Source organism: Prionailurus viverrinus, chromosome A1 (assembly GCF_022837055.1).
Source record: "Prionailurus viverrinus isolate Anna chromosome A1, UM_Priviv_1.0, whole genome shotgun sequence".
Classification (NCBI taxonomy): domain Eukaryota; kingdom Metazoa; phylum Chordata; class Mammalia; order Carnivora; family Felidae; genus Prionailurus; species Prionailurus viverrinus.
Window position 1 is genome coordinate 19,272,350 of NC_062561.1, and position 117,349 is coordinate 19,389,698.

At 39.9% G+C, this 117,349-nt stretch overlaps 3 protein-coding genes and 1 non-coding gene across 7 annotated transcripts; 1 reads left to right on the plus strand and 3 right to left on the minus strand.

Moving 5' to 3' along the window:
- Window positions 1-20,645: 20,645 nt before the first annotated feature.
- On the minus strand, window positions 20,646-49,030 carry THSD1 (thrombospondin type 1 domain containing 1). 3 transcript variants are annotated; one of them, XM_047876930.1, is made up of 5 exons: window positions 48,889-49,030; window positions 45,879-46,034; window positions 40,595-41,560; window positions 29,289-29,447; window positions 20,647-22,304 (listed from the first exon to the last, which is right to left on the minus strand). In XM_047876930.1, exons 2-5 carry the CDS (start codon window positions 45,934-45,936, stop codon window positions 20,935-20,937), a joined length of 2,553 nt encoding a protein of 850 aa, XP_047732886.1. In that variant the 5' UTR covers window positions 45,937-46,034; window positions 48,889-49,030; the 3' UTR covers window positions 20,647-20,934. The 3 variants fall into 3 exon arrangements, with proteins under 3 accessions (XP_047732905.1, XP_047732886.1, XP_047732894.1); XM_047876938.1 differs by having other exon boundaries at window positions 45,879-48,089; XM_047876949.1 differs by lacking the exon at window positions 29,289-29,447 and having other exon boundaries at window positions 20,646-22,304; window positions 45,879-49,030.
- On the minus strand, window positions 22,825-22,926 carry LOC125147136 (U6 spliceosomal RNA). Its single transcript, XR_007145025.1, has one exon. It is a non-coding gene; the product is annotated as a U6 spliceosomal RNA (small nuclear RNA).
- Window positions 49,031-52,223: 3,193 nt separating the features above from the next.
- On the minus strand, window positions 52,224-82,856 carry VPS36 (vacuolar protein sorting 36 homolog). Its single transcript, XM_047854902.1, has 14 exons — window positions 82,702-82,856; window positions 76,501-76,569; window positions 74,558-74,628; window positions 71,681-71,795; window positions 70,525-70,614; window positions 69,721-69,807; window positions 61,382-61,414; window positions 61,180-61,257; window positions 60,413-60,547; window positions 58,738-58,803; window positions 57,285-57,349; window positions 56,584-56,668; window positions 55,601-55,677; window positions 52,224-55,517 (listed from the first exon to the last, which is right to left on the minus strand). Exons 1-14 carry the CDS (start codon window positions 82,795-82,797, stop codon window positions 55,424-55,426), a joined length of 1,161 nt encoding a protein of 386 aa, XP_047710858.1. The 5' UTR covers window positions 82,798-82,856; the 3' UTR covers window positions 52,224-55,423.
- A 17,596-nt stretch (window positions 82,857-100,452) lies between these two features.
- Window positions 100,453-117,135, plus strand: CKAP2 (cytoskeleton associated protein 2). 2 transcript variants are annotated; one of them, XM_047854882.1, is made up of 9 exons: window positions 100,453-100,636; window positions 101,580-101,661; window positions 107,967-108,045; window positions 108,157-109,019; window positions 109,470-109,674; window positions 110,911-111,081; window positions 113,282-113,351; window positions 114,856-115,108; window positions 115,601-117,135. In XM_047854882.1, the coding sequence occupies exons 1-9, from the start codon at window positions 100,567-100,569 to the stop codon at window positions 115,854-115,856; spliced, it is 2,049 nt and encodes a 682-aa protein (XP_047710838.1). In that variant the 5' UTR covers window positions 100,453-100,566; the 3' UTR covers window positions 115,857-117,135. The 2 variants fall into 2 exon arrangements, with proteins under 2 accessions (XP_047710838.1, XP_047710848.1); XM_047854892.1 differs by having other exon boundaries at window positions 107,970-108,045.
- Window positions 117,136-117,349: the final 214 nt, after the last annotated feature.

The following is a 117,349-nucleotide window of genomic DNA, read 5'->3' on the forward strand; positions in this document are numbered from 1 at the left end:
CTCCCAACCCCCCACCTCCATCAACCCTCAGTTTGTTTTCTGTATTTAAGAGTCTCTTATGGTTTGCCTCCCTCTCTGTTTGTATCTTATTTTATTTTTCCTTCCCTTCCCCTATGTTCATTTGTTTTGTTTCTTAAATTCCACATATGAGTGAAATCACATGGTATTTTTCTTTCTCTAAATGACTTATGGCTTCCCAGGGGAATTCTACAAATGTTTAAAGAAGAATTAATACCTATTCTGAAACTGTTCCAAAAAAATAGAAATGGAAGGAAAACTTCCAAATTCATTCTATGAGGCCAGCATTACCTTGATTCCAAAACCAGACAAAGACCCCACTAAAAAGAAGAATTACTGACCAATACCCCTGATGAACATTGATGCAAAAATTCTCAACAAGATACTAGCAAATTGAATCCAACAGTACATTAAAAGAAGTATTCGCCATGATCAAGTGAGATTCATTCCTGCGATATACAGGTGGCTCAATATCCACAAATCAATCAATGTGATATACCACATTAATAAAAGAAAGGATAAGAACCATATGCTTCTCTCAATAGATGCAGAAAAGGCATTTAACAAAATACGGCATCCTTTCTTGATAAAAACCCTTAAGAAAGTAGAGATGGAAGGAACATATCTCAATATCATAAAGGCCATGTATGAAAGACCCACAGCTAATATCATCCTCAATGGGGAAAAACTGAGAGCTTTTCCCCAAAGGTTAGGAACAACAGAGATGTCCACTGTCATCACTGTTGTTCAACATAGTACTGGAAGTCCTGACCTTGGAAATCAGACAAAAATAAAAAACAAAAGACATCCAAATCGGCAAGGAAGAAGTCAAACTTTCATTCTTCATGGATGATACTCTACATGGAAAACCTTGAAGTCTCCACCAAAAATGTGCTAGAACTGATACATGAATTCAGCGAAGTTGCAAGATGTAAAATCAACATACAGACATCTGTTGCATTTCTATATGCCAATAATAAAGCAGCAGAAAGAGAATCAAGGAATCAATCCTATTTACAATTGCACCAAAAACATATCTAGGAATAAACCTAACCAAAGAGGTAAAAGATCTGTACTCCAAAAACTATAAATACTTATGAAAGAAATTGAAGAAGACACAAAGAAATGGTAAAACATTCCATGCTCATGGATTGGAAGAACAAACATTGTTAAATTGTCTATACTACCCAAAGCAATCTACACATTCAATGCAATCCCTATTAAAATACTACCAGAATTTTTTCACAGAGATAGAACAAATACTCCCAAAATGTGTATGGAACCAGAAAAGACCCCGAATAGCCAAAGTAATGTTGAAAACGAAAAACAAAGTGGAAGGCATCACAACTGCACACTTTGAGCTGTATTAGGAAGCTATAATAATCAAGACAAGATGGTACTACCACAGAAACAGACACAGAGATCAATAGAACAGAATAGAGAACCCAGAAATGGACCCACAACTGTATGGTGAACTCAATTTTGACAAAGCATGAAAGAATATCCAATGGAAAAAAAGACAGTTTCTTCAACAAATGGTGTTGGGAAAACTGGACAGCGACATGCAGAAGAATGAAACCAGACCCCTTTCGTACACCATACACAAAAATAAATTCAAAATGGATGAAAGACCTAAATGTGAGACAGGAAAGCTTCAAAGTCCTAGAGAACAACACAGGCAGCAACCTCTTTGAGTGTAGCCACACTAACCTCTTACTAGACACATCTCCAGATGCAAGGGAAATAAAAGCAAAAATGAACTATTGGGACCTCATCAAGATAAAAAGCTTCTCCACAGCAAAGGAAACAATCAACAAAACTAAAAGGTAGCCTACAGAATGATAGAAGATATTTACAAATGGCATATCTGATAAAAGGCTAGTATCCAAAAACTATAAAACACTCATGAAACTCAACACCCAAAAAATAAACAATCCAGTTAAGAAATGGGCAGAAGACATGAATAGATACTTTTCCAAAGAAGACATCCAGATGGCAAACAGATTCATGAAAAGATGCTCAACATCACTCATCATCAGAGAAATACAAATCAGAACCGCAATGAGATGCCACCTCACACCTGTCAGAATGGATACAATTAACAACTCAGGAAACAATAGATATTCGCAAGGATGTGGAGAAAGGGGAACCCTCTTACACAGTTGGCGGGAATGCAAACTGGTGCAGTCACTCTGGAAAATAGTGTGGAGGTTCCTCAAAAACTTAAAGATGGAGGGGCTCCTGGGTGGCTCAGTCGGTTAAATGTAGGATTCTTGGTTTCAGCCCAGGTGATGATCTCACAGTTTCTGAGTTTGAGCCCCCACTCAGGCTCTATGCTGACAGTGCAGCACCTGCTTGGGATTCTCTTTCTCTCCCTCTCTCTGCCCTTCTCCTGCTCATGCCATCTCTGTCTCTCTCAAAATAAATAATTGAACTTAAAAAAAAAAGTTAAAGATAGAAATACCTACGATCCATTATTTGTACCACTACGTATTTATCCAAAGGATAAAAAATACTGATTCGAACAGGGCACATGCACCCCAGTGTTTATAGCAGCACTATCAACAATAGTCAAATTATGGGAAGAGCCCAAGTGTCTATTGACTGATGAATGGATAAAAAGGATGTGGTATATATCTACATATAGATATATACACACACATATCCATACAATGGGATATTACTCAAGCCACCAAAAAGAATGAAATCTTTTCACATTCTGGAAACTCTACATTTCTTCCTATTTTATGTTTTGATGTCACATTTTACATCTTTTTATTTTGTGTATCCCTTAAGTAATTATTGTAGTTGTAGGTAGTTTTACTGCTCTTGTCTTTTAATTTTTACACTAGCTTTATAAGTGGTTAATTCACTAACCTTGCTATATTTTTGCGTTTACCAGTGAGATTTCTACTTTCATATGTTTTCTTGTTACTTAGTGCACTTTGTTTTCTGCTAAAGAAGACACTTTAACATTTTTTGTAAGACCAGTTTAGTGGTGATGACTTTTTGCTTTCACTTGTCTGCAAAACTCTTTATCTCATATTCAATTCTGAACAATAACCTTGCCAGGTAAAGTATTCTTGGTTGTAATTTTTTTTTTGCTTTTAGCACTTTGAATGTATTGTGCCACTCTATTCTGGCCTGAGAAACTTCTGATGAAATATCAGCTGGTTATCTTATACATAATAAGTTGTTATTCTCTTGCCATTTAAAAAATTATTTCTTTGGGGCGCCTGGGTGGCGCAGTCGGTTAAGCGTCCGACTTCAGCCAGGTCACGATCTCGCGGTCCGGGAGTTCGAGCCCCGCGTCAGGCTCTGGGCTGATGGCTCAGAGCCTGGAGCCTGCTTCCGATTCTGTGTCTCCCTCTCTCTCTGCCCCTCCCCCGTTCATGCTCTGTCTCTCTCTGTCCCAAAAATAAATAAACGTTGAAAAAAAAATTTTTTTAATTATTTCTTTAAATTTAATATTTTAATTATAATGCGCCTGGTGTGGATCTCTTTGCGTTCGTCTTATTTGGAATTTTGTACATCTTGCACATGAATATCTGTTTCCTTCCACAAGTTAGGGAACATTTCAACCACTATTTCTTCAAGTAAATTTTCTGCTCCTTTCTTCCTCCCTTCTCCCTCTAAGATCCTATATTGCAAATGCTATTCTGCTTGATGTTGTCTCACATTTTCCTTAAGTTATATTCACATTTTAAATTTCCTTTTTCTTTTTGTTGCTCTTTTTTGGATGTTCCACTGACCTATCTTCCAGTCACTGATTTGTTCTACTTCATTAGTCTGCTGTTAAACCCCTCTAGTGCATTTTTCAGTTCAGTTATTGTACTTTTTAGCTCTATGAATTGTCTAGTATCTTCACTTAAAAAAATCAAGTATAATTAACTTACAGTGTTATAGTACTTTCAGGTGTACTGAAATTCATTCAATTTGATGATTCAACAATTCTGTACATTGCTCAATGCTCATCAGGATAAGTGTACTTTAATGCCCTTTATTATTTCACCAGTTTCCCCACCCACCTCTCTCTGGCAACCACCAGTTTGCTCTCTGTATTTAATAATATGCTTTTCTGTTTGTCTCTTTTTCTCTTTGCTCATTTATTTTTTCTTAAATTCCACATATGAGTGAAATCATATGGTTATTTGTTTTTCTCTGACTGACTCAATTCACTTAGCATTATAATCTCCAGGTCCATCCATATAGCTGCAAATGACAAGATTTCATTTTTTAAATAGCTGAATAATATTCCATTGTATATATATGCCACCTATTCTTTAGCCATTCATCTTTAATGGATACGTGGGTTGTTCCCATATTTCGGTATTGTAAATAATGCTACAATAAACATAGGGGTGCAGATATCTTTTAAAATTAGTGTTTGTGTTTTCTTTGGGTAAGTACCCAGTTGTGGAATTACTGGATCATATGGTAAAACTATTTTTAATTTTTTGAGAGACCTCCAGACTGTTTTCCACAGTGGCTTTACCAATTTGCATTATGACTAGCAGTGCATGAAGATTTTTTTTCCCTCCTCATCCTCACCAACACTTGTTATTTCTTGTCTTCTTGATTTTAGACATTCTGACAAGTGTAAAGGAATATCTCATTGCTTTCATTACATTTCCCTCACGATTAGTGATGAAGAGTATCTTTTTGTGTGTCTGTTGGCCATCTGTATGTATTCTTTGGGAAAATGTCTATTCAGGTCCTCTTCCCATTTTTCATTGGATTATTATGGGTGGAGAAGGGTTAGTGTTGATTTGTAGAAGTTCTTTATATATTTGGAATATTAACCCCCTATCAGATATGTCTTTGCAGATATCTTCTCTAATTTAGTAGGTTGCCTTTTTGTTTTGTTGATGGTTTCCTTCACTGTGCAAAATGTTTCGGTGTACTCCCAAGAGTTTAATTTTGCTTTTGTTTCCCTTGCCAGAGATGTATCTAGTAAAATGTTTCTCCAACCAATGTCAAAGAAATTACTGCCTGTGTTTTCTTCTAGGAATTTTAAGGTTTCAGGTCTCACATTAGGTCTTCAGTCCATTGTGATTTTATTTGTGTGTAAGGTAAGAAAGTGGTCTAGTGCCATTCTTTTGCATGTAACTGTCCATTTTTCCCAGCATTTGTTGAAAAGACTATCTTTTTCCCATTGGATATTCATGCCTCCTTTATTGTAGACTAATTGACCATACAAGTATAGGTTTATTCCTGAACTCTTTATTTTGTTCCATTGAGCTATGTGTTCATTACCATACAATTTTGATTAGTGCGACTTTGAGGTATGTCTCAAATTCTGGGATAGTGATAACTCCAGCTTTATTCTTCTTTCTCCAGATTGCTTTGGCTATTTGAAGTCTTTTGTGGTTCCATACAAATTTTAGGAATATCTGTTCTAGTTCTGTGAAAACTGCTGTTGGGTATTGCATTTAATCTGTTGATTGTTTGGGATACTATGGACTTTTTCACAAGATTAGTTCTTCCAATTCGTGAGCATGTTATATCTTCCCATCTGTGTGATCTTCAATTTCTCTGATCAGTGTTTTATAGTTTTTGAGTAGAAGTCTTTCACCTCTTTGGATAAGTTTAGTCTTTTGTAGTTTTTATTTTTGGTACAATTGTAAATGGGACTATTTTCTTAATTTCTCTGATACTTCATCATTTTTATGTATTTTTATTAAACAAAATAAATATTTTTATTAAAATAAATATTAAAATATTTAATTATTAAAAATTATTTATTATTAAAAATAAATGTTTTTCTTAAAATGTTTTTATTTATTAGTTTTTATTATTGTGCAGAAGTAAGACAGATTTCTGTATATTAATTTTGTAGCCTGCAACATTGCTGAATTTATTTATCAGTTCTAGTAATTTTTTTAAGTAGGCTTCATTCCCAGCATGGGATTTGAACTCACAACCCTGAGATTACGAGTTTGCATGCTCTATCAAATGAGCCAGCCAGGCCTCCCCAGTTCTAGTAATTTTTTGGAGGGGTCCTAAGGGATTTATATATATAATAATATGGCCTCTGCAAATAGTGAAAGTTTCACTTCTGCCTTGAAAATTTGGATGCCAAGAGTGAGTCAAGGTGGCAGAGAAGTAGGGGGATCAGAATTTCCCTCCTCCCTCAAATGCAGCAGTATTGAGGTCAGAACACTTGGAATACCAGGAATCCCAGATACAGGGTGACAGAAAAATATCCATAGATGGAAAAAATTTGGCGGGACAGAGGTGTGTGTGTTTGCAAATTGGGAGAGATAAAACGGGTGGCATAGGCACTGAAGGGGGATCTTTTTTGGTGGAGAAGCAAAGGAAAAAGAGAGGCTGTGGAAGTGTGGGATTGTAGTTGGACGAGAGAAAAACCTCTCTAGACTATGGATTGGGGGAAAAAATATGGACAGAGCCAGTTCCTACTTTGCAAATAGCCTTAGGAGTGAAGATCGGAGTTTTCAGGGTTGCACAACTTTCTCCCACCAGAGCAGCTGGCCGTGTGCATGCCCCTGGGGGAAGGGGAGCCAGCCCAGGGCTCAGTATCAATTTCCTGCGGTGCACTGGGTAACAGCAGTCCCCTCCCTTGAATACTGTGGGAAGAGGATATATTGCCCCTCCAAGGACAAAAGACTTGCAGGCGCCAGCCAGAGGCCCTTTGTCACCTGGGCAGAGTGGCACTATTCCAGAATCGGGTCCATAGGGAACAGGATTCTTTAAGACATCGGGTTTTAAATCCCAGCTGAGCACCTAGGAGGTGTGGGAGACTGGAACAGGACAAGTCAGCCGGTCAGTGTTACTCAGTGAGGGCTGCCTGGACTGCATGATTTGAGACACCAGGTGGGGAGAGGAGAGATTGGGGTGTCACCATTGTTCTCCCCACCACCAGCACGGTGGGACTTCAGGGAACAGGACAGAGGCCCCCAGTGGAGGCAGGACTGCTTACACCAAACCCAGCCCCTCCGGTGCCTTGTAAATGCTTATGTACGAGAGTGAGATTGACACTGACTGAACCAGATGGCCTCTCCTCCAGAACAGCACAGCCACCGGTCCCAAGCACCAAGAGACAACTGTCCTGCAGTTTTGCATGTTAGTCTGGGGTTTTTTGTTTGTTTGTTTCCTCTTGTCTTTCTTTCCTGTTCTGGATGTTTCTTTGTTTAATCAAGCATTTTTACTCTATTCTTTTTATACCTTTCCTGTATCTCCTTTATTTTCCTTTCTCTCCCTCTCTCTCGATTAAGCCTTATAGTTTCTTTGATTCTCTGCCTGGTCTCATTTTTTTCTGCCCTTGTCATTTCTGTCTTTGTATAGGATAAGGCTTCTTCCCTCCCCTTACCCCTGTTTTTTTCCAGGGTTACTTCAATGAACAAATCAAAACACACCTGGTCCAACCCAACACTACAACCAGTGAGATAAAGCAACCAAAGACACAACAGAGTGTACCAACACACTCCAAAAACACTTCTTGAATTGCCAGGTCCTGGACAGTGTATGATCCCCTTTTAATATAGTAGTACTCTCAGGTTCAGGACACATAACAAGCTATTAAAATACATAAAAGACAGAAAACTAGCCAAAGTGTTCAAAAGGAAGAATTCTGCTCAAAAGAAATTCTAGGAAGAAATAATAGCCAGAAAATTGCTCAAAACAGATATAAACAATATATCTGATCATGAATTCAGAATAATAGTCATAAGACTAATAGCTGGGCTTGAAAAAAGCATAGAATATGGCAGAGAATCTATTGCTGCATAGATCAAGGACCTAGGAAATAGTCATGACAAATTAAGAAATGCTGTAATTGAGATGCAAATGCACAATAAGCTAGATGCAGTGACAGCAAGGATGGAAGAAGCAGAGGTGAGAATAGGTGAAATAGAAGATAAAATTATGGAAAATGATGAAGCTGAGAAAAAGAGGGATAGGAAATTACTAGACCACAAGGGGAGAATTAGAGACCTATGTGATTCAACAAAATGAAGTAATGTCCATATCATAGGAGTTCCAGAAGAAGAAGAGAGAGAGAAAGGAGCAGAAGGCTTATTTGAACAATTTACAGCTGAGAACTTCCCTGATCTGGGGAAGGAAGCAGACACCCAAGTCCAGGATGCACAGAGAACTCCCTTCAAAATCAACAAAAACAGGTAACACCAAGACATATCATAGTGAAACTGGCAAAATACAAAGATAAAGAGAGAATTCTGAAAGCAGCTCGGGACAAATGGGCTTTAACCTACAAGGGTAAATACAGAAGGGTTGTAGCAGACCTGTCCACTGAAACTTGACAGGCCAGAAGGAAATATTCAATGTGCTGAATAGGAAAAATACACAGCCAAGAATCTATCCAGCAAGACTGTCATTCAGAATAAAGTCTTTCTCAGACAAACAAAAAACTAAAGGAGTTCATGACTACTAAACCAACCCTGCAAGAGATCCTAAAGGGGACCCTGTGAGTGGAAAGCAGCAAAGACTAAAAAGTACCAGAGACATCACCACAACCATGAAACCTACAGATAACACAGTGACACTAAATTCATATCTTTCAATAATAACTCTGAATGTAAATGGACTAAATGCCCTAATCAAAAGACACAGGATATCAGGTTGGATAAAAAAAAAAAACAAAAAACAAAAACAAGATCCATATATATACTGCCTACAAGAGACTCATTTTAGACCTAAAAACATCTGCAGATTGAAAGTGAGGAGATAGAAAACCATCTATCATGCTACTAGATGTCAAAAGAAAGCTGGAGTAGCCATACTTATATCAGACAGACTAGATTTTAAACCAAAACTGTAACAAGAGATGAAGAAGGGCATTATATCAAAATTAAGGGGTCAATCCATCAAGAAGAGGTAATAATTGTAAATATTTATGCCCCAAATGTGAGAAACCCAACTATATTAATCAATTAATCACAAACATAAGCAAACTTATTGATAATTATGCTGTATAATTCTACTGTAATTGTAAGTGACTTTAATACTCCACTTAAAGCAATGGAAAGATCATCTACACAGAAAATCAATAAGGAAACAATGGCCTTGAATGATACACTGAACCAGATGGACTTGACAGGTATATTCAGAACTTTTCATCCCAGAGCAGCAGAATACACATTCTTCTCGAGTGCACATGGAACTTTCTCCAAAATAGATCATATATGGGGTCACATAGCAGCCCTCAACAAATATAAAAGAACTGAGTTCATACCATGCATATTTTCGATCACAATGTTATAAAACTTGAAATCAACCAAAAGAAAAAATTTAGAAAGCCTCCAAATACATGGACGTTAAAGAACATTCTACTAGGGGCGCCTGCGTGGCGCAGTTGGTTAAGCGTCCGACTTCAGCCAGGCCACGATCTCGCAGTCCGTGAGTTCGAGCCCCGCGTCAGGCTCTGGGCTGATGGCTCAGAGCCTGGAGCCTGCTTCCGATTCTGTGTCTCCATCTCTCTCTGCCCCTCCCCCGTTCATGCTCTGTCTCTCTCTGTCCCAAAAATAAATAAACGTTGAAAACAAAAAAAAAATTAAAAAAAAAATAAAGAAAGAACATTCTAATAAATGGGTCAACCAGGAAATTAAAGAAATAAAAAAAATATATGGAAGCAAATGAAAATGAAAACATGGCAGTCCAAACCCTTTGGGATGCAGCAAAGGCAGTCCTAAGAGGAAAATATATTGCAATCCCAGCCTATCTCATGAAACAAGAAAGATCCCAACAACAGAACCTAATCTCACACCTAAAGGAACTAGAAACAGAGCAGCAAAGAAAGCCCAAAGCCAGCAGAAGATGAGAAATAATAAAAATTAGAACAGAAATAAACAATATAGAATGACCAAAAAACGGTGGAACAGATCAATGAATCTAAGAGCTGGTTTCTTGAAAGAATAAACAAAATTGATAACCCCCTAGCCAGACTTCTTAAAAATAAAAGAGAGAGGACCCAAATAGATAAAATCATGAATGAAAGAGGAGAGATCACAACCAATACCACAGAAATACAAGCAATTATCAGAGAATACAATGAAAAATTATACTCCAAAAAACTGGACAATCTAGAAGAAATGGACAAATTCTTATATACCCACACACTACCAACCCAAATGGGAAGAAGTAGAAAATTTGAACAGACCAATAACCAGCAAAGAAATGGAATCAGTAATCAAAAATCTCCCAACAAATAAGAGTCCTGGGTCAGATAGCTTCCCAGGAGGATTCTATCAGATATTTAAAGCAGAGTTAATACCTATCCTTCTCAAGCTGTTCAAAATAGAAATGGAAGGAAAGCTTCCAGACTCATTCTATGAAGCCAGCATTAACTTGATTCCCAAACCAGAGACCCCACTAAAAAGCAGGCCAATATCCCTGATGAATATAGATGCAAAATTCTCAACAAGATACTAGCAAATCAAATTCAACAGTATATTAAAAGAATTATTCACCATGATCAAGTGAGATTCATTCCTGCAGGGCTGGTTCAATATTTCTTCAAATCAATCAATGTGATCATCACATTAATAGAAGAAAAGAACCATATGATCCTGTCAATAGATGCAGAGAAAGCATTTGACAAAATACAACATTGTTTCATAATAAAAACCCTCAAGAAAGTTGGGATGGAAGGAACATACTTTAATATCATAAAAGCCATATATGAAAGGCCCACAGCTAATATCATCCTCAATGGGAAAAAACTGAGAGTTTCCCTCTGAGATCAGGAACATGACAGGGATGTCTACTTTCACCACTGTTGTTTAATATAGCATTGGAAGTCCTAGCCTCAGCAATCAGACAATAAAACAAAAGGCATCCAAATTGGCAAAGAAGTAGTCAAACTTTCACTTTTCATGGATGACATTATACTGTAGATGGAAAACCCAAAAGATTCCACCAAAAGACTGCTAGAACTGATACATGAATTCAGCAAAGTTGCAGGATATAAAATCAATGTACAGAAATCGGTTGCATTTCTATACACCAATAATGAAACAACAGAAAAAGAAATAAAGGAATAGATCCCATTTACAGTTCCACCAAGAACCATAAAATACCTAGGAATAAACCTAACCAAAGAGGTAAAAGATCTGTACACTGAAAACTATAGAAAGCTTATGAAAGAAATTGAAGAAGACACAAAGAAATGGAAAAACATTCCACGCTCATGGATTGGAAGAACAAATATTGTTAAAATGTCAATTATTACCCAAAGCAATCTACACATTCAATGCAGTCCCAATCAAAATAGCACCGATACTCTTCACAGAGCTAGAACAAACAATCCTAAAATTTGTATTGAACCACAAAAAAACCCACATAGCCAAAGTAATGTTGAAAAAGAAACCCACAGCTGGAGGCATCATAATCCCAGACTTCAAGCTGTATTACAAAACTGTAATCATCAAGACAGTATGGTATTGGCACAAAAACAGACACATAGACCAATGGAATAGAATAGAGAACCCAGAAATGGACCCACAAATACATGTCCAACTGATATTTGACAAAGCAGGAAACAGTATCCAATGGGGAAAAAAAGTCTTTTTAGCAAATTGTTCTTGGAGAACTGAACAGCAACATGCAGAAGAATCAAACTGGACCACTTTCTTACACCATACACAAAAATAAATTCAAAATGGATAAAAGACCTGAATGTGAGACAGGAAACCATCAAAATCCTAGAGGAGAAAACCTCTTTGACCTCAGCCTCAGAAACTTATTTTTTTTTAATTTTTTTAAATGTTTATTTATTTTTGAGAGAAAGACAGAGCGCAACCTGGGAAGGGGCAAAGAGAGAGAGACAGAGACAGAGGGAGACACGGAATCTGAAACAAGCTCCAGGCTCTGAGCTGTCAGCACAGAGCCCAACGTGGGGCTAGAACTCATGAACCATGAGACTGTGAGCTGAGCTGAAGTTGGACACTTAACCAACTGAGCCACCCAGGCACCCCTACTGCAGCAACTTCTTACTTGACATGTCTCTGAAAGGAAGGGAAATAAAGGTAAAAGTGAATTATTGGGACCTCATCAAGATAAAAAGATTCTGCACAGCAAAGGGAATAATCAACAAAACTAAAAGGCAACCAACAGAATGGGAAAAGATATTTGTAAATAACATATTGGATAAAGTGTTAGTATCCAAAATATAAAGAATTTACCAAACTGAACACCTGAAAAACAAATAATCCAGTGAAGAAATAGGCAGAAGGCATGATTAGACACTTTTCCAAAGAAGACATCTAGATGGCCAACAGACACCTGAAAAGATGCTCAACATCATTCATCATCAGGGAAATACAAATTGAAACCACATTGAGATATCACCTGACACCAGTCAGAATGGCTAAAATGAACAACTCAGGAAACAACAGATGTTGGCAAGGATGTGGAAAAGGGGAACCCTCTTGCACTGTTGGTGGGAATGCAAACAAGTGCAGCCACTCTGGAAAACAGTACGGAGGTTCCTCAAAAAATTAGGGGCGCCTGGGTGGCGCAGTCGGTTAAGCGTCCGACTTCAGCCAGGTCACGATCTCGCGGTCCGGGAGTTCGAGCCCCGCGTCGGGCTCTGGGCTGATGGCTCGGAGCCTGGAGCCTGTTTCCGATTCTGTGTCTCCCTCTCTCTCTGCCCCTCCCCCGTTCATGCTCTGTCTCTCTCTGTCCCAAAAATAAATAAAAAAAATGTTGAAAAAAAAATTTAAAAAAAAAAAAAAAAAAATTAAAAATTGAACTACCTTATGACCCAGCAATTGCACTACTAGGAATTTATCTAAAGGATATAGGAGTACTGAATCGTAGGGGCACATGTATCACAATGTTTATAGCAGTGTTATCGACAATATCCAGATTATGGAAAAAGCCCAAATGCCCATCAACTGATGAATGGATAAAGAAGATATAGTGTGTGTGTGTGTGTGTGTGTGTGTGTGCCTTGTATACACACACACACACACACACACACACACACACACACACATACAATAGCTCAGTGATGAAAAAGAATGAAATCTTACCATTTGCAACAACGTGGATGGAACTGGAGGGTATTATACTAAGTGAAATAAATCAGTCAGAAAAAAAGACAGATACCATATGCTTTCATTCATATGCAGAATTTGAAAAACTTAACAGAATACCATAGGGAAAGGGAAGGAAAAATGTTATAAACAGAGAGGGAGGCAAACCATAAGAGACTCTTAAATACAGAGAACAAACTGAGGGTTGATGGAGGTGGGGGGATGGGAGGGCGGAGAAAATGGGTGATGGACATTGAGGAGGGTACTTGTTGGGATGAGCACTGGGTGTTGTATGTAAGTGATGAATCACGGGAATCCACTCCCAAACCAAGACTACGCTGTATACACTGTATGTTAGCTAAACTGACAATCAATTATTTAAAAAAAAGAAGAAAAGAAATACAAGAGGTCTTGTATTTCTTTTTCTTGCCTGAGTGCTGTGGCTAGGACTTTCAATATTATTTTGTATAAATGTAGTCAGAGTAGACATCTTTGTTTTGTTCCTGATCTTAGAGGAAAACCTCTCATTTTTTCACTAGTAAGAAGTTAGTTGTGGATTTATCCACAAATGGATCATATATGGCCATTATTATGTTGAGGTATGTTCTCTCTAAACCTACTTTGTTGAGAGTTTTTATCATGAATGAATGTTTTACTTTGTCTAATGTTTTTTCTGCATCTATTGAGATGGTCATATAGTTTTTATCCTTTCTCTTATTAAGGTGATATACAATATTGATGGATTTATGAATATTGAACTATCCTTGCATCCGTGGAATAAATCCCACTTGATCATCGTTAGTGAATTTTTTAATGTATTATTGGATTTGATTTACAAATATTTTATTGAGGCTTTTTGCATCTGAGTTTATCAGAGTTATTGGCTATAGTTCTCTTTTCTGCAGTGTCTTTATCTAGTTTTTGTATCAGGGTAATGGTGGTCTTGTAGAATGAATTTGGATGCTTCCTTTTTTCTATTTTTTTTCTTTTTTTTGGAATAGATTGATAAGAATAGGGATTAAGTCTTCTTTAAATGTTTGGGAGAATTCACCTGTGAATACTTCGGGTCCTAGACTTCTGTATTTTTGGAATTTTTTTTATTACTGATTGAATTTTGCTGCTAGTAATCAATCTGTTCAAATTTCCTATTTTTTCCTAATTCGGTTTTAGGAGGTTGTTTCCAGGTGTTTATCCATTTTTCTAGGTTGTCCAACTTGTTGGCATATAATTTTTCATAATATTCTTTAAAAACCTTTGTATTTCTGTGGTATCTGTTATTTCTCCTCCTTCATTTCTAATTTTATTTATTTCTCACTCTTCTTTTTTTGATGTGTTTGCCTAAAGGTTTATGAATTCTGTTGATCTTTTCCAAGAAGCAGCTGCTGGTCTCATTGATCTGTTCTATTGTTTTTGTTTGTTCATTTTTGTTTTATTTTGTTTTGGTTGTTAGTCTCTATTTCATTTATTTTTGCTCTTTGTTATTTCCTTCCTTCTTCTGGCTTTGGCCTTTGTTTTTCTTTTCTAGCGCCTTTAGATATGAAGTTAGGTTGTTTATTTGCAATTTTTCTTGCATCTTGAAGTAGGCCCTTGTTGGTATAATCTTTCCTCTTACGACAGTTTTGCTGCATCCCAAAGATGTTGGACCCTTGTGTTCACATTTTCATTTGTCTCTATTTTTTAAAATTTCCTCTTTGATTTCTTGGCTGATCCATTCATTTTCTAGTAGCATGTTATTTAACCTCCATGTATTTGTGTGTTTCCAGATCTTTTCTTGTGATTGATAACTAGTTTCAAACCATTGTGGTCAGAAAAGACACATGATATGATTCAAATTTTTTAAATTTATTGAGTCTTGTTTTGTGGCCTAACATATGAACTATTCTGGAGAATTTTTCATGTGCCCTTGAGAAGATTATGTATTCTGCTGTTTTTTGATGGAATGTTCTGAAGATATCTCTTAGGTCCATCTGGTCTAATGTGTTATTCAAAGCCACTATTTTGTTGTTGATTCTCTATCCAGATGATCTATCTATTGATGTAAGTGGGTGCTAAAGTCCCCTACTATTATTGTATTGGTGTCAATTTCTTCCCTTATATCTGTTAATAGCTGCTTTATGTATTTAGGTTGTTTCCAGGTTGGGTTCATAAATATTTACAATTGTTATATCTTCTTGTTGGATTGTTCTCTTTATCACTATGTAGCGTCCATTGTCTTATTATAGTCTTTTTAAAAAAAGTCTATTTTCTCCAATATGAGTATTGCTACCCCTGTTACCTTTTCACTTCCATTTGCATGGTAAATGTTTTTTTCTCTCTTCACTTTTGGTGTGTATTTAGGCCTGGCAGTAGTCTCTTGTAGGCAGCATAGAGATTGGTCTTGCTTTTTTTCCATTCCATCATTCTATATATTTTGAATCAAGTGTTTAATTCATTTACATCCAAAGTAATTAATGATAGGGATGTACTTACTGCCATTTTGTTATTGGATTCATGGTTGTTTTTATAGTTTTTCTCTGTTCATTTCTTCTCTTTCTCTTTTCCCCTGTGGTTTGGTGGCTTATTTAATGGTATGCTTAGATTCTTTTTTCCTTATTTTTTGCATATCTATTACAGGTTTTTGATTTGTGGTTACCAGTATGCTCATGTATAACATTTTACGTATACAGCAGTCTATATATTAAGTTGATGGTCACTTAAATTTGAACGCTTTCTAGAAACACTACTCTTTTTTCAACTCCCACCATTTTATGTATATGATGCCATACTTTATATCCTTTTATTTTGTGAAATCCTTGACTAATTTTTATAGATTTAATTGACTTTACTGCTTTTGTGCTTTAACTTCTGTACTGGCTTTATAAGTGTCAATCTACTACTTTTATTATGTTTGTATTTGCCTGTGGAATTGTTTTCCTTTCATAATTCTCTTATTCTTGATAATGGCCTTTTATTTTCGCTTAAAGAACTCTCTTAATGTTTCTTGTAAGTCTGGTTCACTTTTGTTTGTCTGGGAGACTCTTGATGTCTCCTTTTCTGAATGACAGCCTTGGTGGGTAGAATATTCTCGACTGCAGGCTTAGTAATTTCAGCACTTAGAATATATCATTCTACTCCCTTCTGCCTGAAGAGTTTCTTCTGAAAAATCAGCTGATAGCCTTATGGGGTTTCCCTTGTACATAACTGTTTTCTTTTGCTGCTTTTAAATTTTTGTCTTTATGACTACATTTTGTAATTTTAGTTACTATGTGTCTTGGTATGGACCTTCTTGGGTTGATTTTGTTGGGGCCTTTTGTGCTTTCTGGATCTGGATGTCTGTTTCCATCTCCAGTTTCAGGAAGTTTTCAGCTATTATTTTTTTCAAGTAAGTTTTCTGCCCCCTTTTCTCTCTCTTGTCCTTCTGGGATTCCTGTAATGCAAATGTTATTTTGCATGATGATGTCACAGAATTCCCATAACCTATTCTTTTTTTATTCTTCTTTTTACCTCTTGCTGTTCAGTTTGGTTGTTTTCTATTACTCTTTCAGCTCACTGATCCATTCTTCTGCCTTCTCTAATCTGCTATTGATTCCCTTTAGTGTATTTTTCATGTCAGTTATTCATTTCTTCATCTCTGGTTGGTTCTTTTTAATATTTTATATCTCTTTCTTGAAGGTCCCCCTGAGGTCCTCCACTCTTTTCTCAAGTCCAGTAAGTATATTTATGACCATTATTTTGAATTCTGTATCAGGAATATTGCTTGTCTTTCATTTAGCTCTTTTGTTGTGGTTTTGTCCTATTCTTTCATTTGCGACACAGTTCAGTCTCATTTTGTCTAACTCATTGTGTCTATGTATTAGAAAAGTCAGCTATGTCTCTTTATCTTCAAAGTAGTAACCTTATGAAAGAGAAGTCCTGTGGTGCCCTGTAGTGCAATGTCCCGTTTATCAGAACCAGGCACTTCTGGTTTCCTGTATGGGTTGTGTGCACCTTATTGTCGTGGCTGAGCCTAGGTTGCCCTCAGTCTAGTCATCTGCAATGGCCCATTTTGTTGTAGGCAGGGTTTGGACCCTGTACTGTTAAGGAGCCAGTTTGGAGTTGCTATGGGCTTCTAGTTAGGCGGTGTCAGTAGCCAGACCAGATGCCTGCCCTCAGCCCATTTGCTGTCACTGCTGTCACTCCAAACTGCAGGGCATTCTCCCCACCTTGTCCCCTGTGAAGCTTTCATTGGTGATGGGGCCTGCAGTCAAACCGGATGCCTGTCCGCCGTCTGTCTTTTGGGGTTATGGTAGCACCAACCTGTGGGGTGTTCTGTCTCTTCCCCAAAAGGATTTTGTTGGTAGATGGGGCCAGCAGTTAGACCAGATGCCTGTCCCCAATCTACTAGGGCTGCAGCCTCCCAAACTGCAGGGCTTTCCCTGTGTACTGCACCTTGAGAGGTTTTTGCTGGTGGGTGGGGCCAGCAGTCAGATCAGACGCCTGTCCCCAGTCCACCTGCTGGGGCTACAGACACACTGATTGGCAGGGCACTCTCTCTGCACTGCCAGTTATAGGGTTTGGCTGCTGGCACTGCAAGTGTACTGGTGTGTGTGTTTATCTTTCCCTCTCCCCAAGGCAGGAGCCACTTTAGAGTGGCACCAATTCCTGCCAGAGCTGCTTGCAGGATGAGAGGAGGCAGGAGGAACTTTGGAGGAACTTCTGCTGAGTGGGGCAGGTTAGAGAGATCCTCAGGAGAAGGTGGGGATGGGGCACGTGGTGTTAGCAAGGTAGGTGGAGTGTCCATGCTGAAATCCGCAGGTGTCCAGGTGTCTACGCTGGGAGGGCAGGGGAGAGAAATGGTTCTCTACTAGATATTTGTTCTTGGAGAAGTTGCCTAAAGATCCCTGCTCTCCAGCACACACTCTGAGATTAGTAAATAAATCTCCTTCAGAAAAATCCCAGACACTTTTGAACTGCTGCTTCTATGCTTATCTTGGTGGGATTGTCATTCTGTTTCTTCAAGGGTAGGGACTCAGCTTCTGATTGTCCTCTTGCTCTCAAAGAGCTAAGCCTGCTGGTTTTTGAAGAACTTGGAATTAAGCTCCACAGTTTAAAAGGTCAGTAAGTTAAGCCCAGCTGGTTTTCAAAGCCAAATGTTATGGGGATTCATCTTCCCAGTGCAGGTCTGCTGTGCCTGTGGTGCCTGTTGTGGGGTCTGCTCCTTTCTCTTCTTCCTCCCATTTGTGGTAAGTCTCACTGGGAGTGTGGTTCTTGACCACATCTCCACCTCTCCCACTCTTTTCAGTGTGGTCTCCTCCCTATGATTAACTGTGGAAAGTCTGTTCTGCCAGACTTTGGGTTGTTTTCTGGGTTAGTTGCACTGATGGGACTGTTACCTAGGTGTGCCTGTGGGATGAGGTAAACTCAGAATCATCATACTCCTTCTTCTACACCATCTGCCCAGAAGTCTGGTTGGTATTTTCTTATGTTTTCTATCTACTTAAGTTCTCACTGCACTCATCCATTTTTGTTCCATTTTCAGTTAGCACCTTTACGACTATTACTTTGAACTCTTTATCACATAACTACTTGTACCCATTTCATTAAGGTCTTTTTCTGAGGTTTTATCTTATTCTTTCATTTGGAACATATTCTCCTATAGGAGATTATTTCTGATGAAGTTTATCACTTACCCGCCAAAGACAAATATCTACTTTTCTCTTTCTCTGAGACAAGGGCCAAATTAGCTTAACTTTGAATGGTAAAGTTGGCTTTTGATTAGAGCCACAGAAAACTGTGCTAGGTAGATGGTGAACAGGTTACACACTGATATTATTTCACTGTTACATTAATTTAGATGCATGATATATTGGGAAAGAACATCACTGGAACACAAATCTTTCTGTTCATAGTGTTTTTCTCTAATTTTCACCTTCTTTTTGTCTGTTTTGGTTTTAGTCTGACACTGTAGGGAAATTCACTGTGAAGTAAGGAACAAGTGAGCATGTGCCCTCTGTCCTCAAAAGTTGGCATGCAAGCCTGTGAACCTGGAAAGAGAACAAAGCTTTCTAATATGGTAAACCAAGAAAATGTAGATTAAGAAGCCTGGTTTCCTCTTCTTTGCATCAGCACATAACAGCTGTCAGATACCACTAAATAATCTACTCCTCCTGTTCCTGAAAGGTAGATGTCATTATGAAAGCATTTCCAAAAGGAAGTATGTTTTAATTTGGGACAATGGCACAAATGAAGTGGTAATGCAACAACAAAAGAGAAAATTTAAAAAGTACAGTATTTGCATTTGTGATTTTTTTTTTTTTTTGTCCCACCTCATTCCATTCTCTCCGGTGGTCCTTGAACCTTCACCAGCAGGCTGATATCCTGATAAATTCTACAAGGAAGAAGTAAAACAATGTAAAAGGCAAGGTGGGTGTGGCCGAGAAAGAGGTCATGGTGAACCAGAAGTGCAGCTACTCAAATGTATGCAGATAAGGCATTAGGTTCTAGGGCTGAAAGGAAGTACAACAGATTGAAGACTGCCCACATGATACCTGATGACAGACTTCCAGGGAAAGAGCCCAACCTTTAGGTTTTTCTGCTTAGCCCTCGCTTCCAAACAAAGCAAGCTGCAAGACCAGTCGTAACATCAAGCAGTAGAAAGTTTTCCTTCCTTTGGGAAAAGCTAGTAAAAGCATCTCTCTATGCCCTCTTTTTGCCGAAAGGGCCAGCTTTCTCCTGAGGTCCCTGCTGTCAGAGAAGAGTTGCAAAGGCTGTGATGGCATCGTGCATAATGGCCATTAGAATAAAAATAGGAGTCTCTGTCCATCTAATCCTGCAAGAGTTAATTCCCTTCCCTGAGCCTCCCATTCTTCACCTGAAAAGGGTGGTAGGCAGATTGAACCAGAAAACAAAAGATTTATTTCTAAAAGACTTATTTTTTCTACTTCCTTTACTTCGTTCTTCCAATTAAAAAACTTAAGCACTAAAAACAGTCTAGTCTACCTGCTTTCCATATACCTGAGATTAATTCACATACTTTCTGAGTAACATGATAAAGTCATCTTTAGAAACATACACACTGGTTTCAGAAGGACACCCTCTGGGGTCTTGGCTGCCAGTCTGGTCCAGGCACACACGGTCAGAACCTTAATGCCAGTCGGCGTCCTTATCAGCATTCACTACCCATGTTCTAGATGATACTCTCTCAGGAGACAATACTTTCTAAAATGTATACTCTTTGCTCCGAACAATGAGTATATGAATAGGTCTTCATTTGACTACCTGAACAATCAGCTTCTTATATTATTTATCCAAAGCAGAATCAACTCACCTAATTTGTGTCAAGTCACCAGGACTCTTTGTTGCATAAAAAACATTAAGATATCACTCAAGTCTAGCATGAAAGGTTCTTCTGAAATCTCTTGTGGCATCAGCATTTTCTAGGTAGTCTAGTACATACCAGTCAAAATTGACTTGATCTGCCAAACATGAAACTCATTCAGTACTGCCCCTGTAGGAGTCAAATTCTTATTTACAACTTAATAAACAAAGTTAGCTTTGTTCTAGCCCTTATTATAGTTGAGACTTCCAAATTTACTTCATGTCCGACACTGCCAACCAAGTGTTCAAAGCACTTAATACTTACAAGTCACATCTTGTCCTTTCACATCCACATGACAGACCAAGCCCTATTTCACTCTTGTTTAAATTTTATTATTGTGGTTATTAGTAATAAACCAATAGAACTAGGATAACAAAGGGAAACGTTCAAGATAAGTAACTTCTTCCTTATGAATTAAAACACATGCACACACTTGAGTTACTCCCTCCCCACCCAATCCTGATGTACAGACAGCTATACAAAACAGTCCGTAGAGCTCTGTGAGCAGCTGATACCAGGAGCTGGGCAAAGGACCCCAGCTGTATGAAGTCTCAGGCTGATGTGGGTCTAGATGACTAACTTCTCCACACTGAGAGTACTTGTGGTTTCATCCTCTTCATTTGACCCAAAATAGCCCGGGAGGTCCAGCATCCTCTGCTCAGCCTCAGTGAGGCCAAATGACGTATTGTCATAGAAGGCAAACTCAGGGTGGGCTGGGAAACTCTGACACTTGTCTTTTCTACCCTGAGAAGGGCTCAGGGGGCTGACCCTCTGGTAGCTGTCTTTGGGGGCAGTGGGGGAAGGCTGCTTCCTTGAGACACTCCTGTGACTGGGGGACGGTCCCCTCCGAGATCTGTGAGGCTCTGTTCTCTCACCTCCTACCACGAAGCTTGCCTGGCTGTCCCCCAGGTCTGGTTTCCTCACCGGCTGCCCCAGGGTGTAGGACTTAGGGGCAGGGCTCAAGGGACCTCTGGTTGCACCCGCCCCTTCCGGTTTCTCGGGAAACGGGGCGGCGCCTCGACTGTGAGGCCGAAATCTGTCTTCCGCCTGGTCCCAGGTCCGCGTCCTAGAACTGTAGGCCGGGGCCTGGCGTGGAGTCAGGGTGGACATGCTCCTCTCCCGGAACGGCCGGGCCTGCTTGGCTTCGTGAAAACTAGCGGTCCTCCTGAAGTGGGAGCCCCTGGGGTGGCTCCTCTCCGGCAGCGCCCCTCTGCCGCCCACGTGCCTCGTGGCTGACTTGCGGATCACCGTCTGGCTGGGGCTGACGGCGCAACTGGCCTGACACGCCGGGTGGTCGGGCCTGGAGGGGGGCCTGGCCGCGGCCCCGCCCGCCGGCTGCTCCAGAAACGGGGATTTGATCCGGAACTTGTTTGCCGCGGCTTCGTCTGGGCTTTCCACGTCTAAGGTGGGCACGGCGGCGGCGTCGATGGCCGTGTCTGTCAGGGGACTCTGAGACACGTGGTACACCTTGGTGGTTTCCGTCAGGCCCTTCTTCTTCATCTCCTTCAGCTGCTGCTGGGCCAGGCGGTAGCTGAACAGCGGGGGGATGATCTTCTGGGCGTTGGACTGCACGCTCTCGCTGCCAGAGGCGTCGTCCTCGGGAGCCGCGGGCACACTGCGCCTGTAGGTCAGGGGGATGCCCGCGTCCCCCGGGCCCCCCGCGGGCCCGTCGCCCCCGTCCGAGAAGCTGCCGCGCTGCTCGCTCAGCTCGCAGATGTTCTCCTCGTCCGAGTTCTTCCGGAAGCTGGGGGAGTGGATGGAGTTGTGTCGAGCCGGCGTGCGGCACTTCGGGGTGCGGCCGAACTTCCGCCACAGCGTGATGAGGACGGTGGCGAGGATGATGAACAAGCACAGGGAAATCCCAGTGATGGTCACGATGTTGTTGGACTTCACCGGACCCTGGGGCTGAAGAGGGGATGCACTGGATGGCTGGAAAGCTACAAGACAAGGGAGAGCAAATGTATTCTCTGGTATTGATTCTCTGCGTGGTTTTAAGGTTCTGATTATCTAGCAGTTCTAGAAAAAAACGTAAAATAAACAAGGGCTGGGATTTCGGGTCTTAACACACGTGTCTCTGCTGGCAGCTTAAACAAAACCAAACAAAAAAAAAAAACCAAACAAAAAACAACAACGACGACAACAACAAAACAAACAAAAAACACCAAGGCACACGGAAATGAGGTGAGCAGATAAACCACAATCAGGGGTGACTTCGGGGCTCACTGGCTCCTGCTAACACGTGTCTCAAATGTTCCACATAGAAAGCAGCAGCATAAGGAAAGTGTCAGGGTAAGATCAAGATACGGTGAACACGGGATATCTATAGTTAAATGTACCTTTGAGATGCACATCAGAAAATTCCTATCAAGTATTAAAACCTGACATGCAAAATGACTCAGGTAGGTTGTATCTCAGTTCGCATATCTGAAGAAATTAATAGGTGAAAATAAGTCTTTAGGCAATAGCGAACGCTCCACGAATGTGTGTCATCCTTGCACAGGGGCCATGCTAATCTCTGTATGGTTCCAATTTTAGTCCATGTGCTGCGGAGACAAGCACAAGTCTTTAGGTAATGTAATGCAACTCCAGTTTCCCTTCTAATGTCAAAGAACTTGCTTTCCTGGTTGAAGCCTCTTCTGCTCACTCTTCTCTTTCCAGCTGTCCTCTCCTCTTGCCTCCTTCCGTGGGGTGTTGATTTGTCTTTTTCTTCCCTGCTGTCTCCAACTGCTTTGTCCCATGATCATCAAAATGTTTCACCAAGCTTCAGACACCAGCTGGGGCCTCAGCCTGTACTGCCACTGAAATACCCAGGAAACTGAGACCACCTAATGCCACCAGGCCTCCCCTCTCTTACCTCTTTGTCACTAACCACCCTTCAGGGGCTTCCAGTCACCTGTCCTGTCCCATTGCTCCCCCTAAGTCTTACCGCTACCAGCTCTGTGTGTCATGTCCACAACCCACTTTCCCACTGCTTCCCTGTCTTTTCTGCTCCCCCCCACCAATGGGATAACCAAACTCCTCGGCATCCAGAACCTTTCCCTTTGCCTCCTTCCTTGCCTTACCTGAGGGGACTGGATCTCCTGAGGGGCACGGCTTCCCCTGCCCACGCTTTTGTGTGGAAGCTGTGGTGCACACTTGTTTATAAGCAAACAAGACCAGCAGCACGGAGTGTTCCTCACTCTTCTCATTCCTGATTGCCATTTTCAACTGTTTCACCTCCGGATCAAAATTCTACTTAAAAAAAAAAAAAATTCTCTATGCTGTACTTTTCACTTCCATGACTTATTTATTTTATAACTGTAAAGTCTGTACCTCTTAATCTTCTTTATTTTGCCCATCTGCCCCACTCACCTCCTTTAGGCAACAAGCAGTCTGTTCTCTGTTTAAGAATTAATTTTTTTGTTTTGTTTTTTAGATTCTACAAATCAATGATAGCAGGTGGTATTTGTCTCACTTATCTTAATACCTCTCCTTTATCCATTCCATCTACTGATGAGCACTTGGGTTGCTTCCATATTTTGGCTATTGTAAATGCTGCTGCAATAAACATAGGGTGCATGTATCTTTTAGAATTAGTGCTCATTTTCTTTGGGTAAATACTCAGTAGTGGAACTACTAGATCATATCATATTTCTATTTTTTTAATTTTTGAAGATCCTTCCTAGTATTTCTACAGTAGCTGCATAAATTTACATTCCTACCAACAGTGCACAAGATGCTGTCTTTTCTCCATATCCTCACCAACACTTACTATTTCTTGTCTTTTTCGTACTAGCCATTCTGTCTGCTGTGAGGTGATATCTCATTGTGGTTCTTATTTGTATTTCCCTGATGATGAGTGATCTTGACCATCTCCTCATGGGTCTGTTGGCCATCTGTACGTCTTCTTTGTAAAACTGTCTATTCATGTCCTCTGCCCGTTTTGAATTGGATTCTTTGTTGTTGTTTTTTGTTTTTGTCTTTTCTTTTTTTTTGGTGTTGAGTTTTGTCAGTTCTTTATATTTTTTGGATATTCACCCCTTATCAGATATATGCAAATATCTTCTATTCAGTAGGTTGCCCTTTTGTGTTGTTGATGGTTTCCTCTGTTGTGCAGCAAAAGCTTTTTATTTGTAGTCCCAATTGTTTATTTTTGCTTTTGTTTCCCTTGTCTGAGGATAAATATCCATAAATATGTTACTAAGGGTGATATCCAAGGTGTCTTCTACTCTTCTGATGCCCATGCCATCTACCCAGACCATCCGCCTAATGCCCCCTCAACATTGCCATCCTCCAACCTTGTGGCAGCCATCAGTCACTAGCACCTGGGTCTCAGTCTTCCTTACCATCCTACAGGTAGGCCCAACTGGGCAATGTCAGTGCCCATCCAACATATAAAGCCTTACCATTGTTTGCAGCTGCTCCTCTTCTGAAATACTCAATTCATAGCCTATTTTCAAGCTATTTTATGAATATTCAATTTCATAGCCTATTTTCTTCTCCTCTCACTCGGCCAATATTATTACACTGGTTTCTCAACCTCACTGCAATTTCTGATTCCCCAACTCATCCATTTATTTTCTCCCCATATGCCAGCCAACTCCTGGCCTCACTTCTCTCCCTACACTTATGATCCATTACATAAACCATTCTCTTACCAATAACCTCTCTCTGACCTTCAGTACTGAGCCATACTCCTTTCCCCGATCTACAGCAACAGTCCATCCCTAGGTAAACCAAAACGTGAATTACCAGCTGCTGCACCAAGGTGCGGAGCACTGGTGGAGAAAATAATGCACCTGTGTGGGTCAGTGTCTCTGCATACCGACAGCCCCCAACCTCAGCTGCCCACAGCATGGGCAGCATGGGCTCCTAAGCAACTCAATTCTTTCATTCCCTACAAGTTTCACCACTTTTCTCAAGTCCCCTACCAACCCTCCTCCTCAGAATGCCACTGAGTCACACAAAACTAGAAGCTATCTGGAAAGTACACCCCGAGCTTCTTTTGCCATTTTCTTCTCCCACGCAGACTTGGGAGCAGCCACACTTCTATTTACTTCTTTCTCTATGGAGTGGAAGAAGTATCTTCCTAGAAAGGTGGGTCCACCAAGTGCGCTCGGTCACCCTTCTCCAGGGGGGATCAACCCTCTGTACCAGTTCTCTCCAGCTTCTCCCCTATGCAGCTCCGTGCAAACATGCTTAAGCTCTCACTTTAACAAGACCCTTCTAGAACCCTCTCACTACTGCCACAACCATCTTATTCCTTGTCCTCCCAGCAAAGCTTAAATAAAGAAGACTCTATATTTGCTGACTTACTCCTTCCACATCATCCCCTGTGAGTCCTGCAACCTGCCTCCAGAATTAGTTTCAGTGAAATAGTTTCTGCTGAGGTCATTTATGATCTAGTAGCTAAATTCAAAAAAATTTAGTCCTGATATTCCTTGACTGCAGTATTGGCTACTTCCCAACACTTCCTGAAACTTTTTCTCTTCTTGGCTTCAACGATAGTACTCACTTAATTTGGAGCAAAGAACATCGACTTTGGAGCAAGGAGATCTAGATCCTATCCTGGCTCCATTAGCTCTACTCTCTCCACCAATGTCCCGTCAACACCTTCACTTTCACATGCCCAAGACTCATCCTCTTTCCCCCAGAACCTGGGTCTCATCCAATCTCAAGGAAACAGCACCACTGTCCATGAAGCTGCCAGTACTAGAATCCTGGTTTTAATCCTTGATACTTCCCTCTCCATCACTCTCCACATCCGGAGTCTTTGACCCCTTCCCTCCTCTGCCTCTCCACTGTCATCATTTCATTTTTCACCTGAAAAACACTTAACAGGCCTTGCTGCTGCCATTCCTACCCCTTCCAATGTATTCTCCATACTATAGCTAAGAGATCCCTCTGAAATACAGGCCAAACCTTGAAAGTCCCTTAGAATCTGGCTCCTACCTACCTGTCTGGGTTCATTTTTACCACTCCGTCTGGTACACTATGCTCTAGATACATTAAACTATTTTCAGTTCTTTGGCTCTCTTAATGTGCCATCTTCTTTCATGTTTTCATCCATTGTTCCCCTTGCTAAATTCCCTTTCTCACTTGGTTCACCTCAGTGACACCTACTCAACTCTCAAACTTTAGCTCAGATATCACCACCTCCAACAAAGGAGTTATTCCCAGCATGGATTTTCACCCCGGAAAGCTTCCATAGTAAGCCGTGGATACTTTTTTCATTGTAGGCTCTACACTGTGCTGTATATTATTCCTGTGTGTCTGCTGAGCTACTATATCGTAAGTGCCTTCCAGATAGGAACAATGCCTTATCTTCATACAGTAAAACCTTCGTTTGCGAGTATAATTCATTCCAGAAACATGCTGGTAATCCAAGGCACTTGTATATCAAAGCAAATTTCAAGAGCCATTGGCTCAATTGTGATCATGTGGCATTTGGCATCATGTACTACTCGTACTGCAAGACATTGCTTGTTTATCAAGTTACAATTTATTAGAAATGTTTGCTCGTCTTGTGGAACACTCATAGACGAGTTACTCGCAATCTAAGATTTTACTATATTCCCAACCCCAGTCATAGTAACTTACACATAGCTGGTATCCAATAAATGTTAGATTAATTCATTATTAAAAAGGTAATAGCAAAATGATCAATATCCCACCTGACAGAATGTGGACATACGGCAGTGGATCCTCCCATTCTCAAGTTTGAACGAGATGGTCAAATTAACATAGAACTTGACAAAAAAACATCCTTCAAAGCCAAATAAAACTAAACTCTTAACCAAGTGGCCCTGGCTGAATGATGAAAGACTTGTTTCCTGACATCATTTCATTCAAGTACCGTGGCTGCTTACCTCCATGGGGAGCAGCAATTCAATTGCACATCATGGTCGCTTTATTTAGCTGTTATCTTTGACTGTGCTGGCTCCCTTCAAAACCATGGCTGGAGAAAAGCCCAAGAGCTGCTGACCTCACCCCTCTCTGCCTCATCTACTTCCCTCTTTCACTTGAAGTGAAGATTTCCAGATGCTAAGCAGCCTACGAACAGATCTTTACATTTCCAAGGAGTGTGAAATAGATTGAATACGAAGATGAACACTTGGAAGAAATTATCATCTTTATCCACATAAGCATGTATCTGAGGACCTTTTTGCTAATTTATAATTTCTAGTTCCCAAATTTTCCAAAAATCTAGTACAGATTTCTAGTTCCCACCCAATATTAAAGAGTTAAGACAAAAGAACATGAAATAATTCCATATATCCTCAAAATTAATTGCTAATTCCAGGTTGTTGATGCTTCCAGAAAGCTAGACTGGCCGGTGCAGAAAGGCAAGGTATTCAAGATAGGTAGCTTAGAAGGGTCAGATCTAATCCTCTGCTTTCTAGCTTTATGGTCTTGGGTAGGTCAGTTATCCTCTCTATGCTACAGAGTCCCAATTAAGTGTGATAATGTATTTAAAGTGCTGGCACATAGCAAATGGTCAACAAACCATTTATATCTTGTCACTTCTAAGGTACAGAAGCCAGTGACAATTGATTTGAAATTCAATTGAGTTCATCCATTCATTCACTCATTTATCCCTTCATTATGGAACTCTAGATAGAATATCTTAACACAACATGCCATCCCAGAATTGAGAGGAACAGATATATTTGAAGGTACTTATACCCAAGAAAGGAGCTGTGAAAGTGAAGGGGACTTATAAAGAAAGAGTAGACAGAGAATAGAGCCTAGAAAATAATACAAAATATAACTGGAGATAGAACAGATTCAGAGTGGGGTCAAGGGCTTATGAAAGAAGAGGGGCAGGCTAAGGGCTAGCAGAAGAGCTTAAGTCTGAGGAAAATCAGAAGAAAGAACATCCTCAGGATGCTGGAATAAAGGGAACAAGTCTGGCTGGAAAAATGAGACAGCAAAAATGAATTTGTAAGATCACATGTGGGGGACACTGGCCAAGGTGTTGCCACGTGCCTGTGGTTTTTGCTTAAAGATGCTCTGAGATCCAAACACAGAAAAAAATCTAACTCCCCCAGATCTTAAGGGACAAAGAACTAGGGATGTTTTCTAACCTGGAATTGGAGAGTGGAAGAAGTCAGGACTTGACAGAAGGACTTTATCTAAGGGTCAGGACCAAAGCAAAGGCTGTCAAATTAAATGGGGGGGCTGTTTGTAGATCAGTAGGTGAGATGGTGTGTGGAAAGAACAAGGATTAGTATTACTGTAACCTGTGGCAAATGAATGGAATTCAACTCCATAAGCTGAAGCACACCTAACCGAGCTTATGGAATTCAACTCCATAAGCTGAAGCACACCTAACCAGCATTACATCTATAAACCATTCATATCAAAACTCACTGAACACCCACGAGTGCCTTCAAGATGCTGAGAGGATGACAGAAAGGCCAGTCTCTAGATGATGACAAGAAGAAATCTCCCCACCTTCTCCTCCTGAATAGGGGTAATAAAGAGGAAATGTAAGGCCATTCAGGGATAAGACAGGGTGACTTGACCCATTTTGACAAATAGCCATCTATATGGTCCCCTCGAGCTTCTCTGAGATGATGAGAAAAAGCATTTTTCACATGTTCTTCCACAATTTTAGCAGGAAGAAGTAAAGGATAGATAAGAAAACAAAAGCACAACCAAAAATATCTCAGGAAGAAAAGATCATCCCTCCTATTTTTGTGTTTTTAAAAATGATTTCCTTGTCATTTCCCTGTCTTCCATAGTGTGAAATCCCCCGCCATCTCACTGGCCAGCTACTCCCAGTCATAGAAAAACTACTGAGTATAGCCTTAGTAAAGCCAGCAGCAATAACAGAGTGTCAATGAGTCCACCTCTGAACTCAGGTTGGTGATTTTCAGGCAGGTCTAGGTTCAACAGTCCCTCTGTGGAGAGATTCCCGAAGAAAGAAGAATACCTACCAGCACACTCCTCCAGGGAACACAGGGAGGTCTCCGAGGACATTCCAGGGCAGCCAGGTCTGGAGGGGAAGGAAGTCAGGCACACGCGGCGTCGCTCTCTGACACCATCCCCACACGTGGCACTACACTGGCTCCACGGCTGCCACAGTCCCCAAGTTTCTGCAAGGACATTAGCCATGCTTTTAATGCTAGTTCATTTGAGAATCAGAATTTAACTGTACCCAAATGAAGCAGCAAACTCAAATCTCAGGCCTTGAAAAGTCAGTAAATAAAAATATTCCCAAAGATGCGGAAAGCTGGAAAGAGTGTGTAACCACCCTTAAAACAAAGGAAAGCTGTATAATTTACAAAATATTAACCTTTTTGGAACTCATCAGAGAGCAAAGGTCACAGGACAACCAAATGGCCTGAAGGAGGCCTCTAAGGCCTCTAAGGCAAGACAGGATGCAAACCTTGCTTCCTGAGATAGATACCAGGCCTCATAAAAGCTAGTGGAAAGAAGTCATCTGAAAACATATGAACTGCTAGAAGCCTAGTGTGGGCTAGCATGAGAATATAGAATCCCTGGGAGCCATATCCTATACTCCCTGGGAGTACATATCCTATGGGAATTTGTACCCACTTGCAGGTTCTTCATGGATCTCATCAAATGCTCACAAGAAGGACTGAGGGTAAGTGCAAGGCCAGAGAGGGCCTTCCTTTTAGTTCAGGCCTGAGGATAGAAGGAGTGGCACTGTGGGAAAGACAAACCTCATGTGGATTCTCCTCCCCATCTGCTCTACCAACAAAAGCCTCAACCACTGGGGGGAAAGCAGCAGCCCTGTCACTTTAAGGGCACCAGTTGAGACACAATACTGCTAAGGAATTCAAAAAGAAGGAAATCCTTCACCCCTGAAGAGGAGCAGAAAATATACTGAGTCCAGACTATTAGAGAGCTTCCACCACCAAAGAGAGGCAAGATCAAGAAGGCCCCATCCCTGAGACTCAGGGGCACAGCATTTATCTAAGACTAAGGATGAAATGGAACGAGAAAAAGCTCTCAAGAAAAAGCTCTCCAGCTCCCATCACCCAAACCCTACCCTGCACCATGCTAGCAATTTCCAAGTATCACTAATAACAACACACTGCTAGGGCAGGGGCAAGAGTGACAGATGGCAACCTCTCTTGTGTGCAGGCTCAAGCCTAAAGCTGAGGGTGGAGAAACCTGGCAAGCCAACTCCTATCCTAACTGCAAAGTAACATTAGAAAATTCTGAACTCTATCATGTACTGAGGATGGCCATAGCAACAGCACAAACCCAAACACAGCTTAATTCCTTAGTGCACTGACCCAATCCCCACACTAATGGCCTAGCAAAAATAGGGTATGCCCATTTCCCCACATAAGTACTATTTATTGTTGTCTATACAGTTCTAAATAAGATGTGCAACTTTCAACCAAAAATTATGAGACACACAAGCAGCAAGAAAAAAACTACCAATAAATAAAGTAATCAAGAGACCCAGACCCAAATGTGATCCAGGTATTAGAACTATCAGAGAGAGAAGTTAAAATACTATGATTAACATGAAAGACTTTAGTGGAAAGGTAACCAAGATGAATAGATAAAAATTTTCATTAGAGAGTTATAAACTAAGAAGAGGTGAATGGAATGTAAGAAATGAAAAACACAGAACAAAGATGAAGAATGCCTTCTAGAATGCTCATAAGTAGACTTACTGAGGAAAGAAACAGTAAATTTAATATAGGTCAATAGAAATCACTGAAACTGAGACACAAAGATTAAAAAGAGAGAGTGGGGGTGCCCGGGTGGTCAGTTGCTCGAGTGTCTGACCTTGGCTCAGGTCATGATCTCATGGTTCCTGGGTTTGAGCCCCATGTCAGGCTGTGTGCAGACATGCTCAGCCTGCTTCAGATTCTGTGTCTCCCTCTGTCTCTGCCCTCCCCTGCTTGTGCTCTGTCTCTGTCTCTCTTGAAAATAAAACATTTTTTAAAAATAAAAAAATTAAATTAAAAAAATAAAAAATAAAAAGAGAGAGTGAATAAAGCAGAATGGAATATCCAAGATCTGGGGGACAATATCAAATAATCTCTTGCTCATGTTATTAGAATCCCAGAAGAGAAAAAGAGAATCAAAAAATGACCAAGAATTTTCCAAAATTAATGAAATATACTAAGCTCTATCCAAGATGCTCAGAAAACATCAGGCAGAATAAATACAAAAAAGCAAATAAACAAAAAGAAGTTAGACACACTATATTTAAACTGATAAAAACAAACAAAAACTTTTAAGGCTGTGGGAGGAGGAGGGAAGGTGCAAGGAGCAAACACATTGTATATGGAAGAATAAAGATGAGAAATTGAGCAGACTTCTTGTCGTGTAATCCAAGGATAGTGGAGTAGTATCTCTAAAGTAATGAAAGAAAAAAAAAAGACCAATCCAAAATTCTTCCAAAAATTAAGGAGAAATAAAGATTTAGACAAACAAAAATCAATAAAATTAATTACCAGCAGACCCTCACTACAAGAAATGTTAATAGAAAATCCTTCAGGCAGAAGGAATAGGATACCAGAAAAAAAATTGTGTCTGTACAAAGAACTGAAAAGTGCTGGAAATGGCATTTATAAAGGTAAAAAAAAACCTCATTTTTTTCTTATTTTTAAATGCTCTAAACTATAACTGCTAAAGAATAATAGTACTATGTATTCAGAGCATATATAAAGTAAAATGTATGACAATAATCACACAAAGAATGGGAGTAATGAATTGGGAGTGTACTATTAATAAGGTCCTTATGCTACATGTGAAGCAAAACATTATTACTCAAAGGTAGATCAAGAATAATTAAAGATATATATTGTAAACTCCAGGACAACCACAAAAAACATTTTAAGGTATAAACAATAAACCAATAGTGTGGTTAAACTAACTCATAAAAAATATTCAATTAACACAAAAGAAGGCAGAAATGAGGAAAAAGAAACAAAGAACAGAAGAAACAGAAAACTACCAAGATGACAGATCTTAATCTAACCAAATAATGGTTACACTAAATATAAATAATCTAAACACACCTCTTAAAAGATAGAGATTGTGAGGTTGGGTAAAAAAGCATGACCTAACTATATGTTACTTAAAAGAAACTCACTTAAAACACTAATTCAAAAAGATATAGGCATTCCAATGTTTACTGCAGCATTATTTACAATACCCAAGATATGGAAGTAGCCAAAGTGTCCATTGATAGATGAATGGATAAAAAAGATGTAAGGTAGGTACACACACACACACACACACATGCATGCACACACACACACACTGGAATAATACTCATCCACAAAAAAGGATGAGATCTATAGGGCAAAAAAGGATGGACCTATAGGGAATTATGCTAAGTGAAATAAGTCAGACTGGGAAAAATAAACACTATATGATTTCACTCATATGTGGAATCTAAAAAACAAATGAATAAACAAACAAAAAGCAGAACTAGATGTATAAATACAGAAACAACCTGATGGTTGCCAGAAGGAAGGGGGTGATGAGATGGGAAAAATGGATGAAGGGAAGAGAGCAATACAGGCTTCCAGTGAAAAAATGAGTAAGTCATAGGAATAAAAGGCACAACACAGAGAAAATAGTCAAAGACATTGTAATAGCATCATATGGTGACAAATGGTAGTCACACTTGTGTTGAGCTAAGCATAACATATAGAGAAGTTGAATCACTATGTTGTACACCTGAAACTAGGTAACATTGTGTGTCAACTATACTCAGTTAAAAATTTTTTCACTAAAAAACTTACTTTAAATATTAAATACATAAATAGGTTAAATATTAACAGTTGGGAGAAGTTAAACCCATGAACATTCATTAACAGAAAACTGGAGTAACGATATTAGCATCAGACAAGGGATATTAGGTGCACCTACCACCAGAGCTTCAAATTCATACCAAATATTCCCAGAACAGTTTAATGACTGACACATGCAAGCGTCTCTTCCAAGCATCTATGTAATCACTGCCAGATAGAATAATTAAGTAGTCTCCCACAAAAAATTGTTCTAAGACCCTTCTCTATCAGTACCCATCCAACCTCAAGACCCAGGTCATACCAACCCTGGGCACCAAAACACCCTCTGCATAAAAGTCTTTCTTCATCATTTATGGACAAAAGTTCAATACATTCACAGGTATATAAAGCACTAGGAAAACATAAGAACACATAGGGCAGATACATTCTCAGGTAATCCAAGTGGTGCAATCTTTGAAATGAGTCATGGAGTATGAGCTCTTTAAAGCAATTAAAAGTCTCTGGGATTTTCACAAGAGTGGGAGCATTACAAACCACAACCCTGGACCAACATCAACTGAGGTGTGGTAATTATGTTCCATCCAGAGGTCCAACTGAACACAATATTGGTTCTGTGTCTCCAGATTACACTGCAGCTCCTCAAATGGAAGAACAATAAGCCAGCTTTGTCCTTAAGCTACAGAGCTATTCAGACACTAAGCCCCTCGTGCCTGCAAAGCTTTGGGACTCTCATATTAAAATCTCTTTGAATTAAAGTATGGTGATTTATTTTTGAAAAATCAACTGGGAATTCCACTACTGAGAAATCTAAACTGAAAATTAAGTGAGTGCATAGTTTATCCTTCTCTTATGCTCATATTTAAGACCACAAAAGGTAGAATTACAAATGCTAATAATCTTTTTGTAAACTCTCATTTACTTTACACGAATATAATTCATTTAATATATAAAGTTATTTGTCAAACTAAAAACAAAAATTCCACTAGTAGTGGCCAGGAAAAAAAAATCAAAGTTTTAATAAAAGCATGAATATTATTGTCAAAAATTTCATGTTTATAGAAGCACTTTCAACAATAGCCAAATTATGGAAAGAGCCTAAATGTCTGTCCATCAATTGACAAATGGATAAAGAACATGTGGTTTATATATACAATGGAATACTACTTGGCAATGAGAAAGAATGAAATCTGGCCATTTGCAGCAACACGGATGGAACTGGAGGGTATTATGTTAAGTGAAATAAGCCAGACAGAGAAAGACAAATACCATATGTTTTCACTTCACTCATCTGTGGATCTTGAGAAACTTAACGGAAGACCATGGGGGAGGGGAAGAGGGAAAAAAAAAAAAGGCAAATCACAAGACAGGGAGGGAGGCAAACCACAAGAGACTCTTGGATATTGAGAACTGAGGGATGATGGGGGTGGGGGAGAGGGGAAAGTGGGTGATGGGCATTGAGGAAGGCACTTGTTGGGAGGAGCACTGGGTGTTGTATGGAAACCAATTTGACAATAAATTACACAAAAACAATTTTCATTTTGAAATGTTGTGTCTTTTTCCCTTGGAAGTAAAATCATGGTTTGTAGGACAATCAACAAAAAGTAAACATTTAGGCTACATCTTATGTCCTTTAATTTTAAGCCACATTAATCAAACAGGAACATAGGAAATCAATCAAAGCAATTAACAAATTTAGTCAGGCAAAAATTTTTAATGCTTTAAGTAATTCTGTGTGTTCCCTGAAGATTTCTACCAATAACTTTGAGGGAAATACTAGGCTAAATGAAAAGTCATTAGATAAATGTAGTTCGTGTTTTAGAAATAAAGAGAAAGATGATCAATATTTCAAATACTTTTCATGAATGAAAGCTGTTTTGTTTTGTCCTGGTTAGATGTCCATACATGCACTCACACTACATAACAAACCTGTTTGGCCAGCATAAATACCTTTCAGGCTACTATAGAGGATATTAATTCTGAATGAGCAAAATTTGTCTGGAATAGGAAAAGGGAAATTTGTTTCCACCCCTCAAGACTATCTGAAAGAATACAGCCCATGAAATATTCACAACTGGAAGACATTTTGCTCAAGAAACTAAAGCAACTAGACAAAACACGCTTATAAAAAAAGTTCTTTAGGGGCGCCTAGGTGGCTCAGTCAGTTGAGCATCTGACTCTTGGTTTCAGCTCAGGTCATGATCTCACAGTTTGTGGGCTCAAGCCCCACAATGGGCTCACATCAGGCTCTGCGATGACCGTGCAAAGCCTTCTTGGGATTTTCTTTCTCCCTCTTTCTCTGCCCCTCTCCCACTTGTGCTCTATCTCTCTCTTTAATAAATTTAAAAAATAAACATTAAAAAAAAAGACATTAGCTTAAAAAAAAAAGAAAGAAAGAAAAGAAAGTTCTCTAGACAAGAGTAACTAAAAGCAACAGATGGAGCAAAGGCACCTGGATAAGCAGTTCAGACTTTCTGTGCACAGAACAAGGCTCATTTATATTGGCCAAATCATGCTTGTGGGTTCCAATGTGGGTTATGTGTGTTTCAAGAGGGGTGGACAGCACAAGACAAACCAGTGAGATGAGAAAATAGTATAACTTTTTTCAATTTAAACATTTTACATTATTTAATACATGAATTGACAGTTGATTATATGGGAGGCAGTGAAGAATAATGGTAAAAGCCAGTCAACCATCAGTAGTGGTTAAGACACTTAACCACCAATTGAGCTCAGGCAAGTTACTTATTTTGTGCTTCTATTTCTTCACCTATAAAATTGACAAAATTATAAGCCTAACTAATAGGGTTGTTATGAAGATTAAACAGGTTAATATTTATAAATCACTCAGAACAGTGCCTGGTTACAAAGTAATCACTATATAAACATTAGCTTTATTATGTCAGATGATCGCACACAGGATGTCAGATATCCTATAGGATATTCCTAAGGAATCCCAAAAGAAGAGTTTATTCTTGGAAGGATTTACATATTCATTCACTTTCAAAGAATATGGAGTAGTGCAGCATCTAGGGGTCTACTTACATGAATTTTTAAAACTGTATTTTCTAGCTTTAGGTAAACTAACTCCCAAAGTGGACAAGTAGCTTAAAAAAGATTCTGGCGAAGAATTAAAGATAATGCACAACGTGCAAACAGGAAGGAACTGACAGGGTTGATAGTTCTGTCCTTGGTAAAAAGCTCTTGTTCAGTCATTATGAAAGAAAACCCATATCATTTAATCACAGAAACAAGAAGATGGCCTAAAAATTAAATTATCAAGGAAACTATAAATATATACACTTTTTATTTACCAAAAAAAAAAAAAACTAAGTTAAAAAAAGTTATGTGACTATGACTTCATATCCTCTATCATTCATTATCAACTTTTACCCTAAATTTATATACTCCCGTCTGAAACGGGATGTTGGGCAGATGTGCTCAGCATTTAGGATTTCTCAACTTATTTTTGTAAGTTATTACAGTGCTATGCCAAGATTACTAACACTCCCCTACCAGGATCTCAGGCAGCATCCCATAGCCAAACACATTAACATTTCTGCAGAGAAAAATATGAACATTCACACCAAGTAGGATTAATGAAGACCATGAATAATTTTTGGTTAAATGCAGCACATCTATTTTGCATTTCCTGTAAACTGTTATTTACTTACTATCTTCAGGTCTGAAGATATATTTGGAAAAAGAGACAGACATGTCAAACACATTACTCCATTGTCCAAAGGAACTAGTAAGAAATTCAGTGGAGGCAGCAGCTCACACAAGTCATGGTGGGTTCAATGGGGTCCCTAAATGATACCATTTACCAAAAAAAAAAAAAAAAAAAAAAGTCAGCTGCCAATTTAAGTGGAAAATGAAAAGAAGAGAACTTGATTCGGTCATACATTTTTTATACTAAAACCAGGGAAGGCACTGAGGTCCCCATTACTAGCATAAATGTCAGTGATTAGCCGGAGTCTCCTTCCTTCTGCCCCTCTCCAGTGTCTTCTCCCTGCTGCTGTGGGGAAAACTCAGTCTTTAAACGAGCAGAAGAATCAGCGGGAACCCCAAAAGCTGGGAGAACCACAAGGTAGACCTCCTGCTCCCAGTGTTTTTAATCAAATGGCTCAAATGTCTTTATATCCCTTGGTTTGTTTCCACTAAATTCAATTAGACTTTTTTTTCTCTTAACTTGTTTTGAAAAGGCAAGTGTAGCTTGAATGATTAAATTAGCTTAATATAATTTTTCTTTGCTAATATCTGGACCGGCCACATTTGCATTCAATTTTCACTTGAATAAAACATGTATTGAACAGCTATTAAAGTGCCAGGCCTACTAAGTGGGCCAAATAAATATCATAAATAGCTTCATGGCAGCACAAGTTGGCTTTTCCCACCAAATGAGCTTCCCCCATGAGAGTGAGGGTGGGCATAAGGCTGAGGGCGGGGGGGAGAAAGACATTGAACAAACCACGACAGAAATGATCAATGCCATGAAAGAGGAATGAAGGATGCCATGCCAGCTTACGGCAAGGGAATTTAGCGAGTCTGGGGTCAAGAAGAGTGACCCAAGTGAGGACTTGGGAGACAGGTTAACGTCAACCAGGTGAAGGCGGGAGGAGGCTCCCGCCCAGGGATGGTGACTGTGGGTTGGGCAGCCCGGCCACAGAGGGCCCTGCGGATTCTCATCCTCATATCCAGTGAGGTGACTGACAGTTTGATTTTAAGCGGGGGAACAACCTCAGCAGACCTGAGTTTTACATAATCTCTCTGGCTGCAGTGAGAGAACGAAGTGGGCAGTGGAGGGAGCTGGAATAGATTAGGAATCTGTTGCAATAGGTTAGCTAAGGGATGACAGAGGTTTAAACCAAGTAGTATCCGCAGAATTGGGGAGACGTGGAGAGATTCAGACACTGAGGAGACAAAACTCATAGGACTTAGTGATTTATTACTTATAGGAGGTGAAGGAGAAGCGGAAGCCTCCTGGGCTTCCGGTCTGAACAACGAAAGGGGTGGCGGAGGCCTTACCGAGGAGCAGGTTTAGGGGGTAAGATGATGAGTCGAATTCTAGGTATGTGGCTTTTGAGAGAGATGGGAGACCCGTGAGGGGTGACAGCTGTGCAGCAGCACTTAGATGCAGGGCAGGGATGCCAGTCTGGAGTCACTGGCATCAGGATGGTAATCACCTAGTGGGTGTGTAAATAGTATAAGGCGCAGAAGCCCAGGGGCGCCTGGGTGGCTCAGTCGGTTAAGTGTCCGACTTTGGCTCGGGTCATGATCTCACGGTTTGTGAGTTCGAGCCCCCCATCGGATTCTCTCCTGACAGCTCAGAGTGGAGCCTCCTTCGGATTCTGTGTGTCTCTCTCTCTGCCCCTCCCCCACTCACGCTCTGTCTCTCAAAAATAAACATTAAAAAAAAAAAAAAAGGCGAGGAAGTCCAACAGTTAATGGATGAGACCAGGTGGCAGAACTGGCAGGTGAAGGAGACCATGAAGGAACAGCCAGGCAGGTGGGAGGTAAGCGAGGCGAGTGTGAGGTCACGGAATCAAGGTCAATGAAGACACAGGCTGCAAAGCACCCCTGGGTTTTGGGACCTTGGAAGTCATCCACTGGCTGCTTTAGTGAGAGCATTTTCAGGGGAGGAGTGTGGCTTAGACGTGGGCTGAAAAGTGCACGTGAGGTGAGGAAATACACCGCAGTGTATAGGTGACTTTTTCAAGAACCTGGGCTATAAAACGAAGGAGAGAGAAAGACGGTATTATGTGGGGGAGAACCAGGGGATGAGGGGTGGTGTTGGCTGTATTTTTAGATAAGAGAATTAAGCATATTTCAAAGCTGTTGGGGAGAACCCCATCAAGGGACAGTTAGAGACAGAAGAGGGAGAGGGGATCAGGATTAACAGAGGATTCCTGATATGAGCAAAGACACTGGGGTCCACAGCAGAGGGCAAGGTTGACCTCGCACTGGAGGAGTGACACTTCTTCCATGGTGGTGACAAAGGAGGACCGATGGCTGCAGGCACACAGATATTTTAGTGGGAGGGTGAGGTGGCTCGTGCCAGATGGCTGCCAGCTGCCCTGTGTGGCAGGAGACAAACTCAGCTCTGAGAGTCAGCCATGGGGCAGGGGTTGAGGTCTGAGGGGGCGGTGTTCTAGAGAACGGGAGCAGCGCTGGCCAGGGTAGCATGGTGGGCCCGGCTGAGGTGGGAGGTGCAACCCACTCACAGTGCCCCTGTCTCCCGGGTGTGACCTTCTCGTCCAGCCTCCATGCAGTGGGCAGGCAGCTGGATTCGTGCATCAGAAGGATAACAGGGCACAGGAGTTTAGGGTATTGGTAGGAGAGAGATGAAACGGGCCATAGAATCTAGGCTGGACAGAGAGGTAAGTGCAAGCAGAGAAGTGACACAGGGTGCAGAGAAACTCAAAGGAAATGAGCTTCCAAGGAGAGAAAGTGGGTGAATTTGGAGCAAGAAACACTTGGGGTTCCAAAGACAGACGCTTGGGCCCTCAGGGTGCATGGAGCTTAGCGGGGATGAAGATGTAAGCAAACGGGACAATCCCTGCCGCATGATTCTCTCGCCAAGACCAGGCCTGCACCCAGGAAAAGGAAAAGAAATGCAAAGAGGAGCATGGGGCATGGATGGAATGGTAATAACCCCACTTCTTTGTGATTAGGTAGGGCATTATGCAAAGAATTGAGGATCTGAACTTTTGGGAAATCTTGCTTTGAAATCTCACTTCTAAAGAAACTCATTCCTGTAAATGAAAGATGTAACAGGAAAGAGACATGATCCGCTAGAGGAAGCCAGAAGTTAACTACATACAATTTGAGATTTAGCTTTGAATTCTGCTCTTACCTGCCACGGATTTGCCATTTGATGTAATAATAGAACTTTTTTAACTATAATGCACAGCAGCTAAGGTTTATTGGAAGCACCTGGTCCCTATATGCCAGGCACAATGCGGAGAACTGTGCACATGTGTTTCACTGAATTCTCACAACTCTGAGGCAGAAACCCTTATTATCCCTGTTTTACTAATGGGGAAACTGAGACCTAGAGAGGTAAGCAGGGAGCTGGGTCTGCTTATCATTACTCCTAGTTTTTCAGATAAGGATGGACAATGCCATTTGCGACATTATGAGAAGGGAACCATAACAACGATGGTACAGCTCACCTAAATTCAAAATAATAATTTTCACTGCACGAATGCACCAGTTTGGTTAAAAATTTTTTGAAATCTCAATACCAACCCGGGGGCCTAGGCGGCCCTTTCGGTTAAGCAACGGACTTCAGCTCAGGTCATGATCTTGTGGTTTGTGAGTTCAAGCCCCACATCAGGCTCCATGCTGACAGTGCAGAGCCTGCTTGGAACTCTCTCTCTCTCTCTCTCTCTCTCTCTCTCTCTCTGTCCCCCTGCCCCTCCGCACCTTGCGCGCACATGCTCTCTCTCAAAATAAATAAAGAAACTTAAAAACAAAATCTCAATACGAACCTATGTTTCTCTGGATTAGCATGCACTCCCTCTCCTTTGTGGAAAAATGGCTTCTGCTTGAAACGCCAAAGTCAAAGCAGTATTTATTCCTCCCCATGTCAAACAAAGTGCAGTTGAATACTGTTCTCCTCTCTCCCAAGGTCAGGCTGTTTTCAGCCAGCCGAATGGTCCCTTCCCCAGGGCGTCTGGGGGCCTCCTTGAAGACCCCGATCACTCCCTGGACGAAGACGCACGGGGGAGGCAGCACCATCACCTCCACTGCCGACTCACACGTGAGTTCCGGCACCGTCACCAGTTTGTATCCAAATTTCTGGGCCAGGTCAATGGGTCCCGTGGAGGTAATGACCGAGTCTTGGCCGAGCAGCTTCAGCACCACAGTGACGTAGGCTTCCGGCCCCACGGGTGCACAGCCAAACTCAACCCACTGACCTTGAGAGAGTTGTGTCCTCTTGCTGGTTCTTATCTCCAGCGGCTGTCCTGGACTCGTTCTTGCCTCGGGAAGACTGTTGGTAAAGATGACATCCACCAAGATGTCAGGTTGGTCCGCAGGGAATGAGCACAGTGGTTGACTGGTAAAAAGGCCCACCTGGAAGGTGCCTTCTGTTGCCCTGGATGTCCTATTCAGGTCAACATGAAAGACAGGCCATTCCACCTTGAGAAAGGCACTTTGCTCCCACAGGTGGACTGGAGTGCTGTTGTCTGCCGCTTCTGGAGTCATGGTGAACCAGTAGTCCCCCGCCTCCTTGAAGTAGAAGCATTCGAACTCCAGTGTTCCCCGGGACTGGTTGGTCAGGAGGTATTTGGTGGTAACAGTCTGATTGGTGTTGGCCTCCAACAACAGGATAGATACATTCCTCAGCGTCCCATTAGCCCCACTGACATACTGGAAACCCACCGATACTGTATTGTTGCTTAGTGCTACATGGCCAGGCTTTCCCAAGAGGAGGTATTCAGCTTCTGCAAGAACTGAAATGAAATGGTGAGAATTGGTTTTACAAAGGGATCTTTGAGCAGCACTGTTGGAGACATCAAAGAAAGCAGCACTTTAAACATAAGAGAAGTGTGAAACTCAGCCAAAGGGTGCGTGAGTGATGCTGAGTGCGGATTCTGTTAGTTGGGCACCTGAACTGTTTTCATTCTAAAGTGGCTCTGCACGTTCATCCTCTTTCATGGTTATGCTTAAAACAAGGAATTAGAGATAAATACCCTGAATTCACCGCATTCAGCAAAGCAACACATCTGCAATGAAAATCTATAAAGCGAGAGTAACAATTGATCATTCTCAAGATGTCAATCCAATACCTTACTTTTCTCATTTTTAATCTGTTAAAAAGAAAAGGGGGGGAAAAAGTCCTACATGGAGACATTTGCCCCCCAGGATGGCAAACCCAGACTTCATAGTTTCAACCTACCTGGGAATAAGATCTTTTCACAGTCAATCTGAAATTTCTTGCACTAGAGAGGTTATCTCCATGATAAAAAATACCTGCTAAAGACACCCAACTCCACCCCCCCCACCCCCCCTCCCCCCTCCACCCCCCCCCTCCCGGCAAAAAAGATATCTTGGCCTGAAAATAATCCCTTCTGTTCTTTTGCTAATAACTTCTTGCCCCACCCTCCTTCCCATAAAAACCTTCCATTTTGTGCAACTTTTAGGACCATCGCTACTTGCTAGATGGGATGCTGCCTGATTCAGGAATTGCTTCATAAAGCCAATTAGATCTTCAAATTCACTCAGTTGAGTTTTGTTGTGTTTTGTTTTGATAAATCATAGTCTGGTGTCTAGGTATTTGGGGGAAATGGATAAACAGTAAAGTGAGAAAACTTGATTTACATGATGCAATACAGACGGCTGTAGATGACTTAAAATGGAAGACATAAATATGCTTCCAAGTTATTTTCTGATATTCAAGCCAAGTACTTAAGCATTTCTACCAGTAAAGGAACCAGTGCCCTTGGTTCGTATGAAGCAGAAATTTTTAGATGAATAAGAATTGCTGACACTTTCTTCTGCACAGGTCATCCAAGGGATAGAGTGAATGTTTATAAAATAGCCAGGCTTCTCGGCAATTTTAGTGACATCACAGTAACCATTGCTAGCCTCGATGTGATAGATGACTGCTAGCCCACAACTATCACTCAATTAAGATCAATCATATCTTTTTAAAAAAGAAACCCATCAGAGCAGCTCAAGTAAAGAGTGGAAAAAACACAGACACACAGGAATCCTTGTTTCTAGTTTGAATCCTATCCAAATACATATCAAAGGAGACAGCATTTGGCAGGGCAACAATCAGCGGGCCCATGGCTAGGGTAAGAAACAATTCTAGATTTAAGGCACTCCAGGGTTCTTTTGGCTTGAAAAATAACATGTGTGAGCATGAATTTATTATTCTTATTGTGATTATCTTATACATACATAATATACACATATCATGGCATACATATCATATATGTCCAAAGGCCATCAAAGTGTTATCTGGGCTGGTGGTCTTTAAATATACCTTTACGTGTATTCGGTTAATGATCATTAGAATCAGTACGTGAATATATTGGCACATAGAGGTTTTTTTGTTTTTTGTGTTTTTTTGAACGTTTATTTATTTATTTTTGTGAAAGAGAGAGACAGAGACAGAGCATGAGCAGGGTACTGGCAGAGAGAGGGAGACACAGAATCTAAGCAGGCTCCAGGCTCTGAGCTGTCAGCACAGAAACTGGATGCGAGTCTCAAACTGCATCTCACGAACATGAGCCGTGAGATCGGGACCTGAATCAATGTCGGACGCTTAACGACTGAGCCCCCCACATGCCCCTGTTTTTCCTTTTTAAACAGCTCAGTGCTTTACACATTTCTTATTCGAGATGAGATGAAATCAAATATATAAAACTTGGATAGACTGGAATGCTTGATCAACACTTGCTTGAAAACCATAATAGAATGAAGGTTTTTTTCTTTTTTTCTTTTTTTCTTTTTCCTTCAGTTAAAATGGAAGTTGAGAGATACTCTCTTTTGGAGGGAGAGAAGTCAAAGTTGAGGAAGGGTGCTGATTCTGACACAGCTGTGCCTGGTTCAGAGGCCACCCAGCACCTATTTGTAAACAGGTGCCTAAAGAGGAGTTAAGACGGAGGAAGGAGTTAAGACTGAGAACAAAGATCAGATTGACTTGAATCTCATGGGGCAGGACAGTTTTTAATGCATTTTAAGATTGAGACCACACACAACTTAGGATAACTAACAAACATGATAGAGATTGTCAACCAGGCAAATAAGACTCTGATTTGATGGGCATCCAATAAAGTGAAAAGACACACAGGCCCAGTCAGTAATGGAGAAAAAAGATACAGTTGATGGGTTCCAGCAGCCCAGAGAGCAGGTGTACTGAGGAGTACTGAGGAGAGAACTTGCTTTACTATAGAACTCTTATTTTCATACACAAGAATACATCCTCATTTAGAAAACTACAATTGAATTGTACCACATTCTGGCTACCACAGTGTAGCTTTCTCCATTCTTTTAGTTCGCCTCTCCCCATTCCTTTATTATATTTAAAGTAATTGGTGTCTCAATATAAGCATGTTGCATTAAAAACAACAACTGTTAATGGTATATTTTGATCAATATCAAATGGAGAGGGAAAAAACCCAGGTCTAGGAAAATACTTCCTTTTCCATTAGCAGCATGTGCACTCAACTTCTATGTTATTTTATGCTCATTGAACTTTTATTCTCATATTCCAGTAAGATATTTACTCTCAACGACAAACATCCTTGCACACTGTGTACAAATGGAAAATTCTGATGTCTTTATCATTACGAAACCAAGGACACTTTTGTAATTTTTTGTATGAGGCTGTTGTTACACATGGAGTGATAGGGATTTTAAGTAGGGATGAATAACATGAAGATAATTGAATCCCAGGCTCATTTTCAACAAATCAAGCATCTTCTTGTTTATTTTATTTTTAATTTTTTTTTAACGTTTATTTATTTTTGAGATAGAGAGAGACAGAGCATGAAAGGGGGAGGGTCAGAGAGAGGGAGACACAGAATCCGAAACAGGCTCCAGGCTCTGAGCTGTCAGCACAGAGCCCAACGGGGGGCTCGAACTCATGGACCGCGAGATCATGACCTGAGCCGAAGTTGGCTGCCCAACCGACTGAGCCACCCAGGCGCCCCAAGCATCTTCTTGTTTAAATAAAGTTCTTCAAACGAAAAGGCTGAGGAAGGCGATTCAATGGACAAAATAAACAGTCCACACTCTGGTCCAGTTATGTGGATGTGTCACTGATATCACACAAGCCATGATCCCTTGGATCATGTTTCTTCAATTTGAAAACAATTTCCACTCTTATACCATGAACTGCTTAGATGTCTACGAAATATTTGGAAATCATCAAAAGAAAAGTAGTATATTGTTGAATCTGTTAAGGTTCAGTAGTTGCATAAAACTCTCTGAGTAACGAACTCAATTTTCAGTTGAAACAAAGTGAATAAAGAAAAGTAACAGTAATCACCTACTCTAGGCTCAGACAAGGTGTTTTCCCTTTCCTATTTTATCATCACAACAGCGCTGTGATGTCAACAAGAAACTTGTCCAAGGCAAACAACTGGCAAGGACAGAAATTTGGACTGGTTCCAAAGATATTTTAACAGCAAAACTCTCCTGTAAAGTGAAATCAAATGGAGAATCCCAATTAAAAAAAAAAAAAAAAAAAAAAACAACCACACATTCATGTGTGTCTGAGAGTTTCAATGTATAATACTGAATTACTAGGACATCAGTCAAAGAAAATTCAACATAACATGCTTGTCTCCAGTTTGCTTAAATGAAAATGAGGGGCACTTGGGTGGCTCAGGTTATGATCTCATGGTTCATGGGTTCGAGCCCCACATCAGGCTCTGTGCTGACAGCTCAGAGCCTGGAGCCTGCTTCGGATTCTGTGTCTCCCTCTTTCTCTGCCTGTATCCCCATGCATGCTCTATCTGTCTGTCTCTCTCAAAAATAAATAAACATTAAAATTTTTCAAAAAATTAATAAATGAAATGCCTTTTTTTAAATTCTCTTTTTAAAGGCTTAAAAATATATTTAAAGGGAATTTTGCATCAATATATATAGAACCTTAAGAGAACCCAGGGTTGCAAGGATTCCAGTTTAAAAGGTACTGCACTATAGACGTGCCCTGCCTCCTTCATGCAGGGTCATCAACATCCATGCATTTATAAACCCCACATTTATGTTTCTTCATTGACACTGACAGCATGATGTATACTTAATAATACTCACCATAGTCACAAAGTACCACCAAGAGTAGATTTGAAAAGTCTTTCAACATTTGTTTCATTCTGATCAGCAAAATCCCAGGTCTTTGGTCTCCTCATGTCCTTTCTCACATCCAAACTGTGTTTTTTTGTGTGTTGTTTTTTTTTTTTTCAAAAACACCTGAAATTAGAATCTCAAAAAATGATGCCTCTGTTCAATGTGATTCACAAAATAGTCATCATGAAATGGCAAAAACATTCTGAGAAGTCAAACTTCATGGGTGCCACTGAAAATAGGGAGGACATTAACTTTCCCCGGGGAAATGATTTGTGCTCGTACGTCCCTTTGGTTCCATTACAGCTCACCTGTTAAGCACATTCAGGTGTGTGCAACACCAAGCTTATTTTTGCAAAACACCAAGTCTCTCATCTTTGTAACACGTGCTTAATTGGAGAGTTTATGTGCTGAATTTCATCAATGTTAAGAGCCAGTCTGGATAATACACTTTCACCTATTTATCTGTTTGGCATTTCACGCCAATCAATTTGCTAAAATTTTGCCAAATTTTCATTTTGCACTGTGCTGCATGGACCGGGCTCGCTTCTACAAATGGACTTACAACCACTGTCTTTCCTGCATGTTATCTGGATTGCTTCATTTCTTAATGCCTAGGAGCTATATCAAAACTATCAAGCCTTTTAAAAAGATACTCAGAGTGTTGCATTTAAATGTGAACTCCCTGTGACACTGACTTCCATTGTTTAGGGTACTCTCAAGAGAAAACAGATAAATAACAATTATCATCTTCTGTCAGTTTCCCAATACTTGTTGCTGTCAGTAATGCATCAGGAGGCAGATGATTTCATGCAGCAGTCTTGCCAGACCACCTAGGAGGGTAGGAAATACCTTGCTGGCCTGTGCTTCAGAACGATTTGTGGGAGGGGGCACTTTGTCTATAAATAGACTAGTCTATAAATAGACTAGACTGTAGATTAAGATTCAGGGCCCTTGTCAATTTTTTTCAATTGAAATCTACTAAACTATGGGCTAGTAAGCATAATCAACCAGGTCTTTTCTTAATGTTTACATTTCCCCATTATCCACAGTTAGTCTATTTTAATAATATACTATATTCCAAATATATATGTACATCTCTTCAGAAAAGACAGAAATTAATGGAATTAAAAGGCCTGTTGAAATAAAAAAAAAAAAATCAACGGGGGGGGGGGGGGACTGATTTGTCTCTATTAGCTTTCTTTCAGTAGGAGTTGGTTGAACAAAGGAAACACTGTACTTCCTCAAAGGGAAGCAGAGATTTGAAGTGTAATTAGGCAGATGATTAAGGGTCACTCCCCTCCCCAACATAAAAAGAAAATTCCACTTTGCTGGAATTAGGCATAGATTTGACCCAATCTTTTCCTTGAACCTGGACTGGGAAACATGGTCAAAGACAGCAGGTGAACATCTCCGTATCCCCCAGGCAAGTTTGGGCACTTACGGCAATAAAACGCTTCCTTTTGAATTACTGATACTCAAGTAACCAGAGTAAGGAGGGGCAAGGATCCCTGGCTCCCAAAAGTTGAATGGGCTCCTCCCAAATTGCTTGATTTTCCATGATAACCATTTTTTAAAGAAGCTCCTAATCGCAACTGATGTTGTGATTGTAACACATTTTCCTTCTTATAAAAATGATGAGGAAAACACAGAATAGTGTGATAATCTGTATTTAGAACTGAATGGAAATGGAAAAATAAGCATACCTAAAAATCATAAGGATTTTTTAAATGTTCTTAAGCTTTTGAAAATAAATGCTTAAGTTTTACTAGCCCATTCACTAATTTGAAGACCTTAAGAGAGCACCCCACAATGGAATGGAACCCTGGGTAAAAAGCACATTTTTTTTTAAATAAGATTCTTTCCTTCCTCTCTCTCTTTTTACTTTGTTTGCTTATTGTCTTCCAACATGTTGTTCCCAATACCAAGACTGTCTACTTTTACAATGTTTGGCTTGAGAATCATTTTGAGAAAATAAAAACTTACGTCTATTTTACACACATTTAAAAACACTTCTATATAGCATTCAGACATAAACATTTACAGAAAACTTCCAAATGCATCAGCTAGAGGGTAGGGAGAAGTGGTGAATATTTTCAGTGGCTAATGGCATCACGCCAAGCTCAGATCCCCTGTTTTTGCTGAAACCAGTTAAGATTGATTCCTACGGTGTCTTCATTGCTGCGGAAAAAGAAAGGGAATTAACCTAAACTCTACTAGGACCAATGATTTATCAAAGAATTAAAGGGAAAACAAAAAGAAGCAAAGTGACTCTATCCCTTCTGATAAACAGGCACACGCTCGTGTGCATCCATCTAATAATATTTATTAACCGGAAATCCCTAGTTCCAAAGCAGCCTGTGTAAACAGGCATTATTTATACACTCAGTGCAACGGGCTCTGCCCTGGTCCCACGGACTGGACGCAGCTTCCCTAGGAGGCTGTGCGCTCCCCACATCTACAGTTTCCCAAAGGCCCGCAAGTCAAGTTCATGCCTGGAAATCTAGCCCTGCCCAAGTTGTCAGCACAGAGCTCCATTAAAATGAGGACCGTTCTGAAATGCTGAAATCTCATACAGTGTGTACCCCAGAAAAGATTTCTTTCTGGAAATAGGCAAACTTGTTCAGAAACGCGGAGCACCCCCAAGACGCTATCTTTCAAGGGTCCCAACCCATCGGACTCAACACCAGTCTGCAGCCAGCCTGGGTCTCTCGCCAACACCTGTGCCAAGAGAGCCGGGACTCCGAGACGCGCAGACGGACACTTTCTACAGAGTATCCCCTGGGGCGGAGGCTGAGCACCCAGCCGCGGAGGGAGCTGCCAAGGCACCTCCACCTGCGCTCCGAGCGGGCGGGGAGGGCGGGGCGGGCAGGGTCCAAGGGGTATTGCCCGACCCCCCACCCCCACCCCCCGGAGCCGCCGGGGACTCCGGCAGCACAGCAGCGCCCACGGGGGCTGGGGGACAGCAGGGTCTTCCTACCTCTCGGGACCGGCGGGCGCAGCGGCCAGAGCTGGGGCGAGAGAGGCGGGCGGCGGGCTGGTGGCCTCAGGGGCCGCGAGGAAACGCGCAGAGCATCCCGCGTCCCGGGACTGCCCGCCTGAGCCCGCTGGCGCTCGGCTCCGCTGCCCCGCCCAGGCCCGCCCCCGACGGACGGCGCAGGGAGGGCGGCACCGGAGGGCGGGGGGCCGGGCAGCCGGCGAAATCAACCCCGCCCGCTCTGGGCTGCGCATCCTCCCAAGCGCGCGCGGCCGGCGGAGCCTCGGGGAGCCGGGCAGAGCCCCGACGCGCCCTCGCCCGCGGCCCACGGCCCGCGGCCCACGGCCGGGGCCAAGGGCGAGCCGCGGTCTCCCCTCGTTCCGATTCAGTCACTTCTCCCCCGGTGTCATTTTCTTCTGGGGGACCACAAAAGTAGGTCATCCAAGTGGCCTAACTGGTGGGCAGTAAACTTTGGCTTCCCAAATGTTCTTGGGGATTGTCAAAAGAGAATCAGGTCAAGTGCATCTCAGTTTCGATTTTTCTCTCTCAGGAGCCAGAGTTGGTTCAATTAAAAACATAAAAAGTGACATTTAATAAACTCTTAATTCTCAAGTGTTAAAGTTGTCTTTTGAAAAGAATGCTAGAGGATAGAGTTGCACCTTAACAGCTGTGCTTGGTTTTCAGTACACGGAAAAAAAATGTGAATAGTTTCCCATTTGCTTTTCTTTTACGCAAAAGATACCATTTTACAGACAAAAGTAGTGTGTAGTAATAGAAATCAGAACATAGTGGTGGCCTCTAGGGAGCAGGTGACTGGAAAGAGGCACCAGGGAACTTTGGGGATGTCAGATATGTTCTGTTGGCTGGGGTGTGAGTTACATGATCTATTACGCATTTGTTAAAATGCACCCATCTTAAGATCTGTGCATTTCACTGAAATTTTACCTCAATTTTTAAAACAAAAATACAGCATTTGCAGGTGCTTGAATCCGTCACTTCATCTTTGAAAAGATAGCACAATTCCTTGATTATCAGTTATCAGAGGTTGTCCGAGGTACCAAATTTGCTAAGTACTTATCTTGTCCAATAATTAATCCTATCAGTACCAGTTCAATCCATCCAAGCTTTCACTGACAGAATCATCTAGTCCAACATCCATTCATCAGCTCAAGTTGGGATTTCTTTTCAAATACATGCCACAGTCCTTGGCGTTTTTGAAAGTAAAAGCTCAACATAAAGAATGGGCTTTGGAGTTATAGAAAGCTTCGTTCCAGCCCTACCTCAGTAACCTTGGCAAACACTTAATCCCTCCTCTCCCCCAGCATAAAAGGCAGAGGTGTACTGATGTAGTGTGACGAAGAGGAATATATATATAGAAAGCAACTTGCTCTGCATTAATCTTGCAGACACACACTCTCCCTACAAATCCACCCTTGGAATTTAGGAGGACCTAAATCCAGGTACAAGTGACTGGATCAGTGCACTTGGACACTTTTTAAGTAACAGCTGTATTGAGATGCTTGGTCATTTTTGTCTTAATCAGAATTCTTGCCAGACTGTATTTCTGTCTTTGTTGCACATGTAAGGGTGTAATTTTTGGTAAAGGAATGCGGCAAAGGCATGTAGGGAAAAAAAGCTTCCAAAAGAACAGTGATATGGTCTTGCTGGGATTAATTAAAACAAGCTGCTGTCAAGGTACCTTTAATTCTCTTTCAGGGTCAGTGACTGGTCTAGTAATTTTGTGCAAATTGTGTAAAACGCATTCACAATCTCAACAGTGTCCTTTATACACATGGAGAGATCTTTTATTTCCTCAGATAATGCTCTGAGAGAAAAGCTTTAACTGACTCATGATTATCAGGACTCAAGGAAGAACACAAATGACCCAATTTTCACACTGTAATAACAAGATCTTACACGTGTGTTAACCTGATTTCTGGCGTGCTTCCCACATCATGGATATGCCCCATGTCATGTAAGACACAGTATCTCAGACGGGCTGAGTCCTGACAAGTCTGGTTGAGAAACCTCTTGGGCATATGGTAAAGGACACAGACTTAGGTTTGCGAGTAAATTCATGACACATCATAATCCAAAAATCATTCAAGTATTCAGCTAATACTTAACTGGGAACCTACCATGTACAATCACTGACCGAAACCAGAAAAGATTTAAAAGATTCAATTATATGAATCTTTGAGCTTTATTTATTTATTTTTTTTAAAGTTTATTTAGTCCTGCCCTGGGTGTTTCAGATGCAGATCTTCAACGTTTATTTATTTTTGGGACAGAGAGAGACAGAGCATGAACGGGGGAGGGGCAGAGAGAGAGGGAGACACAGAATCGGAAACAGGCTCCAGGCTCTGAGCCATCAGCCCAGAGCCTGATGCGGGGCTCGAACTCACGGACCGCGAGATCGTGACCTGGCTGAAGTCGGACGCTTAACCGACTGCGCCACCCAGGCGCCCCGAGCTTTATTTTTTTTTAATGTTCTTCTTTATTTTTGAAGGAGAGAGAGAGCATGAGCGGGGGAAGAGCAGAGAGAGAGGGAGACACAGAATCCAAAGCAGGCTCCAGGCTCTGAGCTGTCAGCACAAAGCCCGATGCGGGGCTCGAACTCATGAACTGTGAGATATGACCTGAGCTGAAGTCGGATGTTTAACCGACTGAGCCACCGAGGCGCCCCTTGAATCTTTGAACTTTAAAGAAACCCAATTCCTCTATTTTTTTATGGCTCCAAGACAAAATATAGTCATGTACACAGGACAGATAACTATTATGGAATTCAGAAACAGAGTCATATACTGAAAACAGATTTTTCTAAAGCAGGTAGGAATGAGCACAGTATGATAATTGGGGTGGAGATGGAGAAGTGAATGGGGAAACAGTTAAGAAAGGGAAGTCTGCAGAGTCAAAGGAAGTATGCCCCAGGAATGGGAAGGGGCACACCTCATGCTGTTCCTCTAACCCAACAGCCTCCACTTACTGACGATCTCTTGGTCCTTGTGAGCCTAGTTTATGAGGCTCTTCCTCTCCCACAAGAACTAAAGGATCCTCCTTCTGTCTTGCACAGCATGCACCTGTGCCCCTTCCATGACACGTGCTTCATTCCATCTTCAGGTAAGGTTGTTTACATGTCTATTTCCCTAACTGCGCCACCCTTTTAAAGGTGGGGACTGTATCTTATTCATTTTGTTTCCACCCCCCACCAGCCGCCCACGTAACTCCTCACACAGTCAATATGGATTTTTAACAAAAAATTTTTTTATTGAATTGAATGGGAGATAAAGTAGGATAAATGGAGCCAGGTTATAAATAGGTATATACATGAGAGTTCATTCATTCAGTTAATATTTATTGAATGCTTATTATGTGCCAGGTTCTGTTCTAGGCTCTGAGGATATATCCACAAACACACCAGACAAAAAGCTCTCCCCTTATGGAGCTCACACTCTAGATCTGTCTTAATAAGGGATGGGATTAGCAAATAAATTCACAGAAATTCAACCATAACTCTTGGCCAAAAAACAAAAACAAGACACACATTTAAATAGTTTAATTATTGGTGTTATAAATGTCTACTGTTGCTATGTAGTTTTTATTGTATATTGTACTTACTATATTCATAATATATTCATACCCATGTATCACTCTATAGGGATTCTACCTGTAAGACGATATAAAGAACTTCACCGGCAATTTAAGAGTTTCAGGGATCATTTTAAGCATGCTTGATTTCATTCCAAGGCACAGTCTTTAAAAATCTAACCAGCTTATAGGTGTGACTCTACTGTACCAAAATGAAAACGCTGATATTGTTGGGCAGAACATGAGAATGACCACCTGATGAATCCACGTCTGGTCAGGCGAGTTTGGTTATAGGGAACCAATACTTGGAGAGACAGTACATTCACTCGAATGCACAAGGTTAGTCAACCATGAAATTCACATCAAGAATTAAAAAAAAAATAGTTCATGAGCCATTTCCCATTCTTTTAGAACAACTAAAACAGTAAGATCTTGAGGTCAAAAATAAAGAAAAAATGTTTAACGTACTGGCTTATTCTGATTAAAAGTTTATCATTTTCGTATGTTTTTCAAAGAGTATTTTAAAAAGAACACCAAGGTAAGAAAAATCATTTACAAGTTTTCCAGTAATTTTACTCTATATACATTAATTCCAATCATTTAATCCTGAAAACAACCTTCACTTGTACAGTGTAAAAAAAATCTTTGATAGTGACTAGAAAAATTCCATTATCATAAAGCTACAAATTTATGCTCCTAAGAGCAAAGTTAGTAAAGCAAAAATAATAATTATACCAGTGATAAGCACCGAGATGAATTTTTTTGCATTTAGGGCCTGATTGGTTGTATTTAAACATAACTTCTACCAATAGAAGACCAAAATAACATCTTATTTGGCAAAAAAAAAAAAAAGGAGGGGGAGGGAATGGGTGGGTGGGTGGAATCAAAAATATACATATATAAGTCTAGAAACAGTGAAGAATGCCCACTTTAACAGTAAAATCAATCATACTTGTTTTCTAATTAAAGTGACATGTGCAAAATATAGTCATGTCACTTTTCTTCCTCCTAGTTCACTTTATACAATTTAGACTGCTCCATTTCTGTTAATGTGTTGTCACACTAATGTAAATAAATATGTTGAACTGTGGGAGTTTGCTGTAATGAATCCAAATCATAAGAGCTAGATCCAGTAGCTCAAACAATCTCAATTGCAATTCATTCCAACTGCTGAAACAGATTATTATTTACCTTTGTAATTTCTGAAAAGCCTTAGCCAGATGAGACATCATGTGTGTAAGCGTGTGTGCAAGTGCATATGAACATGCGTGTACAAGTCTGCCAGAGCAGTGTGAGTGTGACCCAGAAACAGGAGTGCCACACAAACAAGTCTACACGATGGCCTGAAAGACACGGGGCCATTGTTTGGCTAGACACTGAATTCCCCCAAAACAAACCTGAGGCTGAACAATGAGGACATTAGGGGCTATCTGTCATCACAATACAGAATGAGCGACAAGTTTGGAAAATGAAGACATTCCAGCAACGCTGGAGGATGTGAAGCAGCAACAGCCACTTTTGCAGGCGGGGATCAGAGACTGACTCTGGCTGCAGTGGGAGGGATTCCCTGGGTCTACAGCTGAGGATCCCTGCAACTCCCCAAAGGGCATCTGCAGGGGGCCCTCCACCTCACTCAGTGACATCTTAGGGATCCCAGAGCTTAAGCCTGGGTATCCCCACCTGCTGGTCACCATGGGTCTCTCAGTGCAGACACTATCCCTTCTGGAGGCTTGGCCGAAAACCATCCCTGCTTCCCACTTTCGACGCAGTCTTAGAAGGGGATCTCTTTGCGTCCCTGTGGGGGTCCCTGAGTTTGAGGTAATGCCAACACACCGACATATGAAGTCAGGCGGTCCATTTTAGAACTCACACAATCGAAATTCAGGAGTAGCCAGTTTTTGTTATCTTGGTAATACTTGTTAGTGACATAGTTTCTCAACACAGCTTCTAATATATGGGGTAAAGAAAAAAAATATTGCTGGGATATGAAATATCTTTTTAAAGTGCAGTGTTGAAACTCCTTAAGAGTAGGAAAAGGAGACCAATTACTTGTCCCCTTTCAATGTTCCTGTCCTTGGCTTTCCAGGTCAAAGAGCACCAAGGTTCCTGTTTAAGCGACCTAAAGGTTCTCCCGGCCCCTCCCCCACAGAACCCTAGGGAATTCCTGAACCCTCTAAGTTCCAAATTTGTAATCACATCTCTGGGCGTGTCTATACAGCTCATTAATTCAGTTTCAAAATCCACAGCATTTGTAAAACAAAATGACATAGTTGCATTCTTTAAATGCCAGCTATGAAATCATTACTTGGAAAAAAAAAACTAGTCAGACTATACATACGTAAGTCAAATACAACTCTCTCCTTTTTTAAGGTGTCTGTTGAAGACATGCTTATAACTGCTTCTAAAGAAAAGCCCTTACTTAGGAGAAGCCTCATGTGGCGTTCTGTGGTTTCACGTTCTGTTCAGTGTTGTCAGTTAAGCTACACTGTACGTATGACTTGCTTCATGAACCCTCTCCCATAATGGGCACATTAGATGCAGAGGAAGAACTTTGTTTATAATTCAGTGAATCTTAGTCACACCAGAAAAATGATCTAACCTGTCCAAACACTCAACTTCTTCCCCCATTAATAACTAAATTCCCTTCTTTAAAAAAACAGATTTGAGGATCAAGTTAAAATTCACCATATTTCAAGTTAAACCCTGAGGGCTCTATACAACTGTAGCATGATTTCCAACTCACTGTGGCATTCAGTTTTCTGTATTTTCCTATATTTATCCTAAGTAAACTTCCTGGACCGTAATATTTAGGGAGAAATTAAAAGGGTTTCATATTATAGTGTAAAGTTCCAGAAATTCTCAGTTCATCAAGGTTTACTCTGAGCTCAATGTCATACAACCTCTACATGATACAAGTGTATGGACAAGAAGTATTTTAAATCCAAAACCCTTAGCTCTGTGTCATAAATAAATTTGGGTAAAACCGCAAGCCTTCCACTGAATCATCTCGGCAAAGATGGCCCATCTTCTCTGCCAGAAGCAACCTAGGAGTCAAGGGGAAAACCACAATCATCTGTCCATTCAGAAACACAAACACAGTTGTAATGCAGACCAAGGACTCGCTTACCTTTCCTTAGCCAGGAGAACAGACATTCCCACCAGCTTAGCAAACTCTTCTGATGTCAGGGATCCCTTTTCTGAAACCTAACAGAAACACAGCAGGAAAAAAATATGATAATTTGGCCACCTAGGTACTAACCTTGGGAGAATGTCTACCATTATGCTCAGGAAATAATATATTGAATTTCCTAATAAAACTCAAGAATATTCAATATTGAACTAAATCTTCTTCACTAATGCTCAATTCTACAAATGCGGAAGGGCCCAGAATGAATATAGCAGAGCCTAAAACATCACGAAGCCCTCTACAAAGTTACAAAGGCACTGTACTCAACCCCCAAAATAACCCTTGATATTCTGAAAAGGAACATATAATAAATTCTAATGGAGTACATACTGCATGTCCCACATATAGGGTCCTTATATATAGGTTTAGCTTAAAATATACGGTAGAAATATCTATAGTCTTGAGGTTTTCCTCTAATTTAAAATAAATGTAATAAATATTTAAATTAGGCAGGCTCGCCACAGAGGCTATGAAGGCAGTAATGTTTCAAGTCTCCTAATGAGTAACAGCAGCAGTTTGGCTGGTAAAATCCATCTAAACTACAGTTCCTTTTCGTGTTTTTTTGAAGCAATTATTTCATAAAACAACTTGTGATGTTTTATAAGACTGTTTATGTAGGTGGTACTGAAAGAAAAAGTTCAGTCAAGGGTAACATTCTGATGAACAAAGTTAAAAACCTGTCCACAAGACTGAGTTTCAAACAAAAAGATAACACCTCAGGAATTCCAATTCTCCTTGGCAAGTCTCAAAGAGCTTTAAAAGTATCATTTTGATTAGTATTCACTCATGTTAATAGGTGTTTTTAATTGGGTCTACAAACATTACTTTTTAGAAAAATTAAATTCAAAAGGAAAGCCTGTTTCTCAAGTTGCTATGGAGTCACGTCTTGGTGGGCAGACTAATGAGGAAACTGGTTCACATACGGTCTCCAAGGCTGAGGCCACCATTTCCTCTTCCTTGTGGGACTGAAGCTCAATTACCATGACGCCACTGTCAAAAACTCGGAGCCTGAAAACCGCAGATGGGAAAACCAAGCTGTGAGTATCTAGGATCTTCAACCACTAAGGAGGTACAAATATCCTGTACTTTCTTTTATGCTGGGCATGAGGGCAATATTAACACAAAACAGCATCTAAAACATAACAACCACAGGCAATTACAGCATAACTAGGAACTCACGAATAAATACAGTTAATAACATTATGAACTATAATCCACAGGCTAAATAAAATATGTCTGGCACTTTTTTTTTTTTTTTTTTAATCTGAAGGGAGGAAAATACAATTCGCAGCTGAACATCTGTAGTTTTAAATCTCCAGAAACAAGCACGAAACATCTAGCAGAGGGGCTGGTTATTCTGACCTCATAGGAGAGCCCATATTCTTCTTTCATTGCCCCAAATCAACAAGAGTTGGCCCACTAGCCCCTCAGGCCATGTACAACCCCGATAAGGAGGAAAGCTAGGAGAACAAGTGATTTCTGCTCACACAGTATAATTCCCAGAGGGGCGATGTGTTGGTTCACCACGCACAGACCTGTGTGGGCAGACCTGGCCGGGTTTTCCTGTCTACTGTGTGAGGAACAGTGGCTCAAGCTGGCACGCTTCCTGCAGAGGTTCTTTTACCTGAGAGGTAACTGTAGTGCTTCCAGCATCTTGCATGCATTCACTAGGTCTTCTGGTGAGAGCAACTAATAGGAAAGAAAACCCAGTTTATACTACAAATTAATAGAGTGATGCTCGTGTGTTCAAGGCCCATGGTAGGTGTGGAGTCTATTTTTTTTTTAAATAAATAAATAAACAAATAAATAATCATTTAGCAAGGCTTTCATGTTGCCTTAATCACCACAAGGAAAAAAGGATTAACAAAGAAGTGAAGCAGTGCTATCCGACAGAAAGCAATGCAAGCCGTATATGTAACTCTAAGTTTTCTAGTAGTCATATTAATAAAATAAAAAGAAACAGGTGAAATTAATTTTAAAACATGTATTTTATTTAAGCCAATAAATCTAAAACATCAACATATAATCAATATAAAAATTATCAATGAGATATTTAACATTTCTTTCTTCTGTACCGAGTCTTCTAAATCTGGTGTGTAATTTACACTTACAGCATATCTCAGTTTGGATTAGGTGTATTTCAAGTTCACAGTTGTCACATGTAGCTAGCTAGTGGCCACCCTTCCAGACCCATGCAACCTTAAAGAATCAGCCCACTGTGGCGTTTGACAAATACAGCTTTGAGTCATAGGCCCAGCCTGGGTCCAAATGCCTGTCAAACCTCTATTTCCAGGTGCAGCTTTGGTCAAATAATTTAATCTCTGGAAGCCTCGAGTTCCTCATCCTCATATTGTCCCCAAGATGCGGACAGTAAAAGCAGCTGCCTCACTGAGGTACTGGGAGGCCTGGTCAGTAGGAGGTACTCACTGACAGCAGTCTTGAGGACTATTCAAATAAAAACAGAGCAGAGGCTTTGCTCGTGAACCTGGGGTGGGCGCTTGAAAGATGTAGGAGTTCTCTGCACAGAGGTGACTGCTGACACCGCAAAACTGTTTGACTGAAGGGCACAAAGAGTGCACGGACCATACACATGTGGGTGTGAAGGGGCAATGAGAGCTGAAGAGCAGCCACTGCTGATTCACGGCCAAAGGCAGAGGGCAGCTTTCCCTCTGTTTCTCTCCAGGCCATCTGTGTCCCCCCAGTTAGTCCAAACACTGAACTGTCACAGGGAAAAGGCCTCATACACAACCTTACTAATCACAATACAAACACAGAATATTAAAGCCAGAAGGTATCAATCAGTCCAAATCCTTGTTTTAGACGTAGGACAACCAAGTCTCAGGGAAGTTAAGTAAGCTACTCAAGGTCAATCAGCATGTCACTGGTAAAACCAGGAAGAGCGTCTACCTCCTAGATCCCCAGGGCAGGACAGCATTCTTGTCACTGCACCACACTGCTTCTCAGATGGTTTTGATATTCTCAACCCTTCCTCAAATTGTATTCACTGTAGGGGAACTTGTATTATGTTAAGAAAGTCTATATTTAGTTAAAAGAATATCTGAATGTTCTATTCTTACCTCCATTCCTCGAGCTCGGTTTACTAAACAGTATACCTCCGTAAGTGACATTATTCCCCCTCGTTCCTGTTAAAATACGAAATTTAAAAAGTATTATGTTATAGTTCACACAAGTTAGCATTCCTTAACAGAAATCATAAGCAGAGTGAAATCAGGATTCATAAAATTTCCTAAGAAGCCTTTTAAAAACTAAATTTGCACACAGGAAAACCTAGCCAGATATGTGAAGCATTTCAAATTCAATATTTGGACTTTAACATCATTATTACTGTTTCAACATTTCCATAAATGAAAAGAGGGCCTCTACACCAAGTTTCAAAAAGTGTATTTAAATGTTTTGAGTTATTACAACTAATAAATGAAAAAATTATAGAATTAAATGGCAATATCACCATTGTAATCTTTAATGAAGTAACAGATCTAGACATTGAGTGTTAGTAGCTGCTAACATCACACAAAAAAAAGACATTCTGTACCTGCTGACGGAAATGCACAGCACCCTCTATGAAATATCCAGCAGGAAAAAAAAAAAAAAAAAAGAACTTCTAGATATAACTACCAGTCTACAGGGAATACATAAGGCAGGGAAGTATGTTAACATACAAGTCAGCAAAATCCAGACTCTGAGACACTCTATAAGAAAAACCACTAGTTTCTTCAATAAATAAATTTTATAGGAGAGAAAAAAAGAGGAGAGGGAAACCCACGGAATTAAAAAACAAAAACAAAAACAAAAAACACCTGGGTGGCAAATCAACCAATTGCAAAGTATCCTGATTTGAACAAACTAACTATAAGAAAAAATGTGAACACTAAGTAGGTATTTGATTATATTGAAAATAATTTTTAATTTGTGAAATGGGATTATAATTACATTATAGGCATCTTTATCATTGTAATTACATACTGAAAAATTTACAGATAAAGTAATGTGATGTCTTAGATTTGCTTTAAAATATTTTTTAAATGTTTATTTATTCGCTTTGAGAGAGTGCGTGAGTGTGGGCCTGCGAGTCGGGGAGGGGCAGAGAAGAAGAGAGACAATCCAAGCAGGCTCTGCACTGTCAGTGTAGAGCCCTACACGGGGCTCAAACACACCAACTGTGAGATCATCACCTGAACTGAAATCAAGAGTCAGGACACTTACCAACTAAACCACCTAGGTGCCTCTGCTTTAAAATAATTTCGAGTGGACAATGTTTACAGATAAACCTGGATGATGGGCATGCAGGGATTCATTATATTTTCCTTATTTTGTCATGTTGGAAATACTTCTTAATATGAGTGCTTTAATAAGTCAAGTTTTGATTGCCTGAGTCATGTTAGAAGATATATCTGTGTTATCAAATTATAACAGTACACTATATATTCAGACTAGATATATAGAAATATATGTAAACATCTAGAGATCATATGTTTCCTTTTGAAAACAGGAGAGAAGAAAAACTTTATATCAAATAGATTTAGGAAGTTACAGATATCTGAAATGGGAATTGAAAACAACTTAGATTTTGACAAAAAAAAACCCCCACTAATTTAATATTCCTGAACAAAAAATAACGTGTTGGTTGAATAGTAACCATACTATGAAAGGAGTTAAACTCTTGTTAAGATTTCTGATGACACGGAGAAAATTTAACACAACCGAAAGAGACCACTCAGGTTTTGTTTTTACCTCCAGCGGCGCCTGCAGTATCCCAGCCAGCTGTTTGGCCAGCTGCATGTGGTACTGTGTGCCCGAGCCACAGGTCTCCCTGGTAACTGGGTTAGCTATTCCCATGCTCAGCAAATAGGATTTAAACCTGATGGTCTATAATAAGAGGAGAAAATGCACAAAAAGACTAAAAAGCAGAATTAGTCTTTCCACCCCAACATTGAAAATCTTTCATCATAAATTCAATTCTACTCAATTATATCTGTATCTACCCATTTCTTCTACTGTGTTTTGATAGTGTGAATTCTAAGAAAGTGGATTTCCAGTAGTTCCCTGTGTGAAGCGAATTCTTCTTCTTTTTTCTATCTTGATATCTCATACTCCACTGAACTCACGAGTTTGGTGTGAGAAGCGGCTAGGGAGCAACTATGCTGTATTTAATGCCAACCAAATGATAGAGCCAAAAACTTAGACAGGAAAATGGCTGTGACCAGATTGTACTGAAATTTACAGAAACAAGTATCAAATTTATGGATATGTATAAAACAACCACTCCTTCCACATTTCAGTATCTCTCTTTTCCACACTCTAAGAGAATGTACAGAAGTATCCTTTAATCCTACTAGAACCAGCAAAGTTTTTATGGTTGACTTTTTCGTTAGCACTTTCATATACTCGCAAGTCCTAAAAGAAAACACTCCATTAAGAAAGAAACTGCTAAACCACTGAAACATCACTGTTATTTGTGTAACCTGGTTTCTAATGCCTTAAAAAAGCAATCTATTTACCTCATCTTCTGTGATGTCACCTTGCTTGTCTTTAATCTTATTAGCAATTGATTTTGATAACTCCACCATTTCCTTAGCCTGTGAAGAGAACAGCAAAAGACTGAGAAAAAAAAAAAGTCCCCAAAGTGCCTTGCTAACAAAACACAAGTTCAAAACTTACATCATAATTGGTAAGAATTTAATAGGTATAAATTACATATACCTTGACCATTAGCTTGCTGAGGTCTTCAAAGGCCTGAAATGAGAAATGAGTTTTTGTTGGAATCTAAAGATCGAAGATGTTTTTAAGTAATGAAGCACTCTATTTTCTTCCCTTTGACAAAAATTTATGAAAACTTCTTACAAATATCTATTTATATAAATATTTACATAAGTAATAAGCCTATCTTATTCTAAGGATTCAGTTTAGCTAAGAAACCATAAATTTTCCAAAACAAACTGCAAAAAACAACTTTTCAAATTTTCAAAGAAAAAGGTTATGATTGATTAAACAAACAAAAGGTGACATAAGTAATAAATCGTTCAGAAAATATTGTTTACTGTTCTTTCACATAAGTAAGAGAATTTGTCACTGGTTCTTGCCAAAACCATTTCCTGATGGGAGGTCAAGAATCAAAGGCATTGTAAAGCTTTCCTGGTTGAAAATGGCAATGTGCAGCTGCCAGAATACTTCTTTGGGCACAACAATTTTGGCTTTAATAGCAGGTGTGACTTAACTGAAACTGTAAACCTCAGCCTCTAAATATTGAAGAGTTTATACTTGTAGCTTGGGATGTAGTGGATATCACAAAAGAAAAACATTCAAATACCACCAAAATATACCTAAATAAAACCCATTAATTGTTTGATTTACTACAATGAGTACCCACTTCAAAGGCCTCTTCAAACTTTAATCAGACATATTTATAGTAAATTTATTTCATATCGCCAAAAACATACTTCCAATGAAGAACATCTGCCAAATGATGTGCACAAATGTTATTTTTTAAGCCAATTAAGCAACTTCGCATTAACTGAAGAATCTTTTGGTCGATACAGAATAATGATCAGCAGATTCTGATAAGCCCATGCCCATCTTAATCACATACAGAAAAGTATCCCCCATCTGCAAAAGGATTTTGCTAAAAGAATAGAGTGTTGTGTAAGATTCTTATGGCCAGACTTACTAAGGCTAATACTGAGAACAAAGGGGAATGTGCACACACCTAACAGGAATTTCCTCAGATAAACAAAAGGCTTAAACACTGGATTCTTATCAGCAACAGCCAGCAGATGCAGGAAACCTTTTGTGGGAAACTCGGGGCACCAGCTCTGAAACTAAGTCAACTTTAACATTTAAATGGAGGGCAAATCACACACCAACCTGGTTTTCAAAAATAAAAGACACAAACACTTTACACACTTAGATTTTTACTTTGAATATACAAAATATTTACAGATTTCTTTTACCGGGGTAGGGAACACTAGTAAGACAACACTTTAAAAATTTTATATGGTAAATCACTTTATTTACTAGGTTACATTTCCATAGAAAAAAATATGCTAAAAGTAATAGTAAGTCCACACAGAATACATCAATTAGCCCTCTTGCTTACAGTCTGTAAAAGACAAATACAAATATTTTAGTGTCTTAGAAGAATTATCTATATTTTAAGTAATCATAAAACACAAATGAAAGCTTCCTCACATCTATCCATATTATTATTCTAAAATAAGGAATTAGCCAATTATCCAAAAAAAGAGGTAGAGAAACTACCTACAATAAAAGCAACACATGTGCAAATGCAAAACAGATGCATTTGCCCATTCTGCTATTTTATCTGCCAGTTTATAGAACTTTCTAACCCTCTACCAAGTCCACAGTCAAATTTCTACTCCAATTAAACAATGACATCTGCTTTAAAAGTACCCTCGTATGCTGATTTATAGCATTATTTCTGGTTTCCAGTCATTAATTTGGTTATCAGCTTTAGTAACTATTAATATATTCTTGAATATTCTGTTTTGGTTTTCTTGATTTTGTACCTTTACATATTCTGTTCCCTCTACCTGGATCCTCTTATCTCTACTAGTCTTCTGTTAGTGCCTGCTAAACTTTCAGGCCTTGACTTCCATTACTTTTGCTAACAAGACTTCCCTGAACCCCAAGGAAGTTAGAGGCCATATAATGTGTTCCTGCTGCAGCCGCCATTTTCTCTAACACAGCATTTCTCCTGCTGTAGAGAATGCCTGTTTGCTTGCCTGTCTGGTGCATCATCACAATATCTAAAACATCAACCTGATGCAGGGCTTGCACAAAGTGAAGAGCAAGGACCACCTGCTGAATAAATCACTGACCTGCATGAACGAGCACGATGACTGTACTGAATCCTTTGAGCTATGCAACTCCATGGAAATTAGATTGAAACACAGCAGCATTTCACAAATTAAGAAAAACATTATTTTGGGTTTTTTTAATTTAAAAAAAAATTTTAAGTTTATTTATTTAGAGAGAGACAGAATGAGTGGGGCAGGGACAGAGACAGAGAATCCCAAGCAGGCTCTGCACCATCCGCGCAGAGCCCGACATGGGGCTCGAACTCACAAAACCGTGAGATCATGACCTGAGCAGAAGTCCGATGCTTAGCTGACTAAGCCATCCAGGCACCCCAAGAAAAACATTATTTTGAACACCAAATTAGTATGGCACAATTCAGAAGAATACTAATTCAAAATTAGTTCACTGCTCCGTGCCATCTCCAAAAGTGTCACACAAAAGGATAACAGTAAATGTCACTGAAAGAGGGCAGTGATAGTACCTTCTGAACGATAAAGAGAGTAGCTATGATGCAGTCGACTACACTTGTCGGCAAATCAGAAGACTGAGTTCTCATAACCCTGGTTCTGAATCTAGTCACTAGCTCTGAGATGATTACTTCTCTGGATAGAAAAAACCCCTTTAATGCCAAAATGCTGGAATTTTATGAATTTAAAGATTCTGGAAAGATGGTGGCTATGGCAGCATAGTTTTTTAATCTCTCTAAATCTTAACATGAAACAAGACAGCGCAACTAGATCTCAAAACCAAAAACCCATAGGCAGCATATACTATAAAACTAAATGACAAAATAGCTATAATAACCTCAAGGTAGGGGTGCCTGGGTGGCTTAGTCGGTTAAGGGACTGACTCGATTTCAGCTCAGGTCATGGTCTCGCAGTGTGTGGGATGGAGCCCCAAGTGGGGCTCTGTGCTGTCGGCACAGAGCCTACTTAGGATTCTCTCTCTCCCTTTCTCTCTGCCCCACCCTTGCTCTTGCATGCTCTCTTTCTCAAAATATATAAATAAACTTAAAAAAAAAAAAAAGAGAGAGAGAGGAAGGGGGGAAAAAAGGTCCAGATAAAAAACAGAGGAAGGGAATAGGGCCAGGAAACCAGAAAGTAGGCCACCACCATTTTGTTTGTTTGTTTGTTTGTTTGTTTGTTTTTAGTTTTTTTTTTTTCAACGTTTATTTATTTTTGGGACAGAGAGAGACAGAGCATGAACGGGGGAGGGGCAGAGAGAGAGGGAGACACAGAATCGGAAACAGGCTCCAGGCTCTGAGCAGTCAGCACAGACCCCGACACGGGGCTCGAACTCACGGACCGCGAGATCGTGACCTGGCTGAAGTTGGACGCTTAACCGACTGCGCCACCCAGGCGCCCCAACCACCACCATTTTTAATAATGCATCAACACAGAAGAAAAGTGGGCTCTGTGGAATAAGACCAGCTACCCGACACTAGGCCTTCCTCTGAAAGGGCAGTAAAACTAATTTAACGTAAAAAATAGTACAGCAGGGGCGCCTGGATGGCTCAGTCAGTTAAGCATCTGACTTCGGCTCAGGTCGTGATCTCATGGTTTCTGAATCAAGCCCTGTATCAGGCTCTGCGCTGACAGTGCGGAGCCTGCTTGGGATTCTCTCTCCCTCTCTCTCTGCCCCTTCCCTGCTCACACTCTCTCTAAATGAGTAATAAGCTTTACAAATAAAAAGAGCTGTTTCAAAAAAAAAAGAAAAGAAAAATAGCAACAGCCAAGCATCAAGGTCAAATGCCACACAAAGTTATTATGAGAAAAAAGAAAATAAGGAGAGTAACATTACAGACAATAAAAGCAAGCCAGACTGACATGCTCATAGATCGGATCAAATAACGTTTTATTTCAACATGAGCTAAAAGACGTTAATAAAATGACACAAGCCATAGTAGACAAAATAAGTCAGAAATGAGGTGACAGGATTCATGAAAGAATTTTTAAAAAATCAATTCAGAAATAATGACTACATTTAGACAGAACGCAAAAGTGAATAAACACAACAGATAGTATATTAAGAGAAACAAAAGTTTAAAAAGAGGGAAATCTTCTAAATGAAACAGAAATGAAAGAGATAAAAAGGGTCTGAAAGAAAGTTGCAAGCAGTAAAGCTAGGCAGTAGAGCTCCAGCATACAGCTAACAGGAGTCACTGAAGAAAAATTAAAAGCAATAATTAAAAACTATAAAATTGAAAAAAACTCCCTGAAATTAAAAGAAACAGTTTCTGGAACCGAATTCTGAAAGCGTCCCGTGTACCTGAAAATAACAACCCAGAATGACTAACACATTGACACATTCTGCTAAAATTACTGGGCTTTCTAAAAAAAGGGGGGAAAAAGCCTTTGGGCATCTAGGAAAAATACTGACTTTTAAGGTGGTGAAGAATTAGATTAGCCTCCCTCTTCGACAGCAGCACTTCATGCCAGACACAAAACTGAAAGCAACCGATTAAAGGCACTCAAGGAAAGAACACGTGAGCCAAGGATTTTAAATCCACCAAATGACTTCATGTACAAGGGATACAAACATGCCAGAACTCAGGGAATACTGTTCCCGTGAGCACTTCGGAAAAATCTACTGGAGGGAGGTCCACATCAGGACTGGTGGTGTCACACATAGTTACCTGTACAACTAGGACTCACTGAGAGCCAGAGCAGAGAGAGTGCACCCAGTGGCTGAATCTTCAGATACTGCACATCTATGTTTAAAATTGGGAATAATGGGGAGTTCACATACACACACACACACAATCTTTTTAACTGTTTTAGTAATTATTTGGTAGTAGTATCCTGACTTTGAACAGGAAGTATCACTATGACCTTATGAGGCATTTGTACTCAAACAAATAAACAAACAAACACCTAGCTCTTTCCACTAAAAAGGACTAGAAATAAATAAAGATCAGCCAGCAGAGATAGAGTCCTAGCAGGCAGATTGTGTTTTAAAATATAATTTACCACTAAACAAAACAAAACAAACAGAGATTCTTAGGTAATGATTGATTCCAGATCTGGGGCAGGAAACATACAAGATGGTTCTGGAACTTTTGTCACATCAAATAGTAAGGAAGCTATCAAAGTCTACCAGGTCACATCAAAAATACTAAGGGGCCAACCTGAAGAGGCTCCCACTGGCCAAAGATGGGACAATGTGGGCTTTAAACAGGATAATAATTGTAATTGATTGAAACCCACCAAATATGTTACAATTTATGAGTTCACAATAATATGTAAAAAACTCCAATGAGTTGCCATTGGAGGATAAGGAACCAATTCATTATGCCGATGATAAAGAAAAAGTCATTTATCTTGCCCCGTATGAGTAGTCAAATAGATGAAGGGAAGCAGCTCTTCAAAAAGGATTTCAACTAATAAATAAAAAATAAATCCTCGGGGCGCCTGGGTGGCGCAGTCGGTTAAGCGTCCGACTTCAGCCAGGTCACGATCTCGCGGTCCGTGAGTTCGAGCCCCGCGTCGGGCTCTGGGCTGATGGCTCAGAGCCTTGAGCCTGCTTCCGATTCTGTGTCTCCCTCTCTCTCTGCCCCTCCCCTGTTCATGCTCTGTCTCTCTCTGTCCCAAAAATAAATAAACATTGAAAAAAAAATTTATAAAAAAAAAATAAAAAATAAATCCTAAAATATTGCCATTTGTAACCACCAAAGAACCAAAAGATCTATGCACCGAACATGAACAGCTGCTGACAACATCAACAAACACATGATGTGCCTCCTGAGGAAAGAATACAGTATCACCACTAATCTTATCAAAGGGATCAAGGAGAAGTCGGATGAAGCCTCTGGATCCAGCTGCCAATTTGCAGGAAATACATAGAGTCGAGGAACACGTACAACTTTACCATAAATGTGAGATCAGCAAAACCTAGACCACGGGCACTTACTAGGCCAAATGACCCTGGTTTTTCAATGATAATCTATATTTTCAATTTAGTGGGCCAAGAATTGGTACTATGATGGTTAATTTTACATGCCGACTTGATCAGATGATGAGGTTCCCAGGTTTTGACGTTATTGATGTGTCTGTGAGGATGTTTCTAGATGAGGTCGGCATTTGAAATGGTAGACTTAAGCACAACTGCCCTCCTCACTGTGGGCGGGCAGCACCCAATCCACGGAGAGTCTGAAGGAACAAAAGGTCGAAAGGAGAACTCACGTTTTCTTTCTCTGCCTGACTGCTTAAGCCAAGACAGCAGTCTTACCCTGCCCTTGGACTAGACCTAAACCGTCAGTGCTCCTGGTTCGCAGGCCTTTGGACTCAGATTAGAATTTATATCACCAACTTTCCTGGGTCACCAGCTTGCAGTTGGCAGATTGTGGGATTTCTCAATCCCCACAATCAAACAAGCCAATTTCTTATATTAAATGTCTTTGGGGGCACCTGGGTAGCTCAGTCAGTTAAATGACCAACTTCAGCTCAGGTCATGATCTCACAGTCCATGAGTTCCAGCTCTGTGCTAACAGCTCAGAGCCTGCAGCCTGCTTCCGATTCTATGTCACCTTCTCTCTCTGCCCCTACCCTCCCTCTCAAAAGTAAATAAACATTAAAAGAAAATTTAAACGTCTGTGTGTGTGTCTGTGTATGGAAAGATAGATGTATATAAAGGTATATACTGATATCTACATCTATATATCTCCTATTGTTTTTTTCCCTCTGGAGAATCTTTTCTTTATTTTTTTTATTTTTTTAATTTACATCCAAGTTAGTTAGCGAATAGTGCAACAATGATTTCAGTAGATTCCTTAATGTCCCTTACCCATTTAGCCCATCCCCCCTCCCACAACCCTTCCCGTAACCCTCTGTTTGTTCTCTGTATTTAAGAGTCTCTTATGTTTTGTCCCCCTCCCTGTTTTTATATTATTTTTGCTTCCCTTCCCTTGTGTTCATCTGTTCTGTGTCTTGAAGTCCTCATATGAGTGAAGTCATATGATTCTTGTCTTTCTCTAATTTCGCTTAGCATAATACCCTCTAGTTCCATCCATAGTTGCAAATGGCAAGATTTCATTCTTTTTGATTGCTGACTAATACTCCATTGTGTGTGTGTGTGTGTGTGTGTGTGTGTGTGTGTGTGTATACACACACACACACACACACACACACACACACATCTTCTTTATGCATTCATCCATCGATGGACATTTGGGCTCTTTCCATACTTTGGCTATTGTTGATAGTGCTGCTATAAACATGGGGGTGCATGTGCCCCTTCGAAACAGCACACCTGTATCCCTTGGATAAATACCTAGTAGTGCCATTGCTGGGTCACAGGGTAGTTCTATTTTTAATTTTTTGAGGAACCTCCATACTGTTTTCCAGAGTGGCTGCACCAGTTTGCATTCCCACCAGCAGTGCAAAAGAGATCCTCTTTCTCTGGAGAATCTTGATTAATACAGGTATTCAATAACTATTTGCAGTTTAGACTTTATGTGACTGATACACATCCTTGAAATTCTATGAACAGCACTAGTCAATGGGATTTAACTTATAAACTATTATTAAAAACTAAAGAATTACTTCATAGAGTAATTTCATAAAAATCCAAGACCATCTTTATATAAACACAGGAAAACAAATGGTATGTTCAGATGTATTAACTAACCACAGAGTCTAATATGCATAACTGGTTTCCTTAATTAGAATTCTTCCCCTTTCACTTGAACTTCCTCATATATGATGAAGGTTCAAAAACACTGTTATGCACATGCTCAGCGTTGTTCTCCTAGTGGAAATAATGGACTGGTTTGAGCCATTCTTACTATCTCTGTGTCTGGTCCCCGAGTGGTCATCAGCATAAAGCTGTGTGGTATCCAACCAGGTTAACAGCCACAGAACAGCATTTTTCCCTCGACTAAGTTAACCAAACAGCCAAAATAATTATACAGAGGACCCTGAATTCATTAGCAGTATTATCCAATCAATTCCATCTACACTTTAAAACTTACACAACAACACACCATGTTTTCTAACATCAGAGAAAACAAATTTGCACTGTTTTTATTTCTTTTTGGAAAAGGCTTTTTAAAACATGGTTTGGCTAAATTATGCCAACCAGAAGAAGACCTGGAATAAGAGACTGTGGCTTCAGGCAAACTAAATATATTCCAATATACAGAACGGAATTAGTCACCAGCTACATCCAAAAGAATAAACACAAATGGCTGAAAAAGACAGCTGACCGGAACTTATGTTAAGAGTTACCTCAGAAATGTTTTTGTCAGTTTCTTTCCTTTTTTCTTCCAACTTCCTTTCAATGCCTACAATTCCCACAGCCCTTATTCTTCCTGGCTGAGAAACAAAAGTAGAAAATAAAACATACAAAATAGGAAGGACACAATCTTTTGCAACCCACCACAATGTGTTTTCAATGGTGGCAAAGGACCCACAAAGAACCAAAGAAAAACAGCATACAATTACATCTAGTTTCCTTTCAAAATATTTGTCAGTTTCTTGTCATACATAGTGATCTTCAAATCAATATTAAAAAAAAACTGTATATACAATAACTGGCATATTTTACTCTGTATTTTAGATAGAAATTAAATTCATTTTTGTTCTTTGGTAAACTATTATATACGTATCATATTTAATAGGGTCTCAAACATGCAAGAAATTATGGTTGAAAATTCTGGTATTTGACAGTTATCACACAAAGTACTTTCACACATTTGAGTGTCTGTCCACAGTTGGTGGTTAATTTAGACTGGTCTGAAAAACATCACCTAGAGGCACTGTCTGTTCTCTGATGCCAGACTGATTACGAAGAACAGAATGTAGTGAATGGAATCTGTGACCACCCCAAGAGTTACTCTGGTAAGTAGTCATTTGTTTTTGCTAAGTATCTACCGTGTGCAGAGCACTAAACTAGGTTCTCTGAAAATAAAGGGTTTTATCAGAGTACCATTTTGTTTCTCACAAGTTCTATAATCATAGAAATCTTTTCCCTTAATGAAGATGCAAGTACAGAATTGAAAACATTGGGTTAAGAAATAGTTTCAACAATACCTGGGGTCCTCTATTTGTCGGTAAAGCTTGGGAAACTGGCATATTCTCCCATCTTCTCTGTGTCATTTCCTCAGACAAACGCCTATAAAACTGTTGCGCACATACATACACTTTAAATGAGTCAGTCAGGTTATAGTATCCTCATACAAATTATTACTTAACATTTCTTTAGTTGAAAGGTCTGTTCAGTCATTGCAAAAAGCCTAGAATTCTCAGAGACATCAAAAGAAACCAAAGGAAGTTCTCTTCTTGGATCAGCTTCAGAAAGCACAAAGGAAAAAAAAAAAAAGAAAGAAAGAAACTGACCTTCTATTTAAGTGAGCTATTCTCAACAAAGAGATGAGTGACAATGAATAAATAGACTTACTTTAAACAATCCTGCCTATGTGGATTGTTTTCAATCTATAGTGAAACAGACAGAGTGCCAAGAAAAATATACAACCATTATCCATGAAGGAAGCGGAGAATAATTTGTCTAGTTAAAATGTGAAGCCAGAAATGAGAGCCAAAACATCACTACACTCACAGAAAATCAACTATATTTTTTACCGACAGTGAGCATGACTGTAATTAGTCACTTATATTTGCTTAGTGCCTACTGTGTGAGGAGCACTCGGTGAGGGGTTATAGAAAAAAAAAAAACATAAATAATTTAGGATACCAATGGGGGAGATAAACATATCCTTGTAAATGTCTGAGGAATACTTATATAGTCACTTACTAACCAGAACCTGTAAATTATCATATCATGGAGTAAGTAGGTAAGTGATTAGATCTATATGGAGTCAGTAAAGAAAGACTGCCTGATTTAAGGCTGATGAGCTATCAGATACCAAGATAGTTTAACATTTCACTGCATTATACTCTGCCTCCTTAACCAAACCACTGAAAAGTTTACTAGTGGCCTAATAGCATGACTTAGCATATTGCCAGCTTCTGGGTTTTCCTTGTGACCACACCCTCCTGCTTCCTGTTCTCACTGGAACCTAAACTTCATTTTTCTACTGATAAGGCTTAATCTATTAGAAAAATTTTGTTGTAAAAATATGGTGAAACCTGGTATGTTGTACAATACGGATTTCCATCGTATTAACAAACAATAAAAACACACACAAGTACACATTTCTAGTCCAATTTTATGCATAAAAAAGCTCACCTCAATCTGGCCATGTTCCTTGAAGGAGAGTTTGATGTAGGAGTTCTTACTACTCTGGAAAGGACCAGGTTCCTTGTTAGGTGGAGCAGGGTGAAGATGAACCACTATTTTGGCACTGAGGAATAAATGTGATGAATTTAATCACCTTTAAGCATCACTAATTCTATTTTCATAACCTTTAATATATTTCAGTTCACTTTTGAAATTCATGTAGAAACAAGGGACATCTTGAAAGGAATTCTTCTATATTTTTTATTACATCAGTATTAATGAACCTTTCAAAAATACCTCTACTTATAATTTATAAGCTACGAACCAAGACATTCAAGTTACTAGTTCTATAGATTAATTCAGAAGGTGGTTTCAAAAATAAGTTCAAAATAAGTTTGTAAAATTTGGGATAGTTCATTACGTTGGCTTATGATTAGGGTTTTCCATGGACAGAATCATCCCCAGAGGTTACCAGGGGGGCCTCTAATTTCTGCCAAAGCATACTACCTTACTCATTTGAAAACAAAATGTGAAAACTTATCTGTATAAAACCGGCCAGCTGACATTTTGTTAAAACTCTGTCCAAAACTAACATTCTACAGTATAATTTTTGGAAAATGCCACTCAATCAACAGCATGATCTAGAAGATAATCCAAGAGCAAAAACAATTCTCAAAATGTTGCTGCTCTAGAAACACAAACTACCATAATCTTTATGACTACCATTATGTTCTATGCTAATAAAAATATCACTATATTTGTTCAATTTTATAAGCCTTTTTTCCTCTTTTTCCCCTAGCCCGCTCAATAAACAATCTTCTTCCGAAAATTAACAAAACCAAAGCACTCAGTCAAAGTATCTTGGATACCTACCTTAGAGCCTTTTGTCAAATGAAGGTTAAAAATCCCAAAGTCAGCATAAAATATTCAGGCCAGTTTTTAAGTATATTCATTTCACAGGTCATTCAATTGCCATATTTCAAGTTTAAAAACCACCAAATCAAAGAAGCATCTTGGGTTATGAGATGTTTGGTGTTTTGGTGTGTTTTTTTTTTTTTTTTTAAGAGATAGCACCATGTGTGTGGAAGGGTCAGAGGGAGAGAGAAGAGAGAGAGACAGAGGAAGAATGAATCTTAAGCAGACTCCATGCTTAGCACGGAGCCTGACACAAGGCTCAATCCCACTACCGTGGGATCATGACCTGAGCTGAAATCAAGAATCGGACGCTCAACCGACTGAGCCACCCACATGCCCCAGGTTATGAGATGTTAAAAGGTGAAACGATAAATATATGTGTGTGTGTGTGTGTGTGTGTGTGTGTGTGTGTGTGTGTGTGTATCTTTGAATCAATGAAATACGGTAATTGCTTGGGAGGGAAGAGATGAGAACTAAAGAGAATGTTTGAGAAAAGTTAACCTGGCATATTATTAAATTCTTACTCACTGGACATGGTTAAAAATAAGACACTAATGGGAAAGTAAATATTTTAAATATTTTTGTTACAGTTTAGATTCCCTTGGAAGACAGCAGAGGAAAATTCAAATGATCTTGAACACCTTAAAGTTTTACTTTGTAGAACTTAAGAAAAGTAATACATACAAATATTGAATCATTATGTTGTACACCTAAAAGTCATACAATGCTATATGTAATTATACCTCCATTTGAAAAAAAAAGAACTTAAAGAGATGGAGACAAATGACGAGGGGAAAAACAGAAATTAGAGAAATAGCCTACTCTAAAAATCTATGCCTTTATTAATCTTTTTGAAATGTTGGTCAATTTCTTTTATGTCAAATAAGCAATCTTTCATGCTAGCAACATTATAATTAAGGGACACATTGCATTTCTAGTGGAGTTCAACATCCATTTAACCTCTACTGAAGTTAACTATACTAATGCTCAAGATGGGCCCACATGGAAAAAAAAAGTTATCAGCAATATTTGTTCATAACTGCCCTCAATTACATGTACTGAAAAAATAAACCCAGAATTTTTAATGTACTTGATTAAACAGAAACATCTGAACGTGTGACTTTAAACCAGGGTGATCACATGTCCTGGTTTGCCTAAAACAGTCCCCATTTTATGCTTCCTTGGTCCAATTATAAACAGCACCCCCTATTACTTTTATAAATGTCCCATTTTTGACAATAACTATTATGATACTTCTATTCTATGATACTACTATGATACTTCTATGATACTTTATATATGTGAAAAAGTCAAAGTGGAGAAACTTAATGATCAACTAGAAATGGGAGTAAGGGGCGCCTGGGTGGCTCAGTTGGTTAAGTGTCCAACTCTGGCCTAGGTCATGATCTCGCTGCTCCCGAGTTTGAGCCCCACATGGGGCTCTGTACTGACAGCTCAGAGCCTGGAGCCTGTTTTGGATTCTATGTCTCCCTCTCTTTCTCGCTCTGCCCCTCCCCCACTCTGGCTCTCTGTCTCTCTCAAAAATCAATAAACATTAAAAAAAATTTTTTTAAAAGAAAGTGAAGTAAAGTCAGTCATTTTTCTCAGATGAGTCCTTTCTGATTTTAAGTACTACATACACAGAGGTGCAAAAGCAAATGTTTGTGGAAATACATGCAGTGACAGCTGGCTGACATTGATTTATTTTGATCCAAGGATATTATATAGCAAACCTTGGTACTTGATTTGTGCTTTAAGAATGACTTCCATTTACCCGTGAGTTTAATGTAGGAAAACACCTTCTTAGGGGGGCTCCTGACCAATGACCACTATTTACAAAGCCCCAAACCACAATCATTAGGTTCACTCCCACATACGAAGTCATGGCACAGCAATATATCTACCAGGCTAATAATAATAGCTTGACTGGAATGTTTTTTGTGAAAAAGACTGCAGTATATAACACCTCACCTTTTCCCAATTCCAGCTGCCTGTTCTTCAATGAACACAATCTGGGAAAGAGGAATGGCCATGCAGCACTCCTAGGAGGAAATCATCAGAAAATATGACTCTTCAGACTCATCAGAGGGGGTACCTGGATGGCTCAGTCGGTTAAGCGTCCAACTTTGGCTCAGGTCACGATCTCACCGTTCATGAGTTCGAGCCCCGCGTCGGGTTCTGTGCTGACAGTTCAGAGCCTAGAGCCTGCTTCGGATTCTGTGTCTCCCTCTCTCTCCCTGTCCCTCCTTCACTTGCTCTCTCTCTCTCTCTCTCTCAAGAATAAACATTACAAAAAAAAAGACTCATCAGAAATCCTTGTTTTATAGCATTTAATACAGCATCATATACCTTTAAGGTACTTAATAATAAAAACAGTTTTAAAAATTATAATATGAATTTATTCCTTAAGTAAACTGAAGAAAAACTGAATGAAACAGTACTGTGGTGGCATTTTGCTGCATAGAAGAACACAAGAGGTTGAAGAGAAACTGTTCTCCCTCTCTCTCTGCCCTTCCCCCACTCACGCTCTGTCTCTCTCTGTGTCAAAAATAAATATACATAAAAAATAAATAAACATAAATATACAACAAAAATAAATAAACATAAAAAAGTTTTTTTTAAAGAAATATATCTACGTTTGTTTTTACAGTAGGTACCTCTTTTTAAAAGCACTATTTATATGAAAACTTTTTATATATATTCTTATAGGGAAGACAAAAAAAACCCAGAACAGGTAAATCAAAACCTGGAGTGTTCTATATGGGTGATTCTGTGGTTCTATATGGGTGATTCTATATGGGTGAGACACCTGTTCTGTGTCTCCCTCTCTCTTTGTCCCTCCCCACTCATCCTCTCTCTCTCAAAAACAAAAATTTAAAGATAATTTTTTAATAAATAAATAAAAAGTAAAAGAATTAGACAACATTAACAGTTCTAGGGTGTGCCTTACCAACAAGGTCAATATCCCCATGAAAGGAAATTGATTCTTGGGGCTAAAAAGAGTCAGATTTTGCAATAGTTAGTAGCCTTTAAAGAGCCTCAGTATGGTATATACTTTGCCTATAAAATTAAAATGTCATGGCGGGGGGGAGGGCAGCAATTATGAAAATAACACAGATTGCTTATTTTACTGGCAACACTGAAATTTGCACATACACACACTTTCAAGTTAAAGCTCTTTGGAATAAAAATAGCTTTATACATGGAACTTGTTTTCTCTTCCTAGAAATGAAAAAACAGGGAGGTTTCTCCTCTTGCTGAATGACTTTGAGGCCATTCTTCTCAGTATCTAGGTTAAAGTATCTACTTCCCAGCAGACCCATACTCCAGATTCTCAGTCAGGAAGTTTGTTTGGAGGACCTCTGACAACAGGTGGGAGAAATACTGCCGTTACACACGGAACATTCAGGTATGCAGTAGGCTGACTGGTGTTTAAAAATGGAGTGACCATGAGTCTCTCTCTGTTTAGCAACTATAGACTTTTCTGAGCTGAATGAAGGACAGCCTCTAACTCCTCTATCTGCACTCCATTCACAGAGATCATATGAGAGACTTCTTGACATCGTGAAAACAGAAATTTAAAAAAAAATTTTAATGTTTTATTATTTATTTTAGAGAAAAAGAGAGAGAGCAAGCAGGGGAGGGGCAGAGAGAGTGGGAGACACAGAATCCGAAGCAGGCTCCAGGCTCTGAGATGTCAGCAGAGAGCCTGACGCAGGGCTGCAACTCATGAGCCATGAGATCATGACCTGAGCCAAAGTCGGACACTTAACCAACTGAGCCACCCAGGCACCCCATGAAAATGGAAATTTATTGCATCTGTTTAATTCTGACAGACAGACAGACAGAAAGAGACTTCAGGGATTTAAAACCTACAGCAGATTAAAAAAAAAAAAAAAAAACCTTTATCTTACATGATTTTTCTGATCTCTCCAAATTAGTCGGTGTGTACTAAGAAGGAGCGTCCCAGCATCAAATTTTATCTAGAAAGACAAGATCATCACAAAATATTAATGATGTATTACTTAATGCAGTCCAGATTTTCTTCCTCATAAATTACACACAAAAAAGTTAATCATATAAATAAACATTTGAGAATTAGGCTTACCACAAATTAAAGAGAAGCAATGCTATACGCTTCATAAGCTGTATATATACATATATATATGTATATATGTATATATGTATATATGTATATATGTATATATGTATATATACAGCCCTGATAAAATTAGGAAAAAATTGCAAACAACCAAATGAGTAACAATAGGGTAGTAGTCAAATCAAGTATGATACATTCATACTGTGGAATCCAAGCAGAGGTTAGGAAGAATGAGGTATAGCTCTATGGACTATCACAGAACTATACGACAGAGTTAGTGGGGAAAGAAGCAATTTACAGCCTATTACATATAATGTAATCAGACAGAAATAGAGATAATCTCCATATCCCAAACTTCATGTGAGATATATGCATGTGTCTACACATACATACACACCCCCCCACACACACACGTAGTATAAAAAGATACAAATGCGATACTCCGTGATCTGTTAACAATGATTATCTCAAAAAAGTGTGAGGAAATGGGAAGAAGAGAAGAAAAGGCCCCCTTTTTTAAACTATCCATTTCATTACTGATTGAATTTTTTACCATGAGATTGAATTTGTATATAACACTCATATAATTTTTTAAAATAATTTTTAAATAATAAGAAAATAGACATAAACCTACAAAAATAAGTGTGGCTGGAGATTCAATCAATGACACTGGGACAACTGGGTTCTCCAGTAGAGAAAAAAAATAATAATAATGATAATGTTGGATTTATACCTAATATACTTAACCAAATTAAATTCTAGATCAAATATTAGAGTTAAAAAAAAGAAAAATTATAAAAATACTAGAAAAAATGAGAGAATTTAAAAAAAAATTTTTTTTTAACGTTTATTCCTTTTTGAGAGACAGAGAGAGACACAGCATGAGCAGGGAAGGGGCAGAGAGAGAGGGAGACACAGAATCCAAAACAGGCTCCAGGCTCTGAGCTGTCAGCACAGAGCTCGACACAGGGCTCAAACTCACGTACTGAAAGATCATTACCTAAGCCAAAGTCAGATGCTCAACCGACTGAGCCACCCAGGCACCCCGAGAATTTTTTACATGATGTAAGAGAAGGTCTTTCTAAGGAAAACACTAAGCCCATTAGCATTAGAGGCAAAGATTTATAAAGTGAACTCCACACACACATGCACACAAATTCCTTGTAGCAAAAAAACACCAAGGCGAAGATGGCAGACTGGGGAAAATAACTGAAACTCACATCAGAGACAAAGGGCTAATTTCTGTAACGTATAAAGTACTCTTACAAATCACTTTTAAAAAATAGCCTGTAATCCATCAGAGAAATGGGCAAAGACTATTAACAGAAAGTTCACATAAAAGGAACTACAATGACTCTTAAGCACATTAATAGATGCCCAACCTTGCAGATAACAAGAAAAAAGCCAATTAAGAGAACATGAGGGCAGTCCATCCAGGAGATTGGCAGAGGTCCAAAAGCTTGGTAACACCGTGCAAGTGAAATGTTAGCGAAATAAGCACTTGCACACCTTGTTGGGAGGGACAACCTCCACTGAGGGCAATAGATTAATCTATCAAAAATACAAATACACACATCCTTTGATCCAATTTATCTACAGATGAATCCACACGTGCATAATCATACACTACTAGGTTATTCATTGCTGTTTGTGAAAAGCAAAATATAGGAAATAAGTTAAATGCCCATCAACAGAGAAATATACATCCACACAATGAACTACTACTCAGTGATTACAAAGAAATCAGGAGGCTCTACCATAGTAAAGTATTTGATAAAATCTAAGATGCCACTGATGATGAAATGCATCCTGATTCTGGTTGTTAAAATGTGTGTGGGGGGGGGGGGGGGGAAGGACATTTAGAATTGATGAAATATGGTAAATTCTCCACACAGATGAAGTAAAAAAGCGAGATGCAACACTCTGTATGCAGAGCATATTACAAATTTACATCTTAAAAAAGGAAACACAATTTATACAAATACCTATGCATGATACATATGCACAGCTCTCCAGAATGATGCACTGGTTAGCCTCTGAGGGGGAACTGAGTCACAAAGAGACAAAGGTGAAAGGGAGACTTTTAACTTTATACTTTTTGTGGTTTTTGAATTTTTGTCATGGGATTGTATCACCTACCCAAAATATAAATGTAAAAAATGTTTTTAAAAACTGTAATACAGGGGAACCTGGGTGGCTCAGTCAGTTAAGCATCTGACTCATGATTTTGGCTCAGGTCATGCATGAGCTATTACTGAGTTCGAGCCCCGAGTCGGGCTTGCTGCTGTCAGGGCAGAGCCCACTTCGGACCCTCTGCCTCTCCTCTCTCTCGCTCGCTGACTCAAAAATAAATACACATAAAAAAGAGATTTTTAAAACTTCTTTTTGGTCAATGAGTAAGATTTCCCTTTTCCAAAAGCAAGTACTTTATCAACTTGAGTACCTGGTGCTACGTTACAGCACAACAGTTCTGATTAAGCAGATGCACTTTCTCGCACTGAAATTCAAGCATAAGGATGTAAGTTAAAGCTGAAGGCAGAGTATATTCCATTACTGTGTCAATTAACAATGTGCGCATGTAATGCTGATGCTCCAAGTGAAGATATTGTGTAATAGTTCCCTTCAGGGATTCCAAGGGATTATGAGCTAAACCTGATAGACAAGTTTAGGCTGGTTTGCTCCAGCCACTCAGAGCTAGAACAATTTTAACTACTTCAAAGTTGATGTAACTTAGGCTTTTGCTGGACAAGCTCTTACCCTGTTTTGTTTTGTTTTTAGTTAACATTTTTCTTTTATAAAAGTAATACAGTGTAGAAAATTTGAAAAAAAAAATGGAAGTCTAAAAAAGAAAATGAAATCACTCATAATCATACCAGCCAGAGTGTGTGTATGTGTGTGTATATGTGTGTGCATGTGTAAATAATTTTTAAATAAAATGAAGCCATTATATTTGTAGTTTTATAAGTAGCTTTTTTCAGTTAGCAATCTCTCATTAGTAATTCCGCATGCTGATTAAGGCATATCCCATTTAATTAACAAAACCCTACGGTGGTCACTGAGATTGCTTCCAATTTTCCCTATATGTAATAATATATAATATATATAATAGTGCTGAGATGAGCATCCTCATTCATTAAATGTTTATGCATCTCTGATTACTTCCCAAGGGTAAATCCCTAAAAGTCAAACAGCTAGCTGGAAGAAAATAAACATTTTCTAAGTCTCCCAGTACATGCTGCCAACTTGCCACTTTATACACTACTAACCTGCTTTCATTATTATTTAAATTAGCTGAGGCTATAGAAGCTTTTGTGAATTTAAACAAATGACCTGTCTACGCTACTTAAGAAAACATACTGTGTGGTCATAACGGGCCCATGAAAACTGTGCCTGTAGAAACAAGCAGGTGCTCATTTATTCACAAAGACGCTTGGGCGGTGGGAAGAGCCCAGTCTACTCTAAATGTGTCACCTCAGATGGGTCACAGTTTTCTCAACTGTCAACTGAGTGTCCTCATCTTTGGGAGGATTCACTATATTAAGCATTACATAAAGAGTCTGGCACTGGTGACTGCTACATTTGTGAAAGCATTGTAGCCTTTGGGAGTCTGATCAACAGAGATTTAACTCCTGTCTCTCCTGATAACCAACTCTGTGGGCAAGTCACTTTCTAAGAGTTATTTTCTCATCCATAAAATACCTCATATGCCCAGTAATAGGATTAAATGAGATTGTACGTAAAGCTCCTGGCACATAGTAGGTACTCCTATTATTCAGGTCTTTTTTTCCATGTATTTCACACCCACGATGAGCCAAAAGATACAAGGATGAGTAAGGCACACTTTCTGCCCTCCAGGAGCGTCCACCTGGCCTATGAGACAGCCACGTGCATGCCTGCCTGAGGAACGTGTTGGGACGCAAAGCTATGAAGGCTAAGCAGTCTGGACTGGAGTGTCCTAGACCAAGGGAGCCAGGGAAAGACACTGAAAGGGAACTTGACCAGATCTGGAGGCTGATAAGGAGCTTCCTAGAGTCTTCAGACTGCATGAGGTCTGGAAGCTTTCCAGCAGATGGAGGAAGCCAGGACATGGGACTTCCCCCTAGGAATCAGTCTAGCCCTCAGTCACACTGGGGACAGCTCAGCAAGTGACTCATTAGATGCAGCTCAGGGACCACAGCGGTGAGCAAGCTTGTCTTAGAGCTCTGCTTCCATTTCAGGACACCTACATTCCTCCCTCACTACCCTCAGCCTTTAGAACAGTTAAAAATTCTCGACGAGATCAAAGGATCTTAACTAAATTCTTCCCAGTACTTTTTTGTTAATCCTCTGATAACTATATCTACTTGTCCATTAAAATAGGCAAAAAAAACCCAAAAACAAAACCAAAAACAAAAACAAAAAACAAAAAAAACCTTAAAGGAAACACTAGAATTCACTGATTGAGCAATGGTTTTGCATATACAGGTCCTAATGGTTTTGACTTGTTATGGTCTTAAACGGACGTAGTTGTATTATGTGCCAGCCAAGATGCTCCTAATTTGCATACCGGAGTTACATACAACAACAGAGGGTGGTGTTCTGCAAAAGTGTGACTTCCAGCATGGACTGTCTTTAGGGGAGTTTCTGAAGACCAATCTATCATTGTCAGCATTCAGTTCTGAATGCTGAAGTTGATTATGCTTCCTGTTTAAAACAGTTCCAAGGGTGTAACCTTCATTCAAAAACCATTTAGCTTGTCACTCGGACCAAGAGATGCAAACCCAATTGCGATCAAGTTAACCAAAGTGCCGAGGCAGGAAATGGAGTAAAACCAAGCGAGTTATTTAAGAAAAAAACCCTGCCTTGATAAGAGAGGAAACAGTACGTGGAAAATGCCCTCAGGGAGGCAGAGCACCTGGGTCCGGTGTCATGTCAGCTGCGCCTGTAGACAGCTGGGTAACCCCTGCCCTCCATGACCTAGGAGGAAGGAAGCCTCGAGCTTCTGCAAGCACCGACCAGGAAAAGCTATGGGTCAAGGAACAAATGCAAAAGTACGGAAGGAAGTTTCATCAATAACACCACAAAGAAGATGAGAGAGCAGGTGAAAACTTCTGGAAACTAAAAACCCTGGTTAGAATAAGCGGGTTTCGAACATTTTTCTGATCAGGACCAAACTTCCCCCAAGAAGATACGGCCTGACTGCATTGGCAAACAGCTGCGGCTGAGGCCAGCAGGTCTGTTCAGGGTCACGTCCACCTGGGACAAAGCCAGGGCACCTGCTTCTCCTGCACGGAGCACCCCTCCCTCTCCCCTACTCGCCCCCCCCCCCCCGCCCCTTTAAATCCTTCTGGCTTCGCCCGGACGGGGAGCATAGGCTTCAGGATGTGAGTCCACCGTCTTCCCAGGCCGCCTGCCTCCTGAGTAAAGCAGCCTGTCCCCCAGCGCTCGTGTCTGGAGTACGGATCTTCCCGCGGGGCGCCGCCCGGGCTGAGCCGAGCCGGTTCCCCGGGAGGTAACAGTCGGACGGAAGTCTCCACAAGACGCTCACGCCGGGCTAGTAACACTTGTCTCCATTCGCAAGCGCCTCTCCCAAGGTTTGCGCCCGGGTGACAAGGCATGGCCTACCACATCACTTCACTAAACAAACGCTCAAGACTCCTTCCTTAAGTCATTCCGGGGGAAAAAAGGGGGGGGGGGGGCGGAAAGGCGACCAGTGAGACCCGGACACGCTTCTCAGAAAGCCCTGCGGGGCACTGCCCGCCGCTCGCTGGGGCGGACCGCACGCCCGCCGGCCGCACCCGGCTCGGCGAGGCACCGCGGCCAGCGAGCCGGACAAAGGAGGCACCGGCCCGGCGCGGCCCGCCGTCACCGCGCCGGATCCGGGCCCGAGGAGCAGGCACCCGGCCAAGCCGTCTGCCGTCCCCGCCGCTCCCTGAGCGCGGCCGCCCAAGCGCCGTGGCGTGCGGACTCGGCACCCGGGCGGAGGCCCCTCAGGCTGGCCAGACCGCGCACCCGTCCCCGAGGCCGCCTCTACCTTCTCCTCGCCGTCGTAGATGCGCACGCCGCGCTGCTGGATCACCAGCGTCTCGTTGATCTCCAGGAGGCCGCTGGTCCACACGAAGCGGTCCATGGCCGCCGGCAGGCCGGCCTCCGCCGCTCGCCCGCGCCGGCGCTCGGGGGACGCGAGCCCAGCGCTGAATAGCCTGCGGCGCCCCCTGGCGGCGGGCGGGGCGGAGGCGGGCAGGGAGGGAGCGTGCCCGGGAAACCTGGGGTCGTGCCTAGAGCGCCCCCTGGCGGTCAGTCGGCCGGTGGCCCGGCGGGGTCGTCCACCCCATCCTTTGTCCAGTTCGGGAACAAACCCGGAGCTTGCAAGGGACTTTAAGGGAGGCCAGGACGCAGCTTGGACTTCCTTATTGTGCATTATCCCTTGTATTTGTGCCGTTTTCTTGTCACTGCCCAGCATGTTGTCACGTCCGTAAAAGGCTGTAAATAATACTGGAACTTTTCTTTCCAAATGAAGATTTATGGCCTGAACTGTTCTCTACACAGCTGCAATCAGTATGGAAGTACTACCTTGGTCCCCGCCCCCCCCCCTTTTTGCCCATTAAAACCATTTTCATTTAGGGGTGCCTGGCTAGCTCCGTTGGTAGAGCATGTGACTCTTGATCTCAGGGTGGTGAGTTCAAGTCCCACACTGGAGTGGAGCCTGCTTTAAAAAAAAAATCATTTTCATTTAAACATTTTCAGTATCATGAGTTTACTCTAGACGATATTTTAATGTGTACATCTTCCATGATTTATCTGTGCGTTGGTACCCACAAACCCTGGCGGCTCCCACCTGCAGGGCTTCTGTCCCTACCCCTTTCCTTTTATTTATACACTTTGCATTATTTCTGGTGCTACAATTGATATATTTTTGGGCTTTTAGGATTATTTTCTTAGCGTGTCTTTCCAAAATAGAATTATTGCTTTAAAGAGTTTGCACAAATTTTAGCTTGCTACATATTGGGGACTTATTTAACCAGGATGCAGTGCCACCAGCAAATTGGTCTTTTCCCCAGGCTAAGTAGCTCTGTCTATATTAGATGTTATCACTTTTGTTATGTTTGCTACTTGATAGTGATTTTATTCTTGTATTTTTCATTTACTGATGAGGCTATTTCTCAATGCCTTTTAATCGAAAGAAAATCCTTGTCCTGAAGAATGGCTAACACCATATGAAGTTGGACAGCCTCCACTTAAGAGGATAGGATTATTACTTTAGACCAAATTAAACTGGTCAGGAGAAGAAGAGGCACAGAAAAGGAGATGGAGAAGGAGCCGCTGGTGAGGTAGGAATTCAACCAGGAGAGCGTGGTGTCCTGGAAGCCAAATAAAGACAGACTGTTAAAGAGAAGGAAAGAGCCTGTGTAAAAATCTGCTCATGGGTCAAGACCATGGGAGTGAGGATTCCTCACTGCTTTGACTTATTGGTGGAGTTATTGGTGGCCTTGACAAGAGTGAGTGCAATGGAGGGGCGGAAGAACAAGTCCTAATGGAGCGGTCTTAAATGAGAAAAAGAGGAGAGGAATTGTAGATAGGGAATAGAGACCACTCCTTTGAGGACTTTGCTGCAAAGGAGAGCAAAGAAATGGGTTGGTAACAGGAAGGCGGAGTGAGGCTGAGAAGTTTGGATTGTTTGTTAATTTGTTTTCCAGGTAGAAAAAAATAATCGTATGTCTGAATGCTGAGAGCAGTGATTGAAGGCAAAGCACTGGTCGGTGGTGAGAGAGGGGGATGTGCTTGGGTGACGTCCTTCAGAAGATGAGAAGGCACAAGAGAGGGTCAGAGACGTTTCTATCATCAGAGGAGAGCAGGGTATGTGAGGCGGGGAGATTTTGCCGTGGGAGTCTGCAAAAATTCCCTGGACTGGTTTTCTCGGAGGAGGAAGCAAGACTGGAAGAGGGGGGAGAGGTGTGAGGAGGTATGAGCGTATACCTAAGGATACTATGATTGCCTGGCCTGCTCGAAGTTTGCTAACACGCAAAGTGAAGCCAGAGGAGCACTACTCCAGCCCCATTCAGGGGCAAAACCTAATGGGAGAGTAGGAAAGACGTGGATTTGATTTGGCATGTGGTTTTGCCACGCCATGGCTTGAAAGAGGCAACGAAGTATAAGCAAGCCCAGTACTAGATTACTTCGTTCTCTGTAAGTGATCCGTTCTGTCTGGAACCTGTTTAAGAGTTTCTCATTACCCCTGGGGTCCAGAAATTTCACCAGGTCAGAGATTGTGGGCCTGTATCCTTCTCCATTGTCCTGCCTGTGAGATGATGATGGTCCTTTTAAATTTGAAGGCTCAAGTTTCTGTCCCCTTCAGGAAAGTGTTCCTCTGTTATTTCTTTGATTATTACTTCTGGTCTATGTGTTCTTTTTTGCCCCTTTAGGACCTTTATTACTTGTGTGTTTTAGGTCCATCGTAACTGTTTCCCATGACCCCTACCTTTCACCCTATCATGTTCATTTCTATATATTTTGGGGCTAAATTTGTGTTAACAGTGACCACTCATTTTTCCAATTCTTCTGTTGAATTTTTTAATTGGGACTTTTTGAAGTTCTCAAATATTTTTTAGTTCCAGAAACACTAGAATGTTCTGATTATATCTACACAGAATTCTCACCGCATTTTTAATAACATTTTCTTCTATGACATCCCTGAATTCACACTCCACAGTAGCCTCCTATTCTAATTCATCTTGTTCCTTCTTAAAGCTGCTGTTTCCCTAAGCGTCTTATGATCGCTTTTGCTTTTCTATATCTGTGAGATCTCCCGGTGCCTATGCAAGGCACCCTACTAGGATCTCACATGGCAAGGACTGACAGGTGGTTTTTCCCAGGGAACCATAGGCAAGTAGGTCAGTAAGTTGAGAACATCTCTTTGGAGCTATTTAAAGACAGGCTTCTCTGACTTCAATCTACTCACTATTCAAAAACTACTCATTAAATACCCGCTATGTGTCAGGCACTGTTCAACTCCTTTCCAGTGCTGCTGGCAAGAGAAGCCACTGATTTCTCCCAAGCTGGGCAGGCCTGGCACTTGGGCGAGGGGAGGGAGACACTCCTCACAGGTGCAAAACTTGAGGAGGTGCCAAAAAAATTCAGTTATTGAGAAAAATGATATGTTAAAGAAATGTTTGGTGGTTTTTTTTAATTCTTTTTTATTAATTAACTATATTCCCCATGCTGTACGTGGTATCCCCATGACCTATTCATTCCATAACTGGAAGCCTGTGTCTCCCACTCCCCTCACCCATTTTGCCCTTCCTCCCATCCCCTTCCCCTCTGGCAACCATCAACTTGTTCTCTGTATTTATGGGTCCCTTTCTGCTTTTTGTGTATTCACTTATTTTGTTTTCTAGATTCCACATATGGGTGAAACCATGTGGTATTTGTCTTTCTCTGTCTGACTTATGTCACTTAGCGTCATGCCTTCTATATCCATCCATGTTGCCACAAATGGTAAGATCTCATCCTTTTTATGGCTGAGTAATACTCCTTGTGTATACTCCTTGTATATATATACCACCTCTTTATCCATTGGTCTATCGATGGACAGTTGGGCTGCCTCCATACCTTGGCTATTATAATTAATACTGCAATAGACATAGAGATGCAGATATCTTTTTGAATTAGCGTTTTCACTTTCTTTGGGTAAATACCCAGTAGTGGAGTTACCGGGTCATAAGGTAGTTCTATTTTTAGTTTTTTGATGAACCTCCATACTGTTTTCCACAGTGGCTGCATGAATTTGCACTCCCACCAAAGTGCATGAGGGTTCCTTTTTCTCCACATCCTCACCAACACATGTTATTTCTTGTCATTTTGAATGTAGCCATTCTGAAAGGTGTAAGGTGACATCTCATTGTGGTTTTAGTTTGCATTTTCCCAATGGTTAGTGATGTTGAATGTCTTTTCATGTGTGTGTTGGCCATCTGTATATCTTCTTTGGAAAAATGTCTATTTGGGTCCCCTGCCCATTTTAGTTGGCTTATTTGTTTTTGAGGGGGTTCAGTTGTATAAGTTCTTTATATATTTTGGATATTAACCCCTTATCAGATGTATCATTTGCAAATAACTTCTCCCATTCAGTAGGTTGCTTTTTTGTGTTGTTGATGCTATCCTTTGCTGTCCAAAAGCTTTCTATTTGGGTGTAGTAAAGCAATGTGTTTTTTTTCTTAACAAGATGAATTCAAAAAAATCTATGATAAGCAAAATATTAATTTTAAAGGCAAAATCAACAGTCCAGGACTACGGCAAGGAGAGTGAAGTCAGGCCATGCATGTGAGGGCACTTACTTGCCTTACCCTGGTCTGTCCTTCAAGTCCCAAAGCTGCATGCCAGCCCATGTGACCAAGGGGTGGAGGAAAGACTCCCTCTCTTTTCCCATGGCTCTGCATTTCTCCTAATCATGGAGTCACTGATCTGTAGCATAGTTTTTATAAGAAAGGTAAGACTCTTTCCAACATACAGAAACCATCTTTTCTCCACTGAATTAAGTCACCACCGATATCATGTTCTAAAATTCTGTGTATGTTCTGGTCTATTTATGACTCTTTTCTTCTGTCTTTTCATACTTTTCATTTTATATCATGACTGTATCCCAAAGCACTAAACATTGACATTTTATTTTTTATTTTCATTTTAGAGAGAAAGAGCATGCAAGCAAGAGAGAGGGGCAGAGGGAGAGAGAAAGAATCCACACTGAGTGTGGAGCAATCCTGGGATCATGACCCGAGCCAAAATCAAGAGTTGGATGCTCAAATAACTGAGCCACCCAGGCACCCCTATTTGACATTTTAATCATGGTAATATGCCATCATTACCTGTAACCATTTACTGTCATTTCCTGATTTTTTACCGTTAGATTATTTATATCTTTTTGCCTTTTCTCCTATTAAAAGTGGCATCATGTAAGCTAAGTGTCCTACTCTGATGTGGAATTGTGCAGTTTCTCCTGGATTTTGCAATGATCAAAATGCTGGGTAATATGGACATGAAAACAAGGTATTCATTCTACCCTACCCTTGAGGGGCATACACTTCACAGTAAACAAATGTGCCTGACACATGACAGCTGCTGGGATAGACACCTGTACAAGGGTTTTCTCTTTCTAGGCTGGAGCAAGGAAAAATGTCATGTGTCTCAGACATGTTGAGATAAGAATGGAGTAGGCCAGAGTACCTGCCTGGTAGTTCGTCCAAGAATGAGAACAGGGTATCTGTATTAGTCAGAGTTCTCCAGAGAAAGAGATGGAATAAAGAATTAATGCATACGGTTATGGACGCTGGCATGTCCAAAATCTACAGTAAGGGCAGGCAGGCTGGAGACCCAGGAGAGCTAACGGTACAGTACAAGTCCAAAGGCGATCATGGCCATCAATCTGGAGAACTAAAAAGAGCAGATGTTCCAGTTTGAGTCTGAAGGCCATCTTTGGCCATCTTTGCAGAATTTTTCTTGCTGGGAATGGGGAGAGTCAGACTTTTATTGTGTCCAGGCCTTCAGCTGATTAGACGAGGCCCGCCACATTATGAAGGGCAATCTGCTTTACTCAGAGTCTGCCAATTTAACTGTCAATCTCACCCAAAAACACCCTCACAGAAACACTCAAAATAATATTTAACCAGGGGCGCCTGGGTGGCTCAGTTGGTTAAGCATCCGACTTCGGCTCAGGTTGTGATCTCATGGTCCGTGAGTTTGAGCCCCACATCAGGCTCTGTGCTGACAGCTCAGAGCCTGTAGCCTGCTTCAGATCCTGTGGCTCCCTCTCTCTCTGCCCCTCCCCTGCTCATGCTCTGTCTCTGTCTCAAAAATAAATAAAAACATTTAAAAAAATAATATTTGACCAAATATCTGGGCACCCTGTGGCCCAGCCAAGTTGATATAAAATTAACCATCATAGCAACTAACTGAAAGCAGAAACTTGTTGAAATCCAATGCACAGGGCTGTCAGTATTCCCAGGGCTGACTTGGGAGAAGTGCTCAAACATCAGAGCCAGGGAGAAGGAAAGCTGAGAAGCCAGCAGGGACAGGAAAAAGACCCTCTTTTCCTCAGGATGCAACAATCAAGATTAAAATTGTTCAACACAGCTCCCTAAAAAGAAGAGAGATAATAAAAGTGTACACAGTTGAGTTCTGTGATCTGAGGGTTCCACTCCATGTATGGAAAATGGTACAGGACCCCTGTGTCTTGTGAGCTGTGGGAGAGAAAGCCCTAGAATGCAATCTCATGACCAAAGCTACACTCCCCACCCCCGCCCCCCCCACACACACCACAGGTTATACATGTTTTAAGTATCTTCATAGCTCATAAAACTTGAGACCAAAACCAGGTCAAAAATATGAGAAGAAAGCTAGAGATAGTAGAAGAACTTAATTTTTGAGTTTTGTTTTTCTGTGGACATTATGTTCCCCTTCTAAAATACGATTTTTTAATTACGATATTCCTCTGTAATAGTGGTAGAGTGTTTAAAACAACTGGTACATGTATTGCTACTATCACTACTTAAAATTATTCTACATTATGATTTTCTTGAAGTACGTAATGGGAAGATTTTTGTTGTTATAAGACTATATAGATTATCATTGGAGCACTTGGGTGGCTCAGTAGGTTAGGCGTCTTTCGGCTCAGATCATGATCTCACGGTTCGTGAGTTCAGACCCTGCTCTGCGCTGGCAGTGTGGAACCTGCTAGGGATTCTCTTTCCCTCTGTTTCTGCCCCTACCCACCGCCCCCCCCCCCCCCGCCGTCTGTCTGTCTGTCTCTCAAAAATAAACATTTTTTAAAAAGGACTATATAGATCATCATAGTTGCTATATTATTTGGAACTCTAGTTCTTAACTAAAAGCAGGATGTGTTTGTTTTTTGATTGAGGTAAAATTGGTATGTATAATTTGACCTCTCTATTCATTATAAAGTGATCACCTCTGAAAGTCTAGCTATCATCCATCACCATATGTTTGACCTCCTTTGCCCATTTGATCCACCCCTACCCCCTCCCCTCTGGTAACCACCAATCAGCTCTTTGTGTCTATAAGTTTTTCTTTTGTTTGCTCATTTGTTTTGTTTTCTTTTATTTTTAGATTCCACATAGGAGTGAAATCATATGTTTTCTTATCTTTCTCCCTCTGACTTATTTCACTAAACATAACACCCTCAAATCCATCCATGTTGTTGCAGATGGCAAGATTGCAAACCTTTTTATGACTAATATTCCACTGTCAATGTGTGTGTGTGTGTGTGTGTGTGTGTGTGTGTGTGTGTATGCACACCACCACTTCTTTATCCATTCAGCCATCGATGGACACTTAGGTTGCTTCCATATCTTGACTATCGTAAATGATGCTGCAGTAAACATAGGGGTGATATATATTTTTGAATTAGTGTTTTCATACTCTGGATAAATACCCAGAAGCGGAGTAACTGGGTCATATGGTAGTACTATTCTTTTTTTTTTTTAAATATTTATTTATTTTTGAGACAGAGAGAGACAGAGCATGAACGGGGGAGGGTCAGAGAGAGGGAGACACAGAATCTGAAGCAGGCTCCAGGCTCCGAGCTGTCAGCACAGAGCCCGACGCGGGGCTCGAACTCACGGACTGTGAGATCATGACCTGAGGTGAAGTCAGATGCTTAACCGACTGAGCCACCTAGGTACCCCATGGTAGTACTATTCTTAAAGTTTTGAGAAGTAAACATATTTCTGAACCAATTTACATTCCCACCAACAGTGTACCAGGGTTTCCTTTTCTCCACATCTTTGCCAATACTTGGGTTGTTTTTTTTTTTCTCAATGATAGTCAATCTAAGCAGTGTGAGGTGATATCTCATTGTATTTTTGATTTGCACTTCCCTAATAAATAGTGATGCTGAACAAGCATGATGTGTTTTTGCCTCCAGGGAGCATGGCCATTCTCGTTCATAAAGAAAGGAGTCTCTGGGCACCTACGTGACTCAGTTGGTAGAGCATCCAATTCTTGATTTTAGGTCTTGATCTCAGAGTCATTAGTTCAAGTCCCACATTGGGTGTGGAGCCTACTTTAAAAAAAAGCGGGGTGGGGGAGTCTCATCATCACTAATTCTCTTTTTCTAAGAGAAGAGATCATGAAAAATGACATTAGAAATTGCTCATCTTGATAGCTATAAAGTGAGACTAATGGAACAAAGTATTCTCAGGTAAAAGTTTTACTTGAGTGGTTTGGGGGATTAAAAACAATTTACAGATGACAGGATACTATATATAGAAAGGCCTAAAGGCTCCAACCAAAAACTACTAGAATAAATGAATTCTGTAAAGTTGCAGATTACAAAATTAAAGCACAGCAATCGGTTGCATTTGTATACACTTGTAATGAAGTAGCAGAAAGAGATTTTTAAAAAACAATTCCATTTATAATTGCACCAAAAAGAATACAACACCTAGGAATAAACTTAACTAGGGAGGCGAAAGCCCTATACTCTGAAAACTATTAAAACATTGACGAGAGAAATTGAGGACAACACAAACAAATGGAAAGACATTCCATGCTCATGGATTGGAAGAATTAATCTTGTTAGAATATCTATACTACGACTACCCAAAGCAATCTACCCGTTCAATGCAATCCCTATAAAAATAGCACAACATTCTTCACAGAACTAGAACAAACAATTCTAAAATTTGTATGGAACCAGAAAAGACCCCAAATAGCCAAAGTAATGTTGAAAAAGAAAACCAAAGCTGGAGGCATCACAGTTCTGGACTTCAAGGTATATTACAAAGCTGTAATCATCAAGACAGTATGGTACTGGCACAAAAATAGACAGACAGATCAATGGAACAGAATAGAGAACTCAGAAATGGACCCACAAATGTACAACCAACTAATCGTTGACAAAGCAGGAAAGAATATCCAATGGAAAAAAAGACAGGCTCTTCAACAAATGGTGCTGGGAAAACTGGACAGCAACATGCAAAAGAATGAAAATAGACCACTTTCTTATACTATACACAGAAATAAATTCAAAATGTGTGAAAAACCTAAATGTAAGACATGAAACCATCAAAATCCTAGAGGAGAACACAGGCAGCAACCTTTTTGAACTTGGCCACAGCAACTTTCTACTAAACATGTCTCTGGAGGCAGGGAAAACAAAAGCAAACATGAACAATTGGGATCTCATCAAGATATAAAGCTTCTGCTCAGTAAAGGAAACAATCAACAAAACTAAAAGGCAACTGGGAGAAGATATTTGTAAATGACACATCTGGTAAACAGTATAGAGAATCTATAGATTCTACAGAATTATAGAGAACTTATCAAACTCAACGCCCAAAAAACAAGCAATATCAATATAATTAAGAAATGGGCAGAAGACATGAATAGACATTTTTCCAAAGAAGACATCCAGATGGCTAACAGACACATGAAAAGATGCTCCACATCACTCATCATCAGGGAAATACAAATCAAAGCCACAATGAGCTACCACCTCACACCTGTCAGAACAGCTAAAATTAACAACTCAAGAAACAATAATTTTGCTGAGGATGCAGAGAAAGGGGAACTCTCTTACACTGTTGGTGGTTATGCAAACTGGTGCAGCCACTCTGGAAAACAATATGGAGGTTACTCAAAAAATTAGAAACAGAGCTACCCTACCATCCAGCAATTGCACTACTGGGTATTTATCCAAAGGATACAAAAACGCTGATTCGAAGGGGCACATACACCCCAATGTTTATGGCAGCACTATCAACAATAGCCAAATTATGGAAAGGACCCAAATGTCCATTATGGAAAGGACCCAAATGTCCATTGACTGATGAATGGATAAAGATGTGGTATACACACACACACACACACACACACACACACACACACACACACAGAGGAATATTACTTGGCCATCAAAAAGAATGAAATCTTGCCATTTGCAACAACATGGATGGAACTAGAATATGTTATGCTAAGCAAAATACTCAAATTTGGTATTTAAGAAACAAAACATATGGACATAAGGGAAGGGAAGCAAAAATAATACAAAAACAGAGAGGGAGACAAACCATAAGAGACTCTTAAATACAGAGAACAAACAGGGTTTCTGGAGAGGCAGTGGGTAAGGGGTAGTCTAAATAGGTGATGGGCATTAAAGAGGGCACCAGATGGGATGAGCACTTGATGTTATATGTAAATGACGAATCATTAAATTCTACTCCTGAAACCAATATTACACTATATGTTAACATGAATTTAAATTAAAAAAAGAATATCCATACTACCCAAAGCATCATGCAGATTGAATGCAATCTCTATCAAAATACCAATAGCATTTTTTACATAACTAGAACAAATAATGCTAAATTGTGTATGGAACCACAAAAGACCTTGACTAGTCAAAGCAATCTTGAGAAAGAACAACAAAGCTGGAGGTATCACAATCCCACATTTCAAGATATACTACAAAGCTGTAGTAATCAAAATAATATGGTATTGGCACAAAACTAGACACATAGACAAATAGAAAAGAATACAGAGCCCAGAAATAAACCCATGATTATATGGTCAATTAATCTATGAAAAAGGAGGCAAGAATGGGAAGACAGTCTCTTCAATAAATGGTGCTGAGAAAACTGGATTGCTACATGCAAAAGAATGAAACTGGACCACGTTCTTACACCATACCCAAAAATAAAATCAAAATGGAATAAAGGCCTAGATGTGAGACCTGAAACAATAAAACTCCTAGAAGAAAACATAGAGAATAATTTCTTTCATATTGGGCATAGCAACATTTTTCTAGATATGTCTCTTCAGGTAAAGAAAATAAAAGCAAAAATAAACAATTGGGACTACACCAAAATAAAACGTTATTGCATAGCAAAGGAAACCATCAACAATACAAAAAGGCAACCTACTAAATGAGAGAAGATATTTGTAAGTGGTATCTGATAAAGGATTATATAAAGAACTTATATACCTTTACACACACACACACATACACACACACACACCCCAAAAAACAGTCCCATTAAAAATGGACAGAGGACCTGAATAGACATTTTTCTAAAGAATACATAGGTGGCCAACAGACCCATGAAAACTTGCTCATTACTAATTATCAGGGAAATGCAAATCAAAACCACAATGAGATATCACCTTATACCTGTCAGAATGGCTAGAATCAAAAAGACAAGAAACAAGCATTGGTGAGGATGTGGAGAAAAAGGAAACCTTGTGCGCTGTTGGTGGGAATGTAAATTGGTGTAGTTATCATGGAAAACATTATGGAGTTTCCTCAAAAAAACAAAAATAGCACTACTATCCAATCTAGTAATTCTACTACTGGGTATTTGCCCAAAGGAAATGAAAACACTAATTCAAAAAGATATATGCACCTCTATATTTATTGTAGCATTAATCATAACAGCCAAAGCATGGAGACAACCCAAGTGTCCACTGATAGATTAACAAAGAAGAGGTGGCATGAAATCTTGCCATTTGTGACAACATGGATGGATATAGAAGGCATTATGCTAAGTGAGACAAGTCAGATAAAGACAAATACCATATGATTTCACTCATGTACAATCTATGTCTTTTCTAGAATTTCATGTAAATGAAATCACAAGGTATGTAGTCCTTTGTATCTGACTTCTTAAATGTAATGGCATGTTTTTGAGTCTCACTCATGGTGAGATAATAGAAAATATGTATTGGTCTCTGCCCCTGGTTCCTGGCACAGAGCTTCTAAAACCCATGTAATTTCCTAAGTGATAAGGGCAGTAGGAGCACCTTTCACTCTCTTGAGGAAACTCTTGGTGGGATTCTGGATGGGGGCTGGTCACCAGGAAGATCAAGCCCTGATAAGAAGCTTGGAATCTTCAGGTCCTTCCGTGGCCTCCCACTTCTCCAGAGAATGGAGAGAGAGTGGAAACAGAGTTAATAATCGCTCATGCTTACATGAGAAAGTCTTCATAAAATCCCAATAGTTTGGGGTTTGGAGAGCTTCCAGGTTGGTGAACTCATCCACACCAGGAGAGTAGCACACCCCAACTCCACAGGGAGCAGAAGAAGCTCCTACACTCGGGACCCTTCCAGACCTTGCTCTATGTATCTCTTCATCTGGCTGTTCATCTATATCCTTTATCTTTAAAAAATTAATAAACATACGAAAATACTTCTGAGGTTTATGAGCTGCTCTAGCAAATTTTAGCAAACCCCAAAGAAGGGTTCAGCAAATTTTAGCAAACCCCAAAAAGGGGCTCAGTCAGAAGCACAAGTGATAACCTAGGTTTCCACTGTCATCTGAAGTTGAAGGGCAGGAGTCTTGTAGGACTGAGTCCTTGGCCTGTGGGAGCTAACACTCTCTCCAGGTCATGTTAGAATTGAATTAAATTGTAGGGTACCCAGTTGGTGTCACAAGTTGCTTGTTGTGGAGAAAGAACCTCCACACCTTTGGTGACCAGAGATGTCAGAAATGAAACATTCTATGTAACAGCTAAGACATGCTGGAAATAAACAAAATCAGGAAGAGCTGAATGTTTCCCTGTACAGGAAGGAAAAAACTGAGTTTTTTCATTTTATCCATGTTGTCTTATTCAGTATTTTGTTCCTTCTTATTGCTAAGTAATTGTCAATTGTATGGCTATGTCACAATTTTTTTTATCCACTCATTGGCTGATGGAGATTTCGCTAATTTGCTGCTTAGGGCTATTATGAATAAAGATAGTATAAACATATGCGTACATGCTTTCATTTCTCCTGGGTAAATACTTAGAAGAGTAATTGTGGGGTCATATGGTGAGTGCATGGTTAACTTTATAAGAAACTGTCAAACTGTTTTCTTAAGTAGCTGTATCATTTTGTATCAGTACCAGTGGTGTATGAGAGTTCAAGTTCCTTGCCAAACTTTAGTATTGTCTATCTTTTAAGTATTAGCCATTTTAGTGGATGCATAGTGAGTGGTATTTCATTGGTAGTAATTGCATTTTCCTGATGACTAAGAATGTTAGGTATCTTTCCATGTGCTTATTTTTGTCCCTATATGTTCTTTGGTGAAGTGCAATTTTTTTTTTTTTTTGCACATTGAAACAATTGAGTTGTCAGAAGGCTTACATATCTTGGTATAAGTTATTAATATGCTTTGTAAATATTTTCTCCTACTCTGTAGTTTGTCTTTTAGTTTTCTAAAGTGTCTTTTGAAGAGCAAAAGTTTTCATTTTGATGAAATCCAGTGTACCGTTTCTTTTATAGTTTGTGTTGTCTCCTATTTAAGAAAACTTTGCCTATCTAATCTTTGACAAAGCAGGAAAGAGTATCCAATGGAAAAAATACAGTCTGTTTAATAAATGTTGCTGGGAGAACTGGACAGCAACATGCAGAAGAATGAAACTACACCACTTTCTTACACTACACACAAAAATAAACTCAAAATGGATGAAAGACCTGAATGTGAGACAGGAAACCATTAAAATCCTAGAGGAGAAAGCTGGCAACAACCTCTTTGACCTCAGCCACAGCAATTTCTTGCTCAACACATCTCCAAAGGCAAGGGAATCAAAAACAAAAATGAACTATTGTGACATCATCAAGATAAAAAGCTTCTGCATTGCGAAGGAAACAATCAACAAAACTAAAAGGCAACCAACAGAATGGGAAAAGACATTTGCAAATGACCTATTGGATAAAGGGCTAGTATCCAAAATCTATAAAGAACTCACCAAACTCTACACCCAAAAAATAAATAATCCAGTGAAGAAATGGACAGAAGACATGAACAGCCACTTTTCCAAAGAAGACATCCAGATGGCCAACAGACACATGAAACAATGCTCAACTTCACTCATCATCAGGGAAATACAAATCAAAGCCACACTGAGATACCACCTCATACCAGTCAAGTGGCTGAACGGAACAAATCAGGAGACTATAGATGCTGGCGAGGATGTGAAGAAACAGGAACCCTCTTGCACTGTTGGCGGGAATGCAAACTGGTGCAGCTGCTCTGGAAAACAGTGTGGAGGTTCCTCAAAAAATTAAAAATAGAACTACCCTATGACCCAGCAATAGCACTGCTAGGACTTTACCCAAGGGGTAGAGGAGTGCTGATGCATAGAGGCACTTGTACCCCAATGTTGATAGCAGCACTTTCAACAATAGCCAAATTATGGAAAGAGCCTAAATGTCCATCAATGGATGAATGCATAAAGAAGATGTAGTTTATATATACAATGGAATACTACTTGACAATGAGAAAGAATGAAATCTGGCCATTTGTGGCAACATGGCTGGAACTGGAGGGTATTATGCTAAGTGAAATAAGTCAGAAAAAGGTACCATATGTTTTCACTCATATGTGGATCTTAAGAAACTTAACAGAAGACCATGGGGGAAGGGAAGGGGGTAAAAGTTACAGAGAGGGAGGCAGGCAAACCATAAGAGACTCTTAAATACAGAGAACAAACTCAAAATACAGAGAGTTGATGGGAAAGGGGAAGTGGGTGATGGGCATTGAAGAGGGCACTTGTTCGGATGAGCACTGGGTGTTGTATGGAAGCCAATTTGACAATAAATTGTATTTAAAATAAAAGAGAAAGAAAACTTTGCCTAACACAAATCACTGATTTTTCTCCTATGTTTTCTTCTTTTTTTTTTTTAATGTTTATTTATTTTTGAGAGAGACAGAGACAGAATGTGAGTGGGTTAGGGGCAGAGAGAGAGGGAGACACAGAATCCAAAGCAGGCTCCAGGCTCTGAGCTGTCAGCACAGAGCCCGATGCAGGGCTCGAACTCATCAGCTGTGAGATCATGACCTGAGCTGAAGTCGGACGCTCAACCCACTGAGCCACCCAGGTGCCCCCCCCCCCCCCGCTATGTTTTCTTCTAGAGGTTTTATTGTTTGAGTTCTTACATTTATGTCTACATTCCATTCTGAGATTTGTTTGTTGTCGCGACCGGCGCGACAAACACCGAGGTCAGGGTCCTGAGGGTAGGGGAAAGCAAGAAAAAAGAGAGAAGAGAAAGTTTGGAAACAGGAGGGTCCCCTGGGCTGATGGCCCAAGTGACGGCTTTATTGTTGCTGTACACAATCTTTTATAATATAAGACTCTTATGGATCAGGTCATTCTAAGAATAAACAGGTTTCACATGATCACTGCCAGCCAAAACATTTAGTTCTGTATACCTTGTGAACCTTGTGAACGGGTCACAAGACCTTGTTGATAGATTGCTAGCAAAACACAGTTCCCATGTTTGTGTCTATCTGACTCGGGGTAGAAAAAGGGAGGTAGCATTACTGCCAACACCTGCAGACCACAGGCTTCAGGAATTAACTCTCTCAGCCTTAACAAGGCTTTCGTGTGCCCTTGAAAGTGGGGGAATGGGAGGGGGTACCACCGGGTTGGCGTGAGTCAACAGGGAACGTTGCTCGACCCGGTCTCAGCCTGGCACCGGGGCCGGCCCCCCACAGTTTGTACAAGAGGTGCGTTAAGGATCATGGTTGACACTTTCTCTGTGGATATCCAGTTGTCCCTGTACCTACCTGTATTAGTTGGAAAGATTATCCTTCTCCTCCATTGAGTTGTCTTGGAAACTCTGCAGAAAATCAAGTGACCATAGAGGTCTAAGTATAGCTCTGGCATCTCTATTGAATTCCATTGATTTCTTTGTCTTTACACCAATGCCAGCTACACCGTCTTGGTTACTGTGGCTTTATAATACATTTTGAAATCAGGTAGTGTTAGTCCTCCGACTTTGTTCTGTTTCAAAATTGGTTTGCCTCTCTAGATCCTTTGCATTTCCATTTAACTTTCACAATCTGTCGATTTCTATAGAAAAATCTTCTAGGGTTTTTATTGGGATGGGATTGGATAGATCAACTTGGAGAGAATGGATATCTCAGCAACATAGGGTCTTGTGATGCGAAAACATCTTATCTGTCTCCATTTATTTAGGGTTTCTTTAATTTCTCTCAGCAATATTTTGTACTTGTCTGCAGAATGCTTTTGCCAGAACTTCCTAGCTTCTGAATCCAATGGTTCCTTTCAGTCTCAATCCTACTAGACCTCATCAGTGCCCAACGCTGGACTATTACCTCTTTCTTTAGCCACCTTCCTCCTTGGACTTTGTGTCCTAGCCCTGCCTTTGTCTTCCTTCTATCCTTTGGATGGTCCTATCCTGTTCTCCCATAGGGGTTCTCCTTGTTTCAGAGGAGGGTGGTCAGAGATACTCCAGGTGGCTGCAGTTAAATGGTCAGCTGTGTTGTTGAAAAATTGTTCTGAAACGACTTCTTCTCTTGGATCTTTTTAGAGAATGGTCTGCCTTTCCCCCAACTATTGTAGGATGATGATATTTTTAGAAAAGTGTCTTTAAAGAGATACCACTCTTGGAGTGGGTAAGTCTGGAGACTGTGGGGAAAGTGCCATGTTGGAAAACCTAGCAGTTTTGCAGGATTTCCAACCCGCCATCTCAGCCTCTTGAGCTCTTCAGGGTTTTGTTTGGGTCACTATTTTTAACCATGCCCCACACACATACACACACACTTTAGTTTACATAACATAAAATTACCATTCTAAAGGGAACAGCTCAGTGATCTCTCCCTATTCCCCCCTACCCCTAACCCCTGGCAACCACCAATCTGTCTCATTTCTCTATGAATTTATCTATTATGGATATTTCATATGGAATCATACCATATATGTGACCTTTTGCAGCTGGTTTTCACTTAGCATAATGGTTTAAAGGTTCTTGAGTCACTCTTTTTACTGTTGTATTTTGTTAAACTGTTCTCTGTGACTTAATCCCTGGCTACCCAGCCTGTCCCATGAAACTTTAGTACATAACTGACAATATTAACAGTAATATACAAACAGCAGTAATGTCTGAGGGATGGTGATGCGTGCTGTTTGGCTGTTAGTTCTTCCAGAACTGGCCTCAAGTGCAGGCAAAGTTACACAATGTTACACTTAACATTTCATCAAGAAAAAGCAGCAGCAGAATATAACATCCCAAACTTCATTAGCAAGATGCTACCATATGATGCTTTCAGAAAAAAAAGCAGAGAAAGACAGCAAGAACTGGCCGTTGAGAGCCAACTCGGGAGCCTCTCAGACCCGCGCCAGGGATACAAAAATTGTATCCTCCAGTCTCTGTCTCCATGCTTAAAACCCGGCTGGAACAGCTATGTAGAGTGGCACCTTCTGTGGGCCTGTCAGCTCTACTACTTAGCTAAAGTGTCTCCTGTGCGCCACTTTCGTGACGATCAGAACGAGCCATCCTGCATTGTAGTCAGGGCATACATGAACCTTCAGGGGTCCTGGAACACGGATCCGGAGGGAAGTCATTGCAGGAGCATAAACAGGATGGACTGCCAGAGGAGTCCATGTTGTCAGCGGTCCTACAATCCCACTTCCCAGTCGTCCTATGGCAACGAAGTAATGTTTGGGAAAGGGAAATACACATGCTTTTGTACAGCAGTAGGTGCTTACAGCCTCCTCAGCAAACACGCCCTGGTTTAATAAGCGCAGCCTATAGACAATTTTCTAGTCTGCCTTCCTCCATGCACTATGGGCGTCCAAAGACAAGTCCCATCTGCCACACAGCAAGGACTTTGCAGGCCCACCCCCCCAGGTCGCAAGTCAAACACGGAAACAGCTGAACAGGTTTGCCAGCCCGGGGACTCAGCTGGGCAGCTCTAACTGAACCCAGCTGAAGCAAGACCCGCCCCAGCAACCGCGGCCCAGGCTCCGCCCCCTGCGCCCATTGGTTCATTCAATTCACGCCGCGCCTCCTGCAGCGGGGCCGGCGGCGTGCTCAGTTTGCCGCTGCCTTGGCTTGAGCAGTGCGGGACTGTCAGGCCGAGACGCGTCCTCTGCCCGCAGCAGCCATGAGCACCCCAGCAGTGCCCCGGGAGCTACAACTGCCCCCGAGCCAGAGGGCCCAGCCCGAGTTCAGAGGTGAGGGCCGCGGTGGCGGGAGCGGCGCGACCCACAGGAGCCCGGGTTTGTCCGAGAGGGTGGGGACGCGGACGACCGTGGGGGAGGGGGTGGCTCGGACTCAGCGGCCGAGGCCTCGGGTCCCCCGGCTTCAGTCCTGACCAGTTGTGTGAGAAGCCTGGACAGATCGCTCGGCCTCTCGCAGCCGCATCCTCGGCATTTTCGAAATGGACAAACCAGAGCGGTTCCCGGTCCGTGGTGTCACTGTGCGGGCTAAGCGCCTCCCGTGCGGTCGTTACTGGCCGGGCGTGACCCACTGGCGGCGAGGATGGGCCTGCAGTGAAGACGTCCGTTTAGTGAGGGAGCGTGCGTGACACTCCAGCCGGCCCCTGCGTTCGAGACGCGGGACCGGCGGGGGCGGGGCCGCGCCCGGACCGAGAACCCACTGCGCTTGCGCAGGCCTCTCCCTCTTCCTGAGCGCGAGTATTTGGAGAGGTGGGGCTGCCTCATCTGATGCTTCAAATTAAAGACAATCAATCAACTTTGTGTAAATCCAGGGTTGGCTGGGTCTTCAGAAATAATGTTAATTCTTTGTCCTCCACATGGGAAAGTAGAGGAAAGAAACTCTCACCCAACCCAGTACTGGTAAATTAGAGCTTAGAGTCTGGTGTCTCTTATCTGCTATTTAGTTTCTTAAAGCTTGGCTTTCAGTAACCGTGTATTGTAAATAATTTTCTCCAGATTTTTCACTTAAAGACAGAGGAAAAGGTGATTCTTGTGCAGTAGTTGTGGGCACCATTTACGGTAACAATTTCTTAGAAATGGGATTATTTCTGAATTGAGAAATTTTCTGTTGTATACAAGATGTGATCTCTAGTAGAACATATTTTGAAAATCTGCATTTAGTGAATATTTGATGTTATCGTTGTAACCAATGTTGGCTTGTCGCCTTTTTGTTATTTAGAACAAAGAAGACAGAAACTCAAGGAACATATGTTAAAAAGAAAAACGTTTTTTGCATACAAGGAGGAAAATCACATATCCAGGTGAGGTCAAATTTTCTGATTTCAGGTCTAAAATTAGAGCTGTCCAATAAAAATGTAATGGGAGCCACAATTGTACTGTAACTTAAAATTTTTTAGTAGCCACATTTTTTAAAGGTGAATTCTAATAACATTTAATCCAATATATCCCGTGTTATAATTCCAACATGTAATTCTTAAAAGTTATTAAGATATTTTGCATTCCTTTTTGGTAGTGAGTTTTCAGTCTGGTGTGTATTTTACACTTTCACAAGTCAGTTTGGACTAGCCACTTTTCAAGTGCTCAGTAGCCATACCTTCTTGGATAGCACAGCATTAGGTCATCGCTTCCTGTGTAAATTAATTCACACTCTATGATGAAACAATTTTAAAGCAAAGTGTTTGTATATATCAAAATACTGACTGTGGTTTATACAGTGCTACAAAGGTCGGTCTTTCTTAATTTAGCAAAGTTTTTACTGTGTATGTGTCAGAGAGAGAGCATTCCCCCCCAAATATTTGAAGTGCATTCATTATATTCTCAGTTCTCCATAGAAATATCTTGGTGTTATTTTGTTAAAATTTTAAAAATAGTACATGGTTGTGGCTAAAACAAAAACCCATGAAAGTATATAAAGCGGAAAATCAAAAGGTCCCCTCCAGAGAGAACTGCTAGTAACATCCTTTAGGCTCTTTCTGTGCAATCTAAGAGCATTGACTTTAGAGTGATGAGGACTGGAATCTGTAAGTCTGCCGCTACAACTACGTAACCTCTGGAGAGTTACCTGACCTCTTTGAGTCTGTTTACTTTATTAAAATGGGATAGTAATATGTGTTTCTTGGGGATTAATTGAGCTAGTAAATGCACTGTACTATGCCTGGTATATAGCAAGAGTGCAATAAGTGATGGCTATTATTTCATGATCTCTCAGTGGCTTTCCACACAGAGGATTGGTTCATGAGTTATTCTATTCTCCTGATTTCTCTAGTTTCTTCCAACAGTTATTGATATATTTTGTCTCTGTGAATGCTTCATACCCTTCCTCATGGTTGAGTGGTCCAATTGTGTTTATATTTAGGAGGTAGAGATGACAGGACTTGGTGATGGAAGGGTATGAGATGTGAAAGAAAGAAAGGAGTTTAAGATGACTCTGAATGTTCCAGATTAAGAGATATCATTCAATCTAATACCTGACCCTTGTACCCTATTGTGAAAAGGGAAATGTTATAAAGGACATTATTATGTCAGTTTTCAGCTAGAATATAAATAGTAGATTAAGGGGTATATCAAATTGAATTTATTAACTTGATAACCGTGTTACAGTTATGTAAGAGAAAAATCACCACTTGTAGGAAATGAACATTGAAGCATTTAGGGGTAAAGAGCAATCGTGTATATATCTTAACTTGAAAGGTTCAGTTAGAAAACATTGTATATATTCCACACATACACATGTTCAGAAACAGTGCAAATTATAATACATATGGCATAAAAGGTTGTCACTAAACAAATCTGGGAAAACAGTATCCGGATATTCTTTGAACTATTTATAATTTTGCAAGTTGATGTAAGTTTGGCATTAATTCCAAATTTTTAATAATCTTTTTAATTTTACATTAGTGTTACTTTACTTTAAATGTTTTACATTTACATGTAAATGGTTATACATTTTCTTTCACAAATTCCTCGTTTCTTCATTTAAGACAAAAAGATGATCCTAGATTTTTTATTTGAATAACTGAGTGGCTAGTGATACCATATATCGAGATGGGGAAGACTGAGGGAGGAATGGGGTAATCAGGAGCTCTGTTTTGGCCATGCTAAATCTGAGGCACCAACAAGACATCCAAGTGGAAAAGCCAAAGAGTTGCACATCTGAAGGGCTGGCTTGAGATTGGGATCAGAGATAAAAACATGGGAATTGCCAGTTGGTAGGTGATATTTATTTAAAACCTTGAGGGGGAATAAGATTACTAGAGAGTAAGCAAAGAGAATATCAACTCAAGACAGAGCATGACTCTCAACTACTAACTTAAATAAGGAATCTAACTGGGTCGTGGGGTTTATAATACTCTTATACACAATGGGAAGAAAAGAAAATTCTGAAATTCTTCTGGCTTTACAAGAAATCTCACAAGTACTATATTTATTCCTTTCAGAAAACAGATGTCAATTTAAATATTATTACTTGAGCAACAAATTGTTAAATAGCCAATCAGAGTTGCAGCTTTTCAAAATTAAATCATTCTATTTTACAGTCTCTAGCGTGGGTACTTTAAGATTCCTATGTTTAGATAATGCTTGTGAGGACAGTTTTATCATCACAAGGTAGAATAGCATTTTATATATATATATATATATATATATAAATTCAGATGTATTTTCATATAACTCCATACTGGACGGGTGAATAAGGTGGATTCTCCTTACCCTGATGTGTTGTGTTTTTTTTTTAGCTAGCAGTTAAAAAGGCCAGCAATTTCAAGACCAAGCGCTAGGATTCTGTTAGCACAGACAGAAAAAGAGGAGTCCCTGAGAAGTATAAAACTAAAATAAAAAGGCAAAAGAAAAGTTTAACATTTGAATGCAGCTTTGAGCCCCAGCGAGGTCAGGAAGAAGAGAGACAGACTTGAAAGAAGCGGACCACCGAGGTAGGAGGAAAAGGAGGAGTTGGGGATCCGGCAGCAGAGTGAAGAGAGTGTTGAAAGAAAGAATGACTGCCTGTCAGGTGCTGTTGAAAGGTGCAGTAAGGTGAAAGCAGAATTGATCCCTGAGTTGTAGAAAGACAGAAGGAGATGACACTAGGAGCCTCCAGGAGAGTGGTGAGGGCACATTCCCAATGGATATGGGCTGGGGAGAGAATGTAATACGACAACATGGGGACAGTGTGTTTAGATACATACTTTTGAGGAGTCTTGCTATAAAGCTGAAAGGGAATGTGGGGTGTAAGGCTTTTAAGATGAGATATAATATATAGTGTTTATATGCGGATGGGAATGATGTAGCAGAGGGGTAATTAATGATGCAGAAGAATGAATGAATAATAAGAACAAAGATCCTCAGTGCTCAAGCGAGAGAGCACAAATGGAGAGTTTGCCCGTGGGTCAGCATGGTGTCAGTTTATCTGCCAAGGAAGGCAGAATATATGGGTACAGAGGCACATAGGCTGGCAGTCTTTGGAGGAGGAAAGAAGGGCTATTTCTTGTTAAGATTGCTTCTGCTCTTCTCCATGAGATAACATCACAGTATACCGTAAGCCCAGAAGTAATTGGGGGTCTGATTAGTTAAGATACCACATTGGGAGCACCTGACAGACTGACCGTGAGCATCATCTCCCACCCAGCACCAGACTACAGGCCAGTGAATAACAAGAGGAGTATTTACCATCAGGCAGTGAATGCAGGGCTTTAAACTGGGGAGACATTGCTCTGTTCACTGATGCATCTTGACTCCGCCATCATTCAAAATGTGTAGTACAAATGGAGTATTACTCGACAATCAAAAAGAATGAAATCTTGGCATTTGCAACTACTGGAGGGATGGATGGAACTGGAGGGTGTTATGCTAAATGAAATTAGTCAGAGAAAGACAAATACGTGACTTCACTCATGAGGAATTTAAGATACAAAACAGATGAAAGTAAGGGAAGGGAAGTAAAAATAATATAAAAACAGGGAGGGAGACAAAACATAAAAGACTTAAATATAGAGAACAAACAGAGGGTTGCTGGAGGGGACGTGGTGGGGGGGATAGTCTAAATGGGTAAGGGGCATTAAGGAACCTACTCCTGAAATCATTGTTGTACCATATGCGAACTAACTTGGATGTAAATTAAATAATAAATTTTTTAAAAATGTGTAGTACAAGCTATGTCAAAGTTCTGCCCCTTGTCCGAGCAGACTAAGCAAAAAGATGCGAGAGGTATCGTAACCCAAATTATCAACTACAGGGATAACAAGCTTTGTTGATTCTAAAATGTACCCTTTTTTTACATTTTAGCATCTCTGAACTTGGGAACTGTCTTAGAATCAATGGGATGTCTAATTGATCCTCTTTTGTCTTCTCTTTATGGAATGCAAATTGTTATAATGACTTGCTAAGAGAATCTCATGGCCTGTACTAAACAGTCTGTATCTGTTAAAAGGAGTGTAGGTTAAATTCTTGAGGAAGCATTTGTTTTAGATACATATTCTAAATGCATTGCCATCTAGAAACTGAAGTCCATATTTATAATGAATTGGGCTGTGTGTGTATGGAAAATTTTGGATTTCTTTTGGGAGGGCTATTTTTTTTCTTTCCCTTTTTCTTTTCTTCTTTTTAATCAAAGTATAATTGACATATTCGTTTTAGGTATACATCATAGTGATTTGACAGTTGAATACATTAAATGCTTACCGTGGAAAATGTAGTTACTTTCTGTCACCATAAAAAGTTACTATAATATTATTGACTATATTTCCTATACTATACTTTTCATTCCAGTGACTTATTTACTTTATACCTATTTTCCCATACATACATATATATATATATGTATATATATATATATATATATACTTATTTACCCTTTGCCTATTTTCATCCATCTCCCATCACCCTCCTCTTAGGCAGTCTGTATTTGAGTCTGTTTCTATTTTTTGTTTGTTGTTTGTTTTTGTTTTGTATTTGTAGATTCCACATATAAGTGAAATCGTATGGTATTTGTCTTTCTCCAACTGCCTTATTTCACTTGGCAGAATACCCTCAAGGTCTATCCATTGTGTCACAAATGGCAAGATTTTCTTTTCTTTTTAAATATTTATTTATTTTTGAGAGAGAGAGACAGAGAGTGTGGGGGGGGGGGGGGGGGTCAGAGAGAGAGAGAAAGAGAGGGAGACACAGAATCTGAAGCAGGCTCCAGTCCCTGAACTGTCAGCACAGAGCCCGACATGGGGCTCAAACTCACAAACTGCGAGATTATGACCTGAGCCAAACTTGGATGCTTAACTGACTGAGCCACCCAGGTACCCCAAGATTTTCTTTTTTATGGCTGAGTAATATTCCAGTGTATATGTATATGCCACATCTTCCTTGTCCATTCATTTATTGATGGACACTTAGGTTGCTTCTATATCAGGGATATTGTGAATAATGCTGCAGTAAACCCCGGGGGTGCATGTATCTTTTTGAACTAGTGTTTTCATATACTCTTCAGGTAAATACCCAGAAGTAGAATTACTGGATCATCTGGTATTTCTATTTATGAATTTTTTGAGGAAACTTCATGCTGTTTTCCATTGGCTGCACCAATTTATATTTTCATTGCACAAGGTCTCCCTTTTTTCCACATCCTTTCCAACACTTGTTATCTTTTGTCTTTTTGTTAGTAGCCATTCTGACAGGTGTGAAGTATTATCCCATTGTGGTTTTGATTTGCATTTCCCTGATGACGAGTGATGTTGAGCACCTTTTCATGGGTTTGTTGACCATCTGAATGTTTTTGGAAAAATGTCTGCTTGGGTCCTGCTTGTGCAGGTCTGCTTGTGCATTTTTTAATTGAGCTGTAGGAGTTCTTTATAAATTTTGGAAATTAACCCCTGATTTATCAGATATATCCCATGTAAATAACTTCTCTCACTTAGTAGATTGCCTTTTTGTTTTGTCGATGGTTTGATACTGTGCAGAGGCTTTTAGTTTGATGAACTTTCCATTATTTTTACTTTTGTTTCCCTTGCCTGAGGGGACACAATACATCCCACAAAATATGGCTAAGGCCGGTTTCCAGGACTTTCCTACCTCTGTTTCCTTTTAGGAGCTTTATGGTTTCAGGTCTCACGTTTAGGTCTTTAATGCATTTTGAGTTCATCTTTGTTTATGGTGTAAGAAAGTGGTCTAGTTTCATTCTTTTGCATGTGGCTGTCCACTTTTCCCAGCACCATTTATTTGAAGAGGGGCTATTTTTAATTTTTTTTTTCAATGTAAATCTGTTACTAAGTACTGAAAACTAACCAAAGGAAGTGTTGCTTAATAAAGGTTTTGAGGATTTGTTTGAGTGACTAAGAAGAATGGTTTGGAATGAGGTTATCAAATGTGTTTACCTATTCTGTATGGAGAGGGTGTTAAGACTTTTAAGAAAATATCTAAATTCTCCAGCCATCTTGTTTATACTATTAAGTCACCCTATAATAAAGAAGAGTTTTGCTTCATAAATAAATCTCAGCTCAGTTCTTGCCTTAATTTAAAATTACAAAGTCAGATGATTGTTAATATCCTCCCATTCCTCCTGCCAAAGACAAAACTCACTTGGTCTGTGGTTAAACCTTTTTTCCTTTTTTTTTTTTTTTTAAAGTAGTAGAGACCAGAAAGTGATGACCTCTGAGGGCCAGGTCCATGAAGAGACAAAAGTTCTGAAATTTAAAACAAAAATGGTAAGATATGGACATAGCCCTCATAAACTGTCCCTTTTCCCCCTTTCCCTTTCCTGAACTCTTAAAGAGATGAATTCTAAAATACCAATTTGTCATAAATCACTCTTCTAGGCTGGTAAAGAAAATGTCAGTAGACCTCCCGGGAGCAAAAATAATATAACAATGGAAAAAAATTGTATTCCTTTAAGGCCTTCTAATGAACTAACCAATTCAACTATAGCAATTGATACACCTAATTCTGAGGATAATAATCAAACTGAGCAGTTGGTACCAATTAAAGGTGACCCTCCAGGTCAACACATGACATTAAGCCAAGTGTTTCATCTTAAAAACAACAATAAAAAGAAACAAATAATGACGGAAAAACCAAAGCAAGATGCTAACATGTCCAAGAAGCTTGTGCTTGGATCTTACCGTGGCCAAATTGTTCAGTCTAAGATTAATTCATTTAGAAAGCCTCTACAAATCAGAGACGAGAGTTCTGCAGCAATAAAGAAACTTTCCACTACAGTCCCTAAAGCTACAGAGCCTCTGCGCACAAACAGCAGCAGTGTGACAGCGAAAAGCAATAGAGCTTCTAGCGTGACGACTACCACTAAACTTGTGAGCACTACAATTCAGAACAGACAGCTTCTGCGACCTCCTATTAGAAGTCACCGCGACAATGCTCAGGACGCTGTGAGACCAGGCATCGGTAGAAGCTCGGCCAATGTTACGATGCGGAAAGGACCTCGAGAGAAAGAGTTAGTGCAATTAAACACAGTTTCATCTAGTGCCAAAACCGGTTCTCAGGATATAGAAAGAAAGAAGACACTAACAAGAAGCGTGAAGTCTGAAATTGTAGCCAGGCCTGTTTTGTCTTCTAACACCAAACTGATAGAAAAGTCGAAAAACGTTAACCCTCGCAGACATACAATAGCAAAAGCAACTATTGATAGATCAGCTCAGCCCAAAGAAACAGCAGAAGAGAGAAAGTAAGTAAATGTAATTTTATTAGCTTAATTTTCAGCAGAGTAGCTCTTGTGGTTTGGCTTATCATCTCCTTGAATGTATTAGAATTTGTGTGCAAGTGTAGATTCTCTTCTGTCATGTGCAAATTAAAGCAAATTTATGTTGTGGAACAGCATGACCTAAGTTCTTGTGCTTGAGTGTCTTTCATTAGGTCTGATGTAATCTAAGTTATAATGCTTAATACAATTGGGAAATATTTTATAACCTCTCCATTTAAAAATGCGTTCTTAGGGTCTTTGAGCATATAATTAACATTGATATGTTCAATATTCCTCTTTCTTTGAACTTGTGAACTTATGTATGTGCCACTAGCATGGAGCTACTTCAAGACCTGAGTTATTTTTTAACTTCTCCTCTGAGAGAATTCTATCATCAATATCACGGTAATGCTTGTATCCTGCTTCTAACTGTAGAGCTCGTCTGAGTGAGTGGAAAGCTGGCAAAAGGAAAGTCCTGAAAAGGCCTCCTAGCTCAGGAGTTACCCAGCCTGAGCCTGAAGGGCAACACGAAAACCCAGTTGGGTCCTTTTGGACTACCATGGTAGAAGAAGATGAACAAAGATTATTTACTGAAAAAGTGAACAAGACATTTTCTGAATGCCTAAACCTGATTAGTGAGGTACAGTCCTTATATTCATATAGTAGTTTATAGTTTGTAAATTATCTTATAAATGTTATCTCACTAAATTACCTTGTCACTCTTTGACCATGTAATGTGTTAGTGGTGTTATGTAGATTTAATGTTAATTATGAGATTGTTTATCTTTAGCCTTTAATGGACTGCATTTTCATTGAGTTCATATAAATAGATCAAAGGGATAATTAGGTTTTTACTGGATTTTTTTTTACTTATAAATATTATGTTTCTGTAAGATGTTAATATAAAATGGGCTGAGGGTGGATATTCACTCTGATACGTCTGTTTTTTCCATTCCTTCAGCATGTTTTCATATTATTTTTTCCACTCATTACATATTTTACCAAAGACTAGCTACATAAATTAGTCATTATCTCACATGAAATTCAAGTTAGCTAAAATATTTCAAACAAAATTCCATTAATCTAAACCAACATCATCATGGTCTTGAACTTATTGTAGAGTTTCACTATTTGGACCAAAATCCTACAGAGTATAATAACTCTAGAATGTTTCCTTTATTTCCTGAATACTTTTTAATCTTGCTTTGGTTACCCACAGTGTCCAAGATCCACAGCAAGACTGAATCTATGAGTATGATTTCAAACCTTACTCTGGTCTTCATGAGCATCTTTAGACTTTTTGTGATTCTGAGGACCCGTGAAAATTAGACTCGGAGTTTCCCTGATTATATTCTTAATTCTGCTTAGCTGGGGTTTGTCATTGAAACTGTGGGGTTTTTCTGCCCTACTATCTGTGTATAGCCCTTAAGTACACATACCGTAACAGATTCATTTTAGCCTTAATATCAAGACCTGATAAAGACAGTTTTTAAAACCAGAAGCTGGTCTCCCCCATAAACATCTCGTAGATGCAAAAATTCCGACTCAAATATTGAATGGAATCCCCCAATATGTAAAAGGATAAGGATAAGGAAAAGGATCAAGACCATGTAGAGTGTTGGTCATTTTTGACTTAATGTTTTTCTCAACTTATATTTCATTTTTTCCCTGCTTTGTATTCGTGACTAATATGCTTCTTGTTAGCCATTCAGAATAAGTTTGGAGTAAGGAAGAGAACAGTGAATATTCTTATGAATAATTTTCCATCAGTTTTTTTCTCTCATTATCATGGATCTTGATTATAGATCAAGCTTACTTAATTGTTCATAGTTTGGAGGCTAAATGAGATCACTCACTTCACTTCTTACTATTTTAGGGATGCCCAAAAGAAGAAATATTGGTCATACTGAATGACCTGATTAAAAATATTCCGGATGCCAAAAAGCTTGTTAAATATTGGATATGCCTTGCACGTATTGAACCACTCACAAGTCCTATTGAAAACATTATCACAATCTATGAGAAAGCCATTCTGGCGGGCGCTCAGGTAAGATTAAAACTTAATAATCTTTATTATTACAGTGTAAAAGATTCAGAGTTATTTTGGAGCACATTACAACATAACTTGATAAAAGTGTGGTTATATATGTAGTAGTGATGAATGTTTGAAGGCCACAATGATTGCATATTATAAAAGCTGTTTCTTAACCTTCTAAAACTTGCTTGTGAGCTAGTGATAATCGGACTTAGAAGATGAATATAAGCTGAAATGTAAATTTCGTGAAAAATGCTGTGAGAAATATTTTAGTACAACATGTCATTTTACACATTTCCTAGTTAAGACATCTGGGATATTGAATTTTTAATATTAAAATGTATTTAACGAATATAAAGTAAGTAGAATTAACATCTAAATGTTAGCGGGTTCTGTGGCTTTGTGAGAGAACCCTATTGCTTTAAGAGCGTTTCTTAATGTACTTATATTTTTATGCCCTGTGTTTGGTCCTGCCCACGCATAGAAAATGGCAGTCAACTAGTTTCTCTGGCCTGTAACCACCATAGTGATTTGATACCATACCTCTCGCCCCTTCCTGGTCTATTGCTACAAAGGCCCTGGCTCTAGAATAAGTTGTATCTCCAGTTTTTTTATTTGACTGGGTTTTTGCTTTTATGGGCAAATATTTCTAAAATGCATTTCCTTTTGACCAGGTTTCTCAACATGCATTTTTAGAGATTATTTATAAAGAGAGTTTTTAAAAAATTTTTTTCTTCAGTCTTTCTTTAAGAAAGGTCTACTCACTTTATTCTCAGCAAAGCCAACGGATACTATTTGACCCTTCACCTGAATCAAAAATCAAATATTCAGCAGATATTCTCTCAATGGCTATTATGTATAAAGCGCTTTGCTGAAGGGAAATTGTATTTGACAGAATCCCACCTGGAAGGGAGTGTTAGGTTCCTACTGTGCTGAACCAGAAGGGGCATAACTTAAAGTGGCTTAAGGCAGATTAGCTAGGATGCATAACCGGGGCCAAAGGTTCACATAGAAAGCAGTGTGTAAAGGAAAGATGTGACACTGGAGTAGAAAGTGGAAAACAAGGATTAAAATTTGCAAAAGAAAAGTGAAAGCAGGATGAGTGAGTAGTTAAGGACTATGTGCTAGAACTAAGAATATGAGCCGGAACTTCCCTTTTGTATAATGTCTTGAATATGTTGCATTAGCAGTCAGGGCAGTTCAAAGGAACATGGTAAGTACTTATATGTTCTAGAATATAATGGACACTTAGTGAACTATTGAATTTGAATGAGTGAAATGTTAGGCTGATCAACCTTGAGCTCTTCAGAGATGCATTTAATAGCCTGTGGAAAAAATATATAACCATGGACATAAGAAAAAAGGTATAAATCTCATATTAAATTTACTGTATATTATTAGCTCTTTAATAGAGATTAGTGTTAGCGTGTTACTTATCCATGAATTTTGTTTATATCCAGACAAGCAGTTTTAAGAAAAATTGTGGGGAAAAGTTTTAATCTGATAATTCTACCCTTTAAATTGGAAAAGAGTTGGGGTGCCTCAGTGGCTCAGTCAGTTAAGCGTCCGACTTCAGCTCAGGTTATGATCTCGCAGTTCCTAGGTTGGAGCCCCGTGTCACGCTCTGTGCTGACAGCTCAGAGCCTGGAGCCTGTTTCAGATTCTGTGTCTCCCTCTCTCTGCACCTCCCCCACTCTCACTCTGTCTCTCTCTCTGAAAAATAAACATTAAAAAAAATTTTTTTTTAGTTTTTTTTTTTTAAATTTTTTAAAGTTTATTTTTGACAGAGACAGAGTGCAAGCATGAGCTGAGGAGGGGCAGAGAGAGAGACAGGGAGACACAGAATCCAAAGCAGGCTCCAGGCTCTGAGCTGTCAGCACAGAGCCCAACATGAGGCCTGAACCCACGAACTGTGAGACCATGATCTGGGCCGAAGTCAGATGCTTAACCGACTGAGCCACCCAGGCGCACCGCCCCCCCCCCCCCCCCCCCCCCCGCAAAAAAATTTTTTTTAAATGGCAAAGAGTCATTTTTAAAAATTTGAGTGGCCAAAATAAGTCTTTTGAGAAAAGAGACATGGTCTAAGAACCATTGCTTTGTTCTATTAATTGAAGTATGAAATGTAATCACTGTTTAAAATATTTTTGACTTGGACAATCTCGTTAATGTCTGAGAATATAAAACTTTTATTTCCCTCACTAAAACAATTAAGCCTATTGAAGAGATGCGACATACCATAGCAGATATTCTGACAATGAAGAGTCAAGAAAAAGTTAAATATGGTAAGTTTTTTATTTTCTTCAAGTGAATTGTGATTTTATTAAACTTCATTGAATTATTTTTCTTTTATCTTTTTAAACTTGTTAAATTTGTCAGTTGTTTCTCTCCTCTTACATCTGTTGGCATACCTCCCTCCAAGATTCAGTGGCTTTATGTAGTGTAAAGAACTTTTAATTAGGAGATCTGGTTCAAAACTCAAATTTGTCATTGAGTGTCTGTGAAAGTTACCTTACCTCTCTAGGCCTCAGTTTCCTGTGTTAAAAGTGAGGCAATTTGATTAGGTCATCTCTAAAATTTTACTTGTGAAATTCTGTCATCTGTTCTGTGCTCTAGAGAAGCTGTTCAAGAATTCTCTTTGCTAGGGATAGGAGATAGAGGTAAGAGATTCATTAGCTGTCAGGTTTATGAAATGTAAACATTTTCTAGATTCAGATGTATCATATAACTGAAACACCTCTTAGTAAAAATCTCTAATAATTTCCTACTAGTCAAATCTAGAGGTCTTCTTGGCTTGATGGATTTACCAGGACGTCTCCAGTGTTTCACATCTAGCATGTTTTATTTTGGACTCATTGTCGTCCCTCATTGCTTCCCCATACCATCATCTCTTCCTCCCAAAAAAGAAAATCCTCTGTGGTTAAAGAGGCCTACGCAAGAAATTTTGGAAGAGATGCCCCCACTATACCTGCACACTCATTCAGACACACACATGCATCCATTTGTTAAGTCCTAACTTAGAAATAACTCTTAAATCGAGCCCTTCCTCCTCACTGCCTACCTCTCTGCCACCTTGCTTAAGACAACCATAGCTTTGTCTTCTTATCACAGATCATTTCTTTTCATTCCTTGCCATTCTAAACCGTCTGTTTTAGTGATCAAACCTTATTGTATCTCTGTCGCTCCAGTAGAGATTTATTTTTACCAAACTTCTAGCATGTAAAGGTCATTACGGTCCAGCCCTTCATACCTATCTGAACTCATCACCTCTTCCCCACATTCCCACCTTGCTTCTTACCGTGTATTCTAAGCACACTGGCCCTTTAATGTTGTCTTAATAGGTCATTTTCCTTTAAGCTTCATACCAAGATTGTCTTCCTAGGTCTTGTCGAGCACTCTTTTCTCAAGCCCCAGCCTAAGTGTCACTTGAAAGCTTTCCATAGCCATCTCGCTGTCTCTCACACAAAGGTAGTTACTCCGTTTCATGGGTTCCTATGACCCCTTATTCTTACCTCAGTTATATGGCATTTTTCTCATTTTATAATTATTTTCAACTTTTTAAAGGACAGGAATGGTTTCATTCTTATATTTGTATCTATAACCCCTGACCCACAGGCGCCAGTAAATATTTGTCAATAGTTCTCAGCAGTGTTAGCTTAGGAAATGAAATGGTTAGGAGATGGCAGTTTGTTTTGTTGATTTTGAAAATCTGACCAACTATGAATAATGCCTTCTGATTTTGCTCTTTCAATTTGGCCCAAAGCTTAATCTATAAATGTATTTCTATAGGAGAAAATATTGAGGAGGCTTGTGCAACCAAGGAATACATCCATGAAGTCAGCACTGAAGATAGAGGGGTTAATCTAGAGTCAGGAAAACCAGAAATGGAAAAGAAAACTAGAAATGTGGTATTCCAAGATGATGAAAAAGAGCAAGATGACAAAACAAACGATTCAACCAATGATGTTAAAACCCCCAGTACAGAAACCAGGGGGAGTTGCTTAATTAAATATAATGTGTCTACTACACCATACCTACAAAGGTAAGCTTTCAAAATGTACTGTGCTGTGATTTGCTTTTATGTTTAGGAATAATAAATATGGTATCTAAAAATATTTCACTTTTGATTAGAACTATCATTTATTAATAGGTAAAGGTTTCAAGCAAATCAGTGTCATTGGGACATTTCACCCTTTAGATACTGGATTTGCTTTGCTTTTCCCTAAGTATTGTCATTTTGTGAAAGAAAACTTTGATATTTTACTTTAATGTCTGTAAGCTATTGATAATAGTGGTTTTGGAATTGAGCAAATAGCCAATTGTACAGATATTCAAGAATCTGCTGTATATGTGCTCTGACAACAAATACAGAAAGGAATAAGTTCCTAACTACAAGGAGCTTTGGTAACTCCTTTTCTGTAAGACAGCCAATCACACGGTTATAACATACAAGTTATAGTAAGATAAATGGCATAAAAGAACAAGGAAAAATGTTAATGTTTTTTAACTCTGGGAATAATTTTTGTCTTTTTAGTGTAAAAAAGAAGATACAGTTTGACAATACAGATGCTACATTTAAAGAGCTAAAGTTTCTAACACCAGTGAGACGTTCTCGACGTATTCAAGAGAAGACTTCTAAATTGCCAGATATGTTAAAAGACCATTATCCTTGTGTGTCTTCATTGGAACAATTAACAGAGTTGGGAGGGGAAACCGATGCTTTCGTATGCCGTCCCAATTCAGCACTATGCCCGATGTTCTCAGAGCCTGGAACAGCAGAAGAGAAATAAAGTGATGATGAGAAATGGGGTTTTTATTGTTCCTGGGGTATTTTGTTTGCTTGTTGTGGCTTTGTGTGTCTCTTAGGAGTGGGTCAAGTACCTAAGTATTCATGGCAGTAAGCTCTCTTACTGATGTTCAATACGTTATAGCAGGTATTGCCTCTGGGCAGCAGAGAGCTAATCCTACCTTTTCGATCTTAGCAGAGGGAGTTTCTAAGATGGTAAATTTGTCAAGTAGTTTACTATATTCCTTGGCTATAAACAGGTTTTATCATAATGTTGACTTGTTCACTTTTAATCGTCTTAAGTTAGAGATAAATTTTTAGTCATTAAATATAAGTACAGTAATGCTGCATCATCAGAAAAGGTTTTCTAGATAAAATTGATATATTTGCATAGGCTTGTTCTTGAAATGTATAATATACATGCCAGCCTTTAAACAGAATGCTGACTTTTCATTGCCTTTCCTTGATTCTATAGATCAGTCGAAAAGTCAGTAATTGTAATGTGTAGAGTGACTCCCTTCAAATGTGAAGACATGGAAGATTTAGCTTGGTTTTCCACCCAGTTGTTGTTACCCAGACTGCTGTGGTCTGTTGTGCTTTGGCTCTTCACTATCGCTTTCCATCAGCGCTAGTGAGTCTGTGGTCTCTGTTGGCTTCTTTCTTTTTTATTGTAGCTGAGGTCACCAGGAGGGGTAATTAACTGAATACCCCATGTCTAAGAGCAGATACTTTGTACTAAGAAAGAAAAGGTGTCGAACTCAGTGGGTATTTGAAACTTTCAATCTGAGTCTCTTTCTTTAGTTCCTTTTGTAACTTGACTATCTAAAATGCTACAATTTTAAATTTTATCATTTCGCTTGATATAGTTGGAATTAGAGCAGGAATATATAATGTTATTTTAATGTAGGTAGAATTTCTAAAATAACTAATAGTTTCTTATAAAAACTTTCCTGTTAAGTCATGTCCCTTGAAACGTGATAGTTCTATGCGATAAACAGTTTCTTCTCCCCACACATAAATATCACCAATAAAATTGTTTTGTAAGTCTCTGAACTAATTCTTAAATACATCGCCTACCAATTCTACAGCTTCAAAGATATGTTAGTTTTAAAACTGTGTGTAATATAAATGTGCTTAAGAATCACATAGTCTTATGTTCACTCATTCCGTTTGTACAATAGCACCTATCTTTGTTCTATAATAGTTTTGTGTCCTAGAGAGGATTTTTAGTCTTTTATAAACTGTGTACCTAATATTTATAAATAAATATATCTGTATTTCGATGTTTCAGTGACATTTATTTCAACAAATATGAAATGCAGTTTAACCACAGTGAATGAATTTAAATTTCGCTTTTGAAATACATTATAGTGAGATCTGACTTGGAGTTTTTAATATTTAAATATGTGTTTAATAGTGTATTTCTTTTTGAAAAATTATCAGTCTATCTAAAGGTTTACCTAAATTTTTACCATATTTTTTTTTCATACTTTGTAT

Bases quoted from the DNA above. Each gene is read 5' to 3' on its own strand.
- THSD1 (XM_047876930.1), bottom strand. From the start codon at position 45,936: ATGAAACAAATGTTGAAAGACTTTTCAAATCTACTCTTGGTGGTACTT. The intron at 41,561-45,878 runs GTGAGTATTATT...ATTTCATTTCAG, and splicing joins GGTGGTACTTTGTGACTATG to TTCTTGCAGAAGCTGAATAC. The intron at 22,305-29,288 runs GTAGGTATTCTT...CTTGTCTTGTAG, and splicing joins TTCCCTGGAGGAGTGTGCTG to CTTTCCAGCCATCCAGTGCA.
- VPS36 (XM_047854902.1), bottom strand. From the start codon at position 82,797: ATGGACCGCTTCGTGTGGACCAGCGGCCTCCTGGAGATCAACGAGACG. The intron at 57,350-58,737 runs GTAAGAATAGAA...CTTTCCTATTAG, and splicing joins ACCGAGCTCGAGGAATGGAG to TTGCTCTCACCAGAAGACCT. The intron at 55,678-56,583 runs GTATGTGAACCA...TGTTTCTGTTAG, and splicing joins TGGCCTCAGCCTTGGAGACC to GTTTCAGAAAAGGGATCCCT.
- CKAP2 (XM_047854882.1), top strand. From the start codon at position 100,567: ATGAGCACCCCAGCAGTGCCCCGGGAGCTACAACTGCCCCCGAGCCAG. The intron at 101,662-107,966 runs GTGAGGTCAAAT...TTTTTTTTAAAG, and splicing joins GAGGAAAATCACATATCCAG to TAGTAGAGACCAGAAAGTGA. The intron at 108,046-108,156 runs GTAAGATATGGA...TCACTCTTCTAG, and splicing joins TGAAATTTAAAACAAAAATG to GCTGGTAAAGAAAATGTCAG.